Source organism: Hermetia illucens, chromosome 6, assembly GCF_905115235.1.
Source record: "Hermetia illucens chromosome 6, iHerIll2.2.curated.20191125, whole genome shotgun sequence".
Classification (NCBI taxonomy): domain Eukaryota; kingdom Metazoa; phylum Arthropoda; class Insecta; order Diptera; family Stratiomyidae; genus Hermetia; species Hermetia illucens.
In genome coordinates, this window is record NC_051854.1 from 89,484,036 (window position 1) to 89,628,214 (window position 144,179).

The 144,179-nt window shown below is 43.9% G+C and overlaps 7 protein-coding genes across 10 annotated transcripts in view; 4 read left to right on the plus strand and 3 right to left on the minus strand.

The window, feature by feature from the left end:
- The first annotated feature begins 381 nt into the window (after positions 1 to 381).
- On the plus strand, positions 382 to 53,340 carry LOC119660453 (glycine receptor subunit alpha-4). 2 transcript variants are annotated; one of them, XM_038069012.1, is made up of 6 exons: positions 382 to 737; positions 46,644 to 46,724; positions 46,781 to 47,235; positions 47,346 to 47,920; positions 47,984 to 48,016; positions 51,999 to 53,340. In XM_038069012.1, the coding sequence occupies exons 2-6, from the start codon at positions 46,654 to 46,656 to the stop codon at positions 52,266 to 52,268; spliced, it is 1,404 nt and encodes a 467-aa protein (XP_037924940.1). In that variant the 5' UTR covers positions 382 to 737; positions 46,644 to 46,653; the 3' UTR covers positions 52,269 to 53,340. The 2 variants fall into 2 exon arrangements, with proteins under 2 accessions (XP_037924940.1, XP_037924941.1); XM_038069013.1 differs by lacking the exon at positions 47,984 to 48,016.
- Positions 53,341 to 68,916: 15,576 nt separating this feature from the next.
- Positions 68,917 to 86,617, plus strand: LOC119660333. The gene is made up of 8 exons (XM_038068816.1): positions 68,917 to 69,246; positions 74,374 to 74,794; positions 74,856 to 75,067; positions 75,130 to 75,988; positions 76,053 to 76,178; positions 77,475 to 77,788; positions 85,650 to 86,130; positions 86,196 to 86,617. The coding sequence occupies exons 1-8, from the start codon at positions 69,118 to 69,120 to the stop codon at positions 86,435 to 86,437; spliced, it is 2,784 nt and encodes a 927-aa protein (XP_037924744.1). The 5' UTR covers positions 68,917 to 69,117; the 3' UTR covers positions 86,438 to 86,617.
- Positions 86,618 to 91,067: 4,450 nt separating this feature from the next.
- LOC119659980 (developmentally-regulated GTP-binding protein 2) lies at positions 91,068 to 92,637 on the minus strand. Its single transcript, XM_038068349.1, has 4 exons — positions 92,444 to 92,637; positions 92,074 to 92,381; positions 91,444 to 92,001; positions 91,068 to 91,384 (listed from the first exon to the last, which is right to left on the minus strand). Exons 1-4 carry the CDS (start codon positions 92,505 to 92,507, stop codon positions 91,223 to 91,225), a joined length of 1,092 nt encoding a protein of 363 aa, XP_037924277.1. The 5' UTR covers positions 92,508 to 92,637; the 3' UTR covers positions 91,068 to 91,222.
- A 7,880-nt stretch (positions 92,638 to 100,517) lies between these two features.
- Positions 100,518 to 118,365, minus strand: LOC119659508 (kelch-like protein 24). The gene is made up of 7 exons (XM_038067638.1): positions 118,176 to 118,365; positions 117,977 to 118,073; positions 114,363 to 114,605; positions 104,381 to 104,487; positions 104,102 to 104,315; positions 100,887 to 101,097; positions 100,518 to 100,808 (listed from the first exon to the last, which is right to left on the minus strand). The coding sequence occupies exons 1-7, from the start codon at positions 118,257 to 118,259 to the stop codon at positions 100,688 to 100,690; spliced, it is 1,077 nt and encodes a 358-aa protein (XP_037923566.1). The 5' UTR covers positions 118,260 to 118,365; the 3' UTR covers positions 100,518 to 100,687.
- A 9,783-nt stretch (positions 118,366 to 128,148) lies between these two features.
- LOC119659640 (kelch repeat and BTB domain-containing protein 3-like) lies at positions 128,149 to 129,484 on the plus strand. Of its 2 annotated transcripts, none has more exons than XM_038067840.1 (4): positions 128,149 to 128,312; positions 128,386 to 128,611; positions 128,785 to 128,891; positions 128,964 to 129,484. In XM_038067840.1, the coding sequence occupies exons 2-4, from the start codon at positions 128,440 to 128,442 to the stop codon at positions 129,216 to 129,218; spliced, it is 534 nt and encodes a 177-aa protein (XP_037923768.1). In that variant the 5' UTR covers positions 128,149 to 128,312; positions 128,386 to 128,439; the 3' UTR covers positions 129,219 to 129,484. The 2 variants fall into 2 exon arrangements, with proteins under 2 accessions (XP_037923768.1, XP_037923769.1); XM_038067841.1 differs by having other exon boundaries at positions 128,149 to 128,311; positions 128,372 to 128,611.
- A 9,003-nt stretch (positions 129,485 to 138,487) lies between these two features.
- LOC119660529 overlaps positions 138,488 to 144,179 on the minus strand; it is an 11,761-nt gene continuing 6,069 nt past the window's right edge. Inside the window, exons 3-4 of one of the 2 annotated variants that reach the window (XR_005250436.1) lie at positions 138,790 to 138,875; positions 138,488 to 138,731 (exon numbers count right to left, since the gene is read on the minus strand). Coding sequence is in view for 1 of the 2 variants with exons in the window: in XM_038069153.1 (XP_037925081.1) it covers positions 141,642 to 141,658; positions 141,712 to 141,835 (141 nt within the window). In the remaining variant the exon portion in view is untranslated. Of the gene's footprint in view, positions 138,732 to 138,789; positions 138,876 to 141,574; positions 141,659 to 141,711; positions 141,836 to 144,179 lie in introns of those variants that run through there. The other variant, XM_038069153.1, reaches the window with a different exon arrangement.
- LOC119660527 (fez family zinc finger protein 1-like) lies at positions 138,795 to 140,273 on the plus strand. Its single transcript, XM_038069151.1, has 4 exons — positions 138,795 to 139,282; positions 139,336 to 139,471; positions 139,545 to 139,727; positions 139,780 to 140,273. Exons 1-4 carry the CDS (start codon positions 139,175 to 139,177, stop codon positions 140,067 to 140,069), a joined length of 717 nt encoding a protein of 238 aa, XP_037925079.1. The 5' UTR covers positions 138,795 to 139,174; the 3' UTR covers positions 140,070 to 140,273.

A 144,179-nucleotide genomic window follows, 5' to 3' on the forward strand; every position in this document is an offset into this window, starting at 1 on the left:
TAAACTAGCAGATTTGGAATCTCCAAAGGATTCCTGTGAAGTCATCTTGAATGCAAGTCTAAATACGATGGGGCGTCATATATGTGCATACATGAAACTCCTTGAAAGATTCAGGATTATCTTTAACCGAAAGTAAAGTAGGATTCGAAAGACTGAAATCAGCGTTGCCAACTTTTCGTACGTGCGCTAATAGGTTCCTAAATGAAAAATTACACAGCCAGATGTATCCTTGCCAGGGAACTATAGGTGCTTTTCACTGTACCTCTGCACACACACTCTTGCAAGGAAGATCCTTTTACACCGCGTTGTACTGTTTGTGTCCTCACTAAGCTCTGGACCGAGTCTATTTAAACTCGGCGCGTATTTTTCAAAAACTTAGTTCAGTTGCAGCCATCAAATTATTCGGTTGAAATTAATAATAATCTTGTAGTGATAGAGTGTCCTGGAATAAGCAGAAGGAATCGCTTAGTGCAATCCTTTAAAATAATGAAAGCTGTGGCGCTCGGAAGTTAATTTATTCTTGTCATCTCTAATTTTTTGAAATGTAGGACTAACCCGGTATACTACGTGTATCTTTAAATGTAGTGTTATCCCGAAAACTAATATTCCGTGGGTTTTACATGTTTGTGCAAATGTAATGTGCAAAAATCTGGAAGGATTCATGAAAATGATTTCCTACTCAAACTACTAGGATTATTTAACGAATTCTCTGATAACGTGGAATATTTATAAAACAGGTAAGTGAAGTTGATTTTGTGTAACACAGAAATGGTTGGTTTGATTTCATAATCTGGAAGCGACAATTAATCCTTAATTGTTTAGGATAAATGAGGGATCGATCCTTTGCACTTAAACTGGAGAAGATAACAATTAACATAAGTCGAAAAACGTTAAACCAAAATTTTGAAACAGTCAAATATTTATAGATATTTTTGAAAGGAAAATTGCGAATAACAGATCAGTGTTTTCTGTTTATCCAAGTGAAGCATAACAAGTCGGGAAACCGGAAGCTAGACGCGTAAGATATGAAAGGTTTTGTGTATTTCTTTTATAAAGAGATTTGAATGTGCATTTGTCCCATTAGCATGTAGCACGTAAAATATGCATATATTATGTGAAAATAGCCACTTTCAAGTGATATTGACATTGATAGTCTTGAATTTCTAGAGGGGCGACAGTTTTGACCTAGTATAACTTTGTTAATAATAGTGCGATTTTCACCAAATTTGACAGAATCCTCAATACTATAGCCTACATTGCTGCAAAATGTTGTGATTCTAGGGTGAACCTAAGGGGGGTTTCCCTGTCAATTACTAAAAATTATAGTAATATACTATTATTAACTGTATTTGAACAGGTATCGGTATGGAGGGTATTTCGGAGCCTAGGCACTATATAGTGGCAGTCCCCTGATTTTTTTCAGATTTTTTGGCTGGGCAGTTCCTGAGAATGAGTTAAAAAAATGACCAATTTCAACCTCCGGCACTCCCCACCTTTTCAACAAAAGTCAAAATTCGAAAAGTACTAGCCGAGGCCTTTAATTTGATACCCCACATGACTATATTTGATGAAAAAAAATTTACACCCTCCCTTTGCATGTATGGGGACCCCCCCTTAAATTCGTCGTAAAAGGATGTAACTCACTACATGCGTGAGCGTTCACAGTTCCCACTTTTCTACCAAATTTGGTGTCAATCGCTATAACCGTTTCTGAGAAAAATGCGTGTGACGGACAGACAGACAGACAGACGGACAGACGGATGAGCAGATCTTCATGGAGGTGTGGTTAGACCAACCTAATAAAGCAGGCGCCTCTATGGAAAGAGCTGGCCATGTGGCCCAATGCATCGCCAAAGCGTGTGACGCGTCCATGCCGAGGAGGTGCTCTTTTCCCAGTAGAAGACCAAACTACTGGTGGAATGCTGAACTGGCCAGCCTTCGATCTGCCTGTCACCGAGCCAGAAGAGCGGCTCAAAGAGCGGTAGGCAGAATCGACCAAGGGCAAAAAGAGCGCGCCTATCAGGAAGCTCGCAAAACCCTCAAGCTCGCCATCCAACGGAGCAAGAGGGAATGCTTTAAGGAGCTCTGTTTAGAAGCGGACGTAAACCCGTGGGGGAGTGCCTATAGAATCGTGATGGGGCGATTCAGTGGGCGATCATCTCCGCAGATCACGTGTCCTTCACTCTTGTTAAAAATTATCCAGGGGTTATTCCCTCAGCAAGAGGAGGGCATAGACAGCTTCCAGCGACCTCTGAACGACACGGCAATACCGCCAGTCACCAGTGACGAGCTGCTGGAGATCTGCGCTAGAATAGGAGATAACAAAGCTCCGGGTCTGGATGGCGTGCCGAATAAGGCCCTCAAGCCTGCCGTGGAATCGTAAGAATCCCACACGCTGGCGTGTCCAGGCCAGTGTCTTTTGAAGATTTCCACCTCCTCAAAAAAAAAAGACGCACAGACGGACAGACAGACAGACTTTCCGAAGACGAAATCCTAATTTTTGGTGGAATTCCGAAATTGAGGAATGCCGGAAAAAGTGTCTCAAAGCTAGGAGACACTCCCAGCGCAGAAGAAACCGACCTGAGTTCGAGGAGCTACACGTGCAATATAAAAATGCGAGGAAAAAATTGCAAGTAGCTATCGCAAAGAGCAAATCTGAACATTTCAAGCGGATGTGTACTGAAGCTGACTCTGACCCATGGTGTGACGCATATAGGTCGGTGATGTCATCACTAAAAGGCGAGCGCTCCCCACCGATTACTTGTCCAGAGTTGTTGCAGAATATAGTGAACACTCTATTCCCAGTGGATCTGAATGGTACAAGTCTACCTGCAGTACATTTAAATACCGACGAAGTTCCGATAGTGGTAAATGAGGAGGTTCTAGACGCAGCAAAAAGATTGATTGAAAAAAAGACTCCAGGACCGGATGGAATCCCTAACATTGCCCTGAAAGTAGCCGCCAGGACAGCACCAGGTATGTTTGCCCAAGTTTTCACGGCATGCCTTAGGGAAGGAGAATTCCCCGAGCAATGGAAGGTACAAAAACTAATACTCATTCCGAAGGCAGGTAAACCATTGGGTGACCCCTCCTCATACAGGCCGATATGTCTGGTCAATACCATTGGCAAACTATTTGAACGAGTAATATATAACAGACCGCTCGCTGTTGCGGAAAAGAAAAGAGGCCTTTCCGACAAACAATTCGGATTTCGTAAGGCAAAATCAACTGTCGATGAAATCAGCATGCTGACTGGCTTGGCTCAGGCTGCAATAGAAGAAGGAAAATGCTGTGCAGTAATAACCCTCGACGTAAAAAATGCGTTCAATAGTGCAAAATGGAAAAAAATCATCGAGGCACTCGACAAGATACCAACCCCGAAGTACATTGTACGCATTGTGGTCGAGTTTCTTCTTGGGAAAAGACTTTATTGCGACTCGGACGATGGGCTAAAAATATTCCCGACAACTTGCGGAGTGCCACAGGGTTCTGTCCTGAGTCCTTTGCTGTGGCTAGTTATGTACGATGGAGTGTTGACGCTACGCCTACCGGACAACGTGACAACTATTGGCTTCGCCGATGATATCGGAATAACAGTGGTTGCAAAGCACCAAGACGAGATCGAGATTTATGCAAATGAAGCGATATGGGAGATCAATTCCTGGTTGAGAAATTCTTGCCTTTCACTTGCCGAGCATAAAACAGAAGTAGTTCTCATTAGCAAGAGAAGAAAGAACACAACTGTGAAAATCAAAGTTGGCGGAAAAACAATTTACTCCCAACCATCGCTCAAATACTTGGGAGTAATTATTGACAGAAGACTCAACTTCAAAAGACACATTGAGTACGCCGCAACTAAAGCGTCTTCCATCGCTACAACGATCTCGAGGATACTACCGAACATTACTGGGCCAAGACAAAGTCGACGTCTTCTGCTCTCCAGGGTAGTCAGCTCCGTGCAACTCTATGCAGCTCCAGTTTGGGCAACTGCTCTGAATAACAAAGTGAACTGCCGCAAATTGGGAATGGCGTATCGGTTAAGTGCACTCCGGGTATGCAGTGCATATCGGACAACATCAGGAGAAGCGGCATATGTACTAGCAGGGATGCTCCCCATAGACATCTTGGCGAAGGAAAGTCGGCGACTCTACGACAAGACGTATGCAGCTGGAGAGTCTAGCGCATTTCGACGGCAGCTGGCACGGTGGGAATCTATCGAACGGTGGCAACAGCGATAGGACGAGTCCCAAACTGGTCGTTGGACATACCGCATCATTCCGGATATTCGGAGATGGTTTGAACGAAACCATGGGGAATTAAGCTACGAGTTAACACAATTCTTGAGTGGACATGGAGGTTATCGTGCTTATTTACATCGATTTGGTCACGACGAATCACCATGCTGCCCAAGATGTGGTAACGTGGCTGAGAATGCGGAGCATGTCATATTTGATTGCCCCAGGTTCACCGCGCACCGAACAAGAATGGAAACGGTCGCAGACAGGCGTTTAACACCCGAAAACATTGTGGAGTATATGTTGGAGTCAACGGATGCCTGGAACCAGGTTGTAAGGGAACTGCAAGCTATTCACCAACAGCTTAGGCAGGAAGAACTACGACGCAAACAAAGAAGGGAGAGAACCATAATGAGCCACAGTTAAAAGCTGATCCAGCCCGCGATGCAATACTTGATAGGAGTTCCGTGGGGAGAGTGGAGTGGAGGGAGGTGGTTTTAGTGAGTAGAAGTCTCACATAACTGCGTGGCAGGAGCCAGCAGTAGGTTTTGAACCTTTCCACCTTCCAACGCCGAAAAAAAAAAAAAGACAGACAGTAAACCGATTTTAATAAGGTTTTGTGTTTACACAAAACCTTAAAAAAGTTCCAAGATGCCTTCTGCCTACTTGTTCTTATTATTTAGTTCAAATTCAAAATTTTGGAACGAAGATATTTTATATCCATTGAGACTACCTAAAAACGTTGGCGTTAAATATGATCCAGAAATAATTTTTAGGCCAGATATGTTTTCGGTACTCCCTTGCAGACTTTCTGGTTTGCTAGAATTTTATTAAATGAAAACAACGTTCCTAACAATGTAACTGATTTCTTTACCACTCAGTTTGAGAACGCATCTCTTACATGCGAAGCAAGGATGTAAAATTATCTTCATCCCGATATGTAAGATATCAACTGCCTAGATTAAAACTGCTGAGGTACAGTTTTGATATTGGATTTAAAGAGGGGTCCAAGAATGCAGCACTGAAGTGATATAAGACTCGTTCTCAGAAAGCTTTTATGACGAACATAAAACTAGAAAGTTTTATGCGATTGCCAATATTATTAAGAGAGTTATAGTATGGCAAAATCGTGTTTTTGGTGTGAAATCATTGTATCTTAAAGTTGTGCATGTTCATGCAACATATTCTCGCCAAAGTGAATAAATCACTTTCAAATTTCGCTAAACTCGACAAATAAAATTGAAGGAGTTGAAGGATGAAGGACCTTTTACAAAAGTTTTGTTTTTGTTTTTAAAATCATTTTTTATTTTTAAGAAATAGGTAACAATAATATATAGTTTGGAAAAATAAACAAAAAAAAACAATCTTTATAAATCGGGAAACCAGAAGCTTGACGCTTCAGGTATAAAAGGTTTTGTGTTTCGCTATGTGAGGAGCATAACGTATTTCTCCACTGACTTATATCATTGACCCGAGCTATTAAAATCGCTCAGTTCTGGGCAAGTTATTGCCATTGTCAGAACTGAGCGATTTAAATATCTTGAGTCAATGCTATCAGCCAATGGAGAACTGCGTAATGAAATTGTTTCACGCATTAATGCAACCTGGATGAAGTGGCATTTCCCAACTGGTGTTCTTTGTGATCGACGTATCAGCGCACGTCCCAAATCTAAAATTTACTACAATGTCGTCCGTCTGCCGCTCTCTATAGTTCTGAGTGTTGGCCAACTATAAAGGACAATGAACGGCGTCTTGCGGTAATGGGGACGAAGATGTTGCATTGCACTGGTGGCATGACACGTTTTGATTACGTCTGAAATGATAATATCCACGATCGATATGGGTTTGCACCGATCGTGAAAAAACTGCAAAAGAGGCGTTTTCGATGGTGTGGTCAAGTAATTCACGCTAACGAGAATTCAACAACCAGTATTGGTCAGAACATCAAAAGCAATGGTAAACAACCAAAAAGCCGGCCAAAACAATGATGGCTTGATACGCTGGATGGGGATTTAAAGGTCTCGAGATTACATCCTGATCAGGCATTTGATAAAATAAAATGACGAAACAGATCACCACGAGCCGATCCCGCTTATGAACTGAAGGCTGAAGAAAAAGAAAAAGCTGTGAGGAGCGACGAGTGCACGACAGCTCCGTGTAATATAGTTAAAAATTCCATTGCCCTCTATTTTCTAGAAAGCGATTTAAATAAATCATTTGATAGAAAGCCCTGTGTTGATAATGGGCAACCTCATACGCTTCACACTCTGAGTTTAATATTGTTAGCAAATGCCAACAATTTAACCAACATCAAATATAAACAAGTCGGGAAACCGGAAGCTGGATGCTTCAGGTACGAAAGGTTTTGTGTATTTCTTAGTACGTAGCACGTAATATATCCATATATTATGTGAGAGTATCCACTTTCAGGTGATATTGAAATTCGTAGTCTTCAATTTTCAAAGAAGCAACAAATTTGAGGTATTATAACTTTGTTAGTAATAGTGCGATTTCCGCCAAATTTGGTAAGATCATGCTCTATATTATAGCCTATATCACTGCAAAATTTCATGGTACTAGAATGAACTTAAGGTGGGTTTCTAACCAATTACAAAAAATTGTAGTAATATACTATTATTTACTTTATTTAAACAGATATCGGCATGGAAGGTATTTCGGAGCCCAGGCACCGTATAGTGGTAGCCTCCCGATTTTTTTCAGATTTTTCGGTTTGGCAGTTTCTGAGAATGGCCCCCTTAAAGAAGTGATCACTTTCGACCCCCCGCGCTCCCCAGCCTTCCAACGAATGTCAAAACTAAGATCGGCTTTGAAAAGTACTAATCGAGACCTTTAATTTGAAACCCCACATGACTATATTTGATGAAAAAAAATTTTACACCCCCCTTTTGCATGTATGGGGACCCCCCCTTAAATTCGACGTAAAAGGATGCAATCCACTGCATGCGTGAACGTTCACAGTTCCCACCTTTCTACCAAATTTGGTGTCAATTGCTATAACCGTCTCCGAGAAAAATGCGTGTGACGGACAGACAGACAGACAGACGGACAGCTGTATGCAGTCCCAGTTTGGGGAAAAGCACTGCAGGTTTTAGGCAATACACATAAACTGAGTGCGGTCTACAGAAGAACATCCCTAAGGGTGTGTTCTGCCTTCAGGACCGTCTCAGACGATGCAGCGTTCGTCATCTCGGGAATGATGCCGATTGACATCCTGGCAACCGAAATGATGAACATTTATAACACCAGGTCCATCTCTCCCTTATCTCAGGTGAAAAAAGCCGAAAGGGAGAGATTCATAAGCAGGTGGCAACAGCGATGGGACCAGTCAGAAAAGGGTCGTTGGACTTACAGGTTGATCCCTTCCATTGGGGAGTGGCTGGAGAGAAAGCATGGAGAGATCAATTATAATCTCACCCAGTTCCTCACCGGCCATGGAGGATACCGTCAATACCTGTACAGGTTTAAATTGGACACCTCGCCTAATTGTCCAAACTGCGGGGTCCCAGAGGACCCGGCGCACGTTTTCTTCCAGTGTCCTAGGTTGGTGGAAGAAAGGAGGAACCTGGAGGAAACTCTAGGTGAAGTGCTATCACCGGAAAATTTTGTCCGAAGAATGGTAGGCTGTCAGGAAGACTGGGATGCGATCAATTCCTTAATCGCTGTAATCCAGGAAAAACTGCGAAAAACAGAAGAAGAGAGGAAGACGCGGTTACGAACCCCGCGGGTAGACGGAAGGAGACCTAGCTAAAGTTAGCTAACTCCGCCCCGTGATGTAATACCTAAAGGTGGTTCCACGGGGTAGGGAGGGAGTCGGGGGTGGTTTTAGTGGGTAAAAATCCCACACTCTGGCCCAGGCCGGAGTCTTTTGAAGATTTCCACCTCCTCAAAAAAAAAAAAAAAGACAGACAGACAGACAGACAGACAGACAGTAAACCGATTTTAATAAGGTTTTGGTTTTCACAAAACCTTAAGAAGGGCTAGGGAGAATTAGATTCTTCTTGAATGGAATTTTAATATTTCACTCGAATTTCAATTATTCTCGTTAATTATGACGTCAGCATCTTATTTGTATGGCTTAGGATGCAGTTAATTAGCACGAAATTGATAAGTTTGAACTTCTACAACTGACACTAATAGTTGGATTTTCATAGAACTTGGCATGTGTATGCACGAGACTGTCCTCTATGTCCGTTCAAAATTTATTATTTGAGCAGATACCGGAATGGGACATCTCTCCAAGATTAGATTTCACATAAGTGTTTTACACAAAACCTTAAAAAGGGCTGCAGATAAATAGATTCTTCATAAATGCGACTTTAATATTTCACGCGAATGTCAATTATTCCGGGTAATTATGACGTCAACATCTGATTTGCATGGCTTTGGAAGCAGTTTGAACTGCTATAACTTTGGCATTAATTGCCAGATTTCCACGAAATTTAGCACGTATATACGAAATATTGTCCTCTATACTGGTACAAAATTCGGAAGTCCTAAAATGAATTTAAGGGGGGTTTTTCAGTAAATTTCTAAAAAATAGTAATATACTATTAGTAAGTTTATTTGAGTAGATATCGGAATGGGACATATTTTGAGGCCTAGATTTCATCTAGGCGCACCACCCTGATTTTTTTCAGATTTTTAGGTTGGGTAGTTTCCGAAAATGAGTCCTGTCTCACTTCAAGTGCGTACATTTTGACTCCTTACTCACGCACTTTGCAATTTATGGCATAGATCGAGACCTTTCATTTGATACCCTACACAACTATATCCGGTGGAAAAAATTTTTGAATCTCCCCTTTGCATGTATGGGGAGCCCCCCTTTAAACTCCACCTAAATTTATGCCACTCGCTGAATGCATGGGATTTCATAGCTCCCATCTGTCCACCAAATTTCGTTCGGATCGGTTTAACCATTTTGGTGAAAAATGCGTGTGACAGACAGACATTGAATCGATTTTAATAAGGTTCTATTTACGCAAAACCTTAAAAATAACTCAAATCTAATGGCCACTGTAGGTTCTCAGATTTTTTGAATAACGATTTACAGACAGAGAAGAGAAACAGTAAGAAATAAAAATCTAATTTTACAATAAGTTGTCGGGAAATGGTCGAAAACCTAAAGAATTCACTTGGCCTTAGCGGCAAATAAAGAAATATAATATAATATAATATAAATATAAGTAATAATAAATGTTTAATCGCTTCAAAAGACACTTTTAACTTAAATTATTGTTCTTAAAACCATTTACTTTTCGGTTTATATATTTTTTCCTTTTTTTTTACAATAACATCGATAGGGAGAAAAAGTAGTAATAACAGTTGTAATATTTACAAAGAAACAAAGAATAATAACACATGTATGTATAAGTTACAACTGGAGGCATCAAGAAACAAATAGCAGAACTGAGCGCCGATAATCGGCATCCCACAGCCACCAGTACCAAGATTTTTCTTTTTCATCCCGCTTAATATCAATGGCTCTCGCTCTAGAGTATTCCCAGTCCAATTCCGGAGCCCCCGCAGTCAAGTTCGGGGGATATTCGATCCTTTTGTCCGTGGCCCGTCTATATATATGATACATAACCGGATCACCGGCAGAATCAAGAATTAGATCATTCCTGTCAAGATACACGAACGCTTCGGGAGAAATGGAGCCTGTCGTGAGAGTTTTCTCGAAATACCCATCATTTGGGTAGATCGGCTACGAAACTCAAAGGTTCTCATCATCCGAAACAGATCGCATTATATGATTCCGAATCAATCTGACGACAACTGTGTCAATTCTAGGCACATCACTTCATTAATTACATAGTGCTCATAGTTTGACGAAGCAGTCTTATTAAGGGGGTCATCCCGTGTGTGGCATCCGCGGAATCGATTTTTTTTTGTGTAGTATAGTATAGTGTAGAATATATGGGTAAAGTAATTTTTTGATATTCGGAGTCGTTCGGAAATTATAGTGTTAAACACGCGATAAGTCACATACCATTTATGTCGATCGTCGTAATAAAGCTCGTATTTATCGGTCCAAATGACGTTCGAATCACTTCGCTGAAAGGACAAGAATTGAAGCCGTGAAAAAACACTAAAATTCCCAAAAAAAAGTTTAACAAGGCACCAAAAATTTACCGTTTAATATTTTTTAATAATCCTAGTTTGCGGACTGTATTGAAAACTCTACGTTAAAATGCCGTTTACTTTTTTTCTTTACGGTGATCGCAGCTTCCTCTAGCGTGGCAGTGGAAAAACACCTTTTTTTGGAGATTGGTGTATAAATTGCTCTGTATTTCAATAATGAACTACGCGATCGGGTTGGAAAAATTACTATGCCCGCTCAAGATATTAGTAAACTTATGGTGAAAAATTCGTTTTTATATCTTTATCCAGTTCTTCACAAAAAAATTCTAAAAAAAAGCCGAAAAAAACCGTCCGGATGACCCCCTTAAGCTCCGTGCAAGCACGCAGACATGTCCTTTCAAAGATCCTTATTTTCTCCATTTGACTAGCACTCAAATTAAACCAGATAGGACACCCGTAGGTGAGCACCGGTCTAATCAAAGTAAGATAGCGGATAATCTTAACCTTCCGACTAAGATGTGGAGCATAAAAGAGTCTTCGAAGAGACATGAATGCCTTGCGAACGTTTTCTATCGCGACTTTAGCGTGCTCGGTAAATTGAAGACGCTCGTCAAGACGCACACCCAGGTATCTAACGCATTTCTTATCAGGAATGCGCTCATAACTATCCTCGTTCGCAACAATGTGAAAATCTCTCCAATTCCTTTTCAAGTTCTTACCGGCGTACGCCAAGGAATTTCGAAACAGAATCGTTTTACACTTTTGCGCATTGATTTTCAACCGCCAGCTGTTCGTGAAGAACTTAATATCATTGAACATCTTCTGAAGTTCAACTTGCACCTCAGTTACCTCCTTATGTGCCGTGCAGACTATCTGATCGTCAGCAAAGGCAACCAACGACCTGTTAGGAGATTTATTAAACTCGAAAGAGTTGAGTAATTCGCCGGCAAATACTGCAAAAAGTGTAGGCGCAGCCACTGTCCCTTGCTGTAATCTATTCAGAACATAAAATTCTCTGTTAGTAGTGAAATTTCCATCCCTAATGACAAAGCACTTACCATACAGCATACTACACATCATCGCTACGACGTGGCTGGGAAACGTGACACTGAGAGGAACTTGACCTCAGTTCCCGTCTCCCGGAGCATTTTGAGCACCTCATCGGGCTCTTCCTCAGCATCCAAGCCTTTGAGAAGGGAGGTTTGCACCTTCTCTTCCTTTGGAGTGTAGGTGAAGTGAGGAGCCTTCACTAGCTCGAGGACCTCACGTGCTTTCTTGTAATCCGCTATTTTTTTTACATTTTATTTGGACTCTCTCGGCCCCTCTCGGTAATTTTTTTTGAAACATAGAGCAAAAACTCACCCAGATTTCCCTCTTCAGGGCTATCATTGCTGCACTTGTCACCGCTATAATCAGCCTGGTTAGCACCCTCTTCTGGGACATTTCCACTGCCACCGTTGTCACTGTCTCTCGTACCATCAGCTTGATTGTTTTTTGTGTCCTCCATGGCTGCAGAAGTATTCGAAGAAAGCTTCACTTTTTTTCCTGGCTACCTTTGGAGACGGCGGGCCCACCTCCCCAGCCATTAGTTGCTCCGTAGGCCCCCCATTTTTCTTTGCTGACGCGACATTTGATTTTTAAGATCTTCGAGTGTCTTCGCCAGCTCGGCACTTCTTCTTTCAAGATTGGCTATCCTCACTTTGGCTATTTTGAGGTCTGGATCCTTCTCATTACGAACTCCACGACTGATCCGAGTGCCCCTAGGTTTTATGGTGGGGGGCCGGTCTAGCCCGCCACCCGTCGGCGCCTCGCCACTCATTCCCGTCAATAACACATGATTTTTTGAGGCTTTTTGGAACGTTTTTTTGGTTAGTAGTAAGATATTAAATATATTACTCAGAATAGCTAAAGAAGCAAGAGAAATTAACATATATATAAGGAAAAATGCAGATTAGAGTAATAAAAAATTGTGAACCTCTGAATGATTGTTAAAAAACACTCAATTTTCATTGTGAAGGTAGACTGTAACGTAGGGGCACTATATAGAGTATTTACGATACCGTTCTTTCTAGAACAAATTCTTCCGGGAAATGGTTTCTAAACTTATAGTGAGCTTCTTTTTCTTCAGCCTTTGTCCCGTTTACAAGCGGGGTCGGCTCATCATGATCGGTTCCGCCATTTGACTCCATCAAATGCCTGATCTGGATGCAATCTCGAGGCTTTTAAATTCCCATCCAACGTATGAAGCCATCGTTGTTTTGGCCTGCCTTTTGTTCGTTTACCATCGACTTCGATGTTCAGACCAATCTTGGCCTCTCTCGCAATTTTTCCACGATCGGTGCAGCCCCATAACGATCGCGGATATATTCATTTCGGATGTGATCAAAACGTGTCACGTCACTAGTCCAACGCAACATCTTCGTCTTCATTACCGCAAGACGCCGTTCATTGTCTTTTATAGTTGGCCAACACTCACAACCATAGAGGGCGACAGGACAGACGACATTTCGATAAATTTTAGATTTGAGTCGTTCGCTGATACGTCGATCACAAAGAACACCAGTTGTGGAACGCCACTTCATCTAGGTTGCGTTAACGCGTGAAACAATTTCATAACGCAGTTCTCCATTGGCTGATAGCGTTGACCCGAGGTATTTAAATCGCTCAGTTCTGGGTAGATCACTTCCGCTAACAGTAATTTGACATGTTTCATGGGATTCTGTCGTCAAAAACTCAGTTTTATTCAATCACTCTGAGACGATGTTGCATGAGGCGATCATTCCATTTTTGGACAAGTTGCTCGAGATCATTTTTGCTATTAGATGCTAGGAAAACATCATCTGCATAAAGCAGTGTGTAAGGCGCTGGGTGTTGGATGTCCCGTGTGACGGTGTCCATAACAGAACAAAAAGAAGTGGTGGCGCTTCCTTGATGAACATCAACAGAGACACGAAGCGGTTTTAATACACCCGCCATACTTCGAATTTTACTTTTCGAATCGTGGTAGAGCAATTGAACCCAGCGCACGAGTTCTTCTGGCACGAAGTGTTGTCGTAAAGCATACCAGATGAGTACGTGTGGGACACGGTCAAACACTTTCCTTAGAGCCGGAAATGCAATGTAAAGAGGGCGATGCTTCTCACGGTGTTTCTCCATGCGTCAGTAGTTCCGCAGTTTTTGACAAATCCGACATGATTCATGTTTATTTGAACGTTTTCGCGAATACGGTTATCAAGAATGCGTTTAAAATTCTTCATGGTATGGGAAAGTAACCGGATCGGACGGTAATTTGAACATTTTGCTGGACTACCTTCTTTTTCCATATTGGAACTGTGGCACTTTCTTGCCAGTCAGATGGTGTTCTTCCTTCCTGAATAGCTCGATTAAGGAATTCACTGAGAGTTTAGGGTCCCAGCTCTTCGCTTTCCAGAGCTTAGATGCCATGTCGTCAGGTCCGGTGGTTTTCCTCGATTTCATTCGTTTTATTGCCTCCTCGACTTCAGTTGCGCTGACAGGTGGAACTGGTCCAAATGTCGGCAATGATTGTGGAAGTGGATGATGAGCAAATTCGTCAGTTGAAATCTGCTCGAAGTATTCTTGCCATCTATCTGTTGCGGCTCGACGGTTGGTTAGCAAAGTACCGTTGTTGTCATTAACGCAACAGGAGTGTACGATATCCTGTGTACGTTCGTTACGGCTTTTAGCAAGTCCATAAAGATCTCTCTGGCCATCTAAACTTATAGTGAGCAATCAAATTAAAGTGATAAAAGTTACATTAGTAAATTTTAGCTAAATTGTTATCTTTCTCAGTGCTAGAATTCGAAGTCGTCGTTAAAATATCCATATTTGTGGTAAAAATATATTTAGTAAAGTTAAAAAAAGTAAAATGAATTAGTTTTCCAGTTTTCTAATAAGGATATCACAAAAAAGTTTTTTCTTTTTGATACCTCAGGGTTTCGAGACAAAGCGTCTGCAACAACATTTTCTTTTCGAGACACGTGTTGGATATCACAAGTAAACTGGCTGATATAACTCAAGTGCCAAAGTTGGCGAGGGAACGCGGGTCTTTGTCTAAGTGTGAATGTAAGGGGTTTGTGGTCCGTGAAGACGGTGAACGGCCCGCCCTCAAGGGAGAAACGGAGGTATTTTATGGCGAGGTACGCAGCGAGTAGCTCACAACCGTAGGCGCTGTAGTTGGGTTGAGCTGGGTTGAGCTGTTTTGAAAAGAAGCTCAACGGTTGCCAGCTTTGATACACCCTACCGCTGTATCTGAGGGATCTACGAACACAGCTAGGGATACATTTGGGTGAGGAAATGCCAGTAGTGTAGCATCAACAAACTGTTGTTTGACAGACTTAAACGCATGGACGGCCTCAGCAGACCACGCGACCTCGCGGTAGTCTTGAGTTTTCGGCCCAGACAAGTAGGCGTTCAGCATGGCTCGGTGATTTGCGACCTTGGGCAGGAAACAACCATAGCACTTTAACATACCCAAGAACCTTCGCAGATCCTTTACCGTGGTTGGTAGGGGAAAGCTTTTTATCGTCTCAACCTTGTCTGGGTCAGGTTGGATACCTTTATCAATTGGCCTGCCTGCCTCTGGAGGAATATGCATTTCTCAACGTTTAGGACAAGTCCGGCCTCAAAGAGGCGTTGAAGAATGCACTCGAGATGTTCCAAGTGCTCAAATTCTGAAGGGGAAGCGACCAAAACATCATCCATGTAAACGAAACAAAAGTTCAAGAGTGGGTTAACCTCTGGAAAGTCTGCGCAGCGTTGCACAAGCCGAAAGTCATTCTAGTGAACTCGAAGTGTCCGAAAGGTGTGCAGATAGCCGTTTTCTAAATGTCTTCGGGAGTGACTGCGATTTGGTAGTATGCCTTGGCTAGATCCAAGGTCGCAAAAAACACAGAAATTCGTAAGCGATTGCGTAAAATCATGGATGAGTGAAATGGGATACCGGTCTGGAACTGTCTGGGAATTCACACGCCTATAATCTCCACATGGCCAACAGCTACTGGATGGTTTGCATATACTCTGTTTCAACAAGTCCCTTAAACTCTTTCTTCGCAACCGCAAACTTCTGGGGTGAAAGTGGACGCAATTTTGAGAAGATTGGAGAGCCGGTAGTGTTGATGTGGCGCTGCACATCGTGCTTAACCGACTGGGAGAAACTACTGTAGTAATTTTGCGATACTTTCTGAGGAGTGCGCGAATGCGGTGGTCGGCAATATCCTCGAAAATTATTAAAAGAGTGTCGTTTTGGCAGGAAGAAATTTTTCTCGACGTCTTTAATGAGGTTGCGGGGCCTATCAAAGCCTTATTCTGCAAGTCCACCAGCAACCCATAGTGACACAGGAAGTCTGCGCCTAATATGAGGATTCTTATGTCCACCAGAACGAATCGCCACGAAAAGGTTCGGGGCGGTCTACGATGGGAGAAGAGTTTGCGGCCGCTAGTCGTAGGTTTTACCACGGCGAGCCTACACCTCGTGTACTTTGTCAGCCGTGGCGGAGAACTCCTTCAGTAATCCCGAGTCCGCGCAGGCCAAAATGGCTCGGGTGCTCTCCGGGAGTTGTTGCAGCCAGAGAGACTTCAGCAGCTCAAAGCCCACCTTATCTCCACCCAGCTGCTTCATTTCTCGTAGGAACTGGCTGGGGGTACGGTCTCCTAGCGTCCGCTCATTCGGCTAGTGATTAAGTTTTGCTTCCTCACTCAGTGAAAAGCGCAGAATCAAGTTTTTAGAAGAGGTGTAGACATTATCTACACTATCAGTAAGAAAAACGATGTGCTCGACTTCCTCAAAAGACTGCATCTCAGTGTTTTAAATTTACCCGGGAGATGGAAAAAGAAACTCAATTAACTTTCTTTTACGTGCCGTTAAAGAGGAAGCAAATGAAGTTAGACCTGCAGATCGACAGGAAATTGACGGACACCAAGCCAGATATCCCTAGCGCTTCGTATGGCGCTCATCAGTACAAATTCGTGAAATATTAAAGTCCCGTTTATGAAAAATATACTTCTATGCAGCCTTTTTTAAGGTATAGTGTAAACATTTATATGAAATCTAAGCCTCAAAATATACCCTACTCCCACTGCTCAAATAAACTTGCTAATAGTATATTACCAGCTTTTAGAAGTTGACTGAAAAACCCTCCTTAATTTCATCCTAGAAGTACTAAATAACATAAAGGACAGTGTCGCGCATACGCATGCCAAACTTCATGGAAATCCGGCTTTTAGTGTCAAAGTTATAGCAGTTCAAACTTATCAATTTTGTGAGAATTAACTGCATCCTAAGCCATGCAAATAAGATGCTGACGTCATAATTAACGAGAATGATTGACATTCCAATGAAATGGCCATGTGGGGTATCAAACAAAAGGGTTTAATTAGTACTTTTCGAAACTGGTCCCATATTTCAAATCGGGTCTAACGTATAGGAGTGTTGGCTCAAAATATGACTCTCAAAAAGTGTAACAGGTTTCATTCTCAGAACCTATCCAACCGAAGAATCTGCAAAAAATCACAGTGGTGTATTAAGGACATATATATGTATTTATATGTATATGTAAATGTAACTTTGGGGTATTGCCTAATTCAGATAAATATATTTGTATATTGAACAAGCCGTATTCAATATACGTACTTTATATGTGCTTATGTATACTTTTATGCACGAAGTAAATCGAAAATATGTGTACGATGAATTTATATACGTGCATGTAGAAGTGTCCGAATAGCTCAGTGGTTAGAACACTAGGCTGTCATACGGAAGGTCGCGGTTCAAATCTCATTGGCGGCAGTGGAATTTGCATCGTGGTTTGATGTCGGATACCAGTCGAGTCAGCTGTGAATGAGTACCTGAGATAAATCAGGGTAATAATCTCGGGCGAGCGCAATGCTGACCACATTGCCTCCTACAGGCTATTCTGTAGTGTACCGTTACGGTCTTGAATGAAGTGCTCTAACACACTTCAAGACCGTGATCCAATATGGATTGTTGCGCCAACGATTATTATTATTATGTATAAGTGTAGTGTTCGGCAATAGTCAATGTTTGACCGACAGGCAGTCGGACAGACTGAGTCTTCCTCAGTAGAAAACCCAACTACTGGTGGAATGGTGAACTGCCAGCCTTCGATTAGCCTGCTACCGAGCCAGAAGAGTGCCTCAAAAGGCGGTACGCAGAGTCGATCAAGGACAAAAAGAGTGCGCCTATAAAGCAGCCCGTAAAAGGAAATGCGTTAAGGAGCTCTGCTCAGAAGCAGACGTGAAACCGAGGGGGAGTGCTTATAGAATCGTGATGGGACGATTCAGAGGCCGTTCATCTCCGCAGATCAAGTGTCCTACCCTCTTGCTGAAAATCATCCAGGGGTTATTCTCTCAGCAAGAGCACCGACACATTTCAGCCACCTCTGAATGTAACGGCGATTTCACCATTCACCAGAGACGAGCTGCTGGATATCTGTGGATATTTCCATTGGCATCGAAACCATAGAAGTTAGTACTTCTGCCTAAGCCTGGTAAACTGTAGGTGAACCATGCTCTTAGGGACCCATATATCTTCTGGACACTGTGGGGAAAATCTTAGATCTATAATAGATTACTCCCGGTTGTTGAGAGCCAAGGTGGCCTTTCAGATCGGCAGTGTGGGTTCCGTAAAGCTAGATCAACCATTGATGTCATCAAATTGGTTACCGGCTTGGCCGGAGATGCAATCCACGGAAAGGGTAATACCAACAAATATTGCGTGGTAATAACCTTGGGCGTGAAAAATGCCTTCAATTCGGACAATCAGAATCTAATACGGAAATCCCTAGCGAAAGTTGGTATTCCCGCCTATCTCGCCGATATCAAAGGGTAGTATAGGTCCCAGGGCGAAACGTGGATCGGTACCCACGATGGAGCATAAAACCTGGGAAATGCCTGCTGAACCAACAGACCTACTACCAAACCCTATCTCCACTTCCACGTGGTGACCGCTGGGAGCTCTTTCTTGATGAAAAGCTGCAGACGGAGAAGGATGAAAGCGAGTCATCCGCGCCTAAAAACGGGACAAACTGTACCAACTGGTCCTCCAGGTTGGGCGTTGGGTAGGGCTGACAACCCTACACGGAAAACCAATGTTACGGAGCCACGAAAGGAGCCTCGGACAGGATGGACTTTACAACGACCAACCCGGCAACGACAACGGATTAACGATTTGCGCATTTTCTCATGGAACGTGCGCTCCCTGTACAGAGATAAAGCTGATGAGCAGCTAGCCGATACCCTGTCCCAATATAGGGCTGATATAACAGCGTTACAAGAGATGCGATGGACAGGGACCGGTTTCATGGAGAAGAGCCGTTACACCATATATTATAGCGGTCATCCAGTAAACCATTTGCTCGTAGTAGGTTTCTTAGTCATAAGCGAATGGCTATGCACTCTGCGCTTCCGAGGCAAGTTTGGAAATAGAAGCCTCATTAACGTTCACGCCCCTACAGAGGAGACTGTAGAGTTGGAGAAGGATACCTTCTACGAGGCAGTAGAACGAACCCTCGAAGCCGGTCCCAGATATGATATTAAAATCATACTTAGGGATTTTAACAGCCAAGTAGGGAAGGAGCCAGTATTCAGGCGATACGTTGGCTCCCATAGCTTACACGAATAAACAAATGATAACGGACTGCGGATTATTCAATTAGCAAGGTCACACGAAATGGTTGTTGAAAGTACCTGGTTTGCGCGGGAAGCGGTCCACAAATATACGTGGGCCTCTCCAGACGGGACCACATTCAACCAAATTGACCACGTGTTGATCGAATGTCGCCACCTGTCAGCCTTCATGAATGTCACAACATATAGGGGGGGCCAATATAGACTCGGATCACTATCTCGTTGGCATGGTGCTCCGAGCTCCAATAACAATACCACCTAGAATCCCCTCTGACAATCAGGTGAGAGTTAACACTAAAGCCATCCACAACACAACCCTCCGCGACACCTATAAGAGGGAAATGGATACCGCAATAATTGCAGTCAACAAAGATCCTGGAGATGAAGCATCAACAAATGATCTTCACAATCACCTGAAGTACGTTATCATAAATACGCCCACAAACATACTTGGTCCCAGCCACAAAAAGAGTCGGAACGGCTGGTTTGACGATGAATGTAAGCTAGCAATGGAGCGGAAGAATGCTACATACATGCATTCTCAAAGGACACGGGCACGCACAGAGACTTATCACGAACTCCGGTGAACGGAGAAGCGACTTCACACACGGAAAAGGAAGCCTGGGAAAACCAACTGGTCTGTGAACTCGAAAAGTACAGGGAACAACCGAACCAGCCGCGCAAGTTTTACTAACAAGTCAGCAGGATGAAGCCTTACACACCGCGATGCTCATCCTGCCGAGACAAAGAAGGAAATCTGATTTCCGACAGAATGGGCATATTGGAGCGATGAACTACTGAACAACCAGAACATCGGCGAGTTGGAAGTCCCGCCAACTGAAGAAGACGGACAAATACTGCCACCACCAAGTTTAGGAGAAACAGTCCGTGCAATTCATCTGTTGAAAAATCATAAGTCGTCAAGAGCCGATGGAATTACAGCCAAATTGGTTAAATATGGAGGCTACCAGTTACACCAAGTGGTTCATCAACTTGTGCTCAAGGTATGGGACAGCGAATCAATGCCTGACGATTGGCAACGAGACATTATCTGTCTCATACATAAAAAGGGAGATATCACACAGTGCAGCAATTATAGAGGTATCACGTTGCTGAGTACCATCTATAAGATATTCTCCACTATCTTGCTAGGCCGGATAGCCCCATAAGCCCAGAACATCATTGGCCCATACCAAAGAGGCTTCACTCCAGGCAAATCAGCAACAGATCAGATTTTCTCTGTGCGGCAAGCGATGGAAAAACTGTTGGAATATGGACAACAGTTGCGCCATCTGTTCATCGACTTTAAAGCCGCCTATGATAGCATAGCCAGGGTAAAACTGTACACGGCCATGAGAGAATTCGGTATCCCGACGAAATTAATAAGACTGACTAGGCTGACCCTGACCAATGTGCAAGGCCAGATAAAAACAGAAGGATCACTCTCAAGACCATTCGACATCAACAACGATCTACGACAAGGGGATGCGCTATCATGCGTCCTCTTTAACCTGGCCCTCGAGAAAGTGATCCGTGATGCTGAGGTAAATGCAAGAGGTACGATCCTCTTCACGTCCACCCAACTACTGGCCTATGCTGACGATATCGACATCATGGGAAGAACCACCCGAGACGTACAAACTGCCTTCATCCAGATCGAGCAGGCGGAGTTAGGCGCGAGATCTTGGGCTGCACATCAATGAAGGCAAGACAAAATATATGGTGGCAACGTCAGCGCCGAAGACGAATCAACCAACAACATCAAACCGCACTGGTCAAACACAAAGAAGAATAAAGATAGGAGAATACAACTTTGAGACTGTTGACAATTTCCCCTATCTAGGGTCGAAAATCACAACCGATAACAGCTACGATGATGAAATCCGCGCACGATTGTTGTCAGCCAACAGAGCCTATTTCAGCTTACAAAAACTGTTCCGCTCGAAACGTCTCACCATAGGGTCAAAGCTCTTACTGTACAAGACAATGATCTTGCCAGTCCTCATGTATTCTTCGGAAACTTGGGTTCTTAGCAAGAAGAATTGCGAACTCTTGGCCGCGTTCGAGAGAAGAATCCTCCGAAGAATTTTTGGCCCCCTACATGAGGATGGACGATTCCGTAGTCTACACAATGACGAAATCTATGAGCGATACCATGACCGTCTGGTTGTGGATAAAATCCGGCTCAATAGGTTACGGTGGGCGGGTGACTTAATCCGTATGGATGAGAATGATCCCACCCAGAAAGTCTATAAGGGCAATATCTATGGTAGAAAAAGAAGGCGAGGCAGACCCTGTCTAAGATGGAACGATGGCGTAGGTCAGGGCGCCAGATGGCTTTTAGGGATATCGAATTGGTGGACCTCGGTGCAAAACCGGGATGTCTGGAGGTCCTTATTAAGGCAGGCCTATACCGAATACCGGTTGTTGCGCCGTTAATGATGATGATGATCGTCGATAGTTATTTAGCTGAAAGGCGGCTCTGGTATGACATCGACGACGAACCTCAGGAGTACTCTGTTTTCGTGGGCCGCAGGGCTCCATACTGAGCCCACTACTATGGAACATCGTGTACAACGATGTATTTAATCTTAGCCTTCCGGGGGACGCCACGGTAGTGGGTTACGCTGACGACATAGGTTTTTGTCGCAAAGCTCCTCAAAAATGCTGAGTTATACTCAGACGGGACAATAAGCGCTGTATTAGAATTGGGAATCACATCAGCATTTCCAAGCCGACTATCAAATACTTGGGAGTGGAGTGGAGTAGACAGGAAGCTCAGTTATAGGCAATACGTGCGAAATGTATACGACATAGCAAGTAAGGCTCTGGTTAGGATAATGCCGAACGTGGGAGGGCCACCGTTGCCAGGGTTGTGGTGGGTAAAAACCCTACACATTGGTGTGTCCAGGCCAGTGTCCATTGAAGATTTCCGCCTCCTCAAAAAAAAAAAAATGACGAATAGACGGACAGACGAACAGACGAGCATACGACTTGACGGTCAGACAGACATTGAATCGATTTTAATAGGGATTTATTTCAGAGAAAACCTTAACAAGAGCACCCGTGTGAGTGCTGTGACCAGGCTGGTTTCCGCTCTAGATCCTCCTGCAATGATCACATTAACACCCTACGAATCATTTTGGATCTATGCGAATAGTTTAGATCTCCACTTCATCAACTTCGACAAGGCTTTCAATTGTGTGAACAGAGAGTGCATCCAGAGTGCCCAACATAGGAGAGGCATTCCGGAGAAACTAATAGTTACTATCAGAGGGACATATGATTGCGCAAAATGTCAAAGTCTGCATGTAAAATCGGACAGGAATTTGGGTTCCAAAACGGAACCCACCAGTGATATTTTTCATGTTGCTTTGTCCGCAGGAGGAGGAGCATGATATTTTCCCTCAAACACCTCAACTACGCTGGTGACATCAGTTTACTTTATCACTGAGTAACTGAACTAGGCCAAATGGCTCTGAATTTGAAAAGAGAGGCAAGTAACGTCTGGCTGAAAATAAGCACCATCGAAACCAAGGTTGTCAATCTGATGAGTCCCCACACTCTCCCTATCTGCATCATTCGGCAGAGAGTCGAAGACGTCCATTGATTTGTATATTTAGGCAGCGTTACTTCTGCAGACAGTGACACCGAACTGGATGTCGTTCGACCAATTAACAGCATTGGACCCGCTTTCGCTGCCTTCAATAACCTCAACACCATGCTCTATGCTAATGTGCTTTCTGTGCTGCTGAAAGGGAGTAGCATATAGAAAATGACCCCAAGGCTTCGTCAACACTTGCCTGCGACGTGCCCTTGGTCACACATAAAGGAGGGGTGCAGTGGAATCCACTCTCCCAAGAAGGCCGATGGGGGGTCGCCCCAGGAACATTTGGTACAGAACAGTAGAGAAGGAGTGCAGAGTTTTCAGGAAGCATTTCAGGGAATCATGTACAATGACGTGTAGGCATGGCACTATATCCCGCCAAGGGAAATAAAATAAAAGGAAAAAGAGTTTCCGAACCGTTCCAAATAAATTAACCCAGACCGACACGGAGAAAATGTCACCAGGAGAAAATATGATCATGAGTTACTTCAGGGCTTTCTAAGCCTAATCATATTTTTATTTAGGTCACCTCTAAGGTGTTCTTTCCTCTCTTACAGAATATACCTAAATGAATCAAATCCACTCTATCAATGATAATTTTCAGCTGTTCTGCTTTTGTTTCGTGTAACTCCAGTGAGTCTTCAGCTCTTATCATATTAGTACAAACCATTCGATTATAACTCACAAAGGGATCGAACACGCCAATTTAGCAAGGTTCTTCCTGAGATGCCGGATTAGTTTGTCTAGAAATCAGCCTCAAAGGAAAGAACTTCTTTTATGTTGAGACTATCTAGGTCAACCATTTTACGATTGAAATCTTAAAAGCTTTATTCACGAGGACGCCATGATACTAGCTAGGCCAAAGTCTGTTGTCCGTCCCACTTACCGGGTGCACTTTGTTTAGAGTAAGCGCGTAATCTCGTAATATTTAACCTCATTATGTTTTCAATACACAAATTTAGTACTCAGGGAAAAAATATTTTCCATTAAATATACTTCAATTGTCCACAAGTTCAACTATGGCCATTCACATCAGATTCTTGCGAGAAGTAGATGAATATATGAAGTAAATTGCGAAAATGTGGTGCATACATAGTACGTGCACATATCGCTTTCATTTTAAGAACAATCTCCGGTGTACCGGAATAAGTACCCGACATCTATCCGTAAGGGAAGTTGTATGGAAAAAATGAGGATTGTTTTTCCCTAAACAGTTTTACAATAAACTTTGTTGCTGCGCAGCATATATAGTCGCATGAGGAACGTGGTCGTGAGACGTGCCTTAAGGGATGATTTAGGGATAAAATTATCAAGGAGAAAAGTACTTTATGAGTACACGGTCATATGCGGATGTGTAAAGACATTTACATTAAATAGATACGATTCAAGACATTTCAATTGCAGACGAAAGGTGTTAGGCAGATATTACGGAATTAAACAAAGTATATTATCCAACAAACCTTCATACGACGTATTACATTTACTGTATCTTCGGAAAAAGCTGGTATCACAATAAAGATAATGAAAGTAGCGTTTCAAGAATTCCAAAATTATGTCAAGTGTTACATCCATATGTTACAGAATATGGTATTATTGAGAATATGGAGGTCAACATCATTGAAAATGGCAGATTATCTTTTATTGATGCGCAACTTATAGGGTGAGGAGCAATTGAATTTATAATATGTGTACAAGCTTCAAACTTTTTTCAGTGAAATGCGTTTTAACGACGGAAAGCATAGTTAGAATGGTAGGCCATAAAAGGAATATAATTATTAAATAGCACCTCCACAGGAATCTGAACTTTAGAGCGTCATAGTTCTATATTTGAGATTGTGCCAATCCGAAATAATTTGGTGTCCAATAGAATGAATGGAATTGAAGCTTACCAGATCCTCACCAGTTTTGTTTATTTTGAATACCTGTCTAGCTAGGCTCCTGGCTATTTTGCTAATGGGTTGGTTTAGGTAGGCACTGGATACAGTGTAATGCCAAAATAGACCAAACTTAGCCCTAGCTAGCGGCTGTTCTAGAGTCTCATTAGGATCACACTTAACGTATTCGTACACATAACTGCCCTCTTCTTACACTTAGAATTCTTCTTAATTCTATTTTCAATTTCCTTTGTTTTTTAATCATCATCATCAACGGCTCAACAACCGATATCCGATCTAGGCCTGCCTCAATAAGGAACTGCAGATATCCTGGTTTTGGCCCGAGGTCCACTAATTCGATATCCCTAGAAACTGTCTGGCGTCCTGACCTACGCCATCGCTCCATCTCAAACAGGGTCTGCCTCGTCTTTTTCTTCTACCATAGATATTGCCCTTATAGACTTTAAGGGTTGGATCATCCCCATCCATACGGATTAGGTGACCCGCCTGGCGGATTTTATCTACAACCAGACGGTCGTGGTATCGCTCATAGATTTCGTCGTTATGTAGGCTACGGAATTGCCCATCCTCATGTAGGGGGCCAAAAATTCTTCGAAGGATTCTTCTCTGGATGGATAATACAGCGACGAACACGGCAATGACAAAGGAATAACGATTTGCGCAGTTACAAAGGAATGTGCGCTCCCTGTACAGAGACGAAGCTGCCAAGTAGCTGACCGATACTCTGTTCCAATATAGGGGTGATGTAACAGCGCTACAGGAGATGTGTTGGACAGGGACCGGTTTCCTGGAGAAGAGCCACTACACCATATATTATAGCGGCCATTCAGTAAATCATGTGCTCGGAGTCGGTTTCTTAGTCAGCCAAAAAATGAAACCTGCTGTCATCGGCTTTGAAAACATTAGCAAACGGATATGCACTCTGCGCTTGCGAGGCAAATTTAAAAATATAAGCCTCATTAGCGTTCACGCCCCTACAGAGGAGACTGTAGAGTCGGAGAAGGATACCTTCTATGAGGCAGTACCATGGTGGAACAGAAACTTAGCCAGAATGAGAACGGAGGTACGAAAACTCTTTAACCGGGCAAAACGAACCGGGGACTGGCGGAGGTATAAAAATGCACTGACTGCGTATAGCAACGCCATCAGGGAAGCGAAACGGAACAGCTTTAGGGAATTCTGTGAAGGGATTGAACAGATCACAGAAGCAACTAGGCTGTACAAGGCTGTAGCCAAAGACGGGAGAATATCCTCTGTCTGCTTGAAAAAGGAAGATGGGACATTCACCGAGAATGAGGAGGACAGGGTACACCTGCTTCTCAGAACTCATTTCCCGGGGTCCTACCCCTCGGCGGCAGGCGACAATAATCTGCCTGACACCCCAACAACGAATAAAAGGGGAAGGAAAGAGAGCTGGAAACTAGCAAAAGAGGTATGCTCGGAAGCTAGGCTAAGATGGGCAGTGGGAACCTTTCAACCATTGAAATCTCCCGGAGCAGATGGCATTTTCCCTGCACTTATCCAGAGGGGCCTAGGAATTATCCTAGAGTCTCTTCTGAGGGTGGTAAGGGGGAGCATAGCACTGGGTTACATACCAAGGGCATGGAGACGGGCAAAAGTGGTCTTTATTCCGAAGGCGGGTAAAAAGGATCCTTTTCACCCTAAATCTTTCAGACCAATCTGCCTAACATCGTTCGTACTCAAAACGGTGGAGAAGGTCATAGACAACTATATTAGAACTAACGTTCTAAAGCGTAATCCCTTACATCACTGTCAACACGCTTACCGGGCAGGACGGTCAACCGAAACTGCTCTGTATCAGCTGACAGAGGTACTACGGGACGCCATTGAAACAAAAGAAATTGCACTGTGCGCGTTCTTGGATATCGAAGGAGCATTCGACAACACATCGCACACAGAGATACAGGATGCCCTGAGCCGCAAAGGAGTGGGAAACACCCTGGCACTCTGGATGGGCAAAATGCTAGAAAGCAGACAAATAGAGGTACAAACAGGTACAAATTCTATTATCATGAACACCACTCAAGGCTGTCCACAGGGCGGAGTACTATCGCCGCTGATGTGGAGTATGGTAGTGGATGAACTCCTGGACGTGTTAACTAATACTGGAATACAAGTCCAGGGCTACGCGGACGACATTGTTCTAATCTGTAGGGGCAAATATGAAGATACCCTATGTGATAGAATCCAAACTGGATTAAGGGTTACTAGTGCCTGGTGCAGGAAGGTGGGACTGCGGATCAACCCAACCAAAACCACCATAGTACCATTCACTAGGAGGCGTAAGCTGGATCACCTGAAAGCCATAACATTACATGATATGGAGGTGAAACGAGAAACAGAGGTCAAATACTTGGGAATCACGCTAGACCAAAAATTACTCTGGAAGACACATGTCGGAAACACTTGTCGGAAAGCCACGAGGGCTCTGATGACTTGCAGATCCATAGCAGGAAAAAAATGGGGTTGTAGCCCGAAGATACTACTTTGGATATATACTGCAATAGTAAGACCAATGATTACCTATGGAGCGGTAATCTGGGCAGAAAGAACCCAACTCAGCACACAAGCCAGGGAATTACATAAGCTCCAAAGGCTGGCTTGCGTGTGTATCAGTGGGGCAATGAGGACATGCCCAACGGCATCCCTGGAGGTCCTTCTGGGATTAACCCCTCTCCATCTGCACATACAGATGCAGGCAAGGAGATCAATATTCAGGATGGCCGGTAGCATGAGTGAGGCGGGGAGCTGCCTAAATCGAAGGAAGATTGATATCCTTTCTAGGCGGTATCCCGAATTACTGATACCGAGGGACAACATGACAACGAGGTTTCACTTCGATAAGAAGTTTGAAACACGTTGGAGTAACAAGACAAACTGGGAAAGCGTGGCTGTGACATACGGCTTAAACCAGCAACTGATTACTTGGTACACTGACGGATCCCTCACAGCAGAGGGAGCGGGTGCCGGTGTCATTGGTCCAAGGAAAATGTACTTTGAGCCAATGGGCAGGTACACTAGCATATTCCAGGCGGAAATTTACGCCATAGACAAATGTGCCTCCTTTAATCTGCAAAGGAACTACAGGGGGCAGAACATAGCTATTCTCACCGATAGCCAAGCAGCGATCAAGGCACTTAGGTCCAACCAGGTGAACTCTAAACTGGTATGGGAATGCCTTGAGAGACTGAATACACTCGGCTCGTCCAACAAGGTCTGGATACTTTGGGTTCCAGGCCATGCTGGGCTGGAAGGCAATGAGGCAGCGGATGAACTAGCCAAGAAGGGAGCAGGGATGCCTTTATACGGGCCAGAACCCTTCTGTGGAATCGGAAACGGTTTCATGGCTATGAATCTAAGAAACGAAGAAAAACGGTTGAGGGAACTATATTGGGCTGGCCTACCAGGGATGGAGCAGTCCAGGGTGCTTATTGGGGGATACGAACCCATGCGCACAAAGGATTGCTTAAACCTCACCAAAAAGAACCTCCGAATCATAGTGGGAATTCTCACTGGTCATTGTCGGCTGAACTACCACCTAGGGAAGCTAGGGATATCTACGGACACTGCCTGCAGGTTCTGTGAGGAGGAGGACGAAACCTCTATGCACGTCCTGGGACAGTGTCCAGCACTTGTGCAAAGCAGGTCGATACATCTGGGAGAACACTTAATACCAGATGCAAAGCTGAAACTTCTGGAAGTGGGGAACATACTAAAGTTCCTAACGGTTACTGGCCTGCTTGAGATACTATGATCAACAGGTACACTATAACCAGTAAAAGGGGCACAATAGTTCTTCAAGGACGCGGTGCGACTTTCCCTTAACAAAAATAATAAATAATAATGAGGCAGTAGAAAGAACCCTCGAAGCCCTGTCCCAGATATGATATCAAAATCATACTTGGGAACAGCCAAGTAGGGAAGGAGCCCATATTCAGGCGATACGTTGGCTCCCATAGCTGATAACGGACTGCGGATTATTCAATTAGCAGGGTCACACGAAATGGTTGTTGGAAGTACCTGGTTTGTGCGAAAAGCGGTCCACAAACACACAAGGGCCTCTCCAGACGGGACAACTTTCAACCGAATTGACCACGTGTTGATCGAACGCCGCTACCTCTCAGTCTTGATGAATGTCAGAACATATAGGGGGGCCAATATTGATTCGGATTACTATCTCGTTGGCATAGTGCTCCAAGCTCGAATACCAACATCACATAGAATCCCCTTTGACAATCAGGTGTGAGTTAACACTGAAGCTATCCACAACACACCCCTCCGCAACACCTATAAAAGGGAAATGGATGCCTCAATAACCGCAGTCAACAGAGATCCTGGAGATGAAGTATCAACAAATGATCACCTGAAGAACGTTATCATAAATACGACCACAAACATACTTAGCTTCAGCCGCAAAAAGAGTCGGAACGGCTGGCTAGCAACGAAATGGAAAAGTACTGCATACTGAGTAATGCTAATGTTGAAAGCAAGCTCAGCGTCATTCTTAGAAGTCGGAAACTTCTTCCGCAGTGTATGTTTCAGGCGAATGTTATTAAGCCATTTATCTGTCATGGCTCGACGGTCGGTAAGCGAAGTACTGTTCTTGACATTACAGAACAGAAGTGTTCAATATCCTGTGAGCGTTCGTGTTGGCTTTTTATCGTCGAGAAACTTGTGGTAGAAGCGTTTCTTGTCACTGACTTTCATTTCAACATCGTCACTCCAAAGCCAAGTATCTTGGTTGATGAACAGCTTACCTGGCTTGGTGATACCGAGGGTTACATAGACCGCTTGGTGGATCGTATCTTTAATTGGGTTCGAAGTTTCTTCCACATTCGTAATGGTTGGTAATCGCGAAAGTGAGATTATTTTTTCTTTTTTTCATGAAATCGCCACCAACGGGCCAGTACGTTCCTCTCGCTGTTTTAACGGTGGTTTGATTCGCGAAACGGCATTCAACGGCCGATATTGAAGCGGGATGGTCTCAACGGAACGGCTTTGCAATCAGTGACGGTGGTAAAATTTCGGTGGCGATTACATTTTACTATTCCCGCTATAAAATGTAGGAAGATGAGACAATCGTTTGATAAATCATCTATTCATAAGTAAAAGGTCATGGCGGCTATCCACAATATCGATTATATGCTCGCGACACTCATTGCGCGCTCCAAACCCCTCTCTCCTATGGCTCCTGTTACCGTCTGCCTTTTTTACTCACATTACCATCAAGGCAATGATGATATAGTCGCCAGCAGGCATGTTGCAGGTCTTTGCATCGAGAAAATACCAGAAGGAATCCTTTTCGGAACCAGGTCGTGTCTGTGGTGCGTACACGATGAAGAAGTGAATAGTGCGATCTGCTGAAATAATCTTGAGCTTCATCAGCCGGTCATCAAATCATTTTCACGGAAACTCCCTGAGATGGCAATGTCAAAACTATATTGAGTGTGTGTGCTACCAAAAAGAGAGAAGTTCATAGTCATTTTTACAACGTACGGGTTCTATGTCGTGGCTTCTGACCATTGGGTTTCTTGCAGAGCGTAGATATCAATGCATCTTTCCCGAAGAGCTCTTGCTAGTTCCTCGGTCTTTCCAATGAGAGTGCCAATATTTAGCGTGAAAACACGTATTTCTTTTGCTCGGACTAACTTCCTTAGGTCCTGATGCCGTCCATGCGTTAAGAACCCTTTCCCAATTCTCGACAGAACCGGAGCCCGTCCTATCACGTCTTAGGTGGACGCCCTGGCATTTCTCCGAGGCTTATGACAATCCGGACATTTTGTTTTTAAAGACATTGGACGCATTTTCTTGGTCGGCCAGTCGTGGGACCTATCACCAGAGATGAGGTTGGATTTAGTATAGTGAAATAACTCCAACTATAATTTATTTATCTATTTCCCTGGTTTCGACAAATGTCCCGGTGTTCACTTTCGCGACATTCTATGCACAGAAAGATTGCCGGGGTAAAATGTTAGATATTGTCTTCTGTTTGTAGTTAAGTCTAAAATTGATAGACCAGTAGCTTACTCGAAACTACAATTTTATTTTATTATGTATATATATATTTCGGGAGCAACTTACTCCCTTCATCAGTACAAAGCTACTTGCCGGGGTGGCACACACTGAGAGTTTGTGTCCACCACTACGAAGGCAATGCATTGGTGTTTGCTTGCCGAGAAGTCTTCCAGAACTCGCTACCCGTCCACCAGCGACACTAGTGATTCTGATGCGAAGGTTACGTCTGGACGCTTTCCTCGCAGCCCGGGCGCCGGAACGTTGGGTTGGATCCGGTGTTTAGAACTACCAGTCCTGTTCTCGCCACCATTTCGAGAATTCGTTTCCCTCTGGAGTCTGTGTGAGGCATGTCCCATTCAAGTGCCCTGGCATTGCACCCCCGACTAGAATCCGCGTCCTTCAACGCATCAAGCCTATGCCGAAAATCCGACATTCTGCTTAATATGGACACTAAAAAACGGTATCCCTGAACGTTGAAGCCGTTTCCTTGGCTTTAGGTAAGAACCGAAAGGAGGGCGCCGTCCCGAACCCAGATGGCACGTGATATATGTCAGGGCGCCATGAAATTGGGTCCTTGTTTTGGTACTGCTCACTGATCAGTACTAAATCAGCTTTGGTCTCCCCAGCAACTCATGAGCGGTTGCACTGCGGTGCATATTGATTTGTAGGATGCGAATCGTGTTGACCGCGTCCTACCTCTTTCCAATTTTGCTCTGAAAACTGAACACTGCCCCGAGCTAGCAGTGTGCACAGGACGTAGCTTTCCTTTTCATTGCAAGTGTTCGCTTTATGTCGTCACTGACCGCATTTATGGCATGTTATCCCTCTGTCAGGTCCCCGACAGGTTGAGATGTGTGCCCATAATCTAAACATCTGCAACATTTGGTTGGGGCGGCCCGAACTCGTATCCTACACATTACCCAACCAATTCTTATTTTCCCGCTGTTTAGAAGCTTCCTCGCGGATTGCTCGGCAACTCCCACCAAAGCGAGTTTTTGGCCTGATGTTCGCAGAGGTGATACCAATCCGGACATTATTTACCTCCGGATATTCGCGTTTGGGAGCGTGCTACCTCGTTCTTTTCTGTGAGACAGTCAAGATCTCGGATTTCCAAAAGAACACGTGGGTTCCAGGCTAGAAACCAAAGCTTTTTCTCCCAGAAGCCCCTTGACTACTTCACAGAACGTAACTTTATTTCTTGTCCTCGGGCCTAGTTCGACTAGGACTTCTCCACCCTTCGTTTTCCGAATGGGAGACACTTCTGCTCCGTTATCTTCAGGTTTAATCTTGTAACCTTTTCTTTTGATGATCCGTCCTTGGTGTTCGCCTTACTTTAGGCAGAGGTTTTTCTGATGGCGCGACGTGTTGTCTCTTGTTCCTCTTCACCTTCTTCTTTTGAGCCCTGGAGAGTACCTGAGTGAAGATTCCTCCTTTCGTGTTTTCCCAAGTTTGCTATGCAATGGGCTGTTAGCGGTCCATTTGGTACTCGTAGTGTTCTCGTAGGGAAGTGCGGTTGATTCTGCTCACCGTGGATTTTCTCTTACTTTCCATGTCCGCCTGTAATATGAAATCCTGTCCAGGAGCTCCTCCAGTTCTATTAGCTCATTTTTCACCCCCTTGCCGACTTTTTCCTGGAGGAACGTCGCAGATCGCATGCGCTTCACAACTGCCGCGCATTTCTTAATACGCCTTTCCTTTTCAGCTTGCCCCAGTCGACAGTCTTCCCACTCGGCTTATATTCGAAACTATATGGTTAGTTTCGGCAGTTTTCACTGTACCTCTTTCCGCAATCATAGCACTGCGTGGCATGGTCTGGGTTCCTGTCTCCGTTTCAGAACCGCTTTTCCACCAACGGCTAAATGGCAAGCATAGATAATAGCTACTCCCAGAACAACGTATGATGGCGCAAAATGCCAACATGTTGCATTGACGTAAAATCTGAGAGGAATTTGAAGTTTTGTTATTTGAAAACTTCAAACGTTCATTGGCTCATGCTTACGCTGTGTTAGCGGGGCTTGTGGCTTAGAACAGCGAAATAGGATTCGCAAGTGCTTTCGAAAGGTATGGGCGATGGCGCGTCTATGTGGTTGAGTTATTAAGACCACATGGGGTTTTTTAAGGCATATGGTTGCCTAATAACGTCAGGAGTGAACACCAATAACAAAATAGGATCTATAATGAAACTTTTGGGATATTATATTTCGTTCTCATTTATTTCGTGCTGGTTGATATACAATATATAAATCTGGGTATATTCATAGCACCTGTTTGTCAATGTTCTCAATCCTTCCTTTATTAAGTAGCTTCTGGATAAACTGACTTCATAGTGCGTTCTTTCATTGGGCTCCCGACATCATATTCGTAATGCTCACTGTATTTATAAGTCTGTGGAATGTTGTCCTCGCGCAGAGACCTTAAAAGTAAAATACTTATTCCATCGCTTCCAATATTCCTCTTATCGCTTTGTGACTGAACAGGCTGTGGTGGGGGAATCATTCGTTGTGCAAAAGTAGCCACCACTTTCAAAAGTCTTTGCGAAGGATCCTCTGATTTACGAATACTGATCTTGCGAGTATTGGGTTCCTCCCTTAAATTAAAAGGTTCTCCTGAGTTAAGTAACTTGGCAATTTCAAGAATGATCTTCATAAGGGGGTCCAGTTGAGTCTCGGGTCCGCGGAATACTTCTCTGTCGATCATGAACCAAAGACTACCATAAATTTCTGAAAAGATGGCCTTCTCAGATTCGAAGAGCAAATCGTTCCTGTAAAGCTCAATAATTGTCGGGATCAAGGATACCGCCTGCAATTCATCGAAGTCATCCTTTTCTACAACAATGTCTCCATCCTTTCCTGTTGGCTTCCAAAAGTGATTCCAGATGTTATTCCACGATTCAACCAGATCGCTATTAACTTGTCCTAGATAATCTCCTTCCACGTACAGACTCTTTGATCCGAGAAGGAAAATGGCTAGAAACAGTGTTTTCAAGGTACTCATTTTCTGATAATGTTAACTTGTTGAGATAATTCCAGTGAATATTTTATTTCTTCTGCTGGGGGAGTATTTAAATATTGAATTTTAAAATTTAATTTAAAACTGGGGTTTTAGTTTTAAGGGCATATTTCAATTACCTATGTCTAGACTATCAGACTGCAACCAGTATACAGAATAATTTTCTAAAAGTCCCTTCGCATAAGCAAAAAGCCAAAGAAAAGAAAACAGTACCAGCAGGATCCTCAAATTTACCCTTGCCATCAAATTAATCTTTCTGGAAACCCTGGAGAAATTATTTAATTTGCGTTATTTAACGCAACGGAAAAGACTGTATAAATGCAGATTTGATTTTCTAGAAAAGAGGGAGACCAATCTTGCAGCTTGGATTCAAAGTGTGATTCATGAAGTAGATGCCCGGGACAGTCCAATAATCGGTGGAAAATGAAAGTTCCATTTGTAATAATTGAATCTAGGTAAGGGTGTGTTGTGGATTAGCTTGTATTCAAGAGGGTGTGAGAGTGAACCTGAACTTTAAAGGATCTAATAACTAGAAAGATGTCATCTACCTTGGAGTAACATTTATGCCAATTTTTATTGATATTAGGATAGAAATAATTATATTAAGCAGATAATTTAATTAAAAGGCCAAGACACCCCGGTTTTGGGCTGAGGTCACCAATTTGATATCCCTAAAAGCTGCCTGGCATCCTGATCTATGCCATCGCTCCATCGCATCGTTTAACGGATTAACCGACCCCGTTGTTGTGGGGGAATCATCCATGCTTATGTGGGGGCTAAAAGTTCTTCGGATGATTCTTCCCTCGAACGCGGCCGTTCGTAATATTTTTTGCTAAGAACCCAGGTTTTCCACGCATACATAAGGACTGGCAAGATCATCTTACATGGCTTGTACAGTAAGAGCTTTGATACTATGGTGTGACGTTTTGAGCGAAACAGTTCTTGTAAGCTGAAATAGGCTCTGTTGGTCATAGCTGTTATCGGTTGCGATTTTCCAATCTAGACAGGATCTCTCCTTGTTTTAGACTCTCACCTGATTGTCAGAGGGGATTTTAGGTGGTGTTGTAAGTCGCATTGTGCCAACGACATAGTGATCCGATTCTATATTGGCGAGGCTATATGTCTTGACATGACGTATGTTTGTGGACCGCTTTGCGTGCAAACCAGGTACTTCCAACAACCATTCCGGGCCACATCCAAACTGGCTCAGCCATCTCTCGAGTTCGAAAATTGACTCTTTCACTGGCGTGTTGGGAAACAATGCCTTCATATCGAACGACACCATCACCTCGTCTTCACCTATTCCCTCAATTCGTTGCAGCTTCTGTATTAGCTCATGGGAATCAGCAACTGAATACTTACTATGCGCCGTCCCAAGGGTCTGGCACTCATTGATCAACCACTTGGCGATGTTATACGTCGGTGAGTTCGAGTCCGCAATGATTTCTCGCATCTCGTCCTCTCACTTGTGGATTTTCGGCTGACATCTGATTCTTGGAAGCGCAGGATTAGGCATTCGGAGTCAGCCAATATTCGGGAATACCACACTAGCTTCAAGGCTCGATCGACCCTTTTGATAGATTCGGGCACCGGGTTGTTCCGCAATTTGAAGAAGTTTCCACTCTGCAGTTTCCGAAAAACAGCTACTAGTCTATCAACTTTACACTAAACTACAAATAGCAGACGATATCTAATCTCTTAACTATAATTTTCAGTAATTGACTGTAAAACCCTTCTTGTTTTCATTTTAGAATTTTAGAATCACAAAATATGCTATAATATAGAACATAATCCTACCAAGTTTGGTAGAAGTCATCATAGTCTGCCTTATAGACAGTCGCCTGGTTTTTGCTGTAAAAATAAGCGCACAGCGGGTCGACTTGGCGATGATGTTGTGCCTCACGTCAACCACGCCCCTACCTCCGATGTTACGAGACAGGTTAATCCGCTACACGGCAGAGTTTGAGAGATGCGACTTCAGTACCAGCTTTACACGTCGCAGGAATTCGGCCAGCAGAGCATCCTTCAGATCACCAACTCGATCATGGGTTCCTTGCAGAATTCCTAGATACTTGTAGAAGTCTGCCTCAGTCATAGCTTCGATGTGGAGGTCACCAATGCTATGCCCGGCATGCGGCTCATGATGACCTTTGCGGATGGCTTGGATTCGATACTTGTCTAATCCAAACTCCATCCGAATATCACGGCTGAATATTTCTACGATTCGCAGACAACAGACTTCTAAGATAGTCGTTAATGCCAACATACAGCTTGATGTCATCTAAGTACATCAAGTGTGTCAGTTCGAACTTAGCACGTAGGCCATATTTAATTGCAATCCATGGCCTCTAGCATTATTCAGTAGCCATGAAAGAGGATTCAGTGCCATACAAAACTAAAGGGGACTCACCATATCCCGCTGGAGGCTGCCCCTCCGTATACGGATGGGCTCTGAGGTATTTGCACCCTCAGATGTACACACTGATAAAGTGGTATTTCACCCTCCCATGGCTGTCGCCAAAAACTGTATTAGTTTTGTATCAATGCGATACAAATGTAGGACATCGATTAGCCAGGTATGCGGAACGCCATCGAAAGCCCTGGCATAATCGATATAGGAACTAAAGAGGTTTCTTTGGCCTCTAGTTACTCGTCCTACAACTATCGAGTCGATAATGAGTTGTTCTTTGCAACCCCTTGACTCAACTCGGCAGCCCTTCTGCTCCTCGGATAGAGTGTTGTTGGTCTCGAGGTACGCATTGGCCTTTCCACAAATAATGGACGTTATAAATTTGTAGAGGGTTTGTAGGCAAGTAATCTGTCTTGTGTCAGCGGGATCCTACATCGTTACCTTCATAAGGATAAGGTAGGTAAGGAAATTCTGCACTCGACCCAGACCTAGGCCCCTCCAGTTCTTCGAGCTATTTGTGGGCCGTCGAACTTAATCTTCGCTAACATCCGCAAAATGCATGCCAGGCATATTGGCATGACGGGTGCCTTCGGCGGTGATCCACTTAGCATGCTGGGCGGGCAGCCCCCAAAGTCCACCCCAGTATTCTTTCTCTTCCGTTACCGAAAACTGCACTGTCTGGACGCTCTATTGGGATTCGTTGAGTGACCTGAAAAAGCTCCGCTGGTTCCTTGCGGATGTTCCATTCTGGACACGTCTGGAATGACTTTCGCCATACCGTCGTAACCGACTGCATATGACAGAAATTTTCTGCTTTAGTGTATCCAGAATTTCAAGTATAGGTGTTTCACTGAGGATGCATAGTTCCTGTAAATCCTCTGCAACTTTATTTCTCACCCGTCTGCTGTCATTGCCAGAGCTGATCTGAATCAGTCTAGCAATGTCCTGCTTTAGTGATTCGGTCACTCAAACCAATCACATGAAAGCAAATCTTCTGACCGTGCAATCTGATAGCCGCAACTATACCACAATACACAAGTGATTGTAGTTGCAGCAGCGACATATCAGCACACAGTCGAGATGCAATCTCTTCATTGATTTGAGATAACATTTTTGGAGTTGCTGGAGATGCATAGAGCCTGGGAATAGCTGGCCTATACAAAGGATTCATTTGCGAGAATTCTATACACGATCTTTGGAATTCGTCCCGAACCTCAGCGGCAACCTCAGCTGGACGGTAGGGAAGAGTGCTTCGGGGAGTACTGAAACTTTTGCCTGCAGTGTGGCGTAGTGTTGTTGATGTCGTAGTAGGAGCGGATGATGAAGAGATTCATCTCTTCAGTCCACTTCATCTGCTGCCTATGCGGACCTGTTGAAGTGGTCGCGACAGATTGTGGCGAAACAGCTGCAGCAGGTAGATTAATGCTCCTGGCCATCGTGGCGCCTAGACGTCGAACTGGCCCATGACTAGCGGTTTCGACGATTTCCCGTCCATTACGGGAGCGTGACCCTGTCACCAAGTCAGATGACTCCCGCCGGTTATCCGTGCCGGACCTCAAGTTTCTCCTTCTTCTCATTAAGTGGATTTGCATTTTACACCCAACTGCCAGGTGTGGAGGCAGCTTCCTCAGTGAGTAATCTGCAAGACTGCAAAGTTCCTGCACTTTCCTCACCTACCCCCTGAGACGCTACGATGGCGTATAGCCAATCAGACTAAAGCTATCTATCCCTCCTCCTTTCACAACCGGGCTTGGGACCAGCTTCGGCAGAGTTTCCCACACATTACACATTTCCTATATTATTAATATTGCAAATTTTATCTAGCAGGTCACCCTGTGTTGATGTTACTTAAATCTGTATACAAAGAGTTACTATAATAAGTAATAACTTTATCTGATTTATATTTTAAATTTTGAATTTCAACCCCTAACTCACTCACGGTGTTTACTTTTAAATTACTCATGCGTCGATATATTTCTGATGGCTCTGTATCTAGTTTATATCATGGTTTCCATGTTGCTTTTATAAGGTCCCAGTTGTCAGGTTCGGGGAAGTTAATTAAGGCATGCTTTGCCTTCTTCTCGTGGTAAATAACTCTAGTTGTAGCTTTTTTAGCTTCTGATCTTCTATTTTATTAAGATGAAATTACATACTACTTATAAAAGCATTGATGGAGATATCGTCCGAACCCGTGAAATTACTCTTGTGCCTAAGCTCTTTCAGGTCCTTTTCCCTTGGGTCGGAACGAGATTGATTCATTACTATATTCTGCAATATTTCTGCGAGTTGACCAATGGGATTTTCCCTTCCTCCATTTGCAATTACTTGTTGAACTGATGCGTGAGCTGGCAATTTTCTCCTCTCTATACCGTAATCGGTTCTATAGATCGTGGACTTAGGTCCCATAGTATTGAGTGCAATTTTCTTTCTACCGATATTGTACCAATCAACCCTTTTTGATTTCCTTTCTGACATATACTTTTATAAAATGTAATAAAAATTGGGTAATTAATAACTGCGCCTGAATGGATTTAACCCTCCACGAATTAAAAATCCATTATTATGCTGAGTTTTCTTGATTTCTGGAGACGTTGAGGAACGCTCTTACGTGTCATATTCTACCGGACTAGACGCTGATACATACATAACTAGAATAATTAATAGAGTCAAAATTTGATAGATTAATGCCAGACTAGATCCAACCTAAACTTCTCCAGATAGACTTTTCTACATAATATGTTAGCTGCATATCTTCGTTATTGCAGGGATATGAATCCAATGGCTGCATAGGAAATTAATGTTGTTTGTTTTAAATCTTACTCTCATTTCCCTTTCCCACTCCTTGTAAAGACGATAGGGGACAAATCAATAATAGTCATGACTACGACAATATTATGACAAAGATAATTATGTCCTGACAACTTGGGCTTTTCCCCTTATTATTATTATTGAGCGAGTCGACCGTGTTCAATCTCTCAGGGCATTCCCACACCAATTTAGAGTTCATCTGGTTGGACTTAAGTGCCCTGATCGTTGCTTGCCTGTCATTCAGAATAGCAATGTTCTGTCCCCTTTAGTTCCTTTAAAGATTAAAGGAGGTACATCTGTCTATGGCATATATTTCCGCCTGGAATATGCTAGTGTTCTTAGCCATTGGCTCAAGTACATTTTCCTTGCACCAAAGATCCCGGCCCCCTTCCTCTGCTGTGAGAGATCTGTCAGTCTACCAAGTGATCAGTTGCTGATTTAAGCCGTATGTCATACCCACGCTCTCAGAGTTTGCTTTGTTACTCAAACTTCTTATGGAAGCAAAACCTCGTTGTCATGCTATTACTTGGTATCAATTATTCAGGGTACCGCCTGAAAAGATTATCAATCTTCCCTGGATTTAGGCAACTCCCCGCCTCACTGATACTCCCAGCCATCCTGAAGAGTGTCCTCCTTGCCTGCATCTATATGCAAATCGAGGTGGGTTAATCCCAGAATGACCTGCAGGGATGCCGTTGGGTATGTCTTCATTGCCCTACTGATACACACGCAAGCCAGTCTTTGGAGTTTGTGTAACTCCATGGCCTGTGTGCTTGTGTTCTTTTTTTCGTTGTTAGGTCACCAGAATAACATTTGACTGAATCCTGCCTATAATATAATTGTATGCCTGGAGCTTGTATTTGATGTCACGTCAATCGATTATGATGACATTTTTGGAGAAATAGTCTGAAGCCGGACGCTCAGTGCTTGAGGTATGAAATGTTTCCAGTATTTCCTAAGTAAGAATATATACCTATTTATTATGTCAGACTATTCACATCGGTGTGATTTTGTGCGTTAGGTTGCATTGCTTTCACTCTGTTAATAGTAGTAGCATTTCAACCAGACTTTCCAACAACCGGTACTCGGTCTAGGCCTACCTTAGTAAGAAACTTCAGACATTCCGCTTTGCGCCGAGGTCCTCCAATTTGCTATCCCTAACAGCTTTCTGCCGTCCTGGCCTTCACTATCCTCTTTTTCTACAATAGATAACGCCCTTATAGACACCTCACCTCAATTTCTTCGGAAGATTCTTCTCTCGAACGTGGCTAAATGTTCACAATTTTTCTTGCTAATAACCCAAGTCTCCAAGGAATACATGAGGACTGGAAGGTAGGTAGGTAGGTATCAGTGGCCGCTCCGAGGAGCCCAATTAGTGCATTGGTGCGCCGTTTTGATGCCACAAACTCCTAAGACCGTGACTGTTGTTATAGGAACAGGGAAGCAGAGTCCAGCCGGCTCGGATCTTCAGAGCCAGCCCGTAGCTTTCACGAAGGAAAGCAGCTCTCCGACCCTGCAGCTAGAAATCTTACTGAGGTCCTCAAAGAATGGTTTACCCAGTGTGCGCAGCCTGACTCGAGCCAGAGCTGGACAATCGCAGAGAAAGTGCATGAGGGTTTCCCTTCCTTCTCCGCAGCCTCGGCAATGCGAGTTGTAGGGTAAGCCGAGCCTAGCGGCATGGTCCCCTATGGGCCAGTGCCCCGTGCAGACCGCCGTAATCTTGAATGCATTTGCACGCGTCTGGCACAGGAGCTCTCGTGATCGGGCTATGTTATAAGCGGGCCAAATTCTCCTTGATTTGGCACAGCTTGTAAGCCTTCGCCATCTCAGGCCCGCGGCTGCTAGGTAGTGCGAGTAGACTCGGCCGCCGACAGCCGCCAGCGGAACACCGACTGTATTCCCCGAGGGACTGCCAAGAGGAGGGCCTTGCCTGGCCAATCCGTCAGCCCGCTCATTCCCCTCTATGTTCCTATGCCCGGGAACCCAGAGGAGAGTGATCTTGAGCGTGCCGCCCAGATGGTTGAGCGTGTCTCTGCACTGCCCCACCAACCGGGAAGATGTCGTCGTTGAGTACAAGGCCTTGATGGCCGCTTGGCTGCCGGTCAGAATGGGTATGTTACGCTTGGGGCTCGAATCACGCTCCAGCCATCGACAGACTTCCAATATCGCCAGTACTTCCGCCTGGAATACACTGGTGAAACCTGGGAGACCATACGACTTGGATACACCGTGTGTATTCGAGAAAACCCCCGCGCCAACTCCATAGGCCATCTCTGATCCGTCCGTAAAGAATACCGTGTCATAGTCTTGCAACACGCCGCCGGTTTTCCACTTTGCCCTGGTTGGAGGTTCCACAGCAAAGTTTCTTGTGAAGTTCAGCTTGCGTGTGACATAGTCCGTGGGGGATGCCCAGATTTCTCGAGGTATTTCATCTAGAATGTTGCTGTGGCCATAGGACTTCGCTGCCCAGCATCCGGACTCACGTAGTCTGACGACACTGCACGCTGCAACATATTTGATGTGGAGGTCTAGTGGGAGGAGATGCAGGAGTACATTGAGAGCATCTGCCGGGCAGGACTGCAGAGCCCCCGCAGCACCTGCACACGCGGTTCTTTGAATCCTATTAAGCTTCGTTCTATTGTATTTCTTCTTCAAAGCCTGCCACCATACAATAGATCCGTACGTCAGGATCGGACGCACTACAGCGGTGTACATCCAGAGAACCATCCTCGGCCGGAGACCCCATTTCTTCGCAAAGGTTCTCTTACAGGCATAGAAGGCTATACAGGCCTTCTTAACCCTCAGTTCTATGTTCAACCTCCATTCAGCCGTGGTAGATGGAGTTCATTATGCTGAGTCCGCATCTTGCGGCCCACAGGCACACCTTTCGCAACGCTCCTTCCATGATGTCGCTCATAATGGACAGAAACATCCCTGATACTAATATCACCAAGTCGTCGGCATACGCCACCACCTTCACCCCGCTGCTGTCCAATGTACGTAAAATTTTGTCCATTACTATTAACCAGAGAGTGAGATAGCACCACCCTGGGGCGTGCCTCTGTTCACAGCTCTGGTCAAGTGGTTGCCTACCAGATCGGACTGGATTATCCTGGTACTCAGCATGGATATAATCCAATGCGTGAGATACCCCTCCAATCCAATACCGGTCAAGGCTTCCTTGATGGCGTTGGTACTGACGTTGTTGAAAGCTCCTTCTATATCCCAGAAGGCAGCAAGGGTATACTGCCTGTACTGCAGCGACCGCTCAACCGTGCCAATTACCTCGTGGAGGGCGGTTTCTGTGGATTTTCCTTTGAGCTAGGCATGCGGCGTTCTCTCCATAATCGTCCTTAAGTGAATGTCCAGGACGCGTTCTAGGGTCTTCAGCTCGAAAGAGGTCAGGCTGATTGGCCGAAAGTCCTAGGTTCTGACTCACAGTCCTCCTCGCTGGAGGGAAAGTGCGTTTGCACCAGCAGCTCCAAGGTTTCACTAGAAGATTCCGTCCAGGAGCCTTCCGACTTTTTATGTTCCTTGGACAGAATCTTATTGAGCCTCGCGGATTCACTAGTGCTTTCAATGTTCTGACAATAGTCTAGCCAAGACCGCCTCTTGGCGGTCCTGATGGCCGACTTGTACTTCTTTAGGCAGTCCTTATATGGCTGCCAGTATTTTTGCCTGTAGCAGATGTTGAAGATTTCTCTGGTCAGCTTCCTGAGACTAGAGAGATCTTCGTTCCACCACGGTGGCAGGGTCTTTTTGCTGTACTAAGCAGGGCACGAGACTTTGAAGGCGGTATCAAAAGCCTTCTCCAGAGCCCCGACCTTTGACTCCAGTTCGTCTGTCGTGCCAATCCTACCAATTTGCGCACCGGAGAGTTTGTTCTTAATTACCTGACCAAACTTTCTCCAGTCGATCCTCCGGGGGTCTCTAAAGGGCTTGCAAACCTCTGCGGCGCGATCTAGACTGAAGAGTATCCAACTATGGTCAGAGAAGGATCTCTGGTCAGGCACTCTCCAGTCCTCCACCCTAAGAATCCCGTTGTCTGTTATTAGGGTGATATCAATGACCTCCTCCCAACCGTCACAGTTCTCCGAGCAGGGGAAATGAAAGGTTGGTGTACTGCCCCTGTTACACACCGATAGATTTGAAGTAATAATAAAATCAAAGAATGACTCACCTCTTTCGTTGATTTCGGAGCTGCCCCAAGCGTATGCCTTGCATTTGCGTCGCAGCCTATCAGCAGGTTGGCTTTCTTTGCTGTTATGGTGTTCGTCAGATGTTGTAGTTCTTCTGGCGGAGCTGATCGGTCATGAGCCATGTACGCCGAGGAAATATACACGTTCTCTGCCCCCACCTGCTCCAGCTTGACCACAACTAGGTTACTGTAACTCAGGTCCGGGCACAGGAAAGCGTGCAGACTCTTCCTCGCAAGAATACATGCTCTAGGTCCATCCTGATCAGCGTCTCCTGTGCTGTGGAATAAATTAAAATATTTGCTTTGGAGCCCTTTGATGGTTCGATCGCTTCCGACCCAGGGCTCCTGTATTAATGCGATGTCGATGTCTTCCTCTAAGAGGAAGACGAGCAGATTAGCCGAGGCGCACTTCGAGTGCTGCAGATTTATCTGCGTTACCCTCAGCATGATCTGCTTGCGTGGGGGGTTTGTCAGCCCCAGTCGGACCGTCGATCGTCATCTCCTCCAACAGCTCGTTGGCGGCGATTGGGTCAAGGTCGTCGTCCGGTTTCGCAGAACGGAACACTTTTACTTTGGCATTCCTGACTCCGAACCACACTTTATAATCAGCCTTTTTCAGTGCCTCCAGGCACTCCTCGTTTATGCGGAGTAGTACGGGCTGGCTGTTTATTTGAGGTTGCTCCTCCTTTATAACAACCCAGTCGTCCATGGGAATCCCGGGGTTGTGAAGGCGCAGGAAATGGACGAGCTTGTCCTTCTCCATGCGGATCTTCGGCAACCAGATGCGAGCGACCGGTCTCCTGGGAATCTCGTCGTAAGGGATAATCTTGAGCTTAACGCCCTCCTAGGCGTCGCTGATCTTAGCGACACACGAGCCGAGAAAGTCCTTAGAGAACTGGTCCATGCAAGCTATGCACGGACCACCTGAGATGAATCAAAGTGGGGAGGACTGGAAAGATCATTATCTTGTACAGTAAGAGCTTTTGTATACTAAAATAGGCTCTATTAGCTACCAACAACCGTGCGCAGATTTCATTGTCATAATTGTTATCGATTGTGATTTTCGACCCTAAATAGGAGAAATTATCAATGATCTCAAAGTTGCTGGTATTTCATCAGTGAGATTTGATTTTGTTGCTTCTTTGTTCTTTGGTGATGACGTTGCCACCATATACTTCGTCCTGCCTTTATTAATGAGCAGTCCAAGATCTCGCGCCGCCTGCTCGATCTGGATGAAAGTTGACTGTATATCTGGGGAAGTAATATAGCTCACCAGTTGGGTGGACTTGAAGAGGATGGTGCCCCTCGCATTAAAATTTGTATGCTGAATCACTTTGTCCAGGGCCAGGGTTAAAAGGACGCTTGATAAGGCATTCCCTTCCATTAAACCGATGTTGATGTTGAATGGTCTCGAGATTGATCCTGTTGCTTTAAGCCAGTCTTAACAATATCGTCGAAATACCGAATTCTCCTATGGCCGTGTACAGATTTTTTTACCCTCGGTATACTATCCTTGAAGCCAATTAAAAAATAGTGCTATTGATGGCCATATTCCAACAGTTTTTCCATCGCTCGGCGCAGAGAGAAAGTCTGATTTGTTGCTGATTTGCCTGCAGTGAAGCTATTTGGGTATGGACTGTTCTGGGCATATGGGGCTATCCAGCCTATCCTTTCGAAATCCAGAGCCATTTGGCCAAGTTCTATAACCTGGTGTGAGGGCAAACAGATATCATCAGCGTAGTCGAAGTGTTTAGGGAAAGATGTCATAGTCCATTGAATTCCTCCACGTCCTCCGGACAATACAGTATGAAGAACGCCACCGATAACAAGAAAAAATAATACCGGTGACAGGATCAACCCTGACGGACTCCACTTTGGACCTCAGAATCCTCCGAAGTTTTACCTAGATGGAGCAAGTGACATTTTTATCATCACATGCCGCTCTGATAATAGCTACTATTTCCACTGGAATCCCCCTCCGCCGTAGAGCACTCCAGATACACTCCCTGTTCCGGTTATCGAAAGCGTACAGTTACAAAATGACCCGTAAGGTGTTTATGTGGTCAATGCAGGAGGATCCGAAGCGGAAACCAGCTTGCTCTATGTCAACCAAGCTTTCCCCACGGTTCTTAGATGCGTTCCAGGATTATTTTAATTATCTCGTTGTAGCGACAAAGAGCACGCAGATATCCCTCCAATTGCCAGCCTCAAAACCGGAAACTTTGGAATCTTAACGATCATCCCCTTCTTCCACTCTCTGGGAAAGGTCTCCGATTCCCAAGTTTTCCGTACGATTGTCAACACCAAATCGGCAGTAGCAGATGCAGAGATAAACAACTTTCGTGGAGATCGTTAAACCCAGCGGCTTTACTCCATTCGAGTGGATTGATGGCCGAAATAATTTTTCTCCTGCTTGGAGGAACAGTCCGAATTGGCGTATTACGGTGACTAGCTATTTCATCCACAAGAGGAGGAATTTCATCGAACGTTAACGTCCTTCACAGAATGGAGATTTGTGACCATACGCAACCTTGTTCGTGACGCGGTATACACTTCTGAAATCATTGCGTTCTGCGGCATCTGCTTACCTGACTAATGCAATAGCAAATTCTTTCTTGTCACGGCATACACTACGCTGAACTTCCCGGGATTTCGCTCGGTATCGAACTTCTGGCGTGTAACGCCCGCCATCACTCATAGCGGTCAGTAGAGCCTTCAATCCCTTCCGTTCATCGATCCGCTTCCATGATTCTGCAGTCAGAAATTGATCGAATTGCTCGTACGGCGTTAGCCAATTGAAACCCAATCGACGTTATCGAAAGCTCTGTATTGAACCAATGTTGCAGAAATCCACGAACCTCCCACCATATTGTTGCGGTTGCCAAGACCATGTTTCCCCATTACATGCCCCAGTAAAGTGCTGTCAGAGCCCACCTTGGCATTCAGATCACCCATCACGATCATAATGTCACCTTTAGGAAGCCTCCCCTGAACTGCGTGTAATTGCTCGCAGAAAGTATCTTTCTTCACTGCTTTGGAAGTCTCCGTTGGTGCGTAGCATTTTACAGTTGTGAGTGATACTCCTTAGCCTGGACCAAAATCTAGCAGTTAGAAGTTTGTCAGATACCGACTTTTAGGTCAAGGTCGCATTCGCGTCTGCTAACCCTTGGCTTCCTAGAATGCCAAAGCACATTGGCATAAATGTGGCAAACTTGAGTGGAGTACTTTTCAGAGTCCCATCACCTTACTTCACTTAGGCCCAGAACGTTCAGCTTATATTGTTGGAATTCTCGCTCGAGTTGGAGAAAGCGAGTATTTTGAGGGCCTTCACTACCGTTGTTGAGGAACTTTCGTACATTTCAGACACCAATTATAATCCCTTTTCGATAGGGGCTGTTGACGTTTCGGTAGCAACAAAATTTCAAAATTTGGAGGTTGCTAGCACACAAGTTTCTTTCTCTTTTAGTTGCCTCTTACGACAAGCAGGGAAGTCTTTGAATGTATTCTCAAGCCCCAACTCATGCACAGATTCATTGAATTGAAGTTTTGAATCTCTTTAGGCCTCAATTTATAATTCAAAGTTAGGGTCCTAGATATTTAAAAAAGAACTATTTTATCTATATATATATACGTTTATATATTTAAATCAAGCCATAAAAGATTCCCTTTTCTTCCACAGACACACGGATATGATTCCTGTTGCATTTCTGCTCGTCATAATCGCATTATGTTTAGAAAAACTAGTAGCGGGCGAATACCAGTAAGTTGAAAATGTATTCATCAACACACACTTGATTAATTTAATTTCAACTGCAGGCAGAGTCTGGCATTCACGGATATCCTCCCGGAAGATTCAAAGCGTTATGATAAAATGCGCCCTCCTAAGAAAGATGGTCAGGCAACAACCGTCTTTTTTCACGTCACTGTCATGGGTTTAGATTCCATTGACGAAACATCTATGACCTACGCAGCTGACATTTTTTTTGCTCAAACGTGGAAGGATCATCGCTTGCGATTGCCTGAAAATATGACGACAGAATATCGGCTGCTGGAAGTAGACTGGCTTAAGAATATGTGGCGACCTGATTCCTTCTTCAAGAACGCTAAATCTGTAACGTTCCAAACTATGACTATACCTAATCATTATATGTGGTTGTATAAGGATAAAACAATCTTGTACATGGTCAAGCTGACCCTCAAATTATCGTGCGCTATGAATTTTGCAATTTATCCACATGACACGCAAGAATGTAAATTGCAAATGGAAAGCTGTAAGTAATAGTTTTCAGTAAATCACAAATCTATTTCTCTCGAAGTGAATGTATCTGTCTCAAAGTGGTATCTTCTGAATCCTAATTCAATTTATTTTCTTATATTCTAGTGTCACACACAACTGATGATATGATTTTTCAATGGGACCCCGACGTTCCTCTGGTTGTAGACGAGAACATCGAATTACCGCAACTTGCTTTAATCGAGAATAAAACTGCAGACTGCACCCAAGTTTACTCTACCGGCAACTTCACATGCCTTGAAGTCATATTCATCCTAAAAAGGCGTCTTGGTTACTACATATTCCACACCTACATCCCAACTTGCATGATCGTAATTATGTCTTGGGTTTCATTCTGGATAAAACCTGAGGCTGCTCCCGCACGGGTCACTTTGGGAGTTACATCCCTTCTGACACTGTCTACGCAACATGCCAAGTCGCAAGCGGCTTTACCACCTGTATCCTATCTAAAAGCGGTGGACGCATTCATGTCTGTATGCACAGTTTTCGTATTTATGGCCCTAATGGAGTACTGCCTCGTAAATATAGTATTAGGTGACACACAAGTTCCGAAGCCTGCAGCACCTCCACCACCACCAGAGCCGCCAAAGGAGGAAAAACCGGAGAAAACTGACAAAATTGAAAAAATAATATTCGACGATTTCCCGACTACCAATTCGAAGGTAAGGATATTGATTACTTTATTCGAAAAAATTGCTGAAATTATCATTTTACTGTTTGTCAAGGCGCTATTGGCTGAAATCAACAAATTTCATAAGGTACGGTGGTAGTTAGTGCCAGTAAAGGCAAATCACCTTTTTTGAAGTACTGTACCATCCATACCTAGATTTAGTACCATCAAAAATCAAGCTTTTGTTTAGGAATCCATACATAGCCGTCGGAAGTTAACGATCTTACATTGTATCTCATAATAGCAGTCAGGGGGGGGCTGTCCTTTCAGCGCTTTGATCCCTCACATGTCATTTTTACAAAATCAACATGTCTATACAGATGCGTGGGTCCGCACCGCATTTAAAAATAACCCTTTAAGTACGAAAGGTTTTGTGTATTTCTTAGTACGAAGCACGTAGGTGATATTGACATTCATCGTCTTCAAGTTTCAAAGAAGCAACAACTTTGACGTATTATAACTTTGTTAGTAATAGTGTGATTTCCACCAAACTTGGTAAGATCATGCTCTACATTATTGGCTACATCACTGCAATTTCGTAATTTCGTGGTGCTAGGATGAACTTAAGGGCGGGTTTCCAGCCAATTACAAAAATGATAGTAATATATATAATAGATTAACTTTATTTGAACAAATATCGGCATGAAAGATATTTCGGAACCCAGGCACCATATAGTGGCAGCCCCTGATTTTTTTCATATTTTTCCGTTTGGTAGTTTCTGAGAATGGCCTCCTTAAAGAAATGATCACTTTCGACCCCCCGCACTCCCCACCTTTCCAACAAATGTCAAAACTAAGACCGGCGTCGAAAAGTATTAACCAAGACCTTTAATTTGATGCCCCACATTACTATATTTGATGAAAAAAGATGAACACCCCCTTTTGCATGTTTGCCCCCCCCCCCCCGAAATTCGACGTAAAAGGATGTAATTCACTATATGCGTGAGCGTTCACAGTTCCCACTTTTCTACCAAATTTGGTGTCAATCGCTATAATCATCTCCGAGAAAAATGCCTGTGACAGACAGCAAGCCGATTTTAAAAAGGTTTTGTGTTTACATAAAACCTTAAAAATGAGAAGAAGGAGAAATTTAAGGTCTGGTACGGATAACCGGCAGGTGTTGTCTGACTTGGTGACTGGGTCAGGTAATGGACAGCACGGCGTCGAAACCGCTAGTCGTGTGGCGGTTCGACGTCGAAGCGCCACGACGACCAGAAACATTCCTCCGCCTGCTGTTTCGCCACAATCTGTCGCGACCAGCAGGTTCCCATTGACGGCGGATGAAGTGGACTGAGGAAATGAACATCTTTATCATCCACTCTTACTGCGAAATAATAGCAGGGGCGGGTATAATACCTTACCGCCCGTTGTTGCACCAGAGATTCCTTGAGCGTTTCCCGCAATTCGCGCACGTAACTTTGCAGCGAGTCGCAGATCAGTACCGCTTTTTAACTCCCAGCGGCATAATCCCAGCCATCATCAGGAAGCGCGTTCGACTAGAGGTCATCGCGGAAACTGGTGACCAAGAATCGATGGGGGTAGAGGCGGTGACATCAACAACACCACGCCGCACTGCAGGCAAAAGTTTCAGTACTCGCCGAAGCACTTTTCCCCACCGTCCAGCTGAGGTTCCCGCTGAGGTTCGGGACGAATTCCAAAGAGCGTGTATAGAATTCTTGGAAATGGATCCTTGCATAGACCAGATATTTCCAGGCTATATGCATCTCCAGTAACTCCGGGAATTCTATCTCAAATCAATGATGAGATTGCATCTGGACTGGGTGCCGATATGTCACTGCTGCAATTACAATCACTTGTGTATTTTGGTGCAATTGCGGCTATCAGATTGCACGGTCAGAAGATTTGCTTTCATGTGATTGGTTTGAGTGACCGACTCACTAAAGCAGGACATTGCTAGACTGATTCAAGTCAGCTCTGGCAATGGCAACAGACGGGTGAAGAATAAAGTTGCAGAGGGTTTACAGCAACTATGCCATCCCCAGTGAAACACCCGCAGTTGGAATTCTGGACACATTAAAGCAGAAACTTTCTGTCATATGGGGTCGATTACGACGGTATGCCGAAAGTTATTCCAGACATGTCCAGAATGCAACATACGCGGGGAACCAGCGGAGTCTTTTCAGATCACTCAACGAATCCCAACACAGCGTCCAGACAGTACAGTTTTCGGTGACGGAAACGAAAGAGTATTGGAGTGGACTTTGGGGGCTATCCGCCCAGCATGCTAAGTGGATCACCGCCGAAGGCACCGAGCACATCCTCAGGGCTGTTCTTCTGTAGACTGCACTCAGTTTGTTAGCGTTAAATGTGCCCTATAATTCCTTCCCCAAACTGGAACTGCATAGAGCAGAAACGAATTCACTACCCTAGCTATAAGCAATTTGGAAGCACGCCGTGGCCCTTCCACGTTCAGTATCATCCTTGCCAGGACCACACTTGAGGTAGATGCTTTGTAATAAGCATACAGCACGTGCTGCTTATAGCTGAGCGCGGCGTAATTCACCACCGGGACTTCCTCCGGAAGGGGAATATTAAATTCATCGTCACATGATGTTCTACTGTAGTGGGCCCAGTACGGAGCCCTGTGGACACCCGTAGAGACAACGTACCCCTGGGGTCCGTCCTCAGTATCATAGCAAAACCTCCGTTCTTGTAAATAGCTTCGAACAACTCAGCGAACATGTCCGATCTGGATTTCATGGCAAGCTTATGGGTCTTATTCGCACCCCATCCAGACCCGGAGCTTGGTATCTCCTATTCTATCGCAGATCTCCAACGGCCCGTCACTGGTGGCTGGGGGTATTGCCGTCACATTTAGAGGTCGCTGGAAGCTGTCAGTGCCTTCCTCTTGCTTGGAGAATAACCCCTGGATAATTTTCAGCAAGAGCGGGGAGCACGTAATCTGGGGAGATGAACGGCCTCTGAATCACCCCATCACGTTTCTGTAGGCGCTCCGACACGGGTTTACTTTCGCTTCCGAACAGGGTTCCTTAAAGCATTCCCTCTTGCTCCGTTGGTTGGCGAGCATGAGGGTTTGGCGGGTTTCTTTATAGGTGCGCTCTTTTTGTCCCTGGTTGATTCTGCCTACTGCCCTCTGAACCGCTCTTCTGGCTCGGTGACAGGCTGGCCAAAGGGTGGCCAGTTCAGTATTCCACCAGTAGTTTGGTCTTTTACTGGGGAGTGAGCACCTCCTAGGCATGGACGCGTTACACGCTTTGGCGATGCATTGGGCCACATGGACAGCTCTTTCCGTGGAGGCGCCTGCTTTATTAAGTTGGTTTAGCCGCACTTCGATGAAGGTCTGCACATCCAGAGCTTTTCTAGGTAGGTACCATTTTTGAAAGGTGTTCACATAACCTTCCTTTGGCAAGAATTATATCCAGCGGTGGAAAAGCGTCTAATAGACCGCGGCCCCTTGCATTTGTCTCTCTGCTACCCCACTCACAGGCCCAATTATTGAAGCCACCAGCAATCAATTTTTCAATAAGACCAAGCTACTTTTAACATAATTAGAAATGTATCTAGGGTTCAATCAAATAAGTTATCTGGATTAATATATCAAAAAACTTCGCTGTTGGGTTTAACGGACAAATAAGGAATTCATATCAAGCCATACATGAGATAGCAGCTTCAAATCAGTACTTTGATAGCATGATAGTGTTTAGATGATTTGCTTGGGAGCAACTCGACCGAAGTGGTTACTAGGGGTTGTTTACCCCCTTATATTCATGAATTGTGAATTAAGAATAACGAGTATGTTCAAGATTAAGGTCGCCTAATAGATGCTGGTTTATGTCGGCAGATCTAAATTTTATTTAGGAATTGTGGAAGTTCTGAGTTCAACACTTGTTTCTGGTCTATAAACCCTTCTTTTTGGGTCAGCACCCAAATTTGCAACCCCCTAAATTCCAAAAAATGGTAATATTTGAATCAATTCATCACATCCCCACAAACTTGTACCAATAATGTGCCATACTAAGAACAATAATTTTCAATGATTTGTTAAAAAAATTGTTTCACCATGCTTTCTCGATTATTTCAATTTACAGAATAGCCGACGAAGTACGACATCAGACATAAATCCCGATGGCCCGTGGGTTCCCAGACGTGAAAGTACAATTCTTCTATCGCCACATATCGCTAAACCTCCACCTCCACCACCAACACCACCAAAACCACCAGAGCCACCGAAATTAACTCCCGCCCAACAGAGACTTGCCAACGCCATAAATATCGACCGCTTTTCCAGAGTTTTCTTTCCGTTTTTGTTTTCAATTTTGAATTTGACATATTGGATCCTATTTTGGGAGTACATCTAAAGTAATGGAAAGTTAAGAAAGAAATTTTTTTGGTTCCTCGTTCTCCGTAGATTTGTAGTCATTGCGAAAGCCAAGGATATTAAGTCAGGAATTATTATTATATTCGGGATATTTCCCTTTAATTTTTACTCAGTCCTGAAGTGACACTTGGAAAAGAGGTTAAATTGAAAATTGGATCGTATCTTGGAAAGTTTAGATAGTCTGTTATGTAGCAAAAAATAGATTGGCTTTCATAGTTATTTTTTTTTCAGTTTAAATAAATAAATTAAAATGTGTAAATTTTTTAATAAACGACAGTTTGGTCGATTTGAAGGTTCAATAAAGAAAGTCTAATATGTGAAAGATATAAACCCAGGTAAGGGCGAAAACAAGGTCACATTTAACTAGAGTTTGCGCCGGGAAATGTCAGGGTGGTTTCATGTATTTTAAAATGGTAGTGTTCCTTTGTTAATTCTTAAGTAATTTGGTAAGGGAAGTTGACCAGTTATTCTAACGGAGAATATTTTCTAGGCGACTAGCCTATATTTGGAATTATCATATTTAGAGATGTATCGACTTAACTAATACAGATACGTAAAACATAATACATAATTGTGAAAGGAAACATAAATCTAAAATTATCCATCATTATACCTACAAACGTACATACGTACCATGACAACTAAAAGCTTGGTATCATATTTGCATGTCTACATTTTCCCAACTCTATAAATATAATAAAATAATATTGAGATTTTATGATTACTGAACAAGTAATTGAACTAAGTCTTCTAAACCACATCTTGTAAAACCTTATTGTACGGTTTCAAAAGGATATGAAGCATACAGAAAATAAAAGAGAACAATTATCAAAGTTATCTACTGCAAAGTCTATATTTTCTGTGACCATAGCATATATATTGATGTTGAAAAATTAAAATATTTAAGAGCTTCTTGATGGTGGCCGAAATTTTCAAAAAGATGGAATAATTCACTCCAAAGTCATAATGCAGAAATACCAATTTTATGAAAAAACTATTAATGTATCGTCATACATGTTAATTAAATGTACTTGATGTATCCTTCAAAAAAATGTTTATTTTTATTTCATTTTCGCAGGTTTTCAGAAACTGGTACTTCCTATCTAGCACATTACCGGAAGTCGGAAAATGGGATATACTTACTTCCCCCGGAATCAAAAAGTCTTTCTCTTAATTTAAACCCTTATACATCAGAAACTCGGGAAACCAGAAGGTCGACGCTTTTGTGCTTTTCTTCCTTGGGGAACAGTTAGTGCATGTATTTCCATTTATGCCCAGTTAAAAATTCGAAATAATTCCTGGCGCACTTTCAATTCGAAGATATGTATATGTGCATACTGAGGACATAATTATTATGTTTATCCTAAACAAACAAACATTTGACATTACCACTCCTTGTAAAGTATCATCATCAACGGGACAACAACCGGTATCCAGTCTAGGACTGCCTTAATAAGGAACCCCAGCCATCCCGGTTTTGCGCCGAGGTCCACCAATTCGATACCTCTAAAAGCTGTCTGGCGTCCTGACCTACGCCATCGTTCCATCTTAGGCAGGGTCTGCCTCGTCTTCTTTTTCTACCATAGATATTGCCCTTATAGACTTTCGGGTTGGATCATCCTCATCCATACGAATTAAGTGACCCATCAACCGTAACCTATTGAGCCGGATTTTATCCACAACCGGACGGTCATGGTATCGCTCATAGATTTCGTCATTCTGTAGGCTACGGAAATTTCCATCCTCATGTAGGGGGCCAAAAATTCTTCTCTCGAACGCGGCCAAGAGTTCGCAATTTTTCTTGCTAAGACCCCAAGTCTCCGAGGAGAACATGAGGACTGACAAGATCATTGTCTTGTACAGTAAGAGCTTTGACTCTATGTTGAGACGTTTCGAGCGAAACAGTTTTTGTAAGCTGAAATAGGCCCTGTTGGCTGACAACAACCGTGCACGGATCTCATCATCGTAGCTGTTATCGGTTGTGATTTTCGACCCTAGATCATCATCATCATCAACGGCGCAACAACCGGTATCCGGTCTAGGCCTGCCTTAATGAGGAACTCCAGACATCCCGGTTTTGCGCCGAGGTCCACCAATTCGATACCCCTAAAAGCTGTCTGGCGTCCTGACCTACGCCATCGCTCCATCTCAGGCAGGGTCTGCCTCGTCTTCTTGTCCTACCATAGATATTGCCCTTATAGACTTTCCGGGCTGGATCATCCTCATCCATACAGATCAAGTGACCCGACCACCGTAACCTATTCAGCCGGATTTTATTGTCGACCCGAGATAGGAGAAATTATCAACGGTCTCAAAGTTGTAGTCTCCTATCTTTATTCTTCCCGTTTGACTAGTGCGGTTTAATGTTGTTGATTGGTTGGCTTTCGGTGCTGACGTTGCACCTAATATTAGGTACTAGCACTCAGGAAGGAGGTAAGTGGTCTCCGAAACAATTGTATGCGGGGCAAAAAATTAAAAATATTTACAGTATAAGAAAAAACACCTAATTCTTCTCTTAACTTATATACCAACTGTAAAAAAAAATCATGAACATTAATTTCAACTTATAAATGGTACTCAGCAACGTGATGCCTCTATAGTTGCTGCACTGTGTGATATCTCCCTTTTTATGTATGGGACAGATAATGCCTCTGCATTGAATGTCTGTTTCACACCTTGAGCACAAGTTAATGAATCACTTGGTGTAATTGGCCGCCTCCATGTTTAACCAATTCGACTGTAATTCCATCAGCTCCAGGCGACTTATAATTTTTAAGCCAATGAATTGCACGGGCTGTTTTTTCAATACTTAATGGTGGCACTATTTGTCCATCGTCTTCAGTTCACGGGACCTCCAACTCGCCGATGTTCTGGTTGTTCAGTAGTACTCAACCCATCGCTCCAATATGCCCATTCTGTCGGAAATCGGATTTCCCTCTTTGTCTCGGCAGGGTGAGCATCGAGGTGTGTAAGGCTTCATCCTGCTGACTTGTTAGTAAAACTTCCGCGCCTAGTGCGGTTGGTCCCTATGCTTTTCGAGTTCTTCCAGGCTTCCATTTTCCGTCTGTGAAGTCGCTTCTCCGCTCGGCGCAGTTCGTTTCGCCGCGTGCCCGCGTTCTTTGAGGCTGCAACATTAATCCGTATGCAGCGTACTTCCGTTCCGTTGCTAGCTTACATTCATCGTCAAACCAGCCGTTCCGAGTCTTTTCGTGACTGGGGCCATTATCTTTGTGGCCATATTTATGACAACGTTTTTCTGGTGATTGTGAAGACCATTAGATCATTTGTTGGTGCTTCATCTCCATGATCTCTGTTGACTGCGGTTATTGCCGCATCCATTTCCCCCTTATAGGTGCTGCGGAGGGCTGTGTTGTGAATGGCTTCAGTGTTAACTCTCACCTGATTTTCAAAGGGGATTCTAGGTGGTGTTGTTATTCGAGCTCTGAGCACTATGCCAATGAGATAGTGGTCCGAGTCTATATTGATCTAAATTTGCCTCGCAAACGCAGAGTGCATAGTCGTTCGCTGATATTTTCAAAGCCGATAACAGCAGATTTCATCTTTGGTTTACTGGATGCCCTTGTCCAACGCAACTCCTGCAACGCTGTTACATCAGCCCTCTATTGGGACAGGGTATCGGCTAGCTACTTGGCAACTTCATCTCTGTACAGGGAGCGCACGTTCCATGATAAAATGCGCAAATCGTTATTTCGTTGTCGTTGCCGGGTTCGTCGTTGTAAAGTTTATCCTGTCCTAGGCCCCTTTTGTAGCTTCATAACTTTGGCTTTCGGTGTAAGGTTGGCAGCCTTACCCAATCCCCAACCTGGAGGACCAGTTGGTACATTTTGTCCCGTTTTTAGGCGCGGGAGACTCGCCTTCATCCTTCTCCGTCTGCAGTTGTTCATGAAGAAAAAACTCCCAGCAATCACCGCGTGGAGGTGGAGGTAGGGTTTGATAGTAGAACTGTTTGCTGTTGGTTCAGCAGGCATTTCGCAGGTTTTATGCTCCATCGAGGGTACCAATCCACGTCTCGTCCTGGGACCTATACTACCCTTTGACCACGATATTTTTTCCGAGAATTGCCGGGTCCTAAGTTCGCATCAACTTTATGCCGGATCGGAACAAATGGGGAGCAACTTACTTTTTCTTTTTTTTGTTGAGAGGTCCGAACTTTGGTCAATAGTATGGGCAGATTTGTGCTCAATATAATTTTTAGTCATGTTGTGTTTTGCACTTAACATCTGCGGGCCGCTTCGGTCACGCTGCTCCCAGAGCAGAGGTGACGCAGCGTCTGACGATTTGCCTCTGCCCTGGTAAGAAACCGTAAAGCGCCATTGCCTAATATTTTTGACAACAATGTTTCGTTGATATTAATTAGTTTTTCCTCTAAGTATGCCAGCGCTTCCTATACTGGTATACTATACTAGGGAAGAGGGCTTAGAGGAGTTAGAGAAAGATGTTTCATAATTTCCTAGTGGCATGTTGTATTGAACGGTGTAAAGGGTTTATAGCCCAGGGATTTTACACTTACGAAGCGGCTCGCTGTTTGTGCGGTTTTGAAGATGGCCGTCGCCCTCGCATAGCCTTCATGCTTGATATTGATGATCCTTAGGGATACCTTAGGGATTCCTGATATGTGAACGGATCTAATGAGTCCAGCCTAACTCTGTTTTCCGTGTTTGCTTGAAAACGGTCAATTAGGGAGTACTTTGTTTTGGGACACGGTGGAGGGTTGACTTGTGCGCTGCGTAATGTTCTTTTTCCTTTTCTAATGACTTGTTTTCCAGACGCCGCTTTAGAATTGCCATTGTCGCAGGGGGAAGTCACATCCACTTCCTTGCACACCTCCTTTTCATTGTATTGTGTACAATTTCGGTAATTAATGTCGGACCCCTGTCCGGGAGCTCTCTTCCTTCACCCTCCATGCTAATACCACTTTAGGTTTTGATTTCGTACAAAAGCGTACAAAAAGCACGTGTTCCGAAATACTAACCAGAGATTAGGAGAAGAATAGACACAGAGCTTAATTCGAAGCAAGAACCGAACAATATGTGCAAGAAAAATGGCACACTAAATCAGTAGAAGCCAAAAACTATAAAAAACACTTACAGAAGCAATCATTACAGTGTACAAGAATCAATCTGCACACACACATTGAAAGGAACCGTTAGCCACTACCTATGAATCCATAGCGGGAAAAAAAGACTGCTCTGGGAACACTTGGTTGGAAACACAAGAGGACCAAAGCATGTCCAATAGCCACGATTTTCAATTTAGGAAATACAAATACAATAAAAATTCACTTTCGAAAAATTGGGGTGCATACACTGAATTGTTCCCAGAAAAATTGGGATCCGCGCGGATTACCGGTCAAAAATCAATCCAGCAACTAGAAAATGCCCCGAACTACAACAATTGCAATTGACTCCGCTGCACCAGCTAGTTCTCTCGTCTTCATGACGCGAAGAACGAAAATAATCTCCCCCATGTACAGCTCATCAACTGTCTATCCAACCAGCCGGTTCCGCTAATACTAATTCCGCTGAGCAGGGCCTTGAACTTTATAATCCACGTCGGCTCAGCAACACCAACAACTGTACCCTATTGCATTGTTATGAGGTATGCAAATTCCTCCCAACAATGATCAATCGTCTGCCTGCATCCCATCCAATAATAATATGGGCAAGTTTATAAGAGTCAACGAACGATTGGTTCGGTCAATTTGCGCTAAGGTTTGGAATAGTTTAAATGAAATTGGTTTCTTGAATTTAGGGGAAAGCATCCAATTATTAGATCCATCCTGTCTGAGACTCCTTATTAGGAGACGTACAAACTGCCTCCATCCAGATCGAGCAGGCGGCGCGACATCTTGGGCTGCACATCAATGAAGGCAAGACAAAATATATGGTGGCAACGTCAGCACCGAGAAACGGGAAGAATAAAGATAGCAGACTAAAACTTTGAGACCGTTGATAATTTCTCCTATCTAGGGTCGAAAATCACAACCGATAACAGCTACGATGCTGAAATCCGTGCACGGTTGTTGTCAGCCAACAGAGCCAGTTAAGTAACAGCACTTAGTGTCATTGTTACACAGTTGTTTCTTTTAGTACTTCCGCACTGTAATATCGAAACAAGACTATTGTAATATCGAAACAAGACTGAGGTTCCTTCTCGGTCACCTCGTATTTATATTTCCTTATAATATACATATGTTCCTTATCTTCTATGAAAATACATAGCACATATGGTTCTTATCTACGTAAAATCCTTCTTATCTACGTAAAATCCAATCCTTTTATTAGGGTCATTCTGAGCAGCGAAGATGCGCAAATGCATCTTCATTTATTATTCAACAACAGGACATGTTGTGAAAGAAAACATTTGACCTGAGTCGGGTATGACGAGATATGGAAAATTATAAAGACCGAAATATTTATGAGGGTCATACGGAGGAAAGAAGATGCGCAGATGCATCTTCGTTTATTATTATTTAGGACCAGGATTTATGCTGGTCGTTAAAAGATGCCGACGGTGCGGACGGTTCCATAACTCCTCCTTCCTTAAGATTGAAGTTGTCCTCAACTTTGTCTGTTACTGTCTTATTTTTTATGGTTATTTTTACAGATTTTTTTCTTACAAACAGATTTTACGAAATGTATTATCATAATGAAGGCTAATACGATTATTGGTAATGGTATAGCTACTGATAAGTTAAAATTATTTTCCTTAAGTGTTTCCAATTTAGTAATGTTTAACAAATTTGTCTTATTTTCTAAGTTTTGGATATGATGCATGGAAATTGGTTCCATATAACTTATGTTCGTCATAGGATACAATTGAGGTTCCAAAGTAGGTATATAATTGCTAATTATTGTTCTCAAGATGGAGTACTTACTAATCGAGAAATTACAGTTATTTGATTGTAATAAGAAATTTTTAGACTCTGTGTATACAGATTTTTGATTCGTTACAAAATATTTGTAAATACTTATCTTTACTATTTATTAACTTAAATACTTATCTTAACATTCATTAACATCGTATTTGAAATTTGGGTGATTGATTCTTGTGTGTTTTTAATCAAAGTACAATTGTTTGTTTTTCCAGTGATTATGCTAAGAATACATTTATCGTGGTTTTTGTTCTAACCAGAACTGGGAATATTGTTAGCATCACCACCAGTATCCCTGTAAATGTTGTGATGTTTTCTTAGGTTTTTCTGTCGTTGAGGGTGTGTCTTAGAATTATGTTTATCAACTACATATCTCAAATCTAACTTATTTTTTATCTAACTTATTTTTTATATTTGTCGTCAAGAGGAACGTGTTTCCTGTTCTGATTAGACCTAGCAATCCATTTTTAAGGTTTTGTGTAAAACAAAACCTTATTAAAATCGATTCAATGTCTGTCTGTCTGTTTGTCTGTCACACCCATTTTTCTCCAAAACGGCTAAACCGATCCGAACGAAATTTGGTGGACAGATGGGAACTATGAAATCCCACTGTAGGGAAGTGAAGTCGACGTCGTGAAATTATCCAGATAGTGAAATAAGTAGAGCTATATAAGTTACTTTAGAAATATAAATTTTATTAAAAAATTTAAAACCTTTTTCGAGGATTCCTAACTCCGCAACAATCTGCGGAAGCTACAATCAGCAGCAGTCTGCCGTTGGTCTAATCGACACAGGAAGAGCTTAGGATAGATATCGCTGTATAGCAATTATCTATCCTTATTGAAAGCAACTAATCCAGTGCCCCGAGCATTGGGGCTCTAGTTCTTTAAATACAATTCTTACTTACATTCTAACATATGTAAATTCCTTATTTTCTATGCGCTTACATTTTCTAACCAATCAAAATTCCTTTAATTTCTTACTTGCAATTTTCTTGACCAATTGGGTCTATACATAACAATATTTCTCTACTATGATTGTGACGTCATAACTTTCTCTTTCTTTCAATTTACAAATCTAGAAACATACGGGTCGTGCTGGTCATATGCCTGTATGCATTTCTTAAGGGGGCTTTACACGCAACGATAACTCGTAACAATTCATTGAACGATTTATCGCTCTAACAAATCGAAAGAGTAGAGCACTGTTTACACGCTACGCTAAATTGTAACGATTTCTTGTCAAATGTCACCCTACATCGACCCCCCAGTCTTTATAAAAGCTTTAACCATGGAGGAAGTAGTGTTGCTGTCGCTGTACATCGGTTGTTTGGTGAGAAAGGTGAAGAATCGTTACGATTCCCAGAAATTGATGCCGGCCGGCATCAACCATCCACTCCAACTCCAATCCCAATAAATCGCTACAATCTCCCGTTTACACACAACGATAAATTGTAACAATCTGATCGTTACGATAAATTGCTACAACGTATCGTTGCGTGTAAAGCCCCCTTTATGCATAGTCGTGTAGCTATGTAGATGGGTGATGTATGCACGGCATTTTGTGACTCAAGTGGGTCTTATTTCATGTGTTTTGTTCGGCGGTAGATACAAAGTGGACTCTAGTGACTTATGAGGAAATATGGGTCGGTTAATGACTGATTGCTATTGTTTACGTAACTTTAATTGAATATTTGTGTGAGGTCGGGTAAGTTGTCTTTTGGGTTTCGTATTATTAATGAATTAAATTTATCGTTTGGAATGATATCACTACACCACGCATACAGTGAGTGGCATAAATTTAGGTGGAGTTTAAAGGGGGGCTCCCCATACATGCAAAGGGGGGATTCAAATATTTTTTTTCACCGGATATAGTTGTGTAGGGTATCAAATGAGAGGCCTCGATTTGTACTTTCTGAAACTGATATTAGTTTTGATATAAATTGCAAAGTGCGTGAGTAATGAGTCAAAATGTACGCACTTGAAGTGAGACAGGACTCATTTTCAGAAACTACCCAACCTAAAAATCCGGAAAAAATCGGAGTGGTGCGCCTAGATGAAATCTAGGCCTCAAAATATGTCCCATTCCGATATCTGCTCAAATAAACTTACTAATAGTATATTACTACTTTATAGAAATTTACTGAAAACCCCTCTTAAATTCATCCTAGGACTTCCGGATTTTGTACCAGCATAGAGGACAATATTTTGTATACACATGCAAAATTTCGTGGAAATCTGGCAATTAACGCCAAAGTTATAGCAGTTCAAACTTAGCAATTTCGCGCGAATTTGCCGCTTCCAAAGCCATGCAAATCAGATGTTGACGTCATAATTACCCGGAATAATTGACATTCGCGTGAAATATTAAAGTCGCATTTATGAAGAATCTACTTATCTGCAGCACTTTTTAAGGTTTTGTGTAAAACACTTATGTGAAATCTAATCTTCGAGAGATGTCCTATTCCGGTATCTGCTCAAAAAATTTACTAATAGTATATTATCAACTTTTAGAAATTGACTAAAAAACCCTCCTTAAGTTCATCCTAAGTGTACTAAATTTTGCACCGACATAGAGGACAGCTTCGTGCATACACATGCCAAGTTTCATGAAAATCCAACTATTATTGGGAAAGTTATAGCAGTTCAAACTTATCAATTTCGTGCTAATTAACTGCATCCTAAGCCATACAAATAAGATGCTGACGTCATAATTAACGAGAATAATTGAAATTCGAGTGAAATATTAAAATTCCATTCAAGAAGAATCTAATTCTCCCTAGCCCTAAAATCGGTTTACTGTCTGTCTGTCTGTCTGTCCGTCTTTTTTTTTCTTTTTTTTTTCCCCCGATGGAAGGTGGAAAGCTTCAAAAGCTACCGCAGGCTCCTGCCACACGGTTATGTGGGACTCTTACCCACTAAAACCACCTCCTTCTCCTTCCACTCTCCCCGCGGGACTCCCATTTGGTATTACGTCGCGGGGCTGGATCAGAATTTATTCTGCGCTCATGTCAACATTCGTGTTCCTCTCGCGTTCATTCTTTCGGATGACTTCCTCCTGCCTAAGCTTCTTTCCGATGGCTGTAATCACTTTTTCAACTTCGGTCCATATCCCCTTGGCTTTCACCATAAGCTCCATGATATTTTCGGGTGTAAAGTGCTCCCCGGTTGTAGCTTCTAATGTAGCCCTTTGGGTTTCGAATCTGGGGCAGTGAAAAAAGACGTGTTCTGCGTCCTCTGGAATGTTTGCACACTGTGGGCAATATGGCGAATCATCACGCCCAAATCGGTACACATATGCTCGATAGCCTCCGTGTCCGCTCAAGAATTGAGTTAGGTCGAAATCTACTTCGCCGTGAGGTCGCTCGATCCATTTCCGGATATCCCATATGATTTTGTGAGTCCAACGGCCTTTTTCTGACTCGTCCCACTTCTCTTGCCATTCCGCGACAGTTTCAGCTCGTGCGAACTGTCGCCGACGGGCAGGAGATTTTCCGGTGAGGTACGTTCGATCGTAAAGTCGTTGTATTTCTTTCGCCAGAATCTCAATCGGGATCATTCCTGCTATCACGCAAGCTGCTTCATTAGAAATTGTTCTGTAAGCGCAACATGTTCGGAGTACACTTATGCGATACGCAGCTCCAATCTTTTTTCTATTTATTATATTTTCCAGTGCATCTGCCCATACTGGGGCTGCATACGATGGATCGAACTGACCACCCTTGAAATAAGGAGTCGACGGCTCGGCCTTGGGCCACCTATATTTGGTAGCATTCTCGCAACCAGCGCTCCCCTGTCTGTCCGTCTGTCTGTCTGTCTGTCCGTCTGTCCGTCACACGCATTTTTCTCGGAGACGGTTATAGCGATTGACACCAAATTTGGTAGAAAAGTGGGAACTGTGAACGCTCACGCATACAGAGAATTACATCCTTTTACGTTGAATTTAAGGGGGGGTTCCCATACATGCAAAAGGGGGGTGTAAAATTTTTTTTCATCAAATATAGTCATGTGGGGTATCAAATTAAAGGTCTCGATCTTAGTTTTGCCATTCGTTGGAAGAGTGGGGAGCGCGGGGGGTTGAAAGTGATCACTTCTTTAAGGGGGCCATTCTCAGAAACTACCAAACCGAAAAATCTGAAAGAAATCAGGAGGCTGCCACTATATGGTGCCTGGGCTCCGAAATACCTTCCATGCCGATATCGGTTTAAATAAAGTTAATAATAGTATATTACTACAATTTTTTGTAATTGGTTAGAAACCCCCCTCAAGTTCATCCTAGTACCATGAAATTTTGCAATAATATAGGCTATAATTTAGAGCATTATCTTACCAAGTTTGGTGGAAATCGCACTATTACTAACAAAGTTATAATACCTCAAATTTGTTGTTTCTTTGAAAATTGAAGGCTATGAATGTCAATATCACCCGAAAGTGGATACTCTCACATAATATATGGATATATTACGTGCTACGCACTAAGAAATACACAAAACCTTTCGTACCTGAAGCGTCCAGCTTCCGGTTTCCCGACTTGTTTATATTTGATGTTGGTTAAATTGTTGGCATTTGCTAATAATATTAAACTCAGAGTGTGAAGCGTATAAGGTTGACTATTTCAATACAGGGCTTTCCATCAAATGATTTATTTAAATTACTTTCTAAAAAATAGATGCCAATAGAATTTTTAACTATGTGACACGGAACTGTCAGGCTCATCGCTCCTCACATCTTCTTCTTTTTCTTCAGCCTTCAGTTCACAAGCGGGGTCGGCTCGTCGTGATCGGTTTCGTCATTTTATTTTATCAAATGCCTGATCAGGATGTAATCGCGAGACCTTCAAATCCCCATCCAGTGTATCATGCGACCATTGTTTTGGCCGGCTTTTTGGTTGCTTACCATTGACTTCGATGTTCTGACCAATATTGGTTGTTGACTTCTCGTTAGCGTGAATTACGTGACCACACCATCGAAAACGCCTCTCTTACAGTTTTTCCACGATCGTTGCAAACCCATATCAACCGCGGATATTCTCATTTCAGACGTAATCAAAACGTGTCACGCCACCAGTGCAATGCAACATCTTCGTCCCCATTACTGCAAGACGCCGTTCATTGTCCTTTATAGTCAACACTCAAACTATAGAGAGCGACAGACGGACGACATTGCAGTAAATTTTAGATTTGGGACGTGCGCTGATACGTCGATCACAAAAAACACCAGTTGCGGAATGTCACTTCATCCAGGTGGCGTTAATGCTTGAAACATTTCATTACGCAGTTCTTCATTGGCTGGTAGCAATGTTATAAGCCAATGGAGAACTACGCTATGCTCCTCACATAGGGAAACACAAAACTTTTTATACCTGAAGCGTCAAGCTTCCGGTTTCCCGACTTGTTCCTTCTTGTTTTGGAGGTTTTTTAGTATCTCAGTTTTGCTTAGCTCAGTTTTTCCAAAGAATACTTTGAAAGGTGTTTCGTTAGTTGCAGAGTGCTTATTATTATTATAGTAATACAAGCATTAATTGAAATAATAAAACTTGTTGTTTCTTTTTCGTTGGTGTGGGTATTTATTCTTGCAAATACCGATATTTCGGGAACCACTTGTTCCCTTCATCAGTGCAAACAAGTTGGTGTGTGGAAACTTGTTTGCACTGATGAAGGGAACAAGTGGTTCCCGAAATATCGGTATTTGCAAGAATAAATACCCACACCAACGAAAAAGAAACAACAAGTTTTATTATTTCAATTAATTAATCGTTGGAAACACCGCATAATTTCACTCTGAATACAAGCATTGCTCTATTGGATCCAAAAGTTTTAAGTCAGAATCTTCGTGCTTTGCAAAAATACACGCAGTTGTTCGTTAAGTGTTCTATGAGCTACTTCTATGTCGGAGTTTCCTGTTTTATGGTACGGGGACGATAAATGATAAGAAATTCCTTGTTTTTCTAATCATTCTTTAGTTTTTATACTAGTGATAGCACCCTCGTTGTCAAAAACTAAGTATTTAAATATTGACTGTAACGCGTTGATAATAGTGTCCCATTGTTTGTTTTCAAGCTGTTGTACTGTAAGAAACTTACTAAATTTATCTATACACGTGAGATATGGGTGTTTATTGTCCCGAAACCAAATGTCTAGGTGATAGATTTCTCTAATATCTGATGGAGTTAAAGTCATCTTAAATGGTTCCTTTGAAGGATGTCTGTCGTATTTAGCAGTCGCACAGATAGTGCACTTATTAATATAATTGGAAATTCTTTGTTTCATTTTGGGATAAAAATACATTTTGCGTAGTTTATCGTATAGTTTGTTAATCCCTAAATGGTTTGTATCTTGATGTTCTTTAGCAATGATCTCTAACATATCTGAGTGTGAACAATCTTTCAAAACATAATTACAATTCTCAATAGTGAGTTGAGGATAATTTAGTTTCCATTTCTTATATTCATTCTGAAAAGTTGATAATATAATTTTACTGGGAACTTTAAGTCCTACTCTTCCTACATCTGGAATGTGGTTTTCTAGTATGTGCTGAGCTTCTTTCGCAGTGAAACGTTTGTAGTAAAATACTATCCTTTTGCCACTTAACAAGGTTTTGGTACTGCTATGGATACGTTTTCCATTTTTTATAATAATCTGTAATTTAAAACAGTTTAACGGTTTTTCTGAAATGCTTATGAAATTTGTATTATCTTCCCGAGCTGTATGTTGTGTAGCCATGGAATCTGATTTTTTATGTTCAACGTCTATTGCATTTATTTGGATTCTTGATAGAGCATCAGCTACGAAATTAGATTTTTTTATGTATCTGATTTCATAATCGTACTCAGCCAATTTCAATTTCCACCTGAAAAGTTTAGGGGTATCTTCCTTTATACTTTGTAGAAATGTAAGTGGTTTATGATCTGTTTCGAGTACGAATCTTCGTCCATATAACGGGTGTATCATGTATTTTGGCACTAACTTCAGGCGTTTATTTGATTGCATAAACAAACACACAAATGTAAACCAATGCACTAGTCACACTTAACTGTACTCCTACTGAACTGTCAAACTCAAATTGTGCAGTTAGATCCATTCAAAATGTCGTACAAGCTCGATTTACGGAAATCTGTCGCCAACATGTTTGGCGGACTAAGTTCTAGTGAAATTCTTGAAATGTTCAAAGACAAGCCAATCTCTCGCAGAACAATTTTCCGTGTTCTGAAGGATTGTTGCGATGGTAAAGAGCCCGAAAACAAAAAGCAATGCGGTGGTCCATCCAAATTAGGTGCCAGAACAGTCATAAGTCTGCTATCAAGTGCGAAAAACAAGGTTGGTCAAACAACACGCAAATTGGGACGAAAATTTGGTGTTTCGAAAGATACAGTCCATCGTATTTTGAAGAAAAACAACGTAATTTATCGTAAACGTCGACGAGCACCAAAATATACACAACAACTCGAAAAAATACCAAAATGCTGCCGTGCACTTCGTGACAAACACTTTGCGAATGGAAAATCCATAATTTTGGATGATGAATCGTACTTCACATTCTCGCATCATGAATTGAGTGGCAACGACGGCTTTTATACTGACAACATTGAAGCAACAGCAGATGATGTTAAATATGCCGGCAAATCAAAATTTGAACCAAAGGTGTTGGTGTGGGCAGCCATTTCATCGAAGGGTGTTTCAGAGCCTTTGATTCGATCAAACAAATCAGAAGCGATCAATGCTGACATTTATATCGGCCAATGCTTGCCGAAATTGAAGCAATTCATCGAAAAACATCGTGGTCATGACGAAATAATGTTTTGGCCGGACCTTGCAAGCTGTCATTATGCAAAAAAAACATTGAATTGGCTGACTGAGCAAAATATACCATTTGTGCCGAAAAAGGACAATCCCCCAAACGTACCTCAGGCACGTCCAATCGAAAATTTTTGGGCAGTTCTCAAGCGTATGGTCTACGTCGGTGGCTGGGAGGCTCGAAACGAGCAACATTTGATTGGTCGAATCAAGAGAAAGTTGAAGGAAATCGATCCATCGGTCCGTCAAAACCTGATTCGGAACATTCGCTCCACACTACGAAAAATCGAGGACCATGGTCCATTAAGTGTACTGTAAATGTATTTTTCGACGAATCATGAACAGAATAAAGTACGATTAAAAGGATTTTTCAAATCGATTGTTTGTTTTCGAATGACATGCTTTTGAAGTTAGTGCCAAAATACATGATACACCCGTTAAATAAGGTCGGAAACATTTGACGGCCCAAACTATCACTAAAAGTTCTTTCTCGATAGTTGCAAGTCGCGTCTCAGTATCGTTAAGTGTTCGTGATGCATAGCAGATGGCTTTATCTCCTTGTGATAAAACGGCTCCTAATGCAAAATTTGAAGCATCTGTTGTCACAGTGAACATTTTATTAAAATCAGGATGTGTTAAAATGGGTTCATTCTGAATGTAGTTAGTAGCTATTAATGCGTAGTCTTTTACAAATTTTCGATAAAAACCAGTTAGTCCTGGAAATGACTTTACTTCTTTCGTGGTCCTTGGTATCGGAAAATTGCGAACCGCTTCAACTTTCTTAGGGTTTGGTTTGATACCATCTTTAGTAATAATATGCCCTAAAGATTCGGTAGATTTTTTTAAAAATTGAGTTTTGGACATTTGAATCTTTAAATTAGCAGAACGCAGAGTAGATAGTACTTTGCGCAGAGCGACTTCATGTTCTTGCAGTGAAGTGCTGAACACTAAAATATCGTCCATATACACAATACATGTTGAATTAACGTATTCCTGTAAGATTGTGTTCATCAATCTTTGGAAAGTTGCTGGCGAATTTTTTAATCCAAATGGCATTCGGGTGAATTCGAAATGCCCTTCATCATACGAATCATACGGAGGAAAGAAGATGCGCAGATGCATTTTCATTTATTATTATTTAGGACCAGGATTTATGCTGGTCGTTAAAAGATGCCGACGGTGCGGACGGTTCCATAACTGAGCCTATTTCAGCTAAGAAAAACTGTTCCGCTCGAAACTACTATATGCCAAATGTTGGCACGGTCTCTTCTTGATATTCCAAATACCGTCATAATACCCCATTTGAACACAATAGTCTTGATAAGGAATTTTTCCCCTATGGTGAAAGTTTCTTGATAATGAAAGGCGTACTCACCCTTTATGTGTTCTCTTCACTTCCTTTTCGAGCGTAGATTATCTAGCCAATTTCGTATCGCGTATAAGCCAAAACCTTATCTTGCTTTTCTCGCCCTGTTTAATTTTCAACAAAATGTATATGTGCTTTATACTTTTGGTAGTAAATGGTTGTTTTGTCAGGCCTCTTTCCAATTTATCAAATTGTCTAATGGTTGAAAAATCTGGAACGGAATTGTTCTCAAATAGAAATGTCATTTTTTTCTGTAGAAAAGCCTTTGTAACTAATAACTCCTGTAAAAACATTCAAGAGTTATCCTGTAACCTCTCTTCAACCCTTTCTCTTCAAAACACCACGTTGCTGACCATAAACATTTCCCCTCTTTAGCAAAGTGCAAGGTTATACATAGTTCAATCCAAAGGTATACATAACAAATGCAGTTTACAAAGTACCAATTTATAAACAAATGCCGGGATTTGTAAATATATCCATATGATTGGCATGTGCTTTCGTCCCTCAGGCGCATGTTCGCCCACCATGTTGAATTGGCATTCAGTAATATCGATTTTCCACACTTTTCCCAGAAACCGAAAGTGTTAGGTGCATCTAAGTTGACATATCGGTGAAAATATTTTTAATTTTGTTGTGTGTTGTATATAAATCAAACAAGTGTGCTATTACGAATAATTCCCGTTTATGTTTGATCCTTCTGCTGGAGTAGTCGGCTGCATCAAGGGCGATTTTATATGGGTAGAAAGCTAAGTGCGTGGAAAAGCTGGTGGATATAGATGAGAGACATGTTGAAAATGAGACCATATGTACCATCCGATCGGATAGCAATCAGGGACAGTATAGACGAGGAGTGCAGTGATGATATTGAAGATGATGTATTCATTCGGGATGGAAAATCGGGAAAGGTAATTGTCCTAGTAACCTTTTTTCAAAAAGGCTATCGCAACAGGTACCACAGTCGGTCACCATTCCACAGAAACATTGCGTGCGTCATAGATAAAATTTCTTATCTCGCATACATTTGATCATTTCATGGCATATTGATCCGAATTTTCATTTTCTTGCATCCTTGGAATCGTTTTTGAACCTTAGCCGATCGGATGCGCTATACCCAATCGGCTAAATGCTTTGATCAAGTATGCCAGTCCCTCATTCCTGGTAATAATTAACGCCGGCGTCGATTGGATTCTCGTATTTTATTTGCTTCTCCACTGGTTCAATGTCATTGATTCCCTTAAATATCTTCCTGGATGCCCTTGAGCCATCGATTCTTTGTCATGGTCATCGGAATTTATTACAAAAAGTTAGTTAATGCAGAACGTCACATATGTAAGCTGGCATCGACCTTATCTTCTTCTGACTAAGGGTAAGGCATATAAAACGGAATAATTAATAAATTGGGAATAAATCTGATTGGAAGTCACTAAAATATTTTTTAAACTTCTACCATGGTCCGAATACCAACTACATACGACGGGAGTCAGCAGAGAACTAATCCGGAACGCTTTAAGAGCATACCTAGGCCTGGAACTCCCGATCACTCTCCCCTTAAGGAGCCTTCACGTCAGAGAATTCCTTCTAGCAACGGCAGGGGTAAAAGGTCGTTTTTCAGGAAAATAGATTGGGTTGCTCGGGCAGCCTAAAAACCCGAACTTAATGCACAACATGACTCCCCTTTTAGCACCACTATCATCTCTCAGATAGTTTTGTCCGGGGAGGATTACCACGTGCCTTCTAACAGATTCCATGCACTTTCCATAAGTTAAACAGTTGTGATCTCTATCGTCCACCTCTCCATTGTAGAACATATAGTTAGGGTATCAAGAATAACCAATCTTGTCAAGCTACCATTAACAATTTCAATGTCAGTTTAAAAGGTGTGTAATGAAATAATAAAGTTTTTCCAACAAGTCACTTAGGAAACTTTGTGAATCTTTGGTTTATCACTTTCTAAATAAAACCCACTCTTTTACATCGAAACACAACGCTTGGACATGCAGTGATTTTTTATTTTTTAACTTTTTAATTTAACACAAAATGAAATACGGCAACAACTGTTTCTAATATTACAACTACTCCTTTTACATTTTACACTCGACTCGCGTCGCACGGGAAATTGTTCTCAATTTTCTTTCCCAACACTTCAGGTAAACAAACTCGACAGGTGATCTTTTGTCTCCCCCTGTCGCTGTCAGGGCGTCAATTGTTTTCTGCGGGCATTAGATGCAGCTGTGGGGGCGAATCCATAATGACGCCCAGGTTAGCGCCTCCAATGCCCCGCCACAGTAGGATAAAGTTTTACACACCTCGATGCTCATCCTTCCTCCCAAAGAGGGAAATCTGATTTCCGAGCGTAGGGCATATTGGAGCAATGTGTTGAGTACTTTGATGAACTGCTCAACAACTAGAATATCGGCGGTTTGGAGGTCCTGTCAACCGTCAATTCGCCAGCCGCACTGGTTGGAGGAGACCTATTGCGACATGCGGTTCATCAACTTATGCTCAAGGTATAGGACAACGAATCAATGCCTGATGATTGGTAACGAAACAGTCTCTTTCCGATACATAAACGCCAATTGGCCGAATTGAACGCATTTCTCGCATCTAGGGTCACCACCACACAATATTTGCTAGTACTACCCTTTCCGTGGATTGCATCTCCGGCCAAGCCGGTAACCATTTTGATGGCATCAATGGTTGATGTATCTTTACGGAACCCATTGTGCCGATCTGAGAGGCCTCCCCGGGAATAATCTTTTGTAGATTACTCGCTCTAGCATTTTCCTCACAGTGTCCAAAAGGCAAATAGGTCTGTAGAAGGTTGGCTCACGTGGAGGTTTACCAGCCTTAGGCAGTAGTACTAATTTCTATCGCTTCCATAATACAGAAAATATCCCCCCGGACATGCACGCTTCGAACAACTCAGCGAACATCTCCTACTCTACCGCAGATCTCCAACAGCTCATCACTGGTGACTGGCGGTATTGTCGTCACATTCAGAGGTCGCTGGAAGCTGTCAGTGCCCTCCTCTTGCTGGGGGAATAACCCCTGGATAAATTTTAACAAGAGTGAAGGGTACGTGATCGGTGGAGATGCACAGCCTCTGAATCGCCAAATCACGATTCTATAGGCGCTCCCCCACGGGTTTACGCTCGGTTCCGAACAGAGCTCTTTAAAGCATTCCATCTTGCTCCGTTGGATGGCGAGCTTGAGGGCTTTGCGGGTTTCCTTATAGGCGTACTCTTTTTGGCTTTGGTCGTTTCTGCCTACCGCCCTCTGAGCCTCTTCTCGTTCGGTGACAGACTGATCGAAGGCTGGCCAGTTCAGTATTCCACCAGTAGTTTGGTCTTCTACTGGGGAATAAGCACCTCCTGCGCATGGATGCGTCACACGTTTTTTCGATGCATTGAGCCATATGGAAAGCTCTTTCCGTAGATGCGTCTGCTTCATTTGGTTGGTCTAGTCACGCCTTTATGAAGATCTGCTCATCCAGAGCTTTTATCTGAAATCTTTCTCGGTGTCGGGGATGATAGTCTTCTGGCCGGTGACTCCACACTTAGCCCAAAGAAGATTGCCTGGTAATCGCTGTGGGTGTAGTCCTTGTTGACGCATTAGGACATACCACGTGTCAATGCAGGGCTGACAAAAGTTGGGCTTACGATTGAGGCAGACCCCCCTTTCTCAAAGGCGTTTACATAACCTTCTCTGACCAGAATTATATCCAACTGTGCAAAAGCGTCTCATAGACCGCGGCCTCTTGCATTTGTCTCTATGCTACTCCACTCATGGGCCCAAGCATTGAAATCACCAGCAATCACCCTTGGGCTAAGAACCCTTGCGTCGAGAACGAGACTGTCAAGTATTTCCTCGAATTCGGATAGTGTCAGACTTGGTGGGACGTAACAACTGTACACATATACCCCGTTTATTTTCGCCCACATAAAGCCGCTGACTGTCTAACTCTCAGTACATTATATGACTTGTCGATCGCATGCCCATTTCGCCGCTCCACCAGTCGAATCTGTAACCCGTAGGCCACCGTCACGGTTTTTATAGGGTTCGCAAATGATGGCAATTTCCACCTCGAATTCGTAGGTGATCTGCTCGAGTAAATGATGAACGACCCTGAAATAATTGAGGTTTTTTTGAATAAACCTCATTTTTTCGTTGAAATCCGCTCCTTCCTAAATTCCGAGCATTTAGCACTTCTGGCACTATGCCGGTAATGCATGGTTCCCTATTGCACTCTTTGGCAATATGGCCTTTCTCCCCACACCTTCTGCATCGATCGGACTGATCAATGCCGCTGGCGCATGTCTTCGTGAAATAGCCAAACGCGAGGCACTTGAAGTGTCTCTTTAGAGAAATCTGCTTTCTCAGAGAGCAAACAACCCATCCGATCCGAACTTTCCCTGCCGCCAATAACTTCTGCGCTGCGTCCATTGGTAATTGCAATGTGGCGTTTGAGTATTGCTATAAGCTTTCCGCAAACTCACAAGGGACTCCTCGACAAGTTCCTCCAACTTAAATTGTTCCATTAATACATAATACATAATACAAATTTCTCCCTTGGATGTCACTTCATCGAGATCCTTGCACTATATATAGACCTTGTATTTTTGTGTAGGTACTGTGATATTCTCCGCAAGTGAGTTCTTAACTTGAGTTCGGAAGTCATCAGTTTTTCCCAAACTGGATTTTTTTCAGCTCAAACATGAGGTCACCCTTCTGGATACTTCGAATCTTGCTGCCATTTCCACCGAGATCTGATAGATCGGGGTCAGATTTGACCTTTTCAGTATCTCCGCGTAGGAAAAATTTCCCTTGTTGAAGATTACAATTGCCTCTGGGTGAATTCGCACTTTTGCTATCTTCTTCGCCTTTTTATTAATTACCTTGATCCATCTACCATTTTCATTCCCCTTGGATTTTGCCGATTCCAGTACCCGAGTTGCACTTAGGGGATCTGCTTTCTCTCTTCGGTGCACTTTCCGTTTTTAGGAACTATTTGTTTGGCATTTTTCCTCTTAGGCGCCTGCTGATTTACCCGCACTCTCTTGTTTGGTGGCAGGTTGATTGCAATCCGATTAGGTGTCACTTGGCTTGCCTGTGACACCGTTGGGGCAGCAGATTTCGACTTGTCCTTAGAATTTCGTTCTTCCTGCTGCGATTTGCTGTAGAGCACTCTAATAGCTCTCACCATATTTCTTATGGCTTGGTGCAAGCTGTGTAAAGGGTACCCTTTGGATCAGGGTTCTGCTCTCCACGAGTCTTAACCGGATTACTACTCATAAATAATTCTTCGCATTTGAGGTTCATTTTATCTTTTTTGATGTTTGGCATTGGCGGACATCTTAAAGTGGATCTACCTGCTCCTCTTGAATATGTGCGGTCGGTGTTGTTGCCGTTTTTGTCGTCCAGCGAACTGCTTTCAACTTATCTTTCTTCAATTTTGTTAGTGGTGTTCTCGGTAGGGTGGTACTTCGCTTGAATACCTCCTTTTCCAAATCTAGAACACTTATAACATTAGATGTCACGGTGACCAAGTTGTCCACCGCCGAGAGACTGCGGTCGAGGGATATCGACGACCGGGAGCCCGCTTGCTCACTCCCAAAGCCGCCGATACTAGAGTTCCGGGCCCCTGCACTGAAACCTCCTCACGTCTTCCATAGTAGTTTCATGTTCTGGGTATCCTTCCCCACAGAAGGGTGACAGTAGAAAACTTTTCGATAGACAGAAGAGCTTTTTTGAGTGTCACTACCATTTCTCATTTCAAAACAGGATTCTCACGGCATCCAAAATGGGGCAAGGCGTTCATATCCAATATAAGTTTATTGGCAAAAATCGAAGAACGAAAAACTCCTTCATTTCCAGTCCTCAAATTTACTCTAATTTTAGTCACTTCTTTGGGTAAACCCCGGAAACCAGTTGTTTATAAACTCCGTAGTTCCTGTCGAAAAAAAGCTCTTGAAAATCGTACCCAACCAGTTTATTAATAATCAAATCAACCCAAACCATTTTAATATTTCCAGAACAATGAGGAAAAAGGACTAAAACGGCCACTAATGGCACCTCGAAGGAAAAACAGTAAAACGCCTAACCCAATACCTATAATGAAAAAGCATCGGCGATGTTGGAAATGCTGTGAGCCATTCTGCTATGGCCTAGCTGCAGTTGTAATTTTAGTAGCCCTTATCCTTCTGGCCGCCCTTCTTCTAACGATGTTTCCGATTCCTTTGCAAAAAATCAAAGTGTGGCTTCGCCGAGATGTTCCTTTGAACGCACAATTAGCTAAATTCGATATTCTAAAACCAGAACAGGTACCGTGTTCTCAAATAAGCGTGCAACGAGTATGGAGCACTCCATTTGTGAGACTGAATAGTGAAAGCCCTGTGAGGAAAGCTGATCTGAATGGGGATAAAATCGATGACATCGTGTTCGGGTACGGTATCGGTAAGTATAGTTTGAAATCTCATTATCTCTAGGAGCCTGAATATGTCCTACTATATTTCAGATGATTCGATTCCGCGGGAAAATTACCTTAAATGCGTATCCCATCGACTGGAGACTGAAGTTCCTTGCGAGGGTGGAGTTTTAGCTCTGGATGGTGCCACAGGAAGGACTCTTTGGCAAAGATGGACCGTAGCGAATGTGTTCTCGTTATATTGCAATGTAGACCTTGATTCTGACGAAATTATCGACTGTTTCGTTGCAGGCGGTGGTGGGGTATGGTCAATCTACTTATTGAAAGTCTAAATTTGAAATTTGTCTCCATTCTTCATTCACAGCTCATATCTGCTATCAGCGGTAAGACTGGGTCAGTAATTTGGGAATTCAAGGAGCTCGAGGTTGAAACCAACTCTCCAATTTTAACCGACTTGTACACTATAAGTGCAATACGTGACCTTGACTCGGATCAAGTTCCTGACATTTTGGCTGTGCATGTAGAGGAAAGAGAGACATCACGAGCAGGGCATATAAAGCTGATATCAGGGAAAACAGGGAAAGTCATTCGCAGCATTCCGACACCATTCCGTCAGGAGGTTTTCGTTCCTATACAAGTCCTGAATGACCTGGACGGAACGGAGCAGCTTTTAATTGTCACTGGAGGGCAGAACACTCCAGGTGGCCTTTATAAAATTCGCCTACACTCGGTCATGAATTACTTCAGCTACAAGGAATTCTTCCCTATCTATCAAACGGAGTCGACAGGATTTATGGTTCCTGCAGTGTTATCCGATATAAATGGGGACAATGTTGCTGACATTGTTGTCTCTGCATTTAATACAACTGTGTATGCATTTGATGGAAAAAACGGATCAATACTATGGTCGTATATGTTCCCGACATCAGAGAGTATCAGCTCGATAGTTCCAGGACATTTCGATAGTGACAATATAACCGACTTTATGGTGAAGTACAATACAGGATCTGGTTTTCCAGTCTACTATTATTCGGAAACAACGATATTGAGTGGTGCATCAGGATTGCCATTGTTAGACGCTATGATGACCGATTCTGGGGGCCCCAATGGACTGTTAGGTGGAATATCAGTTTCGCAGACTTTTGGAGGAGATATCTTCCTACACTGGCAGGTTCAGTGTCGCGGAAAGTATGATGCGAAAGATGCTTACATTTTCATACCAGGTAGGTTATCGATAATAAACGTGTTAGTTTGAAAAATGTTCAAGGCTTTTTTCCCGATTTCCAGACAGTGACATAATTTTGCAATCAAGAGCGGATACATGTCTCTTGCGCTACAACACATCAACCGTGCTGAAACTTTACGCAATCACTAGGCATATTGAGCCACCTGGTGCTGTCATATTCAGTTCAGGTAGATATTTTATTAGGCATATAACACATCGTTCAATAAGTCCCGGGGCTAACTATGAAAACAACATTTTATCGGCAAAATTCTTTATTATTCATCAACATAATCTCCTTCAAGGGTTATACAATCATTCCAACGCTTCTCTAACTTTTCAATGCCATGTTTGTAGAACGATTTGAGCCTCAGTAGCAGCGATCACCTCCTCATTTGAGCCAAATCTTTTTCCCTTGAGATCCGCAAAGAGCCAGCAGTCGCTGGGGGCCAGATCCGGCGAGTACGGAGGATGAGGAAGCAGTTGGAAGCCTAATTCGTTGAATTTGGTCATCGTTTTGATTGACTTGTGGCACGGTTCGTTGTCTTGATGAAAGATGACTTTCTTCTTCTTCATGTGTTGGCGTTTTTTCGCTATTTCGGCCTTCAAACGATCCAATAACACCATGTAGTAGTTGCTATTGATGGTTTTTCCTTTTTCGAAGTAGTCAATGAATATTATACCATTCGCATCCCAGAATACGGACGCCATCACTTTGCCGGCCGACTGTTGTGTTTTTGGACGCTCCGGGCGGCTTTTACCGGTCGTACGCCATTCAGCTGACCGCCGACTTGACTCCGGAGTGAAATGGTGAATCCATGCTTCGTACACTGTCACGTATCGACGCAAAAAATCCTGTTTATTGCGAGTAAATAGTGCCAAACAGCTCTCCGAATCATTGATACGTTGTTGCTTTTGTTCCATTGTGAGCAAACGCGGCAGCCATTTGGAAAAAACCTTTTTCATAGCCAATTTTTGGTGCAAAATAGTAAATGCACTACCAGTTGATATGTTCCATCACGATTTTCAATACTTGCTTGGTGTTTTCGGGAGTTACTCCCTCATTTGGCCGACCCGAACGTTCTGCATCATTTGTATCAACACGACCGCGTTTCACGTCGAAAACCACCGACAAATGGTTGTTTTCGGCGGAGTAGAGTCCGGATAGCGTTTTTCAAGCCATTGCTGAGCTTGAACAGTGTTTTTTCCCCATTAGAAAACAATGTTTTATCAACACACGAAATTCGTTTTGGTCCATTTTTTCACGATTGCAAAGGTAGCGTCAGTTTCACCATATAGCTTTCTTGGTTATGTTTCGAATTACATCAAATTTTGACACATCTTATCTGAAGGTTGGAACTTCTGAACCTTGGTATATAAATGGCATTATTAGCGCCATTTCTACGCTAGTCCCAGGACTTATTGAACGATGTGTTAATTGCCTCCATGCATTTGTACTTCAATCCACTAAACTAAAACTTTCACAGATGACCTTAATCTTCGACTAAACCGCACAGAAACTGCCCAAACGCAGAAAAATTCAAAATCTCCGATTAAACATCCAAAAATTTTAAAGAAATTAATGACAAAGGATCAACCGCCCCCAGTTGAAACTCAATCGCAGGAACAAACGACCGTACATTCTACAGATAAAAAACGGATCGAAGTACCAAAGATTCGTACGAAATATCCAAGGCCTATCCTTGATAATAATTTGATGAACTCTGTACAACAGGAGGTGGAATCGGTCTATGATCCGGTGTTTTATCGACCCTATGCGAATCAACCAGGAAAAGAATTTGTGAGTTAAAATATTTTTCGATCACTTTACTATATACATACATATATGACCTCAAGTCATCACTATATAAAGTAGTTATTCACCTGGAATGCAACTAATTGTACCTTGCTCTCACCGCGCATGCTTTTGAGAATCCGAGAACGCCTTCGAGGCAGAGAATGTGGAGATTCTTTTCCGGAGTATCTTCGTCTAAGATCTGAGGAAGCCAGCAGATACCAGGTCGTCTATAGAGTTGCTATTCAATGTTAATTACGTCGCTTGACTCTCCATGTGGCAAATCTGGAAATCAGGTGATCAGCTTGAATCAGGACCACTTGATGTTTGTTTAGGGATTTTCAGATAAATTCATGATCGTACGAATCGTCGCTTTTCTACGCGCCAATGTTATCAAGGTCCGATGTCCCGGTTGCAAGGGCACTATCCCTGGCGTAACTTTTGTTACGGGCTCCTTAGTGTCAGCGGTCCAAAAATAGAAGGTACTGGAAGATTTTACGACTAGTTATTATCACTGTGTTTCCTTCGAAGTGACAAACGGCTATTCCAAATGTTCTGCTGTCCGGCAAACTCCTATAGAGTAGGGCATCAGGAAAATTGACGTTGCAGACATCTCGGTTTTGCGCTGGGGTCCACCAATTCGATATCCTTAAAAGCTGTCTGGCGTTCTGACCTACGCCATTGCTCCATCTTAGGCAGGGTCTGCCTTGTCTTCTTTTTCTACTATAGATATTGCCCATATAGACTTTCCGGGCTGGATCATCCTCATCCATACGGATTAAGTGACCCGCCCACCGTAATCTATTTTATCCAAAACCGTCGTCGTTATGTAAGCTTCGCAATCGTCCATGCTCATGTAGGGGGCCAAAAACTCTTCGAAGGATTCTTCTCTCGAACGCGGCCAAGAGTTCGTAATTCTTCTTGCTAAGAACCCAAGTCTCCGAGGAATACATAAAGACTGGCAAGAGCATTGTCTTGCACAGTATAAGCCTACGAAGAGGCCAAATCGAAATGACACTTAGAACCGCAGAGTATAAAAATGGGAAAAAGGAACTTCGCCACGAATTCAACAGGCAGAAAGCACGCTGCTGGCATGAGCTAATCAACGACGTAAACAGAAAACCATGGCGGTTCGGGTATAAGCTGGTTTCGAAAAAACTCAGTGCCAATCGGTCATCGTGTTCTTTGGAAGCTGCGAAGAAGGAAGAAATCGTCCAGGCCCTTTTTCCTGTCCACCCCATCTGAACTGACGCTATCGAGAGAAGAGTAGTACTGAGGAATGACCAGTCTTCACTGCAAAGGAACTATAGGAGGCGAACCTGTCCAAAAAGGAAAAAAGCACATTAGAACCGGATGCTATTCCTAGCAAAGTGTTGAAACTCGCATGTAAATACAAGCCGGACTTGCTACTGGGTGCATTCAACGCATGTTTGACAACGGGTGCGTTTCTTTTCCGCTGGAAGCGCGATCAACAATTGATACCAATGAGGAGGTGGTTCAAGCGATAAAACTAGGTAGGGGACACAGTCGCTATTGTCAGCGAGCGCCTTAGTTTCTGCGGGATGGTGCTACATGCTTGAGGTACTAGAGAACCGTTTTCATACTCCATGCTACCTATAGTAGATGTTGAAGAACTGTTTAAAGGACCGTGCCCTACTCTACGAGACCCGGAAGAACAGTGGCGAATGAAGGTGACATCGGGGACAGCTCAGGGATCTATCCTCGGTCCGGACCTTTGGGACGCGTGATACAAAACTTCTACAACTTGAGATGCCTGACGATTGGCATCTAGTCAGATTCATAAATGACGTTGTGGCACTGGTTTCACCACACACTGCTAAGCAAGTTCAGCACCAACTGGGAATGATGATGCGGCGAGTAAGCAGTTGGATAGATCTGGAGAAAACCGAAGTCATTGTGCTGACCTTAGATACGGTTCCTACAGTCCTCCCTATTCAGGTTGGTGAAACCATGGTCTTGTCTAAGCCGGCGGTGAAATACCTTGGAATCATGATAGACACGAAGATGAACTTCTTCAAACAAATTCTCAACACCGCAGACAAGGCTGAGGCTAGAATGTTTGCTATTTGCCAGATGATGTCCAACGTCGAAAGTCCATTATCCAACAGGCGTCATTGCTGATGAGCGCGGTTCAGTCCGTCCTCTTTAACGGTTCCAAAATATATACTGACTCCCTCAGTAAGGAAATGTATCGTAAATGCCTAGCGCAAGTACTAAGACGAGGAGCTCTGTGAGTTGTGTCCGCCTATCAAAACCAGCTGTAATGGTGACAATAATAATAATCGTTGGCGCAACAATCCATATTGGATCAGAGCCTTGAAATGTGTTAGAACATTTCATTGTAGGAGGCAATTCTCATTGCCCACGACCGAGATTATTACGCTGATATAACTCAGGTACTCATTCACAGCTGAGTCGACTGGTATCCCACATCCACTGCCTAGCGGAAGCTTATATACCTTAGAAAAGGCGAGGGAAATAAAGAAGCTGTCGCTTGTGAAGAAAGCGCCTGTACTCTCTACGCGTGGCAGCGATCTTGGGAAACAAAATTGAGAGATATATGGGCCACGTACCTTATAAAAGACATGCGGCCGTGATTCAATCGAAAGCACAGTGAGGTTGACTATTACCTAACCCAGTTGCTCAGCGGACTCGGGTATTACCTGCACACAATCGGGAAATCACGGTTGCCCGACTGCATTTATTGCGAGGATATGATGCCTGCCGTACCTTTCACTTCTGCACAAGGTAGGAGCGCCATCGCAATCACCTTTCAATGGAAGGGTGTCTTGCATCCCCGGACACCATAATTGAAGCCATGCTGCAGAGCGAAGACACGTAGAGCCGAGTAGGCTGTCTGAGACAGGATTCCGGCGGACAGCATAAATGCATTTCACCTCCCTTCCTACCTACCCTACTACAAAAAAATGGTATCAAGGTGCTTTCCGTTCACCTTACAATTAAGAATACTATACAAGAATATTAAGAATACTATACAAGAAGGGGCACGGAATCGCAATTGTGCACATTTCGGATAGTGACGAGGTAGGTAAGCGGTATTGGTGTCCCGATGTCGCCTAGATGGTTTTCTTGTTTGTGTTTCTTCATCTTGTCTCAAAAGGAAACGGATGCATCTGAAAGATTGATCTTAAATGCATTTACTTATTTCCTCCTCACTTCCTAGGAGAGCAAACATGGCTCTACTGCCGGGAATGTTGCGGGTGTTTGCTTCCACCAAGCTTCTTATGGTTGCAGCAACTTGCTGCCATGTGTTCACAACCAGGTGGGCGAACACCAATACATGGCACTGATCCCAAGTATTATGCACAGAACTTTGCTGGCGGGATTCCCGTCGCGGTCGGAGGTGTGCAAGACTCTTCCATCTCCATCAAATTTCAAAGACTGTATAGGAGTTGAATCTCCTGTATATAGTCTTCTTGCTTCAAATGAAGGGAGGGCTTATTCAGGATAGCTTCGAATGCCACAGAAAGGGTAGTTCTTATTGCTACAGTAATATTTAGTAATCCAAAAACAATATCTATGTAGCCTCGGCTTCACGACGAAGCATGTGTACCTCAACGTGGACTTTATTATGGATCTGTTGTGATGAAAGCCCTAGGTCTTACTCATTCCAGCCCTACAGCACCTGAATGATATTCAGGATTGCTGACATTGTTCCTACATATGATGCTTCTACTGTTTCTCTCCTTGCGGAATCTGCAGATAATGCTCTTAGCAAAGACCAGGTTTAAACAATCCTTCGAGCCCTTGGGTTCGTAAACGCCCATAAGCATCCTGGACTGTTTCATTCTATAGTAAGTTCGCCCAGCATAGTTCCTTCAGACATTCCACTTCATTCCTGAGTATCATAGCCAGTTTCACAAAAGGATTCTGGTTCGTACAGCAGCGCTCCTCATCCTTTTCTGTTAAGCTCATCCGCTCGTTATCTTCTGACGAATATGAATCTTAGGATATAGAGACCCTATTGTCCGAGCCGAACGTATTAAGTCTGGTTGAACCTATGTGTCTCGATAGTCGGTTAGAATAGTAATGTTGTGCCCCATATAATTTCTCTGGAAGTTGTCCCGTAGATCGCAGCCACCTTTTGCCAGTGGGCCCCGTTGCTCCATTGTGTTTTTAATTTCTTGTCGAAGTGGAAGTTCATTGTCATGCTATCCCTTGGTATCAATAATTCAGGTTACCGCCTAGAAAGGATGCCAATCCGTCCTTCTATTTAGTTTCCTCTCCGCGTCGCTAATACCCCCTAATATTCTTTGATTGCCTTCCTTGTGTACATCTATATTTGAAAATGATGGAAAATTAATCCCAAAAGGACTTCCACTGATGCCATTGGGCACGTTCTTATTACTCCAGTGATATACACGCAAATCAGTCTTTGGACTTTGTGAAACTACTTGGCAGTTGTGCTGAGTTCGGTTCTATCTGCCAATAGGTTATAATTAGCCTTACTATTGAGTGTACACACCTCCAACATAGTATTTTCAGGACGCATCCCCATTTTTTTCCATCACAATTATTTGACTTCCGTTTTCCAATGCCGTTTAGTCTAATGGCTCACAGGTGATCGAGCCTGCGCTTCCTAATGAATAGTACTATGTGGACCTTTGTTGGATTGATGTACAACCCCGCCCTCCTGCACCAGGTACTAGTAATTCTTAACCCAGTTTTGATTTCATCACATCATATTCACCCTTACAAATAACCCTGGGCCTGTATTCCAGTATTTATTAGCTCTCCTAAGAGTTCATTAACTATTATACCCCACACTGGCGGTAATAGTATCTCATCCTGTGGACAACCTTGAGTAGTGTCATGACAATAGAATTAGTACCTGTTGCCACCTCTACTTACCTGCTCTCTTAAATCCTGCGCATCCACCCAAGGTGTTCCCGACCCCCTTAGATAGAAGGGATTACGCGTTAGAATGAGATCTTCTCCACTGTTTTCAGTACAAATGATGTCAGGCAAATTGGTCTAAAAGGATTTACGGTGAAGAGGATCCTTTTTGCCTGCTTTTGAAAGAAAGATCCCTTTTCTTACCTCCTCCTCGCCCTTGGTATATATCCCAACGCTATCCTGCCCCTTACCACCTTTAGGAAAAATCCAAAGATGATTTTTGTTTAGAATGGAGAGAGCCCTTAGCACCACGTCCGTGACGCACAGGACCAATTGTAGAAGGACTTTCTACCATTTTTCTGGTCCATGAATTCTTCCTTTCGAACTGTTTGCTCGCTGATATTAATTTGCAAAAACGCTATTGGTGCGAATTATATTCAACTTGAAAACAGCATACGAATTTTGGTTTAAGCCGACCGTTTGTTTGGAATGGATGAAGCCTGTGCACTATCCCCTTTATGACCAACCGGACCAATTAGAAGAGATTTCATCACTTTTCTGGCCTCTTTGGGCTAACACCTAATGTTCAAAAAAAATCAGACAACTACGGTTTCATCCATGTGCACGTGGGTTTTAAATTGAATATAATTCACCCACATAGCATGTTTGCAAAATAATATAAACGAGCAAACAACACACTTGGACTACTTCGGTCACATTGCTCCCAGGTCAGGGGTGAGGCAGCTTCTAATGAGTTGCCTCTGCCACTTTGCTTCACTGGTCACATTACTTTACGTCGTCAGTGCATTTTTACCTTTGCCAGTTCCCGGGTTCTTTCAACCAGTTGAAGAGTTTTCGGATTTTCGTATCTCTGTTCTGATTTTGGCTAGATTCCTCTTCTACACCTGGCCTCATATGCGTCAATAATGATCATGTGAGGTCTTCCTCACTGCCTCCATATGCAGTTCGCTCCTGACATCACCGCTTATCTGTAGAGGAGCCATGTTATTCCTCAGATGTTTTATATACGAACTCCAGTCGGTTCTCCTTGGATTTCTTACTATTCTTTTGATTTTAGAGTTGCCCTCAATGTCGGTTCATCTGACACCCTCTAATTATCCACCAGCTCATTCATAAAATTATTCAGTAAGGCTATGTCAAAGAGGTATTCTTCGATTGGTGTTGCTGCTTATTATGTGCGTTAGCATCACAGTCGGGGAGATATGGATAGTGCCTTCCTCTCCCAAAACTTCATAAGTCTAATATCTAATTCCGGTGGGATTCGAGTGGTGTTTCCTAGAAGTAGCCCAAAGCCAAGACTGCCTCCCGAGTTCTTCTCCCGGTTCCTAAAGACGATTTCTCTAACCTCCGACATGGCACTTCCCTGTGCCTCGCTGTTCGCCTTCAGCCCTAGAAGATGCAGGTGTAGGTCTTCCAACTTTTATTCCTCAGTAGGCAGCAGGTCCTCTTCTCTTGTTAATCTTGCCCTTTCGGTCTCTATGACCTCCGCAATTCTTTCAAGAATGTCGGTAGGCTTTCTCCCCAATGTATCCTTCAAAGTTTCTTCGGTCATCTCCCCCGATCATGAAGAGTTTGCTTCTGCCCTCCACCTTGTTACTAAATACTCTCCACAACTGCGTGTGATGATCTGGTATATCATCCCCAGCAATATCGACAGTTCTGTTTCCTTCCTGGCTGGCAATTTAGGGACTGTGGTCCTCAGCCATTCCAAAGTGTCCTCCGCAATCTACCAATATACGACCTGGTCGAAAGCGTATTCCAGTGAATACAAGTTATGCATTCCATCCCTTGCATATCAGTCTGACGATAAGGTCTTGGATTGGATTTCCTGCTTCCACAAGTTAGAATTTCCTCTGGAAATGATTTTAGTAATATGGCCAATCGAACCTTCTTCACCGCACTAACTTAGCTAATAGCGGGTCTACTGGCTCTTATCTGCGCCCTTGATCAAGCAATTATTTTTCTCTCTCTTGGGTTTGAATTTAGGCGTCTTGGAGTATTTCTCTCCTAAGGACTGATCTCCACTATTCTCCTCTTCTTAAATGCCTTCATTTAGAAAGTGGTAATACCATTCAGTGCTTGCGCCATTGAGGGCTATTTCCGCGTTGGTTGCTGTCTTCAGAATAGGCCAATGTTAAGCTTGGCTCCACTGCCTCAATTCAACTTCTTCTTGAGTGTAGTCAACTGGTTCTCAGTATTGCGGAGATGTTTGGACGCGGCATTGGATCCGCGTCGTTTATACTTGTTCTTCTTTTTTAAGGTATTACGTAAAACAAAACCTTATTAAAATCGATACATTATCTGTCTCTTTGTTTGTCTTTCACATACGCTTTTCTCAGAAACGGGTGCACCGGTTTGCACGAGATTTGGTGTGAAGGTTGGAAATGGGACCCCCATGCCTACAGTAAGCAATATCACTCCACATTGAGTTTTAGGGGCTGTAAAATTTTTCAGCGAATATAGGCAAGTGAGATAAATGAAAGGTCGCTATGGCACTCTAACATTATTTGTAATGGGGCCCCAGTGGGGCCTGGCAAGTGATCAGTTATTTGAAGTGGCCTTTCTCAAAAAAAAACCCAACCTAAAAATTTTAGAAAAAAATCATGAAGCTGACTCTGTATGGCATCCAGGCCTCAAAGTATCCGCCATACCGATATTTGCCCAAATAAAGTTAACAATAGCATATTACTATATTCTGGGAAATTGAGTATCAGTGAGACTCCGTTTGAATGCAGTCAGTTACCTCCGACTGCAGTCTAGATCCGAAGCGTTTTGTTAATAGTAGGGTCACCTCGAACAGGGTATGGCAATCACCACGCATTAACGTTATTGGTAGACGAGAGACTTGGTTCCTGGAGAGCCACCTATAAGCCTCGGTGAGCGATAAAGTTGGCTCCCACAGAGCTATATTCGGGTTACTTGGACCCTTTCTGAAGCTAGCTTTGTAAACTTATTTCCTTCTTTCTAGAAGGACGATTACGAATCTGAAGGTAACGCAGAAGAATACGAGCCCATGTACAATGATGATCAGCAACGACCTATACACTTCCGCAGTAAATATCCGATAAATAGAGACGTCCGCAGTGAAAGCGTTGAAATCGAAGAAGTGCTTTCCAATCAAACAAAGGACAAGGTACGACCCCATTCCAACACCAATGAAGAACCGTACAACTTGTGGGATCTTGAGCTAGAGAAAGAGGAAGAAGACGCTGCCAAAGAAGCTCGAACCCACGATTACGTTTCGCGACAAACTCGCGAAAGTGACGAGAAGCAAAACTTTCTACCTTCCATCTCATCAACGGGGGTACTGACAGAATCTCTTGACAAATCTGCTAATAGTTCTATAGATTTTGTGTTTGTTTTAAATGTTCGAGAGTCAGAGGTCTATCCACCACTACTTCTCCCAGAAGATGTTCATTGCTTGGACGAGAAAATGAATGGTTATGGAAGTAAGTTTTACTGAAGAGGAAACGTAGTACCCTTCCTCGTATACATTGCTGTCTTTATTTTTCAGGACTACCCAAGGAAGAACTGGAGTCACTGCAGAAACAATACCTGAAGCAATGTCTCCATTCTCGTTTACCAAATATGGAGCCAGACTTGCCACGCTTTGAATCCCAAATGGTGGTGACAAGGATATCAATATCGTGTACCTGCCGTGATTTACAAAGGAGTGAAGTGTGTTCCCGTATCGAAAGTATGGATAAGCAGAAATGGACAGAATTCATGGGTAACTGGGGAAATGGTATATTTTAGAAAGTGTGAAAGTTGAAGTTGAATCCAAATGAATTTTATATTTTCTATTTTCTTCTGCAAGTAGAGGAATACATATGTACATTATTGTAATCTTTATTGCAATTGAAGAATCTAATAACATTTCATTGTAAATTTGCGATGTCTGTACAAATAGACTAGGATAATCTACATAAATAAATTCTAAAATCTTAATAATTGACTTCTACCTTCTATAATTAAAGCTAGCGTAGCTTTTCGCGCTCTCAAGTGGCGACATTGAAATTAGCAAACAGCCTCTCTAGGGATAATAATAATAATCGTTGGCACAACAATCCATGTTGGATCAGGGCCTTGAAGTGTGTTAGAGCAATTCATTCAAGACCGTAACGGTACACACTAGGGGGCAATGTGGTCAGCATTGCGCTCGCCCGAGATTATTACCCTGATTTGACGCAGGTACTCATTCACAGCTGAGTCGACTGTTATCCGACGTCAAATCACGATACAAATTCCACTGCCACCAGTGAGATTTGCACCGCGACCTTCTGTACGACAGCCTTGCGCTCTAACCACTCAGCTATCCGGACACTCTCTAGGGATGGTTACATTATATGAAAACAGAAACGTATCCTTCCACCACCATTCAAACATACAAAACAGAGGAGCCATTTAAAAAACTTTAAAACGCGCATATCCCCGTTAATATTAAGAATTTGTGGAAAAGATTGTGTAGTTAACCAGCTCCTCTCCTCCTCTCTCCTAACTGGGAGAACAAGTGAACCTTGAAACTAGGCGGTAATCAAAATCATAAACTGCTGTTTCGAGGTCTAAATGGCCAGAAGGGTTAAGATGTGGGCATTAACAGTGGGTACCAGGCGACACCCAGTTTCAACTAGCCATGTCTTGGCAAAAACCAGGATCGGTTCAGATCGACTTCCACCGTAATGTATGACCTATCCATTGTCACTTCCGCGACAGTTTTTGGCTTTCGCCACTTCAGATGGTCCCTACATCCTTATGGCGACTACAGATGTCTGAATCCTCAGACGATTTTAGACCGTTACCCCACCCCACTCATCCAGGATTCTGCGCACTCTACCACAAACTGCCGTATTTTCTCTACCTTGGACTTAGTCAAAGCATACCATCAGATCCCTGTAGCTCTCGAAGACATTCCGAAAATAACAATATGCACACCTTCCGGACTCTTCAAGTTCAGTAAGAAAACTTTTAGACTGTGTAACGTGGCGCAAACCTTTCAGAAATTCATCCACTCTGTGCTGCGAAAACTTCACTTCAGTTTCGTACATTTGGATAATGTTCTGGTCCCGTCTTCCTCTGAGTCCGAGCATTTAGAACACTTCGAGTGCATTTTTCAATGTCTCATTGAGACTGGTCTTGTACTTAACGTTGAAAAATGCGAATCCCCAGTTGAGATTCCTCGACCACCTGATTACCTCTAAAGGTATCCAACCGCACCCAATCAAGGTGCAACCGATTTCAAACTTCTCGCTTTCAAAAACTGTGAAGGATCTGAGAAGGTTCTTGGACATGTTAAACTTCTATGGTCGTTTCTTGCCCAAGGCCACCTACTATCAATTGATTTTTAATGCTTTCTTGTCTGGGCCGAAAACCACAGACTACCGTCTGATTGTGCTTCCCAGAGGTTGTCTACTCGTTTTAGACCACCAAGCAACAACTGCTGGATGCGCTACACTTCAGGCATTCCCGCAGCAAGATGTACCCAAAGCCGTATTCGTCGATGCCTCAGACATTGCCGTAGGTCTTCAACAAAAAAAACCTAAGGACCAACTCCAAAGACACATATAGGGAGTTTCCTATTATCGGCTAAACATCCAGTATATATTGCGAGACCTCAGGCAGGAGACCAAGCTCATATATTCCGACCGATTTCCGAAAGAAAATATTTCCCGGTTAGTCACGGAATCGGTTAGTCACGGCGAAGTATTTCTGGCCGTCCATGAACACGGACATTAATTCTTGGACCAGACAGTGCATCGCATGCCAAAAGTTTAAGTCTGCAAAGCATGTGAGGAAAGAGGTAGGAGTGTTCCCTAAGTCCACCCAGCGTTTCCACACAATCCACCACGACATCATTGGCCCTTTGCAAGACTCGCGCGGTTTTAGATATCGCCTCGCAACCATCCATAGGTTCACACGGTGGCCTGAGGCAAAAACTTTGAAAGATATTAGTACACAATCTTGTGCAAAGGGCCTCTGTCCAGAATGGATTCCACGTTTTGGTGTGCCGGTAATTATAATCACTGACCAGAAAATGCAGTTTGATTCGTCCCTTTTCTCAAAGTTGGCAGACTCCTTGAAGCTCGCCAAGGCCGACCATCAAAACCCGAAGATATTCCAAAGACAGCAATTCGCACAATTTGGACTCTTCTAGTTCACACAGATGACATTTGGCCTGTGCAAGGCGGCGCAAACCTTCCTCTGTACTACGAAATTTGGACTTCTACTTCATCTACTTGGATGACGTTCTGGTCGGATCTTCCACCGAATCCGAGTATTTGGCACATCTTGAGTGCATTTTTCAACGCCTCCTTGAAAGTGGCCGAATTCTTGATGTTGACATATGCAAATTTCTGCAACAGCAGGTTAGATTTCTAGGCCTCTCCATCACTCCTGACGGCATTCAACCTGACCCAGACAAGGTGCAAGCGATCGTGAGCTTTCCGCTGCCAAAGACGGTCAAAGACCTCAGAAGATCCTTGGGCATGATAAACTTCTAACTCTTGCCTAAAGCCGCTCACCACCAGGCATTACTTCACGTCCTCCTGTCTGGTCCTAAGGTCAAGGATTTGCGAGTGGTTGTGTTGTCCCCAGAAACCGCCCAAGCGTTTGAAACCACAAAGTAGCAGGTAGACGCTACACTTTTAGCATTCCCTCAGCAAGATGCACCTCTAGTCATGTTTGTCGATTCCTCAGACACAGCAGCACCACAGCCGGCCACCGCTGGGTTTCTTCTCAAAACAGTTGGATCCTGCTCAACGGAATTACAACGTCTACGATCGTAAATTATTAAGCGCGCATCTGAATATTAAGCACTTCCGATATTCCCTTGAAGGCAGGCTGTGTTGTTGTTTACACCGTGACAAAGCGGCACTTATCCTACATCAGCCAGTTCACATCAGACAGTCAACATGGAGTCTGCGATGTTCCTGCCAACAGACCAGGGAATGCAATTTGAATCTACTCTTCTCGGAGCTCGGGAAGCTCCTGCAATTCAAACGTCAGCAGAGAACTGGCCAACTTGTACCTGTTCAGGCTGTCGTTGTATGGCTGCCAGTATCTTTGCCTGTAGCAAATATTGAAGACCTCCCTGGTTGGCTTGACATTGGACAGATTTTCATTCTACTACGGAGGCAATGTATTTTTGCTGTTTTTTGTAGAGGTCTTTAAACCAGTTTCGAATGCCTTTTCCAAAGACCCTATTTTGATCCCAGTTCGTCTGTATTGCCAACGCTATCATTGCGAGCACCGGAGAGTTTGTTTCTAATAACTTGACCAAACTTCCTGGAGTCGATTCTCTTGGGTTCTTTGCAAGGGTAGAAAACGTCTACAGCCAGATTTAGGCTGAAAGATATCCAACTGTGATCTCTGATGCAACACTTTCCAGTTCTTTACCTCAATTCTCAATCGAAGAGAGACTCAGCTCTTTCGCTGATTTTCGGAATGACCCAGAGTGTGTGTCTCGAATCAGCGTCGCGGCCTAGCTCCCTGCAATGATGAACGTCAGGCAATTTAGTTCTTGTGGCAAAGCTAATTGGTCGCAAACCATATAAGCCGAGGAGATATAAAGTTCTACACTCGTTCGGTTCTAGTTTGGCGACGGCTGGGTCCCTGCAACTAAGTTCAGGCGTGCAGGTGTGTCAGTCCCAATTAGTGTCCCTTGTGTGTTGTCTGCCTCCAATCTAGGGCTCCTGCACCAATGACGTTGGTGCACTTCATATCCTCCAAGAGTTCACTGGTGGCGTCTCATGGCTCTAGGCTGTTGTCCAGTTTCGCGTAGCATTTTCAACTTGGTAGTCCGCCTTTTCTAGCGCCTTCAGACCCTCTGTTTCTTGGAAGTAGAAATGGTTGGCTGTTCGCTAGGACCTCTTCATGCTTGATCGTCAGCAACTAGATAGGAACAGCCGCTCTGCTGGGAATCTCAACGACGGTGCGTTTCATAATCCCCCTCCCTTCCCCACACTTCCAATCTTAGCGAAGTAAGAGCCGAGAAACCCGTTGGATACCGCATTCTATTACGTGGAATCCACGGACCAGCTGGGAGGAATTAAAGCAGGCGATACACTCTCCCTGATTCCCCTTTAGGAGATGCTTAATAACCACCTACGACAGCCTGGCCTCTACGCTGGTCCACACCTCCGGAGCCAGTGTGCCGTGAGCGGATTCGCCATCCGCAGGTGCCCCTTGTGATTTCTGGCCACGTCACCGAAGGGTTTCTCAGTACATGATTCGTTGGTCGGTTGCCACTTTGCTGTTTGTAGAGGTTGCATGGCGCCCAAGGTGCTGTGAGATACTGCATAGGTTGGGGGCGTCAAATCCCCCAATAAGTGACGCTGCGGCTGGAGGGAAGTAGGTTGAGACAGACAACATAACACCAAGGAAAAAGTAGTTAACTTCCAGTAAATCATATTCGATATTTAATAAGAAACGGCCAGATTACAAATAATTATAAACATGCAAATCAGAATGCTTCCATAATCTGAGTCAGCAAGCCAACAGTCGCAAACGGGAGTCTGCCTTCACCCCCTACTCCCGGTCCGTGGTTTATTTCTTGACAATTTGAATGACGTCTTCGTCGTGCATAATGTGGCCGATGCCAACGCGCTGTGGAGAGTACTTTGTCGAAGTTCCCCACACTAAGGCATATTTGAATTGGGCCGCTAACGTCCTGTGGATTGCGTGGCAGACATGCTCCACCGACACACCCTGGAAAGAGTAATAGCGTTAGGTGGGGATAAATTACATGAACAGGAAGCTGGCGTTACCCTTCTCAAGATCAGGCAATCATCAAAATCTGGCGGTGCTCCGGGTTTCTTTGTGTAGACGCGGATCAACGCCAAGTATTCCCAGAGCGTCTCCAAGAGGTAGTCTAAGTTCAAATGCATGTTGCAGCTGACGACAACTGTGTACGGCTGCCGGGCCAACCGGTCGACCTCTTCGATCGAGATCTGATCGATTTTGTTGTAGACGTAGATACACGGAATATAAACGCGGTTCGCTGTGACGACATCGATGAACTCGTCCTCGGTGCAGTCCTCGCGGAACAGAACTTCGGCATTGAAAATTTTAAAGGAGTGGAGGATCGTTTGCACCATTTTCTCGTTGCAGCGTGTCAACGTGCATGTCGAGTTGAAGCTCAGGCCGCCGCCTTTCTTTATTTTGAAGTATATGTTGGGCTTTCGCTTGTTGAGCCTAATTCCTACAGATTCCAACTCCCGTTCGAGCAGATCGCGGTGAACATTGGGCTTCGTTGCGTCCAGCATCATCAAGACGAGATCGGCAGTTCGTGCGACGGCAATAACTTGTCGACCACGACCTTTTCCCTGGAAATAGAAAGCAGTTTGTACTCAGGACGTCTGAGCGTCATCTGGGGGCAATAGGTTGACCCGTCGTACCTGAGCAGCACCTTCAATGATACCAGGCAGATCCAGCAGTTGGATGTTCGCTCCTTTGTATTCTATCACGCCAGGGATACAGGTGAGCGTTGTGAATTCGTAGTTAGCAGCTTCTGACTCGGTTGCAGTGAGGGTCGAGAGCAACGTCGACTTGCCGACCGACGGGAAACCTATCAGCGCCACACGGGCATCTCCGCTCTTCAGGACATCGAAGCCGTCCCCCTTTTCGCCCTTTTTGCTGGGCTCCAGCAACTGTGATCGATATTTCGCTAGTTTCGCCTTGAGCAGACCCAAGTGGTACTCAGTGGCTGGAAACGAGGAGAAAATAACATGCAGCACCTGCCGACCGACGTTGTCATCCCCTACTCACCTTTGTTTTTCTGTGTGCGCGAGATTTCCTTCTCGATTTCTGATATTTTTTCTAGGATGCCCATTTTGACTTATTAGCTCCGACGTGAACGAATGAAACTCATGAACGATGTGCTTTGAATATTGTGACCGAAGAAACCAAAGCAACACGTCCAACCAGCATGAACGTCGGCAGTCGACACAATTGACAGCTGACAGTTGTTAAAATATGGCGCTATCAATTCACAATGGTGAAAGATGTTGCACTAGCGGTCGATAGGTGGCCCCTCGAGCAAACATGGTCGTTACGATCTATTTCTTGTAGTGGAGGTTTCTATCGATGGATATTGATAAAATGGTACTTAATATGACGGGATAGCGGGGGTTGCAGTTTCGCATTAGTTAGTTCTTTTTGTCCGGTCATGAGTGTATGAGAGATTAATTTCTTTGTAGGAAGGATATTTTCGTTTCGCCTACTTAACTCCCTTCAACATTCGTTTTGAGAATGAAGGGGGTCCTAAGTCCGCATCAACTTAATGCAGGACCGGACCAAATGGGAAGCAACTTACTCCCTCTTTTCTGGTCCACGGACCCCTCGCTTAGGGCTTGCACCCAAACTTTTAAAAAAAGTCAAGCGACGACGGCTTTACGGTTTCTTACCAGGGCAGAGGCAAATCGTCAAACGCTGCCTCACCTCTGCCCTGGGAGCAGCGTGATCGTAGCGGCTCGCAGATGAGCATTCAACATTTGCGAGCCGCTACGGTCACGCTGCTCCCAGGGCAGATGTGAGGCAGCGTCTGACGATTTGCCTCTGCCCTGGTAAGAAACCGTAAAGCCGTCGTCGCTTGTCCCTTCAACATCTCCATTTCTCTTTTCAATTAGTATTTGCCACCGCAAAGTTGTACATCGATATGTGGCGCCTGGACTGCTTCCGGCGTCCGTGCGGCGCTCTCGGCGCAAGCAAGTGGTTTTCCCGCTGAGTCCATCTCGACCTCTTCCGTCCTGCCTATCAGCGCAGCCATATGTATACTCGAACTACGTAAAGTAAATTAAATTTGCGGAATCGTTTGCTTTATTTGCAATAAAAGTATGGTTTAATTTTAATCCTGCGTTCTCTCTCATTCGGCCAGTGTCCTGCATTTTGTCTGTGGTTCGGCGTTTTCAGAGTGCTCCGCGTATGTCTTTCTTTACACCCTTATACGTGTGCTGTTGCGGAATTTTCAGGCGCGCTACACGACAATTTCACTGCCCGTCAGACAGACATCAAGAGGTTAGCAGCATTAGCCAGTGCAAGCTGCTTCCCTTCTGGCGCTCTAGCCCAGACTTATGGTTTCTGCAAATCGAGTCGCAGTTCCATGTTCATCGCATAACGAGCGATATTTCGCGGTACAACCTGATTCTGTTGGCCTTGGATGTGGATATCATTAATGGAATCTCCGACATCATCCGCTCGCCGTCGTAGACCGAAACATACTCGGCGCTTAAGTCAGCCATCATCTCTAGGATGATGGATTCCCCGGATACTCAGCTACACAAGCTGCTCACTGGTGTCGAACTCGGCGACCGGCGCTCCTCACAGCTAGTACACCATATGCGCTCCCTCGCGCGTACACGTATAGTCGACAACACCATTAGAATCAAATGGCTGGACCCTATACCGCAGCAAACTCGCAGAATGCTACTCCTCATCAAGAACCAAATGCTGGACGAGCTCGCAGCCGTTACCGATGAGATTCACCAGATCATCCCGGGTGTCTGCGCTACTTACACATCACGCTCAAGTCTCCCACGCCACCATCAAGTCGGGTGTCGTCCAGCATCGGGTAACCCCGTAGCCGAGGAGTAATCGGTCATACGCTTTGCACTGGCCCAGCTCACCACGCTCACCCGCAGCCTCCTCCAGCAATAACGCGACTTCAACCACAGGGGGCGCTCTGAATCTCGAGGGCTCAATCATCAGCGTAGTCGTTCGGCCACTCCGGGACCGGACCCCAGGACAGGATATTGCTGGTACCAAAGCAAACACGGCACCCTGGCTTTAAGCCACAGGAAACCCTGCAGTTTTCCTGCACAAACCCCTCACTGTTCCCGAGGAAACTAGAGTCGCAGCGTACATCGCCGGCGAAACATTCAAGAAAATGGCTCTACGCCTTCGACCGCAGCACCCTCTCTAGTCGACTCAAGTTCTGCTCTCTCCATCGTTCCGAAGCAGAACGCAGCAGCAGACCTGGCATTACAAACCGCTAACCCCAACTCATTTTGACCTTCAGCACCCAGCAGTTCATCCTCGATCTCGGGCTACCCCGGCCTTTCCACTGACGCGTAGACGGCCATTTTGTGAGCTGATGCTCTCTGCTATCACTCATCGACCTACTATCACTATCACTCATCGACCTCCTGGACGGGATTACCAGTCTACCCACGGTCTATACTATAGGTCCACTTCCAGACATCCACACCATCAGAGCCGTACTCATACCATTGCTTTTCGAAGGCCCCCTCGGCGATGCACATTCCGATATTCTCAAGTTCATCAAGGCCACCGTCCCATCTGGAGAGCTGGCCTCGATTGCTGACCTGCCGATCCATCACAAAATTGTCACTACGGGACCACCGGCATTTTCGCATTTTCGTCAAGCTTCAAATTAACTGCGGCAAGTGCCGCCTGGGAGGCCTCCCAGAAGTTCTTTTCGCTGGACTCTCTGCTAACAGTGAACTACCGCCGTCCACGAGCCTTCCCAAGGCTCTCTGGAACGATGCCTCGAACACAGCTCTCGGCGCGGTACTCCATCAGCAGCAACCTAGCGGCATCTGGGTCTCCCTGGGTTTCTCTTCGAGGAAGAAATTATCGGACACCGAGCAGCGATACTCGACGTTCGACCGCGAGCTCTTGGCCGTTTTCACGTCATTAACTGCTTTCAGCGTATTCTCAAAAGATAGAATTTCGTCACTCACACCGATCACCGTCCGCTGACCTTTGCATCCCCGCAATGTTCGGACAAAACTTCGCCCAGGCATAGCAGGCAACTGGATTTCATCAGCCAATTTGACGCGCGCTTGCAATACACGCCAGGCGCGGACGACGTGGTCGCCGGCGCTCTCTCACGAGTTGAGACTGTCTTAATGGCCACAGCGATATCTACGAAGAACATCATTGAGGCCTAGGTCAAGGACATTCACCTTCCTCACCACCTGACCGGTTCTCGCCTCAAATTGCACCGTCTCAATGTCGACGCCTTCTCTTCGTCGCCAAGCCTTCGATACGGCACACCAGCTTTTCCACCTTAGCAGCGCACCACCGCCAAGAGGGTAGCGCTTAAGTTCTTCTAGCCCAGTCTCCGTAAGGACGTCTTTCGGTCGGACGATCACCGTGACCATATCCATTTAGATCTGGTCACGATGCCCTTTTGTGAGGGCTACGAAAACTGCCTCACGATCATCGACCGCTACACTCGCTGGCCTCAAGCGGTTTCCGTACGAGACATAAAGGCCTCCATGATCGCTAGAGCCCTGTTCGACCACTGGAGATCATAGCGGAATAAGGTCATCGGAGGCGGAGCTGATGTCACACCTCGGCCGACTTGTAGGTGTACACTATGTGCACACAATGCCATACCATCCGCAGGCAAACATCATGGTCGAGCGGATACACAGAACACTCAAGGCTGTCCTGAAGTGTACACCACATACGCCCTGCCATCGCGCACTCCCGCCTGTCTTTCTGGGTTTCCTCACGACCGTTAATGAAAACTTACAAGGGACACCGTCCGATATGGTGGCTTTGTTGGTTACCACCGTGGGCGGATTTCATCGTCATGGAAAGCTTTCTTCGAAAGTTTCTCTCATGCTGGTTGTGATCATCTGGGTTCCTCAATTTCAATAATGGATTTGATGCGCCTTCCAGTGATCGTAACTCGGGTGCTCAATTCTGTTTTATATGCCTCTCGAACTCTCCCTTCGTGATGTGATCCAAGAGTGTGATATCTTTTAAAACCTTCTAATTACCGAGAAAATCAAGGGATGCTACCGTGATGTCGATCATCTCTCGCCAGATTGCGTATCAAGTTATTCCAAAACCTCAGTGCCGTAACGCTCGTTATTCGGTAGCTAGGAAAAAAATTGTTGGCCGAAGGCAACTCAGAAACTCATGGTCCTTTTCCTTCACGGTTAGCACAACCCCGGTGCAGTTTGGTCAAAGCCAGTTTGCCCAAAAACGGTTTGCCAGGAAGCGATTTATCGAAGGTAGTTTCCCCAGAGGCAGTTTTGTCTGGAAGCAAATGCTTACCGGTGGGTAAGATTTTGACCTTAGCAGGCTGCGCCTACTGGACCCCGGGGACAGGAATACTTAGGTTAGTCCATTAAGAGCTGAATCCTATTTGAAGTGGCTCTTAATTGAATCAGTGAGTGATTCAGGTCTTCCATCGATAAGCTCAGAGTTGCCTCCTCATTCAGCGTTGGATCGTCAAGATCGAAATTTAATTTTTCGTTAATAGTTATTGCATGATTGACTTCTATAGCTTTTATTTTACTGAGAAAAATAAGTCGATCTGGGTAGAGCCTTTTTTTGCTGAGACAAGTTAAAATTGGGATTGTCTGCTACCAAGAACTGTTTGCGACCACATCTTAACAGCGTGATCATTTAGCTCTCGGTATGGTAGCCGTTCTGTCCGAGGGTCTTTCCATGGCTTTGTAACTTTGGTTTTCCATGTAGGGTTGTCAGTCCTACCCAACCCCCAACCTGGAGGACCAGTTGGTACATTTGGTCTCGTTTTTAGGTGCGGGAGGCTGGCATTCATTCTTCTCCGTTTGCAGTTTTTCATGAAGAAAGAACTCCCAGCGATCACCACGTGGAGGTGGAGATATGGTTTTGTAGTATTGCTGTTGATGTTGGTTCAGCAGGCGTTTTATGCTCCATCGTGGGTACCAATCCACGTTGCGCCCCTGACAACGAGAACGGAACAACGATTTGCGCATTTTCTCATGGAACGTGCGCTCCCTGTATAGCCTGAAAGCTGCTGAGCAGCTAGCCGATACCCTGACACAATATAAGGCTGATGTAACAGCGTTGCAATAGATGCGCTGAACAGGCACCGGTTTTCTGGAAAAGAGTCGCTACACCATATATTATAGCGGCCATCCAGTAAACCATGTGTTCGGAGTAGGTTTCTTAGTCAGCCAAAAAATGAAACCTGCTATTATCGGCTTTGAAAATATAATCAAAAGGCTATGCACTCTGCCTTTGCGAGGCAAATTTAGAAATGTAAGCCTCATAAACGTTCACGCCCCTACAGAGGAGAGTGGCAGAAGGATACCTTCTACGAGGCAGTTGAGCGGAGCCTCGTATCCTGTCCCAAGTATGAAATCAAAATCATACTTGGAGATTTCAACAGTCAAGTAGGGATGGAGCCCGTATTCAGGCGATACGTTGGCTCCCATAGGTTATTCAGTTAGCAGTATCGCACGAAATGGTTGGTGGAAGTACCTGGTTTGCGCGGAAAACGGCTCACAAACGTACGTGGGCCTCTCCAGACGGGACAACTTTTAACCAAATTGACCATGTGTTGATCGAACGCCGCCACCTCTTAGCCTTGATGAATGTCAGAACATGTAGAGGGTCAATATAGACTCGAATCACTATCTCGTTAGCATATTGCTCCGAGTTCGAATTATGTCACCACCTACAATTCCCTCTGACAATCAGGTGAGAGTGAATATTGAAGCCAAGGCAAAATGGATGCCGCAATAACCGCAGCTAACAGTTGTCCTGAGATGAAGCATCGACAAATGATCTTCACAACCACCTGAAGAACGTTATCATAAATACGGCCACAAAGATACTTGGCCCCAGCCGCAAGAAAAGCAGGAACGGCTGGTTTGACGATGAATGTAAGCTACTAACGGAAAGGAAAAATGACGCATACCGAGTAATGTTGCACTCTCAAAGGACGCGGGCACGCGCAGAGACTTATTACGAATACCGTCGAACGAAGAAGCTACTTCACAGACAAAAAAAGGAAGCCTGGGAGAAACAACAGGTCTATGAACTCGAAAAGTACAGGGAGCAACCGCATTAGGCGCGCAAGTTTTACCAACAAGTCAGCAGGATAAAGCCTTATACACCTCTGTTATAGGGAGAGGGAAATCTGATTTCCGACAGAATGGTCATATTGGAACGATGGGTTGAATATTTGGATGAATTGCTCAACAACCAAAATATCGGTGAGTTGGAGGTCTCGCCAACTGAAGACGTCAGACAAATACTGCCACCACCAAGCATAGAAGAAACAGTCCGTGCAATTCATCGGCTCAAAAACCATAAGTCGCCAGGAGCCGATGGAATTACAGCCGAATTGGTTAAATATGTAGGCGACCCATTACACCAAGTGGTTCATCAACTTGTGCTCAAGTTGTGGGACAGCGAATCAATGCCTGACGACTGGCAAGAGGCATTATCTGTCTCATACATAAAATGGGAGATATCACACAGTGCAGAAATTTTAGAGGTATTACGTTGCTGAGTTCCACCTATAAGATATTCTCCCCAATCTTGCTAGGCTAGATAGCTTCATACACTCAGAACACCATTGGCCCATACCAAAGAGACTTTACTCCAGGCAAATCAACAACAGATCAGATTTTCTGTGTGCGGCAAGCGATGGAAAAACTGTTGGAATATGGACATCAGTTGCACCATCTTTTCATCGACTTTAAAGCAGCCTATGATAGCATAGCCAGGGTAAAACTGTACACGGCCATAAGAGGATTCGGTATCCCGACGAAATTGATAAGACTGACTAGGCTGACCCTAACCAATGTGCGAGGCCAGATAAAAGCAGCAGGATCACTCCAGACCATTCAACATCTACAACGGTCTAAGACAAGGGGATCCCCTACCACGAGTCCTCTTTAACCTGGCCCTCGAGAAAGTGATCCGTGATGCTGAGGTAAATGCGAGGGGTACGATCCTCTTTAAGTCCACCCAACTACTGGCTTATGCTGACGATATCGAAATCATGGGAAGAACAACCCGAGACCTAGAAAGTGATTCGCGCTGCCGATGTAAATACAAGAGGTACCATCCTCTTCAAGCCCATCCAACTATTGACATCATAGGAAGAACAACCCGAGATGTACAGTCTACCTTCATTCACATCGAGCAAGCGCTGCGAGATCTCGGACTGCACATTAATGAAGGCAAGACGAAGTACATGGTGGCAACGTCAGCGCCAAAACCAAAACCGAAAGAACGAACAACATCGAATCGCACTGGTCAAACGGGAAGAATAAAGATAGGAGACTACAACTTGGAGACCCTTGAAAATTTCACAACTGATAACAGCTATGACGATAAAATCTGCGCACGGTTATTGACTGCCAACAGAGCCGAGCTTACAAAAACTGTTCCGCTCGAAACGTCTCAGGGTCAAAGCTCTTACTGTACAAGACAATGGTCTTGCCAGTTCTCATGTATTCCTCATAGACCTGGGCACAGTTAGATACTAGACAGCTACCTCACTCCCCCTTGCCCCTCAAGGGGGGAAATCAGTGCGAGTACACACGATTTAAAATTGTTTTGCCCTTGAGCATGAGCGAGATGTACCGAAAACCCGATCAGCTGTGTTTGACATACTGCCCGGACTTGCCAATGTATTGGTGAGATTGGCAAGTTTTTGCTTATGTATAAGTGAATACGTGAAACAACTTTTTGCTATATGGGAGAGCACGCCATAGTACCAGAATAGCAAAAGTTCACCCATCTCTTTCTTACCAATACGATTTGACGAAGATTATGCCTTTTCCTTGTTTAGCGTCTCTGATGTGTACAGATAAGCTTCTGCAAGCACATTTGCAAGTGGGGTCATTTTTGTAAGGGTACTGCCTATAGTAGATCTACTGTGGACCTGGGTTCTTAGCAAGAAAAATCGCGAACTGTAGGCTGCATTCGAGAGAAGAATCGTCCGAATAAGTTTTGGTTCCCTCCATGAGGATGGACGATTCTGATCGAAGTAGATAATAATATCTATGACAGTTCTGATTCCTTAAAAGCTGCAGCATCCAATTTGGACTGGTGTAAAAGAACGCAACACAAAAGCCAATTTACTCAAATACTTTATTGCTCAGTTGAAAAAAACGATCAACTTTATTTGTTTCAGACACAAACATAAATCATGCCAGTAAATATTTTGAATTTAAATGTTAATTTGTAGTCAAATGTTATTAAAATTCGGTACTGAAAAAAACAGTACTCTCCAAAACTTCCCTTTATTTATCTGAGATCGATTCTAGCACATGCTTCCCAGGAGTTAGTCGCAGCATTGTAGATTGCTAGTTGCCAACCATGAAAATAATATAGCTGATGGTTGAATGAAACTATTGCATACCCAGGTCTGTAAAATTAAATAAAGATTGAACAAATAAATAAAAAGAAAATTAGCAGTTAGAAATATTGCTGGAATTACTCTTACCCCAAAGAGGGAAACATATTTGCCCAGATAGGCTGTCGTCTACCGAAATGCTCTTGACTTCCAAATACAAAGGGATGAACCGAATGGTATCCCGGCATGGTAGAATAGTAATATGCTCCGTGAGGCTGCCAATGTGGTAGCAATGGGAAGATGTTCCGTTCTCTGCAAATTCTTAAACATTCGGATATTGATAGCCTGGGAAGTCTATTACCTGTGGTAATGGAGAAGAAAAAGAAAATTGTTCAAAGTCGAATCTAAATTTATTGGTTTCTCTCAGTGGCAAATTAGGAGTCTGGAAATGATTTTCCCCTGTAAATGGATGTATTATATTTTACAATTAACTAAAAACGCAAAGCGTTCTCCATTTAAGTAATAACCACTTCCAAAAATGCTTAACTTTAGCGATTCCAAGAAAACAAAGTTTTTCCAGTCAATCTTATGGGTGAAAATAAATTTGTCCCCCGTCCGAGAACAATCATCTCCAAAAACGCTTAACTTTGATGACTTTGAGTAGTTGTCCAATATATTTTTGCCGTGTATATGAGTGTTAAGTATCATCTGTCAACCTATTTACTTTAATATAATCCTGATATTGAATGATAGTGATACATAATAGATATACAATGCACAAAAGTATGATTTGTATTATTGATTATTTTGTATTACTGAAAAATGTTGCGTAGCCAGAATGAGGTTGGGAAGGCCTCTCCAGTAGATTCTGGATATTTGTTAGTTTGTTTTTGCTAAAATTATTTGAATGAATATTAAAATGGGCGATATGCCTGGGTTGCACTCCTATGTAGTAAATAATTTGGATACTATAGCATCTTATGCTGAAAATAAAACTGTGTGGAGATTTGCAGTCAAGCAAATGTAGCGAATTTAGACAGGGAGTCATAAAATACCTTCCCCAATGCAAAATGTTATACAACACAGAAACAACAACAGTGCTTCCTCAATACATTCGCAAGTCCGAGACCATTGAGTGTGGGTACTGCCTATTAGATACTCTAACTCTAGGCTTGGAATCGGTAGAAGCCTTCATCCCTTTTACAGTAAAGCTGTGGAAAAGGGGATTAGCATCTTGTGTACTCTCGGAGAGAGCGAAAAACCATTTCCATGGATATTATCCGATAGGGGAAGACAGTATCATTTTGTTTGATACCTCGATGACGTATAAGAGAAGTAGGGGAGAAAATTGGAAAATAGGAAAATAGGTTCAGAAGCTAGAGTAAGATGTTAAAAACGAGTGTACAAGCTGTTCTAGGTTCCCACTTGTTGCTTATAAAGGACAGTGTAGATTTGGGACCCATATCAAGCAGTGCACTGCAGGATAGACCGACTAGGAACATAGCTCCGTGAGGCCAACCTATCTCTCTCTAAGGGTGAGCTGTCTCTCCTCTAGGGCGATGTGTGGCTTTTCGGGGGCCAAGCCTCTCGTCTACCAAGACCTTTAGTGAGTGATGATAGCCACACCCTGTACGAGGTGATCCTACTATTAACAAAACGCTACGGATCTAGACTGGGGAGTCGAAAAACACCTCCTCCAATCCAGGGTGTCATGCGAACCGTGCCCATTGGATAGTTTGCAATCGGTGGTAACTGACTGTATTCGAACGGAGCCTCACTGATACTTGATCGCCTCAGTGAGTAAGTTAGACCTTACCGTGTTACGGGAGGCTACGGCACGGCGCACCTCGTAACCCCCATACTCGTCGGAATCAAATGAGTACCAGCAATCAAAATAAAAAAAACTAAAACCAATAAAGCGGGACCCGTATCGCACACAAACTGCTTAATCAGGCGGAGGCACATCTACGAAATACTGAGATGATTACACTCAAGAAGGGAGAAGTTAGGACGTCGAGCAGTGGATCCAAGGTTACCACTGGTATACTGCAAGGTCAACAACCAACAAGCGCCACTACTCAAAAAGCAGGGACCAGCAAAAGCGCGTCTAAGATGAATATATCAGACGTCAGGAAGGAGACAGGTCTCAGTGGCGTAGGTGGTAAATAGAACCTGCGTTCTCTGAAACGAGAAGAGGCTCTTAAAAAGGCTCAGGATAGACCTAAGCCATCTCTCCCGGAGCCTAGAAAGCGGGAAGCAGCAGAGATGAGCCCGCACGAAGAGAATGCTCCCAAAAAATCGAAACCTGAACCCAAGGGAGGAGAAAACCTGGGTAGGCCAGGGGTGAAGGCAGGGCTCAGGAAGCCCGCTATTAGCTATACTAGTGCGGTCAAGGGCATTCGACAGGCCATACTGCCAAAAATGTTTCCCCTCACTCGTGAGGAGCAGGAAACTATCGAAGATCATGTCGTCGGGCAAATGTGCGAGGGATGGACTTCGGAACTTGTGTTCACCGGGATGCGCTTTCGACCAGGTCTTATCCTGGTGGACTGCGCGACGGAAGACACTGCAGAATGGATTAGGACCATAGTTCCTAAATTGCCAGGCTGGGAAGGGGCAGAACTGTCAACATGTGCTGGGGATGGTATACCAGGAGCACACATGGTGACAGTTTTTCTCCCAAACGCCGGGACAATAGAAACGGAAGATCTTATGGGCCTCCTAATTGCTCAGAATGAGGATCTCCATACGCGACTATGGAGAGTCTTCAGAAGTAAGGTGGATGGGAAGGGTAAACTCCTCACGATCTGGGTAGATGACCGATCCCTGGATGCAATCAAAACGAGTTGCCAAATCATCTACCGATTTGGCAACATATTCGTCCATGTGCACAGGGAAAAGCCAAGGAAAGACATCTCGGAGGAGACACCGGGTGAAAAGCATACCGAGGTCCCCGAAGAAGTCTCCAAAGCCATACCAGTCAATTCATCGATTCACAAGCCGATGAAAACGCTGAGGAAGAATATGCACGATTCACGATTCGAATTGCTCCAACACCGCTCACATTCACCAAAGCTGGCCCCATCTTATTTCTGCTTCTTCGCAGATCCCAAAAGGAAGCTGCAGGGAAAGAGATTCGGCTCCGATGGTGAAGTTATAGCCGCAACTGAGGCCTATGTTCAGGTTAAAGGCAAAGTGTTTTATAAGAAAGACATGTATGTTGAATGAAGGCAACTATCTTGATGAATAAAATTGAATTTTCCAAAAAAATGCGTTTATATTGGCTAGTCTCGGGGCTTAATGACCCATTTTTTGGTTAGCATTTATAATTAAGTAAATTAGCACCTTTTTAACTTTCAACTTACCATGCCGTCTTGATTCATGATGTTCTCGTCTTGATCCCATTGTATTTGAGTTACGCTGAACTCGTGGTGTGTTCGTGGTGCTGGCTAATGTGAGAAGTTCATTCTCATATATCTTTCGTGCATCTTCATCGTGTTGTATCCATCGCATGATGGCTGAAGTAACCTTTTCGCGGAGTCGGGGACTTACTTCAGTGCTGACGAGAAGAAGTTTTATCTGTTTACGAGTACATTAAAATGAATTAATTTATCTGTAGTAATCTTTTTGTCATAATCACTTACATCTGTGATCCCCAATTCAAGATACTCATTTATTTCCATGATATCCTCCAAGAAAACGCTAGCATATTTACAAGTGCTAGTACGGAGTCTGGATAGAGAGTACAATCCTGAAAAAATCAAATCGAACTTCAACAATGATAAGATGAAGGAGATGGGAAGGTACATTCTTCTGGGTTTAGAGTTACCTCGGGGGTCGAGAATAAAAATTTGAATGAAACAAATCGAAAATCTAAAGTTCGACGCTTCAAGTATGAAAGGTTTTGTGTATTTATGGTGGAACATTTGAATGTAGAACTGTTCTATTTGCACATAGCTTGCAATGTATGGCACTTACCACGTCAGACCACTCACTTTAGGGTGATGTTGATATTTAGTATTTTGGATTATAATAAATTTGCACAAAAGAGACAATTTCGACCTATTAGAACTTTGTTAGTAATAATGCGATTCCCACCAAACTTGGAAGTATCATGTTCTATATTATAGATTATATTATTGTAAAATTTGATTTTCAGATAAACTTAAGGGGATTTCCAGGCTCGGACACACAGGACAAACCTGCTGGATGGCAACGATCCCTGTTGTTTCCAAGTCGACTCATACCTCCCAGTTCGCAGTCCCAGATAACCACAAGTCAACCCAGTGGTGAACTAACGTGGGCGGCGAGAATGACGACGACCCGGCATGCCATTGATTCATAATTTGGCAAACGGTCGGAATAGGTTGCACATGAGCTGACAGTTATGGCCTTTTGTTACTTTAGTACATGAGAAGGAGGCTTTCAGGTTAATGTAGCAGCTGCCTTCGTCACGAAAGTACGTTCAAAGCTATAGCATATAGCAAACTCCCATAAGGATTTGTGTCAACCCACGCGTGATCTCGCTGTTCGCATAGACAATCACGGGGATCATTAAAGGCAACTGCACTTTCTAGCGGGGACAGTGGCTTGCAACTGGGACCCAGACTAAAATGCCAACACCAACAACTACAGTAACAACAGACACGACGACTCAACTAGTAGGAGTCGAAATTTTTAGAAGTTGTAACAAAACACCACGCTCACCGCTTCTAGTAGCTAAAATGGGAGATTATACTATATACTTATACTAAGTTACGGCAGTCACCTATTTTTTTTTTTTTTTTTTTTTTGTGCGTACACGGAGGTGGAAAATCTTAGAAAGACACGTCCGCCGCAGCGCACAGCGGGCGCGTGTGGGATTCACACCCACTAAAAACCACCCCCGGTCTCTCCAGCGCCAGCCCCGCGGGACCACCATTGAGGTATTACTTCGCGGGGTAGGTTTGCTCTTAGGCACTCATCCTTCTCCTATTTGCAGCTTTCCTCCTTCTTTGTTCCTTCAGCAACTCCTCCTGCATTTGGATGATTGCGGAGCCAACCGCAAGCCACTTCTCCTCGGATTCCAGCATCTCAGTAACCAAGCTCTCCGGGGTCCCGCTCCTGCCCAGCACCTGGTTTAAGCTCCTTCTCTCCATCGCAAATCGTGGGCAGTGAAACATCACATGCTCTGGATCCTCCGGTATGCCCTCGCATCTGGGACAGTTCGAAAAATCATCCAACCCAAAGCGGTGCAGATACTGCCTGTAGCAACCACCGTGCCCCGTGAGGAACTGGGTAATGTGGTAGTTGGTCTCCCCATGTTTTCGCTCAAGCCACACCCTAATGTTGGGAATGAGCCTGTGCGCCCACCGACCTTTCGCAGACTCGTCCCATCTGCGTTGCCAGAGATCAAGCGACTCTGACCTTGCCGCATTTCTACGTTGTGCATGCCCCTCCATATGTCTTGCACTGTACAGGACACTCATTTCTTTGGCCAGAATGTCAACCGGGATCATGCCTGCCACCACCAATACTGCCTCATCTGATGTGGTTCTAAAAGCACTGCAAACCCTCAAAGCCATCCGCCGGTAAACCGAGTTCACCTGCTTCCGTCTCTGAGAGTTTGCAAGCGCCTCTGCCCACACAGGTGACGAGTAGAGCAAGATGGAGCGCACCACTCCGGCTAGCACCAACCTCTGACAATGTTTCGGCCCACCAATATTTGGCAGCATTTTTGCAAGTGCCGTGGTGGCACTGGCTGCCTTTTGGCATGCATACTCTAGGTGTTCCCTAAAACTCAATTTGGTGTCAATTATTACCCCCAGATATTTGATAGCCGACTTTGATACGACCGTATGTCCACCGACCTCCACTTTTACAGTGTTATTTTTCCTGCGTTTCGTTATTAAGACCGCTTCTATTTTCGCGTCCGCCAAGGTCAGCCCGGCCTTTTCTAGCCAGGACTTTACCGCTCTCACTGTTTCTGTTGCGTAAACGTCCACATCTTCTGGGTGTTTTGCTGCAACAAGCACAGCTAGGTCATCAGCAAAGCCGACAATCGTAGTCCCTTCTGGGACGGGAAGAGCAAGCACCCCATTATACATGATATTCCACAACAGGGGACCGAGTACCGATCCCTGTGGTACTCCGGCTGTGACAATGTACTCTTTGGGGCCCCGTTCCAGAGAGTCCTCTCTGAGAGGTAGTTTTCCACCAAATTCGCTAAGTATCCGGGGACACCTATGTCAGCCAACGCCCCTTTAATTCTATTCCAGTTGGCCGAGTTGAATGCGTTTTTGACATCCAACGCCACCACGGCACAGCAGCTGCCAGAAATCAGTGCACCTTTTGCCAGGTTTACCACCATGTTAATTGCGTCCACCGTAGAGTGGGCGGGAACAGAGTGGTAACAATCTGTTTCAGGAGGCGCGGACAGGTCACCTGGGGTGATTTCCGCAGCCTTTTCATCAACACTCTGTAAGCCTCGCCCCAAGGGTTTATGTCAGCATGGTCGCACAGCTGTTTGAAGCAGTTCTTTTTGCTCCTCCGAATGGCTTCTTTTAGGCGGCCACGCAATTGCTTGTGTGCCTCCTCTCGACCGTCGCCACCGGGTTTTCCCCTGAGCCTCTGGCAAAGCCTCCTTGCCCGAAAACATGCGGCTCGCAAACTTGCGATTTCGTTGTTCCACCAGTAGTTGGGTTGCCTACTGGGGAGCAATCGCCTTCTGGGCATAGTAGCATCGCATGCTTCCGTCACCCATCAAGTGATCTGGGTGGCTTTCTCTCCAGCCGTACCATTCAGGGATATGTCGGATTTGAGCACCGCGGAAAACGTGTCCCCCTCGAAAGCTTTCACTGTCCAGCCAAGCATACCGCCCGGCATTCTGCGAAAACTCTTTTTCGAGCTCGATCCGCCATTGATCTCTATGCAGATTGCCTGGTGGTCGCTGTGAGTATAGTCCTCACTGACATGCCAAGCGATTCTACTGGCTAAAGTGGCACTCACGTATGTCAGATCCACTATAGACTCCAGGCCCCTTCCCCGGAAAGTGTACGAAGGCCCAACATTCGCCAGTACCACGTCCAGCTCCGCGAATGCTTCGAGGAGAACACGTCCCCTGACATTAGTTATCCGGCTGCCCCATTCAAGAGCCCACGCATTGAAATCGCCTCCTATTATGATCGGCCAACGTCCTCTTGCATCCAAAACAAGAGCAGCAAGCATCCGCTCATACTCGACGAGTGTAGCGCTGGATGGAGCATAGCAGCTGTAGATGTGGATGCCCTTCACCTTCGCTCTGATGAAGCCCTCCTCCGGGTGCACCATTATTTCCTGGAAGGCTTGTTCTTCACAAGTCCACAGCGCTGCTTGGCCCGTTTGGTCTTTGACCCAAACGCTACCACCGCGGTTTCGGTATGGTTCACTTAGTATGGCCACATCGATGTTTTTCTCGCGGATGGTTTGCGCGAGTAGATCCTGCGCCGCCTCGCAGTGGTTGAGGTTGATTTGTATCAACCTTATCTGCGATTTGTGCTAAGGGCTCTCCTGTATTCCGGGCACCTGCTGCTGCCCGCAATGTGCCGATGGTCCACACCCTCCTTTCCTTTGCACAGTAGACAATTTGGGTCAGCTCCGCAGTCCTTGCTGATGTGGCCTTCCACTCCGCATCTCCTGCATTGCTTTGACCTGTCATTTGGGTTAGTGCATGACTTCGCAATGTGACCAAAGCCAAGGCATCTAAAGCACCGTTTAACGCCACCTGTTCCCTAAGGCGACACATAACCCAGCCTATTCTCACTCTCCCTGCTGCTAACAGTTTGAGTGCGTTCTCCACTGGTAGGCTGATGATGGCGGTTTGTGTTCCCCCATTGGCTTTCTTTAGCATTTTCACCACTGACTCTTGTAGTCCGGCAAGATCGAACTGTTTCTCCAACGCTTCGCGAACCTCCTCCTTCGTCGTGATTTCATCTATATCTTTGCAGATTATAGTGATCTCCGGCCTGCTAGCTCTTATGTCGGCTTCCTGCCCTAAAGTCTTCCCGATTTGGCTTAAGAATTTGTCCGCGGTTACATCCTTGGATTTCTTAAGTTCCAACATAAGATCTCCCTTCTGCGACCGTCTAATACGGCTGACGTTGTCTCCCAAATTGGTGAGTTCGGGGTCTGCCTTCACTTTCCTGAGAATGTCGGCGTATGACCCTTCGCCTCGTTTGGAAATGAAAATCACCTCCGGTCTAATCTTCCTCCGATAATTTCTTTTCCGCGGTTCTACCTTCCTCCAAGCTTCCGCATCCGCCTTTGAAGGTTCGATCCCTTTTCTCGAGGTAGCCACTGCAGTATTTTCACTGGTAGCTTCAGGCGTACTTTTCATGAACTCCGCCTTTTTGGAAGTTGAGTCCTTTTTTCTTTTCGGGGTTTGCTGGCCTGTTGAGTCATTCAGCTTCTCGCGCAGCCTCTTTCCCGGTTTCTCCCCTTTTGTGTTTTGAACCGGCGTTACTTGAGTTGCCTGGTTCACTTTTCCAATCGGCGACTTCGCTACTCGTTCATCCTGGGCCTTGCCGTACGTCAAAAGGATGCCTCTTATCATGGCCCTTATATTTTGGTGAATGTTCCTGCGCTCCTTTATAAACTCACACAGCTCCATGATCTTTTTACCGAGGGCAGTAAAGGCAGCTCCAGAATGATCATTGCCCAAAACATCGCTCGGGTGAATCGGCGTCAGTGATTCTTCCTCATCGAAGACTCCCGCTATACGCTTCCCACTGGGGGTAGCGATCGTGGGGGCTTGTGCCCGTGTGGGAGGGGATCTGCGAAAAATCGAGCTCCTTCTGAACGGATCCATCACTGGAGCCTCCCGTACGCTTGTAACATTAGATGCCACAGTAGCCAAGGTTCCCACTACTGAGGCACTGCGGTCGTTGGATATCGACGGCCGGGAGCCCGGTTGCTCACTCCCAAAAACCGCCGGCACTGGGTTTCCGAAGCCCTGCACCGTAACTTCATTTTTCTTCTGCTCCTCCATGTTTGGTTTTATTTCTGGGTATCCTTCCCATAGCCAATTTTTATCCACGGGTGGGCGTTTACTTCCCACCTACCCGGCCTGCGCATAAACATGCCCATACACGCACATCTGCGGATGCGTGCATGTGCATGGCCATGACACATTCGCCGAGCATTCCCTTATCCGCACGAAGGGACGCACCTGATGGGAGATTTGGCAACTCCACACAGGCGCAGTCACCTATTGGAGAAGGTAGAAAGGCCTACTGTCCCAACGGTAAAGGCGATTGAAAGTGAAAAGGATAATGAAATCGTAGAAGCTAAGAGTATTGGCGGCCAAAAATTAGAGACGTCATCGAATTCAAGTTCGCAAAAGGGGCCACGAGAAAAGATGGCAACTTCGAGCTGCGTGACACCCCTTTGTTGGGAAAAAGACAAGGGAGAGGAAGAAAGGCGAGGAAATGCGGGGTGGTCCTACGGAAAATGAAGGCTGCTACCATCGTCCAGCGGAGCATTTCCATGGATGTCAAAAATGACATAATGGAGATGGAAGAACTGCTGGAACTTATTGCACACCAGCGTAACTTCTGGGAGTGTCGACTAACATCATGCAAAAGAAACCGAGAAGGGGCAAAGCACAATCAGAAGCCATTCTCATTAAGCCGAATGAAGGGAGATGTTTTGCGGAAGTTCTCCGAGTAGTTCGCAACAACGTCAAACCAGAATACACCGGTGTAGATGTTAAATACAATATATCGGGTGGACTCGAACCGACGATATACTTGTCAAACTTGGGTCAAAGGCCGAAGAGTAAGTTCTGCGAGACAGTCCAGAGCATTCTAGGCACCAAAGCAATAGTTTCCAGCCTAGAACCCATGCGCACCTTTGAAACAAAGGACCTAGATTGCCTAAGTAGCACAGCCAGGTGCGAGCAAGGTGGGAGTTAAGTCTGTCAATTCCAGAGGACAAAAATTGGCCATTGTCCCTGTCTTTGAAAAGACAGCGAGCCAACTTCTCCATTGGGGAAAAATAAAGATTATTAATATTTTCCAGAATAAGCCGTGGGCAGTGCCAACCCGCTGTTTTAAGTGCGGGGCATACGGTGGGGCTTCCAAAGGGGAGGACAGGAGCACTTTGTGTTACAAGTTTGGAGAACTTATTATATAAATCGAAGAGTTGTGAGTCAGCAAGGCATTGTGTCCTTTGGAAGGACCGCGGTACCAGGTCTTTGAAGAAGAGTTAAAAAAACACAAAATCAAGCACCATGATCTGCATTCTCATTATCCCTAACATATATAGGAGTGCAACTGCTCCTGACCTGATAAGGTAGATGGTGCAAGAATGAAAAGTTGGCTTGTTGCTTCTCGGCGAATATTGCCGAGATAGGAGCTTACCATGGTAGTATGCCGATATATCTGGCACTGCTGCCATTTGGGTGAGAGATACGGTTAACTTTCGAGGCCATGGTCGAGGAGATGACCCCGAACAAATCTATCCCCATTTCTAAGATTATGCTCGTCATCTTGGAGGACGAGATTAGAAACACGGAAGAGAGAGTTGTAGTCGAAGGAGATTTTAATGCCAGAGCTCTCGAACGGGGCATGCCTCAACTATCTTGGAGATGGCCGCCAGCGCAGGACTTATTGTCCTAAATACCGGTAGTACTCCGATATACTGACATCCTGGTTCATAGGGCACTATTCCTAAAGTAACCTTTGCTACGGAGTACTTAAGGTCAAGAATGGGTGCAACTATGGAGGCCATTAGAAGATTTTACAGCCAGTGATCCTAGTATAAGGGGCAAACGTCATTTCTCAATGCTCTGACGACCTACTAGATGGAACATCGGATGCAAATAGAAGAACTATGAGCCTTACCACCGCCACATGCATCACTGTGTATCGATAGATGGCTGAAGTTTCAAATCTATGAAGGAACTACCGCAGAATTTAACGGATTACAGAGCGCGTAAGACGCAAAGATGAGGTAATTTATAGAATAAAAGAGCACGACAAAGAAACTCCGCCACCAAACAACTATCAAAAAGCATGCCTCATCCAGGATATTGTCAGTGACATTAACAGGGACCCATGGGGCCTTGGGTGTAAATTGGTTTCCAAGGAACTTATTCCATGGAGGCAGTATAGATGGAAGAAATCATCCAAGTACTTTTTCCTGCCCACCTCATTTCAGCTGACGTTGTCGATGAGAGGAGGAATGGCCACTTTTCATTGTAAAAGAAGTGGAAAAAGTAGCGGCACTAGATTGAACCCCTAGTGACGTGCTGAAACTGGCATTCAATTATAAGCCATGTTGACAGCGGGTGTTTAATCCTCCCTCTGGAAAATTGAGAGTTAATCCCTAGGAGCCGTTAGCGTACTGTCCTTTCAGCATGTCGAACACAGCGGCGACATTGATTGAGAAGCTCATCAAGCTAAGATTGGTTGACGTAATATGAGCTGTGGAAAGCCACAATAACATGGCTTTAGATTGGGGTAACCCTCAATTGATGTGATTCGAGAAGTGGTGCAAGCATTGACATTAGATGCGTACCTTGAAGAACCGCGCCTTAAAGGATGAAGATCACATCGGGGGTGGCTCAGGAATCTATCTTTGGTTGGAAGCTATGAAACGGAAATGTTCTACGACTTGAGATGTCTGATGAATCGCGTCTGGCCAAATACGCGAATAATATTGCGTCAGTAGTCGCCACAAGCACGATTGAATTAACCACATACTGGGAATATGACGTTGGAAGCCAACAGATAGATAACGCTGAGAAAAAAATTCTTCCTAGTTCTGGAGAAAACTGAAGAAGTCACCCTGGGTAAGGAAAGTGTTGACACAGTACTCACTATTTAGGTTGGTGAAATCATGGTCTTGTCGAAGCGGACGATCAATACTTCGGCATCGTGATAGACATTAAAATGAGCTTCTTCAAGCAGAGTAGGAATACGACAGAGAAGATAACAGTGAGACAGTGAGAATACTTGCGAATTGCCGACTAATTTCGGAGTTCATTTATCCAGTAGGTGTTGTTTGCTGATGAGTGCGGTTCAGACGGTTCTTCTATACGGTTTCGAAGTATGGGCTGGTGTCCCCGCAGTAAGGTGTTGAATCGAAAGCATCTAGGGTAAATACAACGGTGAATAGCTTCGCTGGTTGCATCCGCCTATTGAAGCCAGCAGGATTGGGGTTATTTCGATAAAGTAGATGTTTATATACGTCAGAAAAGGAGGGAGAGAGAGAGAGAAAGCCGTTGGTCATGAAGAGGGAGCCCGTACTCTCAGTGCATGGCAACAATCCTGGGAAACACAACCGAGGAGTAGAGAGATCGCGCATCTCATCAAAGACGTGGGCCATGGTCCAATCGAAAGCATGCTGAGGTTGGCTATTAATCAATCGTGTTGGTTTGGTCAAGGGTATTTCGGACTCACTTATATACAGTCGGAAAATCAAGTTCGGTCGATTGCATTTACTGCAAAGATGTGGGGAATGATCCCTGCCACACCTTTCCTTTTACAGAAGGGGAGTGGTCGTCATTGCCTATTGGAAAGAAGTTATCTGAAGTATCAGCGTAATTTGGGTGAAGTGGCATCTTTTGTGATTGATGCATCTTTTAACGTCTCCAATTCAAAAAAAAAAAATCACCGCAGTGTCGTTCGCCTTGCCTCTCGGTCTTGACTATTTTCTGGTCTACAAGGTCAATATTCATTATATACGAAAGCCGGAAATGAGATCATTCACGGTAGATATGGCCTTATACCTATTATGGAGAAGATGCGACAGAGCTGTTTTTGATTGGAAATGACCCAAAGGCCGGCCAAAAAGGGATAGCTTGATCCATTAGATGCTGATGTGAGAACCTCTTGACCTGACGCGAACTAAGCCAACAAATATGGGACGAGTGAGACTGATATAGACCGAGGTCCGCAGCGGTGTAATTTTGTTGTTTCATCAATAGTTGAGTATTCTATCAGTGAGCCATTCCCTTCGTGGTCTACCAGTAATTTATAACAGTATCCTCCAGTTTTATAAGCCTTGATGCTTCAACAAGGTAGCCCACAGTTTGGATTATAGCACTCTTTCTATTTCTTGACTTACATTTCAATTGCATACAAATTACTTAGTGGTCACCGTGGATCACCATAACTAGCGATTCTTCCTGCCATGTGGCATTCATGTATGTCAGCTTCATAATTGACTCTTAGTTTCTTGCTCAAAGGGAACATTTCTAACTTTGCTAATGCTTTGACTAGGAAACCTCTCCTTAAATCGCCGGCTATGATTGACTGAGATTGATTATTGATTTAGGTCGAGGGCTGCATTTCTTTCTTCTCTCTGCGTAACATAAAGTTTGGGTCTTCCTGTAATCCTTGCTGATAAACTTTCAGCTCCAATTCTTGCATAACTTCGACCCATTATTCGCACTTCTATATGCGGCCACCCAATGACCCTTTCTACCCTTTAGTTATACAAATATGGGGCGCCCGAGTGTAAAGTCTAAATCAGGATCACCATGGATTTATGATGGTCTTTAATTTGGGGTGCGCAAGTTTTACTATGAAATAAAATATTCTCGTCGGTTACAACTATCTTAAGCAGAATTGTTCCTTGGAAAAGTCGGTGACCATTCCTACTTACCTGCTAATTTCCAGAGGGGTATACAGTTCTCCTTGTCTATGTGTGCTCTCATGAATCTGAGGCAGACATCGCTCAACCAATCCACTTGTAAGAAATAGCTAGCTTTATAAATTTCTATCACATTATCCTTATTGATCTCTACAGCTCCAGTGTACATAAATTGAAGAATTTCCTCGAAAGCCTGAGGTTTAAGTTGATATAATTCAAAAGGCTGCTCCTCGATATTCTCGGGCATAGGTCGACCTAAAATAATGATAATAATAACATTATTTGACATTGCTAAACGCTGCTGTATATATCAAAGGCTTTGATATCTAACTGGTTCTTGAGATGACAAAGTGTAAATTCCTTCAGGGATTAGTTCCTCACCCAAAAGTTTTTAGACGGATGCTGCTTTTCAGTACCGCGCTATTCTCTGAAGTTATAGGCCAGGTAAACTCAGAGAAGGTCGGCCAGTTTTGAAATTACATTGACCAGGGATGGGAAGTTTTTAGTAGGTAATGTCTTCTATAATTCAGAGAGGTTATAATTTTGTTGAGGAGAGAAGTTACCAAAGTCGTTGATGCACGATCTACCAGTTGTGAAGAAAACAAGAGGCCACTTCGATCTATTGTACTTTGATGGTAGTTGACCTTTGCTTGCGTGTTGCGTCCGCTACTTCTCGCAGGGTTGGGAGCAGCGACCCCCTAAGTTCAACATCGATCGCTTATATGACCCAGCTGTCGCTCGACAGCGGGAGAGATATCTTGTTGATCGGGCGGCAGATATACTGAGTAACCCGCCTGAAAATATCGATGAGCTTAAGACCGTAATCAAAGATACTTTCTTCTCCGGTGTTACATAGGTCGTCGGCCACGTCCAGAAGGGGCGTCATAAGATCTGACTGACTGCGGAATCGTGGAAGCGGATCGATGAACGGAAGGGGCTTAAGGCTCTACTCACCGCTGCCAGACATGGCGGGCATGATGCACTCGAAATCCGATACCACGCGAAATACCGAGAAGTTCAGCGTAGTGTACGCCGTGACAAGAGAGAATTTGACATTGTGCTGGTTAGGGAGGCGGAAGGTGATTTCAGAAATGTACACCGCATCACAAAAGAGTTGCATGCAAATCTTTTGATAGCCCTGTGAAGGATGTCAACGGTCGATTTTATTTCCACCATGATGAACAACTGAAGAGGTAAGAAGAACACTTTACCATGGTTCTTAACCGTATCGCATCAGGTGAAGTTCCTCTTTTTGTGGATGAAATGGCTAGTCACCGTAACATGCGGATAGAGACTGTTCCTCCAAGCAGAAGAGAAATCATGTCGACCATTAATACACTAAAACGGAGTAAAACTCCTAGACTCGACGGTCTTCCGGCAGATTTATTCATCGCTATACCTACGGTTACTCCTAAATCCACCCGTACGGAAATCTTGGGAATCCGCTACCTTTCCCAGAGAATGGTAGAAGGGAATGATCGCCAAGGTCCCAAAGAAGAGATCCCGCTTTGAGTGTGACAATTAGAGGGATATCTGCATTCTCCTCGCTGTCGCAAAACTAATAGCTAAATTAATCCTGGAACGCTTCAAAGAACATCTTCCGCTCCCCATCCTCCTGCATTGGCCACATCAACACCCTACGGATCATTTTGGAATAGTGCGCGGAATTTAAATCTTCGCTTCACTTGCTCTTCATCGGTTTCGAGAAAGCTTTTGAAGTGTATCTAGAGTGTTCTATGCAAGAGGGGCATTCCAGAGAAAATAATGGCTATGATCAGAGTGACATATGATGGCGCAAAATGTCACGTGCTGCACCGAGGTATAATTTCGGACTATTTTGAGGTCCAAAGCGGAGTCCGCCAGGGTCGCATCCTGTCACCGATGCTATTTCTTCTTGTCATCGGGGATGCCCTTTATGTTTTGTCCGGAAGACTTCGAGGAGTGCAATGGACGATGACATCTTTAACACATCTTTAACACCTCCACTACGCTGATGATATGACTTGGTCTCCCATTGGTTCATTTACCTTGGCCAAATGGCTCTGAATTTGAAAAGAGAGGTAAGCAGACTTAGACTGAAAATAAACACGAACAAACACAACGTTCTCAGTCTGATGGGTTATCGCACTCCTATGTCTGCATCAATGATCAGTGTATTCAAGGCGTCAATCAATTTGTATATCTTAGAAGCGTGGTTTCTGCGGACGGTGGCATCGAACTGGATGTCGCTTGATGCATTGACGCTGCTAGATTCGCTTTGCTGTCCTGCCCAAAATCTGGAAATGGAATTATCTCAACATTAAGATTTTGTGTTGCTATATGGCGGTAGCACATGTAAAGTGAACGCCACTATTACAGAAAGGCTCCAAGCTTTCGTCAATACCTACCTACGTAGTATCATCGGAGTGCGGTGGCCTAACACTATCTCAAACGAAGAGCTTGGTCGGCGTTTGCCGTTCGTACGCAATGTGATCGGAAGACGGAAGTGGCAGTGGATAGGTCACACTTAAACCAGGGGCGACAATTGCATTGCGGGATACACCATGCAGTGGAATCCGGTCTTCTAAGATGGCGGACGAGTGGATGGCCCCAAGTGTCCTTGGCGCAGAACAGTAGAGGAGGAGTGTGAGCGTCTTTTAGGTAACCGCGCAGTTTCAACTTTTCCACCGAATATCGTCTCAGTACACACAATTGTTTCAGGGAAAAATGCGTGTGACAGACAAGCAGATATGTTTGTGCAGAGTTGCCAGATCCTCTATCAGCCGCCTCCTTGTCGCTGTCTATGATTCTGAGTGTTGACTGACTATAAAGTGGTGTAACACGCCATGATTGCATCCGAAATCAGTATATACGCTATCGATATGGCGTTGTAGCGTTTATGGAAAAATTGCGAGAGAGGTGTCTTCAATGGTATGTTTACGTAATTCGCGTTAAGTGGGATTCAGTTGCCAAGATTGGTCTGAACATCGAAGTCAATGGAGAAGGATCAAAAGGTCGCCCAAAGAAACGGTGGCTTGCTTCGTGACTGCAACCAAATCAGGTAAATGATGAAATGAAAAAAATACCGTAACCGCTCACGACTACAAGTCATTTCTCAACTAACATTTTATTGTCTGAACACCTTCAAAGATTAGAATGCCTATAGAAGAGCAGTAGTGAAGAGAATAATGTTTACCGTAGGAAGAAGCTAAGGGAGTTTTAACCCGCGTCACGATGTATTGGCTGCAGATAGTTCCGTGGTGCACAGGGGGTGAGGAGAGAAGGTCTACACAATAAAGAAATTCATGACTGACATCAGACTTTTTGTCGTGGATAAAATCCAGTTGAATAGGCTGCTGTGGGCGGGTTGCCTAATTTGTATGGATAAGGTTGATCCAACCCAGAGAGTTTAGGGGCCAGCTACTAAGGATGTAGTACTGGGATGTTTCGAGTTCGTTATCAAGGCAGACCTAGTCCGAAATTCGTTATTGCACCGTTGATGATGATAGCACTGGTAGCCCTTTTTAAAAAGAAGAAGAAGAAGGACCTAATCAAACTTTAAATAAAGGCATCGAGGACTAGTTTCAACCTTTGTACTTCAGGTATTCTTGTTCAATAAAAACGAAATAATAGGCTAGGCTACTTACCTTCAAGCAGTATCCTAAAGTATGGACTACTGCAACAGAGTACCAGTCTATGAGCTTCAAAATTCACACCACGAACACTAATAACAACATCGCAATACTGAAAAATATGGAAGCTTCATTAGAATGGGCATAAAGACCTGCTAAGCAAAGGTAAGCCAGATCGGCCGTTCTGGCATTAAAACATTAATAACGCACAAACCTGTGAAGTATTTCGATATTCTAGGAACTTTTCGAACATCCATTTAAAATGATATTTCTGCTGTAGTTTTTCTATCACATACATCTTCTCGCCAAAAATGTGCCACAAAAATTAAAAATATCACAAAGGACGGACTGAAAATCTAAACAATACACAGTAGATGAACGGTCGACAGCAACTGGGAGAATTAAGGTTCTCGCAACAGCCTTCTAGGTTGGAGGTAAAATGGATGTAATAACGTTTTATTTTTAGGTAAGGTCTACACGCTTCAGTTGTTTCTATTCATTGGTTTTCTCTGTGGAATTAGCAGATTATTTAATTAACGAACTTGAACTGAGTTCCTAGGCAGTGTTCCTTTTCACCTCACCAGGACAAGGATTGGGCAAGCTGAAGATGGGAAACTGCTTGGCAAAAAGCAGGGTTCTGTGAACTTGAGACCAGATAGGTTAGACCTTTAACTTGAGGTTGTCTAGACATAGCCTTAAAATGGACAATTATTTTAATTTCATTTTAAATTGAGGAGCTCAGAAGGTTACCGTGTTAGAAAATAACCTGCCCAAAAAATACACTTTTTTTGTATTTATTTTATTTTATTTGATTTTGAAACAATTAGCCGCTCAGAAAATATGACCTATGGAAACTAAAGAAAAAATCGGGTTTCTGGACTCTAGAGAATAATTTAGATATCTACACTGGACAATGTTGCTACCTTATATGAAATATTGTTTTGTGCTCTCGGAACCGATTCCGGACAGGATTCTGAAAGGACTTGGAAATTAAAAGATGATCGAAATGACCATCTGGGTTGACTATGGCCAAAAGCAGACCTATACCAAAAACTGAAAAAAATTTGTTTGTGTGCATCCCGCCGACAAGGGTTCACTCACCGTTGTGTTGGCCAGGACCGCAAATGTCGGGTGCTTGCGTCTTTTGGACACGTCAGTCATTTTTCCGTCATTAACAAAGTTTCACGTATCCTGCACCTGGTGTACCAAAACCTTAAATCCAAACAAGTCGGGAAACCGGAAGCTTGACGCTTCAGGTATAAAAGGTTTTGTGTTTTCCTATGTGAGGAGCATAGCGTAGTTCTCCATTGGCTTATAACATTGACCCGAGATATTGAAATCGTTCAGTTCTGGGCAGGTTACTGCCATTGCTAGAACTCAGCGATTTAAATATCTCGAGTCAACGCTATCAGCCAATGGAGAACTGCGTAATGAAATTGTTTCACGCATTAATGCAACCTAGATGAAGTGGCATTCTCCAACTGGTGTTCTTTGTGATCGACGTATCAGCGCACGTCCCAAATTTAAAATTTACTGCAATGTCGTCCGTCTGCCACTCTCTATAGTTCTGAGTGTTGGCCGACTATAAAGGACAATGAACGGCGTCTTGCGGTGGCGTGACACGTTTCGATTACGTCTGAAATGAGAATATCCGCGATCGATATGGGTTTGCATCGATCGTGGAAAAACTGCAAGAGAGGTGTTTTCGAATTCAACAACCAGTATTGATCAGAACATCGAAAGCAATCGTACGCAACCAAAAAGCCGGCCAAAACAATGGTGGCTTGATACGCTGGATGGGGATTTAAAGGTCTCGCGATTACATCCTGGTGAGGCATGTCATAAAACAAAATGATGAAACCGATTATCACGAGCCAACCCCGCTTGTGAACTGAAGGCTGAAGAAAAAGAAAAAGATGTGAGGAGCGACGAGTGCACGACAGCTCCGTGTAATATAGCTAAAAATTCCATTGCCCTCTATTTTCTAGAAAGCGATTTAAATAAATCATTTGATGGAAAGCCCTGTGTTGATAATGGTCCACCTCATACGCTTCACGCTCAATTATTCTCGTTAATTATGACGTCAGCATGTTATTTGTATGGCTTAGGATGCTGTTAATTCGCACGAAATTGATAAGTTTGAACTGCTATAACTTTCCCAATAATAGTTGGATTTTCATGAAACCTGGCATGTGTATGCACAAGGCTGTCCTCTATGTCGGTGCAAAATTTAGTACACTTAGGATGAACTTAAGGAGGGTTTTTTAGTCTATTTCTAAAAGTTGATAATATACTATTAGTAAATTTTTTGAGCAGATACCGGAATGGGACATCTCTCGAAGATTAGATTTCACATAAGTGTTTTACAGAAAACCCTTAAAAGGGCTGCAGATAAATAGATTCTTCATAAATGTGACTTTAATATACCACGCGAATGTCAATTATTCCGGGTAATTATGACGTCAGCATCTGATTTGCATGGCTTTGGAAGCAGTAAACTCGCTCGAAATTGCTAAGTTTGAACTGCTATAACTTTGGCGTTAATTACCTGATTTCCATGAAATTTAGCACATATATACGAAATATTGTCCCCTATGCTGGTACAAAATTCGGAAGTCCCAGGATGAATTTAAGGGGGTTTTTCAGCACATTTCTAAAAAGTAGTAATATACTATTAGTAAGTTTATTTGAGCAGATATCGGAATGGGACATATTTTGAGGCCTAGATTTCATCTAGGCGCACCACTCCGATTTTTTTCCGATTTATGCCAAAACTAATATCAGTTTCGGAAAGTACAAATCGAGACCTTTCATTTGATACCCTACACAACTATATCCGGTGAAAAAAATTTTTGAATCCCCCTTTTGCATGTATGGGGAGCCCCCCTTTAAACTCCACCTAAATTTATGCCACTCACTGTATGCGTGGGATTTCATAGTTCCCATCTGTCCACCAAATTTCGTTCGGATGGGTTTAGCCGTTTTGGAGAAAAATGCGTGTGACAGACAGACAGACAGACATTGAATCGATTTTAATAAGGTTTTGTTTTACATGAAACCTTAAAAAGGAATATCACACCACATTACACCCCTTGTCGTGATAGGGGAGGCTGTAGTAGTTGAGGGTGCTAAACACATGAACCTAAAAGCTAAGGATATTGACCCTCAAAGTGGTAAGAAGTTCTCGATTTAGAATATACTGGCTAATGCTGCTGTCAAAAACAAGGAACGAGCTGCCCATAATGTGAGGTGGTAGAGCCTTAATGCTGCTAAACACACCAAACTTTAAAGTTTAATCTGTCGAAAAGCAGGAAGACCTGTAAAAGCATTCTGACTGGCCATAATTCACTACCTGGGCATATATGGTCAGAATAGGAATTTTCCAACAAGATATGTGTCCATCCTATTATGAGGGTTAATATGAATATGTGAAAATGTGTGACCTGGGAAGGTGTCGCGTAGACAGCAGAAGAAGGCACTACGAAAGAACAACTCCTCCTCTTTGGGAATGAACATATGGCCGTGACAGAATGCCCATGTGTTGTGTTATCCTGAAAAATCGGATGCAATAAAGCGGTATTTTCGGCGGAGGTGGGGACAAGCTGGTAATTTCGGTATGGTCCACACTGGACGCAGTAAGCACTTCGGTTAGCGGTAGTGGACACAAGAAGCATATGCTCTGAAGTTCCCACTTAGTTCTGTGGTGCGCCGTTTTGATTGCAAAAACTCCTAAGATCACGACTCCTGTGATAAGAGCAAAGAGGTAGAGTCCAGCAGGAAGGAAAGCAGCACTCTGCAACAAGTCCTTAAAGAACGATTCACTAGGTAAACCTGTAGTCTGGCTCTTGTTAGGGCCGGACAATCACAAAGGAAATGTCAGGACGTTTCTTTATATTCTCTGTAGCTTTAGCAGTACAAATTGTAGGATTTGCCGAGTTTGGCGATATGGTTTTGTATTGACTAGTGCTCCGAGTAGACCGCTGTACTCTTGTATGTTTTTGTATGCACCTATTATAAAAGGTATTGCGTTTAGGTATTTTTATAGGCGGACCAAATTCTCCTTGATTTGGCGCAGGTGGTGAGCCTTCGCCATCTCAAGTCTGCGGCTGCTAATGAATACAAGTAAATTCTGCTCTCGACAATCGCCAGCGAGACAAAGACTATGCCCACCGAAGAACTTCCGTGAGGGGAGTCCTGTCTGGCCAGTCTGTCAGCCCGCTCATTCCCTCTATATTCTTATGACCGTGAATCCAGAAGAGGGTGGCCTTGAGCGTGTCGCCCATATTGTCCAGTGAGTTTCTGCACATTGGCGAGTGCCGTTAGACTCGGCTATGCTGTATACATCTGAGACTTCACAGAGTATCTTTTTCCGTCTGTAAAAAATAGTGTATCATAGCCTTGCAACGCTTTGTCGGACTTCCACTTTGTCTTGGTCAGAAAATGTGAAGTTCGGCTTCTGCATGTCGTGGTCCGCAGGAATTGGTTAGAGTGCCCGGACTACTTCATATAGGATGTTAAAATGGCTGTTGGGCTTTCACAACGATATCTCGTCGTCGGCATACGCTGCCACTTTCACTTCGCTCCTGTTGAGTACGCTAGAATTTCGTCCATCACTAGCAACAAAACTCTCGGAGAGATGGGGCCAAAGTTCCTCTGTTGTGCTAATATTTGTACCTGATATCTTCACCAAACTTCCTCTAGTCCTTTGAAGAGGTTGGGAGCCTTCATAGCGAGATATAGATCGAAAAGCGTCCAACTGTAGTCTGTGGATGATCTCTGGTCAAACGCTCTCCAATTCTCCACTCTAAGAGTGCCATTGTCGTTCAGGGATGGTGCTATTAATGGCTTCTTTCAACCATCACAGTTCTCCGAGCTGTGGAAATTCAAGGTTGTTGTACTCCCTCCTGTTACCCACAGAGAGATCTCTATCGACTTGTCGAAAGTCGACAACAACGCACACCGGATATCAAAGACTGCCGCTGTGTTATTGACAAGAACGGTACTTTACGGCAAGCATCATATCCGAGCTCTGGAAAGCGCAATGGTGGGACCCAAAATTGTGGTTCAGTGAATTTTTCAATTCGGTTATTCAGGAAACTAGAACACCAATTGACTGGCGAGAGAGTACCATAGTTCCAATATGGAAAAAGAAAGGTAGTCCAGCAGAATGTTCAAATTACCGTCCGAAATGGTTCCTGCCCAGTCAAGAACCGTGGAACTACTGACGCAATACATGCTGCGCGATTACTCATGCCGAAACACCGTAGGAAGCATCGCCCTCTTCACATTGCATTTCTGAATCTAGAGGAAGCGTTTTACCGTGTGCCACACGGACTCATCTGGTATGCTCTACGACAACACTTATTGGCACAAAAGCGTCCTCTGGGTTCAATTGCACTGCTATGATCGGAAAAGTAAAGTTGGAAGTGGGGCGGGTGTATCAAAACCGCTTCGGGTCTCTGTCGGAGTTCAACAAGGAAGCGCCCTCTCACCACTCCCCGCATGCAACGCGGTCTAAAATCGAATCTGAATAAAACAGAATTCCTGAGGACTGATATTCATGAAACGGGCGCTATCTGTGGCATTGACCTACCCAGAACTGAGCGATTTAAATATCTCGGTCAATGCTATCTGCGAATGGAGAATTGCGTTATGAAATTCCCTCACTTGTTAGGTGAACCTGGATGAAGTGGTGACGAGCTGCTGGTAGTTAACTAGGAGACAGCAGCTGTCGAGCGCAGCAGTGAAGGTCCACTGGTGTCCTGCTCAAGAGCCAGAAATAAAAGGTCATGCATATTCTCAGCAAGATTGCTAAGAATAAGGAGGCCGGTACAGTAAACGACTGGCAGATGAGCTGAAGGCGAGGCCCACCGGTCTCAAACGCAATCGATCTCAAGACGAGGTCGAAAAAGATCACAAGCGGGGCAGAGTGGGCAAGAGCTCGGATGCTAAGCAACATCTGGAGAAAAGCAAGCAGCAACAGCCAGCCGACGAGCCACGAATTATGAAAGCCTTCAGCAGCGTGGCTAGGAGCCACTTACGTATGGCGCTGGTAGATGGTGATTCCGCTAGGGGCAAACTAGTACCGGAGGTGTCGGCCAATGTTGACGGCAGGGTGTCGGAGATAGTTTTTGAGCATCTCGTGTACCCCAAAGGCAAACACATGTATCCATCCCCTGCTTTAATTTCTCTCAGGTTGTCCGTGGGTTCGACGTTATAGCTAGCGAGGACTAATTCCCCAGGGAATTTCCCGGTTCGTACGTCGCTAAGATAAGCGGCGCCTGGGAGGGCGCAAAGCTCAAAGTCATCCTCTAAGATGGGATTCCCAGGAGACCGGTCGCTCGCATCTGGTTCCCGAAGATTCACATGGATAAGGATAAGCTCGTCCAATCCCTGCGCCTTCAAAACCCCAGGATTCGGATGGACGACTGGGTTGTTATCAAAGGAAAAGGCCGACTATAAAGTGCGATTCGGAGTCAGGAATGCAAAGGTGCTGCAAAAGCGGACGACGTCTTGGATCTAATCGACGCCGCCAACGAGCTGTTAGAGGAGATGATGATCGACGGTCCGACAGGGACTGAAGAATCCCCCACGAAAGCAGATCATGTTATGGGTAACGCAGATAAATCTGCAGCACTCTAAGTGCACCTCGGCTAATCTGCTTGTCTTCCTCCTAGAGGAAGGCAGCGACATCGCACTAATACAGGAGTCCTAGGCGGGAGGTGACCGAAAAAGCCCCAAAGCAAATATTTTAATTTATTACACAGCTCAGGAGACGCTGATCAAGACAGCCCTAAAGCATGTATCTTCGAGGAAGAGTTTGCACCCTTTTCCGTGTCTGGATTTGAGTTCCAGCCACCTAGTAAAACGTATATATTTCCTCGGCTTACATGACTCACGAACGATTAGCTCCGCCAAAAAAATTACAACAACGAGCACCATAACAACAACTAAGGGCAACTTTTAGATAGGTTGCGATGCCAATGCGAGGCATACGCTTTGGGGCAGTTTGGAAATCAACGAAAGAGGTGAGTCATTATTTGATTTTATTATTAATACAGACCTATCGGTGTGTAACAGGGGCCGTACACCAACCTTCCATTTCCCCAATTTGGAGAGCTGTGACGGTTGGGAGAAGGATATCACCTTACTAACCGACAATAGGATTCTTAGAGTGGAGAACTGGATAGTGTCCGACCAGAGATCCTATCCAGATCACAGTTAGATACTTTTCAGTCTAGATCTCGCCGCAGAGGTCTCCAATCCCTTCAAAGACCCCAGGAGGATCGACTGGAGGAAGTTTAGTCAAGTAATTAAGTACAAATTCTTCGGTGTACAGATTGTCAAGACTGCGACGACAGACGACACATCCAAGAGACACAGACAGAGTGGAAGGTCGGGGCTCTGGAAAAGGCATTCGATGCAGCCTCTAAAGTCTTGTGCCCTGCTAAATACAGCAAGAAGGAACTACCACCGTGGTGGAACGAAGATCTCTCCAGCCTCAGCAAGCTGACCATGTAAGTCTACAACATCTGTTACAGGCATAAATATTGGTAGCCATACAAGGACTGCCTGAAGAAGTACAAGTCGGCCATTAAGACCGCTAAGAGGCGGCATATAAATTTCCGGGCCCAGATAACATAATGCCAGTCATACTACAGAAGCAGCAGAAAAGGGTTGTGTCGTGGCTTGTTGAGATTTATCGGAGCTGAATCTCTTTAGAATACGTACCACGAGACGCGTACGAATGGTTTTCATTCCGAAAGCGGGTAGGCGCAGCATGAGTCCACGAAGCACTTTCAAGCAATCAACCTCACCTCTTTCGTATTGATGACCCTAGAGCGGATCCTTTTATCTAAATCCTAATACACCTACATTAAAGGCAAATCCACAGAAACCGCTCCTTACGGGGTAATTGGCACGGATGAGTGGTCACTGCAGTGCAAGCACTATACCATAGCTGCCTTCTTGGATCTGGGAGGTAACCACTTTACCAGTGCGGTGAACAGAGGCACGCCCCAGGGTCCGGTGCTCTTGTTAATAGTGATGGACAACATTTTACGAATATTGGACAGCAGCGGGGTGAAGATAGTTGGGTATGCCGACGACTTGGTGATATTAGTGGTAGGGATGTTTCCGTCCATTATGAGCGACATCGCGTTGCGAAAGTTGTGCCGGTGGGCCGCAAGATATGGATTCGGCATAAACATTACCAAAACGGAACTGATGCTATCTACCACCAAGACAAGAATTCCTGAATTCCACCTACTATGGCTGAATGAACAAAGATTGGTTCTTTCCTCCAATGTAAAGTATTTGGATGTAATCCTGGATCTTAAAGTAAATTAGAGATTAAACATAAAACTGAGGGTTAAGAAGACCTATCTAGCCTTCTATACCTGCAAGAAAACCTTCACAAAGAAATGGGGTTTCCGGCGCAGGATGGTTATCTGAATGTTTACCGCTGTGATGCGTCCAATCCGGGCGAACGAACTGCGAGTGCAGGTGCTGCTGGGGCTCTGAAGTCCTGCCCGGCTGATGCTCTCAATCCACTCCTGCATCTCCTCCTCCTAGACCGCCATATTAAATACGTTATAGCGTGCAGTGCGTCAGACTACGCGAGTCCGGATGCTGGATAACGAAGTCCAACGACCACAGTAACATCCTGGACGAAATACCTAGGGAAATCATACATACAGTGTATCTGAATCGTATGGTCTCCCAGGTTTCGCCAGTGTATTCCAAGCAGAAGCACTGGCGATACTGTAAGTCTGTCGATGGGTGAAACATGATCCGAGCCCCAAACGTAACGTAGCCATTCTGACTGACAGCCAAGCGGCCATTAAGGCCTTGTACTTAGCGGCGATATCCTCTAGGGTGATGGGGCAGTGCAGAAAGCGGCTGATCAACCTGGACGGCACATAGAGAGTAATGAGCCGGCTGACAGATTAGGCAGGCGAGGCTCTGCTCTTGGCAGTCCTTCCGCGGGTACAGTTGGTGTTTCGGTTACGACTGTCAAGGGCGGAGTCTACTTGAACAACTTAGCAGCCGCAGACTTTAGCTCTGGAGAAAAGGGAAACCTTCAGGCACTTCCTCTGCGATTGCCTAGCTTATAGCTAGAGTTAGGCTATGGACACTTGGTAAACCATTTTTTGGTGACCTCGGAAAGATTTCTAGTTGCATTTTGGGCGAGATGCTCTCCTTCGTGAATACTACCGGCTCTGAAGATCTGAGCCGGCTGAACTCTGCCTCCCTGCTCTCATGATAGCAGTCACGGCCTTAGGAGTTTGTGGCATCAAAATGGCGTATTACAGCGCTAATTGGGCGCTTCGGAGCCGCCACTGATATCTACCTACCCATGCTGTTCCATCTTGGCTTGGAGTTTTATTAGCACCTTTTCAAGTGTAGGGGGACATTCCCCGGGGTGTTGCTTCGTTTCATCCACTGCCAGATCGGTATGCCTCTAGAACATAACCAGCAAGCAAACACATCCTCGTTGGTTTAGTGAACCAACTCCTAGCCCGGTTCTACACACTTTTGGCCCTTCCAAAAACGGTTTCCAGTGACCACCGCAGGGGTCGTGTGAAGACTTACCTAATTATGCAACCTAAACCTGAAGCATAATCAGACAAGGCAGCCAGGAAGGAGGTTCAGGTTACGCAGGGGAACCCATAGTTTACACATAATTATAACGTCCTTATCTCTACTATCGAACAAGGTAAATTATTCATGGTGGAATTAATTATTATTAGTTTTGGTTGGGTATGTAATTATCAATATTAAGGACACTCAGGTGGGCCACTGAAAAACCTTCTAGGGTTTAGGTCCTAGTGGAATAGGTTTTTGAAATTCCAAAATTTGCTTGCATTTGTAGCTTAGCAGAAGGATAGGACTCATTGTGCCAATAAGCATAGTAACAGCTTGACGTCCACAGGACATTTCGATTTGGGAAAATACTCTTTTGTTGCCTTAGCTACGGGGTTTGAATTATATTTTCGATTGATTACCATCACCAGTTTCGTGCTACTTCTGAGTTCTAAAAGTTTTGGTGAATCCAAAAACCTGTGGTTTGTGCTAATATGGATCAACTCAGCGCAGACAATCACCTTGAATCGATGGATAGCGGGTTTTCAAATGAAATAGAGGCATGACCGCTCCCCCATAATACTTAGTAACATGAATTTTAACAGTACATCTGTGTCGCTCGCAAGCACTTAGTGATGCCGATTCGTATTTGTGGTGCATCCAATTCTAACTTGCAGAACTTCGAGATTGCTCTGCGCGTCCGTAATTAAAAAAATTTAGCCAACAAGCTCGTGTTGATCTCCTCTAGCAAATATTTCTTCAGTGGTAAGTACCCAAAGAATCCTTTGTTCTCATATGACTTCACCTAGTGAATCCTACAAAAAGGATCTATTGTTTCATTACTTTGCGGATTCTGAGAAGGAAGTCATCAGTTTGAACCTGCGATTATTGAAATGGCTAAGAAGCACATGCACACTGGAAACACAAGGCTTCGTTCGGATACGGTAACGGGTGTCTTCGAAATGGCAGATTTCTTACGATGGGATGAGTTACCACCGCATTGCATTAGGTTCGTGCAGCGTTCCGCGAATTTAAAGAACTGCATTTCTTTCTGGAAGTTAGCAGGTGAGAAAAATGTTCAGATGGTGCACATATGTGCAGTTGGAATTTGGGTCTTAGCACTACCATGCCAATCGACACTCAAATTAACGCCTTGGTTCCTTAGTTCCTCCCTCCAGTAGTTTAGTATTGCAGAATACAGAATCATCTTATTAAATATTTATGATATCTTATTTTAGACTTCTACTCTCTGCACGGGTTACGAACCTATCTTCAAACTTTTATCTGCAAGTCTTTGAAATATGTCATGAAGAGGACCGATTTTCTCGAGTTGGAGCTGAAAGATGTAAGTACATATAACATTGCCGTTTCTTTGGTTTTCAAGTAATAACCGTTTTCTTCTATACCGTAAAAATAGGTAACGCGTCTACTGAGCGATATCAGATTGAAACGATCCAAATTCCCCTATCGATATGAAATGATTTACTCAGCTTTAATGCAGTGGATAGGTCATAATGTAACCGAACGACATGCACACATAGGAAGCCTTCTGCAGTTAGTAAGGCCCGAGGAGATCAGCGAACATTTTCTTGACGAGGTAGTTCTAGAGAACACCTTGATGATGGAAAATGTTCCTGCTGGAAATTGGCTACTCAATAATTTCAATGTTTAGGAAAAATCACCGAAGAAGTCGATCCAGATACTAAAGCCAATTTTTATAATTGATGACAGTAGTTAATTTTGCGGATTTAAAGACCGATCGTATAGTTTTACGATTTTATTCAGTCTACAGTTATATTCCATTGTATAAACATCCCTATTTTATCATTTACCTTACTTATCTTACTTCAATAATCAATTTGTTAATTTTTTCGCGTCTCGATATCAGTTTATTTATTATTTTATAAATCAACAATAAAATGCATTATTCAATAAAAATGTTGGGTTTTAAAAACTTATCTTGGCTAGAAGATCTAGGTTTGATCTAGCTAATTACGGCAGTACATAGGTCAGTTTAGATACAGTTCAGTTGAGAACAGATGTCACTTACTACGCATCAAAATTCAGTTTCCGTCACAGGATAGCGGTTTTCTCTCAAATATCCTGAAAGCCTTCCAAGGCAAAAGATATCGGAAAACCACTCATTGGTAAAGATAAGGGTCTACTTTGCCAAAGAAAGGTAATACACATGGCTGACATCTTGAGGAAAAAATTTATTGGAAAAATCAGAAAACTTTAGAAATCCTCTAAACAATTTTCTTTAAAGTGTTTTTGTGAGGAGACTGAAATATCTTATTTGAAATCTTTATAGTTATACCATAAAGGTCAAAGGGTAGTATAGGTCCCAACGCGTGGATTGGTACCGACGATGGATCATAAAATCTGGGAAGCGCCTGCTGCACCAACACCAACACCTCTACTACCAAACCCTATCTCCACCTCCACGTGATGACCGCTGGGAGTTCTTTCTTTATGAAAAACTGCAGACGGGGAAGCATGAATGCGAGTATCCTGCGCCTAAAAACGGGACAAATTGTATTAACTGGTGTTCCAGGTTGGGGGTAGGATAGGCTACTACACGGAAAACCGATATTACGAAGCCACAGAAGGGGCCTCGCGCAGGATGGACTTTAAAATGACGAACCCCTGTCCCAATATAGGGCTGATGTAACAGTCCTGCAAGAGATGCGCTGGACTGAGACCGGTTTCCTGGAGAAGAGCCACTATACCACATATTATAGTGGCTATCCAGTAAACCATGTGCGCTAAGTAGGGTTCTTAGCCAGCCAAAAAATGATACCTACTGTTATCGGTTTTGAAAATATAAGCGAACGGCTGTGCACTCTGCTTTTGCAAACCTCATAAACGTGCATGCCCAGAGGAGACTGCAGAACGAAAGAAGGATACCTTCTACGAGGCAGTAGAACGAACCTTCGAAGCCTGACCCAAGTATGAAATCAAAATCATACTTGGAGATTTTAACAGTCAGGTAGGAACGAAGCCCGTATTTAGGCGATACGTTGGCTCCCATTGCTTACGTAGGGATACCAATGATGACAGACTGCGTATTATTTAATTAGCAGTATCGTACGAAATGGTTTTGGAAGTACCTGGTTTGCGCGGAAAACGGTCCACTTTCAACTAAATTGACCATGTCTTGATTGATGGCCGGCACCTCTCAGCATTAATGAATGTCAGAGCATATAGGGAAGCCAATATAGGCTCGGACCACTATCTCGTTGGCATAGTGCTCCGAGCTCGAATAACAACACCACCTAGAATTCCTTCTGACAATCAGGTGATAGTGAATACTGAAGCTATTCATACCACGGCCCTCCTTAATACCTAAAAGGGGAAATGGATGTTGCTATAACAGCTAACAGATGTCCTGGAAAAAGGACGCCTGGGATAACCAACAAGTGTGTGAACTCGAAAAGTATAGGGTGTAGCCACACCAGGCTCGCCAATTTTACCAACAACTCAGCAGGATGAGGCCTTATACACCTTGATTTTCATCCTACGACAGAATAGGCATATTGGAGCGATGGGTTCAGTATTTTGGTGAACTGCTCAACAATTACAGCGGAAAAGAGGCTCCACTCCAGGCAAATCAGATTTTCTCTGTACGACAAACGATGGAAAAACTGTTGGAATATGGTCATCGGTTGCACCACCCTTTCATGTACTTTAAGGCCGCTATGACAGCAAAGCTAGGGTAAACCTGTACATGGGCATGAGAGAATTCGGTATCCCGACGAAATTGATAAGTCTGGCCAGATAAAAGTAGCAGGATCACTCTCGAGACCATTCAACATCAACAATGGTCTAAGACAAGCAGATGCCCCATCATTTGAAAGGTACCATCCTCTTCAGGTCTACCCAATTACTGGCCTACGTTGATGATATTGACATTATGTAAAGAACAACCCGAGATTTAGATGAAGGTAGACTCATCCAAATCGAGCAGGCGGCGCGGGATCTCGGGCTGGACATTAATGAAGCGCCAAAACCAAAACCGAAAAAACGAACAACATCGAATAGCACTGGTCAAATGAAAACAATGAAGATAGGAGACAACAACTTTCAGACTGTTGAAAATTTCTCCTGTCTAGGTTTGAAAATCACAACCAATTACCGCTAAGACGATGAAATCCGCCTACGGTTGTTGGCAGCCAACAGAGCCTATTTCAACTTACAAAAACTGTTTCGCTCGAAACGTCTCACCATAGGGTCAAAGCTCTTACTGTACAAGACTATGATCTTGCCAGTTCTTATGTATTCCTCGGAAACCTGGGTTCCTAGCAAAGACGGTTGCCAACTCTTGGCCGGATTCGAGGAAAGAATCCTCTAAATAATTTTTGGCCCCCTACATGAGGATGACCTACATAACGACGAAATCTATGAGCGATACCACGACCGTCTGGTGGGCGGGTCATCAAATGGAAATGATCCAACCCGGAAAGTCTATAAGGGTAATATCTATGGTAGAAAAATAAGACGAGGCAGACCCTTCTTGAGATGGAACGATGGCGTAGGTTAGGACGCTTGACAGTTAAGTCATCAAGATATGTACCCTGGTGAAATGGGAACTTAGCCAGAATCAGAATAGAGGTGCGAAAATCCTTTAGCTGGACAAAATATCAATTTCAATTTTGTCACTTCTTTCCACGCTTTCCAAAGAATATCTGAAATGTAGTTGAGTTTTTCCTAAAACGGAATAAATTATTTATTAGTATATAGGTATTTCGAGCAGAAGTTGTACCCTTCTTCAGTACCTGATCAACTAAGATAGTAATTCCTAAGCTATGCTATAAATGGAGGTCAATGGAGAACTCCCGTTCCTTGATTCTAGGATTATTAGAGAGGAGAAAGGGATCCCTTTTGACATTTACAGTAAGCGCACGCATACGCAGCGGACGATACCAGATAATGTGAACCACTCTCATTCACATAAAATGGCTCTGTTCCATGCCAATGTTCACCGTACCCCTCAGTGCTGAAAGATTTATGAATGAAAAGGAGTATGTAATCGGCACAGGAGTGAAGAACGGGTTCCAACAGTCGATTATTGAAAGATTCATGTGGAAAACGGTGAAACGACGAGAAATAAGGGCAATGACATCCCTCGCAAATAACTTGGAAGGGGAAAGAAGAATGGGGGTCACTCACTTTACGGCTTCGTCGAAACTGATAAAAACTATGAAAGGGCTAAACATCGACATGGTGCCATCGAGTAGGTTTCACCAACTCAAAAATAGGCTGCGATTCTCCAAGGACCGCAGATTAAAACATGAATCCAGTGGGAGTGACATATCCAGATTGTGAGAAATGCTATATAGGACAAACTAGAAAATTGGTTTCCGTACTCTGGTAGGAACACGAGAGAGAAGCAGAAACGGTCAGGAGAAGGGAAAAGAAGATCACATCGCTGAAATCGATGATAGCACGGCACATGATTGAAGAGAGACACATCACCACATGGGATAACGTAGAAGTTATCAAGGAATGCGAGGGCAGGAGGAAGTCGGACGCGCAGGAGAACTTGGGGATCCAAAGGGTACTAGAAGGGATCAGATTGAACCCCGACACGGGCAACGTGCAATCGACCCTTCTGAAAGAAGTGGCAAGGGTGACACCGGGCAACATTAGTGTCTCTACGGTCTCTAATTAGGGTAATGGGGTAGCAGAAGGGAAGCACAACTTCTGCTGGCAATACGTATATACTAATAAATGATTTATCCAGTTTAAGGAAAAAATAAATCGCATTTTATTTTATTTGGATTCTTGGACAAAACAAACAGGGGCTGGACGTGGTGTATAGCAACGCGATCAGAACTGGTTCAAGGAATTCAGTGAAGAGATCAAACAAACCACAGAAGCAGCAACCAAGCCTTACAAAGCTGTAGCCAAAGACGGAACAATATCTTCTGTTTGAAGAAGGAGGTTGAGACATTTTATTGTTTAGGATAGTGAGGGATCATAAGTCCACATCCACCTGATGTTGGACCGTACCAAATGGAGAGCAACTTACTCTTACGATGTTTGGTCCACGGCTCCCTCGTTTGGCGTATGGCACCCAAGCATTTAAAAATAGGGACTAACGGTTTCAGGATACAGATGCTCTTGAAAAAGGTGATGCCTTTCATGTTAAGTTTTTCAGACGAACTTACCTAACATCGTTCGTAATGAAAGTGGTGGAGGAGGTCAGGTATATTAGAATTAACGTTGTATTGCGCAATCTCCTGCATCCATATCAGTACGCCTACCGGGCAGAACGGTCAACCGAAACTGACTTGTATCAGCTGACGGATGTAGTAGGGATGACATAAAAACAAAAGAAATAGCACTGTGAGCGTTTTTGGATATCAAAGGCGCATTCGATAGCACATCGCACACAGAGGTACAAGACGCCCTGATCCGCAAGGGAGTGAGATACACCCTGGCTTTCTGGATTGGCAAAATGCTAGAGAGTTCGAAAATAGTAGTACCGACAGGTACAAATTCTATTGCCATGAACACTACTCAAAGGTGTCCACAGGGCAGGTTAATATCACTCCCAATGTTGAGTATGGTAGTGGACCAGCCAGCCAGCGAACAAATACTGGAATTCAAGTCCAGGGTTACGCGGATGACCTTCTTTTAATCTGTAGTTGCAAATATGAGGATATCCTATACGATCAAATCCAAACTGGGTTAAGGGTTACTAGTACCTGGTGCAGAAAGGCGGGATTGCGTATCAATCCAGCCAAAACCACCATAGTATAATTTACTAAGAATCGAAAACTTGATCATCTGAGAGTCACAAGGTTATATGACAGGGACAAAGGAGAAACACAGGTCAAATATTTTTGCATTAGGCTAGACCAAAAATTACTTTTACCTGTCGGAAATACTTGACGGAAGCTATAAGGACTCTGATGCCTTCTAGGTCCATGGCAGGAAAAAAATGGGGTTGCAGCCCGAATATAACACTGTGGATATACACTGCAATAGTAGGGTCAATGATTATCTATGGGGTGATTATCTGGACAGAAAGAACTGAACTCACCACACAAGCCAAGGAGATACATAAACTCCAAACACTGGCTTCCGTGTGTATCAGTTGAGCAATCAGGACATGTCCAGCAACATCCATGGGGGTCCTTCTGGGACTAACCTCTCTCTACCTGCACATACAGATGCAGGGAAGAAGAGCAATCTTCGGGATGGCCGGGAGGTGGGGAGCTGACTAAACCGAAGGAAGATTGATATTGTTTTTAAGCGCTACCCCGAATTATTGATACCAAGTGATAACATGACAACGAGGTTTCACTTCGATAAAAAATTTGAAAGACGCTGGAATAACAAGGCAAAATGGAAGAGCGTGGCTGTGACATTCGGTTTAAACCAGCAGTTGATTTCTTGGTACACTGACGGACCAGTCACGTAAGAGGGAGCGGGTGCCGTGGTCATTCATCCAAGGAAAATGAACTTGAAGCCAATGGGCAAGCACATTAACATATTCCAGGCGGAGATATACACAACAAAAAGGTTGAGCGGGGATGCCTTTACACGGGCCAGAACCAGAACCGAAATCAACGTTGGTGAAGGAAGGAAATCAGCGAAGTCTAATAAATACGGAAACGCCCAGTGGGAAAACCAAACAGAGAAGCAGTGTTAGAATACGGAAGAATCATCGTTTGCCCTACTCGGAAGAAAAAAAAAAGTTGTCCGAATACATAAAGGACAAACACAATATGCACCAGACCATCAAAAAATGATCCGAGCCACTCGGGCACTACGCAATAGTGCCAAGGACCAAAAAAATGCCTCGAAGGAATTAAGCGTCACCCAGGCAACACAGGTGACCCTCCCTCGAAATTCAAAGGGCGGTAAGCTTAAAAAGAGGAGTAGAGAGGGAGCGCATGATTTTTCGGATCCTCGCAGAACGCAAAATGGCAAAAGGCCCCTCATTGGCAAAGTTACCGACAAAAGTGAGGTAAAGCCCCAAAAAGGAACCAAGGAAGCATGGACCAAGGTTGGTAGAAAGAAAAATGCGACACATAAAAGAAGATTACGGCCTGAATCGATTATCGTCTGCAAAAAAGGTGATGGGACTTATGCCGATATGCTCAGGAAAGTCAAATCCGATTCTGAGCTGATGGACCTAACTCTCCTATACTTGAAATTCTTTATTCTAACGGAAATATAAGCGTTTAAAGTTTTTCCCAAGATTCGTCGAAATTTCAGAAATTTTTCCGGCACCCTGACCCCCCACCCCATATACCATTTTGAAGCTCAGACCCTCTACCAAAAGTAGTGATCACAAATTAAGCTCCTTTTTGCGAAATTCTCAATATTAACGGAGATATAAGCGTTTAAAGTTTTTCCCAAGATTCGCCGAAATCACAGAAATTTTTCGGACACCCAGACCCCCCAACCTATATACCATTTTGAAGCTCAGACCCTCTACCAATCGTAGTGATCTGAAACTGGATTATTTACGTTTACAAGACGAGATGTACACAGAAGGCAATGAAGAAACAGCAAACCATTTGCTTGAAGTGCACTTACCAGGCAGCATCCAGCAAATCTTATCTCGGGGCCAACAGGTGCATGCAGCCCTCAACCGAGAGACTGGAATCTGGCATGCAAAGTAGTATCACTGGAGCGAGTAAAATGGGCATTGAACTCGTTCCATAGATACAAGTCCGCAGTTCCGGATGGCATCATTCTTGCGCTAGTAATAGAGGGAATGTACGCCATATTCATTCCCAAACCAGGGAAACCCACCTACACAGACGCAAAAAGCTTCCGACCGATCAGTCTAACGTCTTTTCTACTAAAAAGACTAGAAAGACTAGTAGATCGTTTCATAAGGGATACACACATTCCTAAGTGGCCACTTCACCATAGGCAACACGCCTATCAGGAAGGAAAATCCACGGGGACAGCATTCCATGAACTTACGGCAAAAATTGAAAAGGCGATGTCCGGAAAAGAATACGACTTACGCACATTCACGGACATCGAAGGTGCCTTCAATTATGCCTCGCTCGCGGCAATTTGTGATCCAGCAAGACATGGAATCGAATCGTTGCTAATTATAATAGTTGGATCCTTCACATGCTAGAGTGGAGAAAAATCTAGTTATCGGTCGGATAGGGGCTCCCCAGAGGAAGGGATTCTCTCTGCACTGCTATGGATACCTTGCTGTGGCTCCTGGAGGACAAAAAAGTCTTCGCGCAAACTTTTGCGGTCGGCCTAGCTGTAATAATTTCCGGTAAGTTTGCGGACGCAGTATGTGACCGCTTGAATGAAACTCTGCATGAAATCCACAGTTGTTGCCTCCGTAATGGATTCACGGTGAACGCTAGGAAGACTGGACTAGTTATGTTCACTAGGAACGTCAGGTAGGACAGCTATACGCTACTCACTTTAGCAGGGGTAGAAATCCAGCTGGCACAACCAGTCAAGTATTTAGGAGTACATTTCGACTCCAAGTTAATGTGAAAGCTCTATATCCAGGATAGGTAAGACGTGGGGACTGAACTTTGCTAACAGTAGGAAGCTGCTAACGCATATTCAGAGGCTTGGTTGCTTAAGTATTACTGGAGCAATGAGTACTACGCCGACTGCCGCCCTTGAAGCTATCCTAAACTTACCCCCCATTCACTTGGAGCTGAAACGGAAAACAGCCAATGACGCATATAGACTCGATACCATTGCGGTATGGGAAGGCGGCCATTCACACGGTCATGCTTCTATCTGGAAATTCCTTGACAAACATTCGGTAGCGCTGATGCCGACTGACCATATGGTTTCCAGATTCGTCTTTGAAAAGACATACACTGTCAATAAAATAGTTATCGTTCCGATGCTTGTACACTGTCGTAATCACCGAAAGAGAAGAACGGTCGACAAATCGCCATGAGTCTTTTCAGATTACAGACTTAATAATCTTCACCGACGGGTCAGTCTCGAAAGGCAGATCGGGCGCAGGGGTGTTCTCGGGGGATCCGATTATAGAACTGGCCCGACCCCTCGGAAAAATTACGACCAGATTCCAAGCGGAGATATATGTCATTTCATTGGCAGCAGAAGAATGTCTGCGACAAAAATGGAGGGGTCGCACCATTCGAAACTGTTCCGGCAGTCGGGCGGCATTATCAGCCCCAAACAGCAACGACATATCAAGCCAGTTGGTGTGGAATTGTTATCAAGTGCTGCTAAAACTTGGCACTGAACAAAACATTCCTGATGTGGGTGCCGGGGCACTCTAACCTCGCTGGTAATGAGGGAGCTGGCAGATTAGCTCGCCGAGGGTTTGGATCCATAATGGTGGGGCCAGAACCAGTTCTCGGAATCCGACCATCTACTATCAAGTCTTTTCTGAAGGGTGAAATTGTAAGGATTCACGCACCCGAGTGGAGGAATTCGGACTCTTGCCGGCAGGCGAAAATCCTTATGAAAGAGCCTGGGGTCACCAGAGTGGCATTTTTATGGTCCCTTAAGAAGCGAGACATGAAAACCATAGTAGGGTTTTTAACGGGACACTGTCCCTTAAACTGTCATATGGAAAAAATTGGGGTGGTGGTTTCGGCTATGTGCAGCCAAGGTGAGAAGGAGGAGGAGACGGCCCTACACTTTATATGTAGCTGCCCGGCCTCCTCAGATCTCAGACGAAGCCACCTTGGTAAGGTTTTCTTCAATGAAGAATCTGCACACTCTCTGCCTCTGGAGAATTTTCTCAGATTCGCTACAGCCTGCGAACGCCATAGGCCACTGAATAGGCAATTTACGGGGATAGTACAATGGGCCTAACAATAGTCTGAGTGTTCGAAGCTGCGACTCCCCCCAGTAAACTAAACTAGACTAAAATTTTCAGTAAAAAGTTTCTGGCAACTAAACAGAAACCCCAACGGCTGAAAAAAATCTTAATTGATAAATACCTAGCGCCAGTTTGTGAACAGTGGCATTGGATCAAATTTGTTGCATTATTAATAGTATCCAGGTACTGTGATATATTTTGAAACGAGTTGCCGCTGTTCTGCTGCGAGTTATTTTGAGTTTGTATGGACGAAAAAGTCTTGAAGGTCTCTTAACCCATTCAGACATTTGAAACACGAAATATGGCGAGTTTCGATTATATTTCGAACATCTTGTTGGGTAACGATGTACACATCATTTCCAATTATCACAGGTACTGCAAGAATGAAAGATTGACGAATAATATAGTATAAGAAAACGAATAATTTTCTTACCTCGTATTGGTTGGAAAACTTGTTCAGATACTTGTTCACTTTTTGAGCTCAGCGGGTTATTAACGAACATATTTGCAATTTATTTTCTAAGTGTATAAAAATGTGTTTAAACTATTGTAAATTTGTCATAAATTTTTGAATGAATATGTTGCAAGTTCAGTAAAACGTGTCAGTTGAAAATTTAATGAAATTCGTTAACCGTCGAAATTTTGTTTTTCGAAAAATGTGACTTGCTGGCGCTGCTGTTGAAAGAGAGAATTTTACTAGAACCCGCAAGTTGTGCCGCTATTTCTGGTGTTTCACAGCTTCCGCTTCATTTGGTTAGTAGTTTCCGGAGCGATATCTTGTTGATATTTTCTATTTGGAAGCTATTTATCTATCGAAAATGGTGACAACATGTGTGGTTTGCAATGTCACAAACCGCGGTATGATAAACATATTCGAGCACCCCAGACATTTGGATTATATGCTAAATTTTGTGACTGAACATAAGGTTCGCATTCTAAGTTATTTTATTTGTTCCTCGTCTAATTTGTTCATATGCAGGTGGAGCGGAACGATTTCTTGTGCGTAACATGCTATGACGAACTTAAAATCGCCTTCAAATTCAAACAGGAGTGCCAGCGGTCGCGTGTGTACCGAGGGACGCCCAAATATGTAGTCGAAGCCTTTGGAAGTGAAGGTAAGTCGATTGCCAGAAGTTACCGTTCTATTTTAGTGCCAGGGTTAGAAAAACGCCAATCTTCTGATTGTAGTTGCGTCCAGTCTAGATGATTTCAGTGCCACATTTTTCGAAATACCGAAATCACCAGGGACAAGGTTGACATATGAACTGCAGCACCGCCATAGGGCTCAAATTCATTCCAGCAGTGCGAAAAACAAGCGCAGGCACCGTAATAAACAGAGGAGGCGCCCCATTTCAAAATATGCTGACAACGGTAGGACTTACGGGAATCTCTTAGCTTCCGTTTCAATCTATTTCATTTCCAGATATCAACAAGAATCTTGGACAAGGACAATGCGAATATTGCTTTGTCATACTCGCAACAGTTGAACTTCTTCAAGAGCACAAATCTCAACACAAAGAAGAACGGCCGTACAGCTGCAACCAACCGAATTGGACAGCTCGCTTCAAACATCGCTACAGTGTGAGAAGTCATGTACGGGTTCATTCGGATCAGAAACGATACAAATGCCGCTTTTGTAGCAAAGGTTTCCACAAGCGGGGTAACCTAAAGGCGCACGAACGTTGTCATTCCGTTGTCCCCACGGAAATCTAAAGTCCCATATTCGATTTAACACGGGAGTTATAAAATGTGAAACAAATTTCTTGTTTCGTTTTATTTTTTTATTGATAAAAGAAAATTAACTGTTCTTAAATTTTAATTTAGGTCTGTTCTATTTTCGAGTTGAAATACGAATGAATCAATTCTTAACTTAAATTTCTATCTCAATTTCTCCTAAACAAAGGATTAAAAGCTTAATTGATTTTGAGTGTTTGTTTAATTCTTATTCTGATTTTTCTAATGGATTTTTAATGTGTTTATAAGATCGTTTCATCATATTTCTTTATTCGATCTTATAAAAGGAATTTGGTTTAAACTCATTACATAAAGATATTGTTGGGTAGATTTTATTTACGTTTGAGTCAAGAGGCGACTCTAATGAATTTGTTTCATTAATTACATTATTAGGTTGGGACTCTAATGTGTTTATGTCCTTATTGGGTTGGGTTGGATATGTAACTCGGGCGAACGACCTTATTCCTGTGACTATTGCTCAAAAAAGTTTCGAACACACTTTTCACATAAAATACACGTTCGGTCTCATACGCAGGAGTAACCGTTCGAATGCGATGCGAAAAAAGCTTCTACTGTACTGGAAAGGAACGGATACATAAGTGAATTCGTCGTTTATAAATAGTAGTAGACTTAAGCGTCATATTAAAATGCAGAGTGATCAAGATAATATATTATTGTCATTATAATGAATTCGACTTTGTCTTTTCTTGTTCTTGCTACAAAATAATCCCTCTTTTCACATCCTTACTATCGCCGGTGATGAGAAAAAGAGCGCCACATCATCACAGACAATATTGGTGTTTATGTGCTCTCTTGGAAGCTCTGCACATATATTCCTGGCCTAATAGACTAATGACTCTGTGATGGCACATCGGAGGCGCGAACTTAGCCACCATTATGAATTCGCCTACGCCGCTGCATTCAATAGCCGCAGAAACAGCTGATGAGACTAAGGTGACAAATGTCAAAAAACACGTTTTTTCAAAAAAAAAAAGACCGAAAAAGTTGACTGACTGTTTCGTCCAGGACAAAGGCAACTCCTCAGACGCTGCCTCACCTCTGCCCTAGAAGCAGCATGACCGAAAGTAAAGACAGATGGTAATTGTTCCATTTAAATATAATCGCAAACACTTAACCCCCCAACCTATATACCATTTTGAAGCTCAGATCCTCCCCCGATAGTAGTGATCGCGAATTAAGCTCCTTTTTGCGAAATTCTCAATATTAACGGAGATGTAAGCATTTAAAGTTTTTCCCAAGTTTCCTTCAAATTTCAGCAATTTTCCTGGCTCCCAGGCTCCAACCTTAATACCGTTTTGAAGATCAGACCCTCCCGCGGTAGTAGTGAGCATGAAATAAGCTCCTTTTCTCGAAATGTTGAACATAGTAGAAGCTCTCTCAGCTAATAATGCATTCAGCTTCGATTTTTTCATGGAGACTGCTTACGCTAAAAATTCGAAATTTGAATAATTAAAATCATAACGTTTCTAATATTTCTTTATTCTTTATGGTCGACATTATCCTATTTAGATCAAATGTTTAAATGTTTGCTTAACAGCGCCTCAAACCTGAAAAAAAGTCAAAAGTTAACAAAAATCATTTTGACTTTTCTTTGCTTTACTTTGCAATTGTAGATTGAACGATTCCTCAATTGTTCTTTGCATGTGCTCCAAACCCGTTATTCCGTTTTCAATGTTCTGGAGTATCCGAATATGATGATCCAATATTGAAGTTATTATAAATTTCTACATCCGCGATAAAACAAAAATTATTTAAGTTGAACTGTCGAGAAAAGTATATAATAATAATTTTCACTTTTCCTCACTGCCTCACCTGTCCGATTGGCAAAGGGGCTGCCAAGTTGGCTCAAGGTTTTACAAAGAGCAATTCATTATCGACTCGATAGTTGTAGGACAGACAATTAAAAGCCAAAAAATCTCGTTAATTAATATATGGATAACGCCAATGCTTTTGACAGAGTCCCGCACACCTGACTAATCGATGTCCTACATCTGTAGCGCATTGAACTCAAACTAATAAAGTTTTTGCGACAGCCATGGAAGGGTGGCATACCACCTTGTCAGTGCGTTCATCTGAGGGTACTAACACCTCAGAGCACATCTATGTACGGAAAGGCATCCGTCCAAGTGGAGTTGTTGAGTCCCGTTTGGACTTATATGGCACTGAACTCTGTTTCATGGCTACTGAATGATGCTGGAGGGCATGGTTTCGCTACAAAATATGGCCTACGTGTTAGGTATGAAGCTGGTACTGAGATCGCATCCGTCAGGGAAGAATAAAATAAGTGCCCTCAACATCGCTACCCTTTCACACGTTTATACATTCGAAATATTGCTGTGGATGAAGACTCTTCTGGAAAACTTCCAGCAGGGGATGCAGATTATTATGTCCAAATTCCGAATGCATCACCCAAATTATGCCGTGGAGCGGATGTACCTGCCCCGTGACATCGGATAGAGGGGGGTGATTGAAATGACGGCACAACATCACCGCCAAGTCGACTCTCTACGCCCTTATTTTTACAGCAAAGAGCAGGAGAGTCGCTTACATTCGGCTGTTAGTAAGGCAAATTGTGGGCTGAACTTAAAAGATCAATGTTTCAGTCCTTTGAGTGAGGTAAAGTCAGACCAGGAGCGGATCGATGAATGGAGACCGAAGGCAATGCACGGTAAATACGTGAATTGTGAATTGAATTGGTGAACTGGTATCAAAACCAGTTTATGAAAAGTTTATAATGAAAGAGCGGGTAGGCAAGGACCAGTGCAGAATGCGTGGGTCGGCGTTAATAACGTTGGACCATCTCATTTCTGGCTGTACTCTTATGGTGCCGGTGCAATACATGAACCGGTATAATACTGTATGTACCATCAGAACCGTGCTTACAAGCATTGGCTTATAACTGGAACTTGTCCGAGTCGATTTCTCGGTATCAGCCGTAGTTTGTACTCGATAGTTTGGTTTACAGCATGTATTGGGGCCGGCGAGTTTTAACTAATCACCATATAGTGCACAACAAGCTTTACGTGCTGTTAGTTGGCAAGACGGGTCACTCCGCGTATGTTGATGGTGCTATCCCCGATAATAGCAACATTGGACGGAAATACATTGAGAAGAGGGTGAACTATGAGCCACTGACTAGGAAATCAAAGAAATTAAGCATCTTGAGAAGGTGGTTGTAGTTCCCATAATATTATCAGCTACAAACACTGTACTTAAATCTCTCACGGCTTTCCTAGATGTTTTGGGACCCTCACACAGCCTGACTCAAACCGTGCAGAATACACCACATGTGTTCGATGTTGCGGAGAGTTCCCGACGAGTTCTCCCATAAATCTAACAAGGGCTGCCCCCACCAGAGCCCCTTTATTTTTTAAATAGGTAGTTCGGCAGATGCCGGCATCTGCCGAACTACTGAAAAGATAATAATAATCGTTGGCCCCACAATTCAATTTTCTCTGGGCCCTGAAGGGCATTAGAGCACTTTGTTCAAAACGGTAACGGGTACACTAGGTAGCAATGTTGTCAGCAATGGGCTCGCTATGACTATTTCCCCAGCTGAGTCACTGGTATCCGACATCCAATCGCAATACAAACCCCTTTGCCAATAATAAAAGTCGAACCGCGCTAACCCTAATGCTTTAAACACATTGTGAAGATTGGGTGGTGACATATGGAATATCACAAAAGTGATATCACTCTAAAATGTTATATCACATTAACATCATTGAGTGCGATTCAAACATCACAACATAACTTAGCAGGGGGTGACTGAGCCGATAAAGGCTGTCGAAGACACTTCTTCTGAAGTCGGCTGGCAGGTAGGGCCGAGGGTTTGAGGTTTTTTCACACAGAATAGAGGTTTCTGTTCAGGGACTGTTCATCCATTGAATTAGAAGGTTCGGATTAGCCTATAAGTCCTGTCGAGATGAGTCGTCTCTCTGTGCGCTGACTAGTCAAGTTGCATCTCTAGGTAGACTTATTTCTTCATCACATGCTGTCTCTTGAAGACTGTCCTGAGGTGCTGCTCACGCTTCAAACTCCGCAGCTATCCCTGTCAGATACAGTGTG

Coding starts and splice junctions, on each gene's coding strand:
- LOC119660453 (XM_038069012.1), top strand. CDS start 46,654: ATGATTCCTGTTGCATTTCTGCTCGTCATAATCGCATTATGTTTAGAA. Junction 46,725..46,780: donor CTAGTAGCGGGCGAATACCA/GTAAGTTGAAAA, acceptor TTTCAACTGCAG/GCAGAGTCTGGCATTCACGG. Junction 48,017..51,998: donor AAATCAACAAATTTCATAAG/GTACGGTGGTAG, acceptor TTCAATTTACAG/AATAGCCGACGAAGTACGAC.
- LOC119660333 (XM_038068816.1), top strand. CDS start 69,118: ATGAGAGACATGTTGAAAATGAGACCATATGTACCATCCGATCGGATA. Junction 75,989..76,052: donor TGCTTACATTTTCATACCAG/GTAGGTTATCGA, acceptor CCCGATTTCCAG/ACAGTGACATAATTTTGCAA. Junction 77,789..85,649: donor ATCAACCAGGAAAAGAATTT/GTGAGTTAAAAT, acceptor CCTTCTTTCTAG/AAGGACGATTACGAATCTGA.
- LOC119659980 (XM_038068349.1), bottom strand. CDS start 92,507: ATGGGCATCCTAGAAAAAATATCAGAAATCGAGAAGGAAATCTCGCGC. Junction 92,002..92,073: donor TCATTGAAGGTGCTGCTCAG/GTACGACGGGTC, acceptor TTCTATTTCCAG/GGAAAAGGTCGTGGTCGACA. Junction 91,385..91,443: donor ATTGCCTGATCTTGAGAAGG/GTAACGCCAGCT, acceptor TACTCTTTCCAG/GGTGTGTCGGTGGAGCATGT.
- LOC119659508 (XM_038067638.1), bottom strand. CDS start 118,259: ATGTATGTGATAGAAAAACTACAGCAGAAATATCATTTTAAATGGATG. Junction 118,074..118,175: donor AATATCGAAATACTTCACAG/GTTTGTGCGTTA, acceptor CATATTTTTCAG/TATTGCGATGTTGTTATTAG. Junction 104,316..104,380: donor TTGAATTGGGGATCACAGAT/GTAAGTGATTAT, acceptor ACTCGTAAACAG/ATAAAACTTCTTCTCGTCAG.
- LOC119659640 (XM_038067840.1), top strand. CDS start 128,440: ATGGCTAAGAAGCACATGCACACTGGAAACACAAGGCTTCGTTCGGAT. Junction 128,612..128,784: donor TTCTTTCTGGAAGTTAGCAG/GTGAGAAAAATG, acceptor ATCTTATTTTAG/ACTTCTACTCTCTGCACGGG. Junction 128,892..128,963: donor TCGAGTTGGAGCTGAAAGAT/GTAAGTACATAT, acceptor CCGTAAAAATAG/GTAACGCGTCTACTGAGCGA.
- LOC119660527 (XM_038069151.1), top strand. CDS start 139,175: ATGGTGACAACATGTGTGGTTTGCAATGTCACAAACCGCGGTATGATA. Junction 139,283..139,335: donor ATTTTGTGACTGAACATAAG/GTTCGCATTCTA, acceptor GTTCATATGCAG/GTGGAGCGGAACGATTTCTT. Junction 139,472..139,544: donor CGAAGCCTTTGGAAGTGAAG/GTAAGTCGATTG, acceptor TTCTGATTGTAG/TTGCGTCCAGTCTAGATGAT.